Source organism: Channa argus, chromosome 23 (genome assembly GCF_033026475.1).
Source record: "Channa argus isolate prfri chromosome 23, Channa argus male v1.0, whole genome shotgun sequence".
NCBI classification, from domain to species: domain Eukaryota; kingdom Metazoa; phylum Chordata; class Actinopteri; order Anabantiformes; family Channidae; genus Channa; species Channa argus.
The window spans coordinates 3019606-3140859 of record NC_090219.1 but is presented as its reverse complement, the minus strand read 5'-3'; the positions used below and the strand labels follow the sequence as shown (position 1 = coordinate 3140859).

Below are 121254 nucleotides of genomic sequence, written 5' to 3'. Positions count from 1 at the left end.
TCAAGGGCCACTATTCTGCTATTCTGTTGAGGAGGTGAGTAGCAAAGGTGATGTGCACTGTGTCTCATGGAGAGGTGGGGCAGGGGGCTTATGTGTCAGGTCACAGCCAGACACAGATGCATCGCTAGGATAGTAAATGTGAGGGAATTCTAGTAAGCTATTGACAATTATTTAGTGACAGAGAGAAATGAGCCACTATCAGGCCTTTTAAAAATCAACTAACTTATTACCAAAAATGAGCTATTAGTTTTCTCAACAACCATTATTATTGTTGTCACTTCATATGCAACAGTCCCCAAAACACGATGGGACGATCCAAAAGGTTCAGTGGAACAAACAAATGAAAACAGATACATCTGACCTGAAATGTATTTATGCACAAAATGAATTTTATCGAAAGGACAATCACCTTATGTGTTGTCTACAAATAATTTAGGGACCATTAAATGGTGTTTTTTTTATCTCTGTAAAACATTTAATTATTTTTACTAACCTGATTGGAAATTAAAACTTTATAATAGCATTGATATCCACTATAGTTATAGTCCTTTCATATATTATATATATATATTATATTTAGTCCTTTCAAATTATTGAAAGGACTAAATAAATAAAATTTAAAAAGTGCCATAATAAATAGTAAAAATACACAAATGTTACCATTTGTTAGATTACGTTACAGTAGAATATACTTTCCCTGAGCTTGAACTGTGTCTCCTGCTTTCTGCTGTATTACCACATGGTGATAAAATACGTTTTGACAGAAAAACAAAGCCCAGGAAATGGTCACTGTGATGGATTACATTTCCCAAATGATTGTGAGTCTCAGAAACGAATACAAATCACATGCTGCCTGGAAGGAAAGAAACCTCCACCTGAAAGTAAACTGTCGATTTTGACTTCTGCAGTACATCTGCTGATTTACATGACATGATGATAAACAGAGTGTCGTCAGCACTGTGTACCAAGCACAGCGGCATTAAAACCTGCTGCTCAGAAACGCCTTCCTCTAACACGCTGGGAAAATGTATGACGGGGCTTCCTGCTGAGTAAAGATAATGCTGCATGGCAGAATTCAGGGCTTAGTCCTTTCCAGCACAGAACCGCTGTGGGCCTCTCCCTCCACTTTTCCACCCAGTAAACCATGAACAAGCTGTTTGATAGCATGACACAGCTACTGAATTCCCAACTCTAGTAGGAATATTTAAACAGGTATGTAAACAGGTGTGGATGACGCCGTGTGTGACAGCTGAACTGTCAGGGTGCAGATGTCAGAGATACTCCATCAGTTAGTGGTAATATGTGATCACACCACAATGACCTCTGTGGAATTGAGTCTTTAATCACGACATCTCCAGACCCGGACTCCTGGTGAATTAGCATTCCTTAGATGCAATCTAATCTTGCAGCTTCTCCTGCCAATTTATTTGGCGTTAGACACTGTTTGACTTTATGCCATGTAATGTCAGTGCGATCCTGACTGATGTTAACAGGCGTCGTGGGCTGACTGATGTGTCTCTGTTGGGTGTGAGGGCGATAAGCAAGCTCCTCTGTGTTTTGTATGATCTGCATATACAGAAACAAGCAGGGAAACAAGGGCAATTTGCTCATTTTCTGATCTGATTTGCCCTCCTGTTAAACAGGAATATAGATGATTAGATCTCAAAGTCAAACCAGAAGAGACCCAATGTGGAGCAGGTGTGTCACATGGACTATGTGCCCCTCTTATAATTACATTTCCCTTTATTTCCCTTAAGGATAATTTGTTTTACCATTTTTCTGCCCCAGCCTCACCAACCACGTGCCAGACAGCAGGGTCTCCAAAGGCTTCAAAGTGCTGACAGTCAAGAAGCCATTAACAGCTCACTGAGAGGATGGCTAGCAAATTGGTTGGCTCCCAGGAGCAGTAAATAAGATGGAGGAGACTCCTGTTTTCTGCCTTGTCGATAGCTGGCCTTCGGGCTGTGGTGTCTTGAGTCTGAAGTTAAATGTGTGGTGGAGAAAAGAAAATGAGTTTGATTCTAATTGAAAGTTCCATATATTCAGTGGCTCAGGTGATGCATCCTCAGAGTATTAATTCAGTTCTAAATGGACACAAACAGCCAAATATTGACAGGATATAACATAACTGCGGGAACAAATGGAATTTGTTTGGTCCCAGATTGGACAGCTGCATAAGGACATTAGGTTGTGTCATTTGTGCCTGGACATGATTTGATTCTCGCTGATTTAATGTGGGAAGGCATAGCCAGTATTAAAAACTGAAGTTTCATGGACAGTTATAAAACTTAAATAACAGCGTCTATCGCAAAAATAAATCCATACAAGATGTAGTATTAAAGCGAGGGGGAAGTGAAAAGGTGCTACAGTGTAATATAAGCCTAATTTCATTATTACTGATGACAGTCATTATCATTAAAGCTTTTCATTAGTATAATCATTATTACAGCATCAATAATGGCAACCGTGACCACAGGGAGAGCAGGGGCTGAATCAGAAAAGGACCTGGGAGGTAGTTGGCTATTCATTAATATGAGGATTTAGTTTGGAAGCTTCGACATATTGGACAGACATTGGAAAAGCAAAGTCAATTCAATTAAAGACATTTTACTGCAGCCTATTTCAGTTGTTTGTTTCTCTTCCGTCTCCTCCTCGGCACTGAAAATATTCAGTTGGTTTAAGGTCTGGTGATTGACTTGGTCCGGCTAAACCCTTCTGCTCTTTCCCTCTGATGAAGTCTTGGTTGAGTTTGCAGTGTGTGTTTGTCTTGGTGCATGATGAAGAAGCTTCTCCAAAGAAATTGTGATGCATTTCTCTGTTAATCTGAGATTAAATCTTTCCCTACACTGCTGAATTCCACAAATTCAATTCTATCATGACTAATGATCCATGAACCTGTTTCACACTCATGACACTACCTTTTCTTTCTCCACACTTTGGTCTATCCATTACTTTGATAGGTAGAGGTATATCTCGGTCTCATCAGTTCACAAAACTTGGTCCACAAAAGTTCTGGTACAATCTCAGTACTTTTCTGTAAACTTCGATCTGATGTTTTATTTCTTCTTGGATTGATACGAGACAAAACGTAAATTCTTCATTGAATAACAAATGCAAAGGAATTGCTGTTCCTAAACTTTTAAAATGGGCTATATGGTTTTAAAGAACAGAAACTATGGCAAAGGGTGGAAATGTACATTCATTTGCATAGTTTTTATAGATTTCAGCACCAATTGCAGTACATTTGGAGGAAAACTTCGATAAATGGCAGCACATGGTTAAAGGCACAGAAGGCACAATCCAGTAACATTAGCATATTCCTGCTGTTTGCCTGCTGCTGAATCTAAGAGGGCAGAACCTCCGCTTTCCAGATATTACCACCATCAGTATAAATGCCCTACTGTTTGCCATCGAAGTACACCAAGAAACATATGCCAGATGTTTGGTGTCACATTAGAGGAGTGTATCCAAACTCCTCTCATAACATGGATTGAAAAAGTGTTATTAATTAACAGCAGGGGATTGAAAAGTGAAAAGAGAACCTGCAACCAAAAATCAGTATTGACAGTGGCCTTAATTGTAAAATAGAAGAAGTCTGAAACCATTGTTTTTCTAAGAGTTGGTCAAACTGAGTAACAAGAAGGACCTTGGTCAAGGAGAAGAAGATGCAAAGATGGGAGGATGTGGCAGATGGATGATGCTTCTCAGCAGCAGGGACAAGGAGACAGGTCAAAACTGAAGGAAGGATAAATGTAGCCAAATAGAGATTAGTCCTTAAAGAAAACCTGCTGAAGAGTGTTTAAGGCCAGTTTTTTTACAGCAATGATCCAGAGCAAATGGCCAAGACAACGGTTCTCCCAACTGAACATCTGGAGAGAATCACAAACACTTCTCATCTAATCTGATGGAGCTTCAGATGATCTGGTAGGAAGAATAGGATAAACTAAATCAAGGCGTAAGAAGCTTGTAGAGACTCAAAAGGAGTCAAAGCAGTACGTTTTTTAAAATCCTTTTTTTATTGTGTTAGGGATTATTTAGCCTGGATTCATTAATTTTTTCATTCAACTGACTGATTACATTTTATGCAAACTTATGGCTTAAATCAATGAATACACTGGCAGTAAGTGTGGCAGCCATCTTCAGACACATTTCTAAAGGGGTGTCTTTGACCCACATTAGCCAACAAAGCACTCAGTGAGACTTCATTCAGAAGTTTGACATTTAAAACCATTTCCAGTAATGCACAGTTATTCATCATTTGTCTAATAACTTGCTTAACACTGAACTAGAACCGAAACTGTCAGCATTTAGCATTTCATGCATCAACATAATAATTCATCTTATATTCTTGTAACCTTGAATACTCCTGATGCATGATGACAAATGATAAGCAGTAAATTATCCTGCAAGTATTGTTGGCAGCACTGTAGCTGACCTTGGGTAAGCTTATCTGTTACTGAGGCATTCAAGTGGTAATTTAAGTTTTTACAGGCAAGTTGTGGAGGCTGTTAATCAGGCATTGCAAACAGCTCAGGTTGCATTAAGTGCAGACCTTTGTCTCTCTCCTAAATTTACACTAAAAATACGAGTCATGCGGGATTCCAAAGCCATTATTTTGTATAATAGCTTTCCTGGTGTATTTTTTTCCACTTAAGAGCACTGATGTGAACCTCACTAATGTGGCATTTTTATGAATAAGATTTGTGTGTCCAACCTGCCTACATCACTCACAGTGGTTTGTTTAAATCAAACACACTGCAGCTACTGAGTGTAAACGATCTGAACACCAGCACAGCGTCCAATAAACAAGCAGGTCAACCTGCAGCAACATCCACCTGCGCTGCAGCTCCTTTAAGTTTAATCTTCTAATTCATTAGCAAGAAGGGTGATACTTAGTCCTATAGGTGTCATCTTTAAAGCAGAGAAGCAGGTTATGATCCCTGTGGGCTCTCTGCTCTGCTGCCCCTAGTAATAGTGTCCCCAACAGGGAAGAATAAAAATGATGTGTGGACAGTCGTAAGAAACTAGATCACATTGTGGTGTTGGTGCGTCAGCTGCTGCTTCTGGAATTCAGAGACACCACCTTCCTCTAACCCCTGTGATTTCCTCCTACACAGATGAAATTTCTCACTTCAGCTCCTGGGAAAATCCCCATTGAGAACAAATTCTCAATCAGATATAATTTCTGAATTGAGCGATTGGATTGATTAGGAAATAGCTTTTTGGTAAACAAGGCGATGATTGATCCTGTGCGGACACGCGGGAAAATAACCCGCGAGCAGGCGGCACACTCAGCCGGCTTACTGAATTCTCACACTATGCGGATCCGACATCACACTGAATGAGCTGTGAAACACTGACTTAAAAGCATGACTAAACTAAGACATCATTTTGGTGCTGGGCCTTTGATAATGAAACATGCAATTTGCTGAAATACCATCTCTGTCCAGTAATTGTGCTTTCCCGCAGAGTAATGGCTGCTGTTTACCAGCTGTAAGCATATTTCCCTTCCACCATGGAAACACAGTGACTGTACAGCAGTGAATTGCTGCATGGCACAAAGAAAAAAAGCTCAGTTTCTGGTTCTAAGAAATACCTATAAAAAGAGGATTCTGTTTTTTTTTTTTTTAAAGAGTAAACTCACTAAGAAGTAGTAAAAAGTAAGTTATATCAAAAAAACAACTTGTTACATGTTCTCTACCTGAGCCAGATGGCTGGAAGAATAAAAGTCACAGAAGTCATAAGAGAAAGAAGAAACTATAATTATGCAAAAACTGCAAAGCAAAAAAACTTCTGGAGTTTATTAACAATGGAAAAAATATAACAACAGTCATGTTTTTTACTCCTTCTCGCATTTAAAATGTGATTAGCAATATTAGACCAGTAGATTGCAATGATTTTTGTTTGTGTTCCTGACATCACCACAAGCTTTATTCCCTTAGAAACACATGCTCAACTAGGGTGTAGTGTGTAGACACAGTGTAGATGCAGGCTTAGAGATCTTTGTACTGACTGTGGTACAAAAAGATTTTAGCCACTGTGAGAAGTTTATTTTAATTACAACATGTTAAAGAAAATACAAACACTTATGACTGACCACTTGACCAAGTAGTTGAATCAATGGAAACTTACCAACTATTACACCCTAGTTCAGCATGTGTTTCTAAGGCAGCAGGTAAAAACTTGCAATGATTACTGTAGGGATGTCGCAATATAGTTTTTTCCCAAACAGAGGACATTTTTGTACATGGCAATACCAAGTACTGTTACAGGTACTAAACTGTTTTGCTTCCAGAATAAGTTGTTGGACAGTAAAAATCATTATCAATCTATTGCAGCTAAGCAAATCCTGCGAGAATAGAAATTGTTGCATGTTCTTTTGCCAAAAGAAATATTGCGGCAACCTTTGTTTAATAAACTGGGCAAAATTTGCTGAAAAAAACTAAACTGCTAGTCACCGACTCTCCCTCTTGCCGAGTCTCTTTACACCGAAACAAACAGGTCTAATGAAAAAACAAAATCCAGCCAATGAAAATGAAGAAGAGTTATAAGTCTGGGAGCGAAAAAAGAAGAACATGAGAAAAAAAGCATTAGCTAAATGCTGCTAGTGTAGTTGTAATTGTGGTGAAAAGACAGTTGATTAACAGAACGTCATTGGTATCACAGTTTCTTTTGTCTACTTTGACATTTGACATGAGTTAACAGGCTAATTTGTCCAGTTTTGCTGAACTTGTTAGCTTAGCTAGCAGGCTGCAAAAAATTAGTTAACTCAAACAATACTTTTTCTGTGTGTAACTGATGAAAACTGTGTCCATCTAAGTTGACTGTCAACCTATGAATGATAAGTTGTGATATTTCGATTATTTAAAAAATCACTACCGTCTATTAATGTAAATTATTATGCTATGTGCAGTAGTACACTGTGGTGTGTATTTTATTGTATTTTCCATATTAATGATGCATAAAGTTTTGCCTAGGGCCCAAACAGACTCTGCGATCACCAGTGAGCGCTGACAACATGGACTGGAAAGTCTACACTGGAATATGAAGGTAAACCAACTTTAATATTAATAAAGCAAACTTCCCATTTTGTTTGACTTTTGTCCTCATCAAATATATTAAAAGAGCTATAAACCAAATATTTCCACCTCTGCCTACCTGTAGACAATAATGTGGTATTGGGCAGAGTATCTTAGACTTTTACAAGTATAAGTACAAGTACACAAAGGCAGTATTGGTTCCGATTCTGCTATCGACGTGGAAACATGCCTAATGATTTACAGTCTATTCTAAAACAGTCCTGTTTGGTTATAATAGTGAGTCATGTGGTTGCAAAAGAACCAGCTAAACTTCAATTACTTTCATTTGTTCAAGAATCAACACTGTCATGAGTCATGGACTTAAGCTTGAGCCCTTTTCTTCGTGTATAGGGGTGGCTTTAAAAACAATGCTGGTGGACATCATAGACGTTTCGGTGTGTGTGTGTGTGTGTGTGTGTGTGTGTGTGTTCATACTGTTGGCAGGGTGTAATCACTGTGCTCTGCGTATTTGCATAAGTAATTAGCCCTGACAGACACTGGTCTTTTACAGCGTTTAGTCAGCCAGCTGAATGCTAACAAGACGATGGACACAGTGAATGTTGGCAATTCTCCTAATTTGCCATTAACATGCAAGAAAAATGAAATACATGAAATACACCCTTAAAATGTCAAAGCATTAAAAGTCAGCGTCACCAAAATTGAGATTAAAAGGCATCTAATTGCTAACTGATCAACACTGATCAACAACTGCCTCACTGAACGTAATACACAACAGAAGGAGCCAAATTGAAGTTTTTTTGTGGAAACTTTGTTGGGCTGTAATCTCTCTGACAAACCTGAAAGAGCAGTGAAATAAAGCAGCTCGATAACCATCAAAGTAAGAGTGGTCACCAGGTTCACTTTTAAAGATTCTGTGTCAGTGAGCTGCATCTTTCCTCACCTGAACTGATGTTACAAGCCCTTTTGTCATGACTGAGTAGGTGTATACTCCTACCCACTGTCAGTGTGGAGTCAATACTGGGGGGTTAGTGATTGAGCTTCTAGGATGTTAGTGAGCTTATTTGTCTCCCTTTGTGCTGTGTGTGTGTGTGTGTGTGTGTCCATCCATTCAAACAAAATGTTTGTGCCCACATATTTGACTTACCTTACTGTGCCAGGCAAGGTTATTGTTATAATGACCATAAAGAAGCCTGGAGCAGTTCTCTTGGCAGTGGTTATTGTGTCCTGTGATTATCTCCCATCAACCCTGAGCCGTCACTTTCTCCACAATCCCCCACTGACACAAGCCCGCAGCCACTTAATTTCATTGTCGATTATCTTCCAGACTGCAGGGACGAAGAACACTTCTCCTGTAAAGTAAATTGAAAGTGATAGAAGTCGGGAAGAAGCTTCTGATGTGACCTAATGAAACAGCTGACCTTGTTATTTCCCCTCAACCCCCATAACCTCAGCCTTCTGGGTAATAGTTTATTTGTTGTATTGATTCGATGTATGATTATTGATAAAAATGGATAAAATCTAATCTATTTATTATGTTCATATCTAATCTATTTCTTCATTCCCACATAAACAAATGCACATCACCCTGAGTCAAGTATGAATAATGGCAGCTATTAATCTCCCAGTCACTTGTGATTTGATTGAATTTTACATAAATCTGGCCTTGACATTGTGCCGGATTAATCAGGCTTCCCATTGTCAATCATGTTTATGCCGTATTTCTGCATTCAGCCTGCAGAATGGGGTACGCACTGCAAACAGAGCACGTTTATCAGTCCAGGGCAAGAAGAGGGAAACACTGACAAGGGAGATGAGATGATTACTGGAGGTCAGGCAGAACGAGACAGACTGAACATGCAGAAAAAAAGCTGTAAAAACTGGATTACATCATGTGGAGTGTTTGTATTGGCAGAAAATTCCAATTATTAGTTTCAATGTTTCCATGTTTGGACTCTTACCAAATTATTTGCTAGAGAGAAGTCACACAGGGCAACAGTGTTGATCTGCCACATTTGTAAGAGCTGTTGTTGTAGCCTTTTTTGACATTTTTATAAATTTGACATTATAGTCACAGGATACTATCAGAATACTACCAAAGATTAATGCAGATTTAATGTTAAAGCTTTTGAAACATCTGATGGAGGAAAGGACACAATCTTGCCTGATTGATTCAGAGGCCTTTGTACTGGACAATAATAAACTAGTGTAACATCTACAAACCTCTCAGCTGTTGCCTTTCTTCATTTGCTGGCTCTGTGATTAACACACCTCATGGGTGAGCGGTGTCAGCTGCACAGAATTAAAACGGATCAAGCACCTGCCATAGAAATAGAACACATAGAAAAGATCAGAAACTGGAGAAAACACAGGAACAGAATGATAAAGACTATTACTACTAAAAACTATTTAGTTCAGGTAGGCAGTGAGGTGAATATGAACTTCATTGTTCTTTTTATCTCCACATACATAACAGCTAGCTGCAAATGCTATGAGCAGTGATCAGTAAGAATATATTTTTGTATGCATATCCATGTGTAGCATATGTAAAGTTTCAAGATAAAAGCGCTCAACGTGACAGGCACAAAATGTTTGCATTTTTGTACTTGCTGTTCGCACAAAGCTTTTCATGTTGACAAGTTGGGAGAAAAATGTCAAACCAGTGCAAAGAAAAATGTCTGTGAGTTTCCCCCACCCCACTCTCTGTCTATAAATTCATGCATTCCATCTTTCTGCAAAGTCTGCTTGAAATAGCTTTGTTTTCACATTTAATGCTTGTTGTCTGTCAACAGCACGGAGCCGTGCAGCCAAACAGTCTTTCAGGCGTCTGCTGAGGATTTGTTTGGGCCTTGCAGTAAGAATGGAAAGACGGAGGCAGATAGAGTAGATGGAGGCATAAGCCTGGTTTAGATTATCGGAGGCAGAAAGAACCGGGGAAGGCTGTGGGCGAGAAAAATGAGCCCAGAAGGTGAAGGGCAAAAAACAAATGGAGCGAGAGACAAAAGGCTTTGCAGCTAAAGAGAAACACAGTCTGCTGTTGTTCTTATGAACTACTTTACATGCTACGAGTGAGATTAGAAGTGTTTTTCAACCATCTATCTCCACTATTCCTCAGTGTTTCCTGGCTGTCTCTTCAGACATGTTCCCAGCGGTTGGTGTTCTGAAGTGAAAATCTGCATGTGAGGTGTGAGTCAGGTAATGAATGTGGTTTTAATAGGCATTAATTAGATCCCAAATGAGACGAAAATCCCATGGGTCTTTAGCAGAATGGCTTGGACCACAGCTAATGACTGAAAAACTCCATGTGTTGCATGGAGCTGCAATAGCATCTTAACCAGTGAGCAGACAAAATGTTTTCTACTGGACGTGTGAGAACCACAGAGTATTAGCTTAAAAAAAAAAAAATCATAAATAATGAAAAAAGTGACAAAATTTTGCTAGAACCTCTTGACATGGTCATAGCAAACAGAAAATAGTGAATAAAATCAGAACATTCTCATAAATTGCAGAGTAATGAGTTTACATTTACATTTAGTCATTTAGCGGTGCTTTTATCCAAAGCGACTTACAACTTTTTTTTTTTTTTTTTTTTTTTTTAGATAGAATAGATTTAAATGCATAGGAAAGTGTGGAAGAGGTGTGTTTTTAGCAGTTTTTTGAATATTGGTAGTGAGTTTGCTGAGCGTGCAGAGTTTGGTAGCTCATTCCACCATCGAGGGTTAAAAGAAAAAAAGCGGATATGAAGTTTATATTTCTTTGATCACAAGATCATTACTCTGCAACACTAATTATATTATTATATAGTTATCACGAGACCACTTGAGATCTTCTATCAAAGCCATCGGTTGAGCATATATACAAAATTTAACACAAATGAATTAAAGTAGCTTATTTCCCCCAAAATGTCACCTTAAAAAGAGTTTGTGTTTTGAAGAGAGTTTAACACAGTTCTCTGAATACACGCAACAGTAACTAATTAACGACTTTCCCAAAAGGATCTTATGGTGTAGCCTTCGGCCCCAACAGCTTTTTTCCACAAAGCTCTAATTAAGACAACAAGGATTTAGTATCCTCCTATCACATCAGCTGCAACAAGAATTCAAAGTGGCCACATTCTGTATCTCTGTAGAAGAGTTTGGGAATAAATATAAAAGGATTGCAATTACCACTTTTGTATTTTTGAGGGCATTTTGTAGCTTATGTATATTTAAATGGGAGATCTTGCTGTTGATGCAACCACAGTAAATCAAAAGCTCATTTTCTTTCAGAGTTTCCAAGTCACTGTGTAATAAACACACAGCTCCAGTTGTAAACCCATCTTACACGATACATGATTGACACAGACAATGTGAGAAATTAGAGTTAAATACACGAAAACACTGCTTCCCAATCAGGAGTTTCTTATACTAAAGGAGCTTTTTGTGCAGTGAGTAAATGCTGCTCTAGCTGTTTCAAACCAGGGAAATTGTGATTGTGAATTGAACAACATTCACATATTCATCTTTAGGAAAACAAAAATCCAATCCTTTTACAAATGACTGTGATGATCTCAATAACAATGATAATTTTTAAAAGTAATTACTGTATTGCAATTAAAACAAAACCTGAGAAAATTTGTGAAAAATAATGAAAATTGAATTCATGATCTAAAAACAATGCTACATACGATAGATGAACTGTTGAACTTGCCACTGAAAGCAACTGATGAATGGTTGAAATGTCCATGTTCTTCCACTCTAGCTGGTGGTTTAATGCAAACTTGACTTAACTCATGTAAATACTGACAATTCAAATGTATGGAAACATCCACTGAGTTTTCAAACTGTGTTCAACCTTTGTTTGTTTCAAATTAGATGAGTGGACTTGATCCGTTTCCCCTGTGGTTCCTTTTACACACTTAAAAATCCAAGCGAACAAAAAAGAACAAGTAATGTGACATTCATCTTGTCCACTCATTGGTTAAATTGATCTGGGGGTCAGACCATTTATGAAACAGAAGAAGTTGAACCTGCTCTTTACTGGTGAATATTCCTATCAGTGAAAATTTGCTATGAAACAGAATAATTTCCCAATTTGACTTTGTTCTTAACAGTAGTTATTACTATCTGAGCAATAAACCAAACACAACACAGCACCAGATGCAGATTGCACTTTGAATAAAACCTTTAAAGAAAAACCACCTAATTATCTAAAACAGGCTGTTTGGGGCTAAGTCAAGGTTCGATCAGTTCTCACCACAAACTAACCTCTCTATAGTTCATTTGGGACCAGACCAAGACCACATCAAGTAAAGGGTCTTGTTACGGTTATTTTGCTCCATGCCTGGGTTTAATTGCAGTCTTCACACCTGCAAAAAAGGATTAAGTCAACCAGACTGAGCGAGAAAGACTTGAAAGCACCTTAAAATCAGTACGATCAGTATGATCCTTCCAGCATGGAAATAAGTGTAGGTGACACCTTCCAGCATGGAAGATGTTAGTGAAGAAGTGTCAAGCACTGGATGCATGTGGAAAAAAAACAAAGCAAAACACAAGGGTCACATTTATATACAACAAACAGACTAACACACAGATACAGCATGACTCCCATTCATTCCTCAGGTGTGTTAAATTCTATCATATCAAATCATCAAATACACAACAAGCCTGTGATGAGTACCTCCACATTTTGTTTTTTGAGACCCCACGCTCATTCAAATATGCAAATATTCCTCCTAAGCCTGCAGCTGGTCATAAATATGAGCCTGCTGCTTTCAGCTGGTGAGGCTACACTCTCTCACTTCAAGGAGAAAGGCTTCCATCCTAGGGCATTAAGAGTTAATTTAACGCTCTTGCATTTCAAATCCAGCCTGGCTGTCACACTTATCTCTGTCAAGTGCTAGTGGTGCCTTTGCCTCACCTCCTAATGTATGCTTCCTATTTAAATCCCATCTATCTGCTATGGATGGCAGCAAATAATTTATGCTGGTGAAATCCTGTCATCGACAGGGACAGTGGCTCCTAGCACATATCAATATCTAGAGTAGGTTTGTTTTACATATCTGAGTTGTTCTGCAAAAGGGTTACATTTTTGCTGCTGGACATGTGGAATGATCACAAGAAGGGAGCTGTGCAGAATGTGATTGCCTATAAAGCAGCAAGGGACAAGTATGGCATTTATGCAGCGATGCAGAGGCAAAATGCTACAGGAAGCACAAGTGTGGAAGTTTATTCTGCTCCATTGCCAGTGATTTGTTTTGCAGAGAAGTCATTTCCAAACAAATATGGATGTTCCGTCTCAAGCATCCAGCAGCCATAATCGACCTTGGCTTGATGGAGATTTATGTAATGTTTAAAACGGGACAGACAGTACCAAGATTAATAGCTTCTGTCCTTTGATTGGTCAACTGCATCACGTTTCGACCTTTGAATCTTGGTGAGCATAAAGTAAGTATCAGCTTCTCTACCATGCTTTCCCCACATGGAAAAACTAGACTGATTGCAGATTGATGCCATTAAAAAGCACAGCTTTTTTTGTGCGGGCACATTTTCAAAACCCAACATGAACAGGTTTACCTCATCACAAAGATGTCATGCTGAGATAAGATATTGATTAAATCAAATCATATTTGTGGTCATTCTTGGTCATTTCTTGCATCTTTGTAGCTGTGTTATGTCTCTTTGTTGATGTTCTGTGAATCTTGTGATTGTCTTGCATATCTCTCCGATGGTTTTGTATATTTTATATCAACTCAAAAACCAAGCCACATGCACATAAGGCCATCATAATCATTTTAGGTAAGCTGCAGTGTCCTGATGCATCTCAGCATCACTCTGATGGCACCTTTCCTGGAGGAAGAAGAGGATTGTGCAGCAGCTCCCCAGCTGCTCTCAATGAGCCCTTTTCTCTCACCTTGGTTCACCCTGCACCTACACAGATGGCAGATTGCACATTGCCAATTTATGCCACGGCTATTTTCTTGTAAACACACATCCCCTGTGCCTCAAAGGACAGGTCATGAAGAGGTCATGCAAACTGAAGGCTGAGAAAAACGTATTTAGGGCGAAAGAATATGAATATGTATATGAGGATTTCAAAAATTCTCTCTGTGGTGGATTATGCAGCATTAAGAAACTTGCCTCCAGCCGTTACACCATGTAGCTGGACTACAGTTCCAAACCATAGGCTACTCTGTGCCCTAACAGTGTTTTATATCCACTCAATTCTCCACAGGCCAGTCTTTCAATGCTCTGTTTTGAAATGTGAGTGTTCCCAATTGTCGAACACTCCGCCTCGCTCGTTATGAGGTTCATTTACCACAAGGCCTGGAATAATCACTTGCTTTTCATTTTCCCCAAGCTTTAGCCTTTTAAATGTTCTACCACTGGGTTGTTTGGCCAATTACAGAGCAGACTTTCTATTACTCAGCATATTGTATCAAATTGCATATGCCATGGGGGGTGATCAGAAGAATGCAAAGCACAGCACTGAGGATAAGAAACTGCGAATAGCTGTTATTTTGCATGTGTACTCTACAAGGCAGAATATGCTTGTGCACTTAATGGATGAAAATAAACTCATCAACTGATAATATACTATGACTGTTAGGAATATATTTATTTTTGCCATTTCTACACAATAAACCGAGAGAACAAAGTGATCCACTGAAAAAAAATGGTTTCAGTAATATTTTAGTTCCAAAAGATGTTCTAGAAATTGAACGAAGCACAAAGGAGTATTTGGCGTAAAAGAAGCCAATCAGGAATAGATTTTGTTATAAAGAAATATTAACAGCAGTGGTGTAGTGTGTGTTTTCTGCCTACAAGCTCCCACAAGATTTTCGAGTAGTAGTGTTTGAGGGGAGAGCCTAGTGCCGCAAGTGCTTTCCACATTTTCCTGTTTATCTTTGCAAGTAGAGAACAGAAAAGACATTTTTTGTTCTCCTCCCTGGCACCAAATCCCTCAGGAGTGGGTCTGCTCCCTCGGATGATGCCTGGAACAAAGAGTTCACAAATCCAACACACACACATACACACACACCTGTAGGCGTGAAAGAGCATGGTGATGTTACCTGCTGCTGATTTGTCCCATTTGTCCACTACAGACACAGCTACAATGCTTTTCCTTTTCCATCATCAAAATGGAAAATAACTCTGTCTGTATTAATTTTGATGTGGATAATATATGAAAAAAAACATGCACAAAAAGCAAAAGCTAGTGGACATTTTAACATTTTCACAGGATTACTGTTAATGGTATTTGATAGCCTTCACTAACAGTATTACTAGGAATAACACATGGTCTGTAGCTGGACCAAACATGAAAACATACTGTAATTAGATTTACCAGATAAATCCTGTTTATTCTCCCAGTGTCAGTTAAGTATTGTAAGAATAATAACTTAAAATGATTACTGGTGGAGTAAAGTCGCACATCACGTATCATCACATTTTGCATCACCGTATGCAGCTTGTGTGTGAGGCCAGGCTCAACTTGAGGCCAGAACAACCCCCCTCCCAAACTGCTTCACTCTGCTCTGCCCAACCCTTCAGGTATTAACAATTTCAATAAATGAGAGGCTACTAACTGGGAATCAGAAACAATTGGCCTTCTCTGATTGCTGGGACTTCGGCCACCAGTTGTTGAGGAGGGTGGGAGATCATCGTGTCTGATTAATGACTGGAACAATCTGGCTCTCAGATGATCCGTTGTATTTCTGCTGTGTAGTCTGTATTCTGGACTGAGGCTACTCTTTAAATATTCTTTCTATTGTGGTAGTAGTTGGACAAACCCTTGGTCACCGTATTGGAATAAACTTTACTGTTGTGTCACTGCATAAATCCAACGTAGTTCTGTCTGTATACTGTGAGCAGTATAGTGTGAGCAGCCTGGCCCACCACTTTATCAGCACAGTAGGAGCATAACTCCTTGCAGACAGGCTGTAGAGGTCAGTATAAAGATACTAAATGATCCCATAAATATTGCAAAACGACCAAAAACCCAGACAAAATGAGCAACAAAAAAGGTAAAAAACTGACAAGTACTACACACAGACACACAATATAAGACACAATAAAAAATTAAATTTTACAATGAAATTCTACTTAACTCTTCAATTCTAATTTTAATTTAAACATTCTCTCTAAATCCTGCAAGGATGAATGTAGCATGTGAAGTTTTTTGTGTGTGCCATTTATGTCTGCCAGTTATTAAATGATAAGATGATACACAAACCTATAGTATGAGGCTCACAGAAAACTTTATTTTGATATACAGGTCCACGCACTTTCATAATTCCTCTTGTTAAGACTTATGGTTAAAAACAGTCACTGAGTAGCTAATTACACAAATGTGACATCTGATTGAATCCCACACTGTGCGTGGTCTGCTTGCCACTTAAGCACACGCACTGACACCTGCGTGGAAAATAAGGTGCCCGTGTTGTTTCCAGCGCCACACACAGTTTTGAGCACTTGCCCATCAGTGACGCATTGAGAGCCAGGCCTCGATTCAAACTGCTGCTGACACACAGCTGCTGCAGTGAACAGCAGTCCTAATGAGACGCTTTCATTTCTGCAGATTGTGTTTTCCAACAATCATAACCAAACACTTGAGTGTGTAATCTACATTCCTCATATGGATGTGGGTGTGTTAGCAGGCTGCGTGTGTGTGTGTGTTAAATTGAGCAGAATAATTTTTTTTTTTATTGTTTTTTAAATAAATACAGTATCAAATCTTATTAAAGCAGTTTATTTAATCTCAAGTAATTGAAAAGAAAGAAAGCACTCGAAAATGTAATATCTGTCCACTGCTCTTACATTACATCTGTTCTCCTTTGTGTTCAAGTAATAGAAAAAATAATAGTCTGTAGCCTGCTTCCAGCACTGCCTGAGACAAATAACTGCACATTACACATTAACAGAAATAACATTCACATGGGAATGAAATCAGCCCATATCATCACGCTGTCCAGATACTTTTTAAAGATTTTTTTTTCCTGTGGCTTTGTTGTAAGAAAATACGTCTGGTTCTCAAAAGAATATTAAAGAAGCAAATAGGTTTGTTCATTAACGCTCCTAATCCACCGCTCTCCTAAAGTCGGAGCAACATGATGCACAGCCTATTTTAATGAGTCATTAGACTGTAGGCCCACCACGGTCTGCACAATGATGACCACTGCTGTGCTGCCAGACTGTACATCCAACATTAACACCTTGTTCAGAAAGTACACCGACTGAAAATATGTGAGCAACATTCATGATTAGAGATTGTAACCAACTTAAGAGGTGGATGTCTGGATTCAAAGAAGTGTGTTGGTGTTTATGTAATCTGCTGTTTAGTTACTGGGGACAGTTTGTGTCACGTATAAATAATTAGTTTAACTCAACCCTCTGAGCTTCCTGTTGTGGGATTTCCTTTAAAAACCACGGTGCTGCTGGCAGCGACTGAACATTTTGCCCATTTTTGGAGAACATTTCCATCTTTGTGCCTATTTTGGGAGTCTGAGCTGAGCAGCTCCCATAAACACTTCAATGTAAGACGGGACACAGAGTAATACAAAGGAGTTTGCTTTGGCCTTGTACTATAGAGACTCCGGGCAAAGCAATCAGCAGCTCGATGCTTCGTCCATACTGTTACTTCAGCTCAGTGCCGTGTGCTCTACAGTATTTGCCAATGATGGAGAAGCAGCTGTTAAGGACAGTCACATCCTCCCTGATTCTCCCCACTAGTGCTAAAGGTCCTGCTAACATTTAAGGTGTTTCTTGCTGGTCATATCGTTCCAGATGCGGTGCATCTCCTCGGGGGAAATCTGGTGGACGGTGACCACTCGGCGGTAGCGGCAGAGGCTATAGGCCATCTTCCAGTGGTTGAAGCCGCTGTTCTGAAATGGATGGATGCCGAGCTTACGAAGGCACACTCCCACATATACATCCTCTAGGTGCAGCAGCCGGGTATGTAACGAAGTCTTGTATATGAGCTCGGCCACATCAGCTGAGAAGACGTATCCGGTGCCAGAGCAGAAAGGCGGATACTTGCTCTCTGGGTACAGATCCCTGGGCATGTACCACTTGCTGCGCATGTCTCTGATAGGCCCACCATTGATGACGTAGCCGGTGAAGTACCTCCTCCTGGGCTTGGTGGTGGGCTTCAGGAGGTTGTAGATGAGGTTCTCCATGTTGACGAAGATGTCACTGTCTGTCTTCAGGACATATTGAGCCTTAGAACAAAAGGTGGCCATCCAGCGCATGCCCATCAGCGTCTTGAGTGTCAGGTTGTGGTAAGAGTCAATAAAATCCTCCACTACAATGTCATGAAAGATCTGACTCTCCTGCTCCACCATCTGGTTGAGGACTGCATCAGTGCTACGGCCCAACAGGAAGAGCGTGACCACGCGAACATCTGGGAATGTGCTCTCGTCACCCCATGTCTCTCTGATGGCCTGACGTGCATCAAATTCCTTGTGGGTAGTGCTGATAAGGATGACAAGGAAGGGAGGCTCCGCCTCGCACTTCTTGGCTTCATTGATGAGATAGCCGAAGTCATGTGGGTTGAGTGAGCGTGTGCGAATGTTGCTGAAAGTGGCATTCTTGTTCACCTGGGGTGTCTTGCGTATAGGTATATTCATCTGGCCCACGTATGACGTGGAGGGGCGGGACACACTAAGGTACCACAGAGCACTGGCCCAGCAAACCACTGTCAGCAAGTATAAGCAGGAGACCTTAGAAGGCATCGCTGTTCACTTAGCTGGTGTTACCAGTGGCAGCAGCGTTGGAACTGTTGAGGCCACAAATCCATGGGTTGCGTTAGATCTGGTGGAGCAGCTAGAGGCTGCCTCCACAACACAGCTGACATTAATTTAAGGTAATGGACTTGTCCACTGTCTAGTGTTTCTGTTGTGATTGAAAAGGAGCACTGCAGATATTTCTTATCATGTCCAAAGCCTTTCTGTCTCAGGGGAATGCAGGGATGATTTCAGCTCTTGGTGACAGCATCTGAAAAAGATGAGAAACCAGACAGTGAGAGGCAACACTGATCACAATAGCATAACCTCAGCAGTGTGATAAGCATAATCCAAACAACGTACTCCTTCTTTCAAGCAAAGAAACTCTGAAATCAATGTGACACATTTAAATATATTTTTATTCCCTATTCGTTACAGCCCATAACGTCAGTGCAGTGGCAAAGCAGACGGCACTGTGCCACAGCCAGTTCTCCCATCATTTCATCAGTATCTGATAAGAGCTTTGTGGTCTGAGGAAAGTGAATCTCTTACAAACTCTCTCCAATTGACAGAGCCCGCCCTGGCCTCGCTTAGACAATTTTCTGTTTGCAATGCTGTTTATCTCCTTTTTGTACCCCCTGGACCAGGCACAACCTGGCAGATCAGAGTCACTCCGTCTGTCTGAGAGGTGGAAGATGAGGATGAGGAGAAATGAGGCAGTGAGGGAGAAGGATCAAGCCAGAGAAGGTGAAAGCAAAACGTTCTCATGGGGAATCCACCTCTTATTCCTCTGGTATAACCCCCCCTCCCCCTTATATACTATCACCATTTCCCTGATCGCTTCCCATTCTTACGCTAACTTGATGTCAAACTGAACTTGCCATGTGGGCTTTAGATATTTTTGTGTGTAATTAGCTCCTCCTTTGCCAGGACAGGCGCTGCCGTGGAACTGCAGCAATGTTTAAATTTGTGGCTCTAATTGGACACACTGACAGGCCATAAGGGGCTGAATTTAAGCTCTAATTAAGGAATATGCTGAAACCGGGGAATTTATTATATCCAAATGTTGTGCACTTTATGTATTTAAGTGTCAGTTTGCATTTAAAGGCAGTGATGGATAACCAATTCACAGGATTTCTGTAGTCTGAAAGCCGAACTAAATCTAATCCTTTTCAGACAGATTTTTATTTGCTACACACATAATCTCCTTTGATGTAGCAGCTCTGCTTTTATTCTGAGGGAATCTTTTTTTTTTTTTACCATGACTGATGATGAATAAGAAAACTGGTATAGATCCTATTAGAGATAGTAAAATGTGCAAAGATGCCGGTGTGTTTAAGGATGTTGTGATAAAAAGGACTCATTTCTTCACCAGACTCCAGTTTGTTAGGTCATGCACTGGTTCTTTTTATCAGGACTCCCCCCCCCCCACCATTTCTGCTATCTCTTTCCTCTCTTTCTGGAGCAGAGTCATCAATCTCACGGTCCAGTAAAATCCATCTCATCATGGCTGCTTTTCCACACCTCCTCCTTCTCCACCCTCTCAATCACTGTCTTTCTCTACCTCAGTGAGTGTTTGATCCATCTTTATATGTATCACTACCTCCCTCTCTTTTCCTCTTTCTTTGTCCCTCTCTCTAGCCTTCTGACTTCAGTCTCATTTTAAGTTTCCCACTCAAATGTTCTTTCTTCACATCACTCTGAACTACCTTTACCTTAGGTTCTACCACAATCCATCTCACTAAACCCACTCAATCTCCCCGACTTCTCCCTCTTTCTCACTCCCCGACAAAATCACTAAATCATCACATTCATCCCCTTTCCCTGACCTCGCTCACCTTATTCCACCCTCTGTCATTTCCTGATAAGGTTCTATTGGCTTCATAATCCTCCAATATATTTTCTGAATTAATGATACCCGAACCTCCCCTCAGAGCAAATTATAAGATGGGTGTATTGTTTCATGCTGTCTGTCACTTTATATTACAAATAAATAAATACTAAATAAATAGTAATAATCAGTCACAAATTGAGAACATAGAAATTCAGGTGACAAAAATATTAATTTGCCTTAAATATACACAATACCGCCACCACCAATAATAATAATAATTAGAAGACGACGAAGACGAAAAAGAAAAAGAAGATGGAAATATTCAGTAACTAATTCTTTAACTAAATGCTACTAATTCAACTCTAAGGAGAGACATTCACTGCCAGATAAAGGTTATGGGATGATAACTGGAGATTTTTGCCAGGCCCTACATCGGCTTTAGTAACAAATTGTCTACACTGCTTTATTTGCTATGGTAAATAGTTTTATTCTGATACTGAGACTGTAATATACTGTAGATGTAAACTTACAGTATAAACAGTATGCAGAAGTTTCGCTGATTACGAAATATACAAAAATCATACATTTTGGCTTTTTGCAATGATTCTCTCATGCCTAAACATGAATATGTAGCCTGTAAGCTTAGCAAAAAGACAATAAACGATGGAATTTAAGCCAGACTCAGATGAGGTTATTTTCCTTATTTCACCAGAGTTGGTTAAAGTTGACTACAGTGCTGCAGTGTGTTGATCTTGGTTATGTTGAGCTGGTCTCTTTAGTGGTAGAATTTAGTGCTCCAGTCTACTAACATTAGTCTGTAGATGACAAAAGAAGTCACAACATACTTGTTTATTTAGTGAATGTTTTACACTGTCTGGATGCTGTGAATGAATACACTTTGAATACACTTTTGAGACAGCAGTGTCAGGCTTACATAAAGCATTATATGTTAAATATAATGTCTGAACATCAGCATCAGTCAGCTTTATCTTAAGTATAGACCAGAATCTGATCTTTGTGATCCAGCATCTGAAGCACTTTTTTGAAAATTTGATTTTTGAATTTGGAGAGTTCAGCTGATGGTAGCAGCATGTGTGTGATGTCTGTGTCTGAATCTCATTCTGACTAAGTTAAGACTCTAAGAAAAGGTTCATGGCAAATTGTGTGACTGAGAGAAAAAAAAAATTACTATAAAGAAAATAACATTAACACTTTCCATAGCAGTACATTAGATGGCTTGTTTACATTTCTTGAGGATGATAATGTCACACAGAAACGTATGTGTTAGTAATGATCATCATGTCTATCCAGCTGATAAAAGGGCAGCAAAACATGTCAATGAATGAATAAATGCAAAAAACCACAGTGCAGTGAAAACAGGCATTAATTTGTGAAAATTAAGGAAAGTAAAAAAACCTCCAGAATGTAATAATTACAGTTATTATTAACACTCAAACACAGGCTTTTTGCTAATGATCTGCTAATCTGAAGTGGTTGTCATGACAGCAAAGTGACAGCCAATGGGGTGGGAGAGAAATACAGAGAAAGTAGAAACTGTTAGGAAACAGTGGGAAAGAAAAGCAGTCAGTCTGCTGTACACTAGCATAAAGGGCTAAAGTGTTTTTAGCGTAACCCACAGGGAAGTCGATTTAGCAGGCTCAAACTGAGCTCTGTTGCATAGGTGGTGGCTCCATTATGTCTCACACTGACTCCAAGGCTCCACATTATGATCACCTTCGTGTGGAGGTGCTCTTAACAGTACTCTGGTACAGTGACCAAACATTTATCCAGTTCTTGAAATCTAGTTGCAGAGAGAGTGGGTGGAGACTGCGCTCTGTATCACTCTACTGTCTTGTGCCCAGAAAATGAATCAGCTGACAGTGCATCCATCTAATGTACAAGAGTTTTGATAAATGTTTTAAAGTTTTAGTTGTTTTATACGTTTTTCATGCAAAATTCCAAACATCCTCCTACTCTAGCTTCTCAAAAAATAACATTTTTGGCTTTTCTCTGTTTTACTCTAAATAAAAAATATTTGGCAAAAAATGCTATTTTAAAACATCACCTTGGGCTATGTGATTGTCATTTTGCAGTACTGTCTAACATGTTATTGACAAAATTAAAAATTGGTTAAAGTTGTAGCACTTACATATATGTGAAGGTCCTGCCATAGGCAACAGTAAAGCAGCAGAATAGAGCTGCCAGGTCAAAAAGTGAGTAAACTTTAACTATGAACGAAACTAAACTATGAAATCCAGACCAGAACCTGTTATGTTACAAGTTGAGGTTTCTTTGGTTGAATACAGACGAAGCCAATGAACTACTGTTTTAAGCCTTCTTTACTTTACAATCCTACATTGTTCTCTACTAGTAGAACACAGACATTAAGAGTTTTATAAGTCCAGACATAGGACTTTAGGAAATGCTAAAACGTACTAATTGTCAAGATACAAGTATTTTGGCTTTTTGTCAAGTTCCTTGTTTGCCCTTTGTGCAGCTACAGACACACAAAACTAGGGATGCTCAATTATAGCAAACATTTTAATCAAGATTAACACAATTCCTCACTGACATTGGAAACATCATACATTTACTTAACTTAAAAAAACTCAATGCTGGATTTTCGTGGACTCAGATATAATTCAACTGAAAGTACACCACTGTAAAGGATAAGAATGCGCTGAATTTGTAACACAAGACAAAGCAAGAGCATCATAGTGCAATCAAAAGTGGCAGAATTAATTCTTTTATTTTGAATATTTTTTGTTATCGTTGGAAGCGATATTTGTAACTGAATTAAATGTTTGATTGTGCAGCTCTTTAGTAAATGTTGCACAGTTACCTCCGTTTTTACAAGAGATATCTATTAAACCTGAATTGAATATGTCATTTGAATTAGTTCTTGAGAAGCAATTAAGACTACAACCTTTGCAGAATGAGCCACCAGTTGTCATCCCCTGGATGACTTCTTCACTTCAAAACATGTCATCCTGCCATTTTTTTTGTTTAAATGACATCATCTAAAGGTGCTTTTTAATTTAGATAAAAATATATGGAGAAGTGTTTTATTTTAAATAAAGACATTTGGAAATGTTTTTAGCTAGAAGCAGCTCTCTCTCTCTGTCTCTCTCTCCCCTCTCTCTCTTTATATACACATTGTTGCCCATAAAGTTGGAATAAAATATTTTTTACATCTCATGAAATTATTGTGACAATGTGAGTTATAATTGATAGAGTATATCTTCTCAAAACTTTATTTATCAATCTTTACCAAACATATATAATAAAAAATAAACCTTAATTAACCTTTGCAAAAAATAGGAATGTTACTAAAAACAATGGGCAATACAATAGCTTTATTTAATAGACAGATGCTCTAGTTGCTGACACAACTAGAAGATGATGACTAACCCAATTCACTATTTTCCTTGATGTAGGAAAATAGTGAATTGCCTCTTTAACCAGAAAAGTATAGGCTAATTAATTATTAAAGAACCTAACACCCACAGCCCTACTGTTCACTTTTCTAAATGGTGCCTATGGTATTTAGTACCTTCTATTGTACTTTGTGCCAGTATGATCAGTTGCTTTGAGAGCTAAAGTATATAGCAGCACAAATCAGTTATAGATTTTACTATAATATGTCTGCCTTGGAGTCACCGGAACTTACAAAAGATGTGAATCATTTGCTCTGTTGTCTTTACAATCAAGTGACCTCTATAAGCCAGAGCAAAGGCTTGAAGGCTACAGAGATGTGGGAGTTTACGTCTCGTTTAATGTTGCACCAGATAATTGATTGTGGTCATTAGTGCACCATCGAGTGACCTTGCTTGAGGGGAGTGCGAGAGGGGTGAATGTGTGTTTGTGATTCAGTTAGGAAGCGAGTAAGAACAGAAAACAAAGGCTACACAGACACTTAATAGACTGTAATGTCTGCTGTCTTTATTAAAAATATGTGTGAGTGTGAGAGATGAGCTCAGAGGGCAGACACATCTGAAGGTAAATAAATCATATCCTGAGCTCTGGGATGACATCTCACATTCACGCTGTCTGCTTCAATATTGCAGATTTAATGACTGGCAGAGGAAAACAGGAAGCAGCCTCCATCACTTGACTGCTGATTTAAGCAAAGCTGTCAAAAGCTTTGGTTGTGAGAAATTCTTTACATTGCCGCATTATGAAGCAGTAATAGTATTTGAATGCGAGGTGTGACCTTAAGATATACAGCAGCAAAAAAATAAATTAAAAAATGAATAAAAGTCTAATAGAAACAAAAAATTATTGCTTTTTATGTCTGAAGGTGGAAAAATATGTTACTGGTGACTAAATTATATTTATCCAGCACATTTGCCACTGTGACTCTAGTGTATTTGATATTGTCTTACATTGCCTGTGTTTGCTTGATGATTACTGAACAAACAGCAGCTTCCCTGGAGGGAGCGACTCAAACACACTTTCCCTCTCTAACGTTGAAACAGAACAGACTCCAAGGCCACTGACAGGTGCATGTAGATGTTGTGATACTGGAGGCATGCGGATGAAATTAATGTGATGCTGTGTTTCTGCCCAGTATTTTTAGAATTTGCACCACGATTCAACTGTGGTTTTCCATCATAGAGGTAACTAAAAACTTAAACAAATCCAAAAGCTTTTTTTCAATGATGCTGACGTGTGCTGTCTATAGCCACATACAGTAACTTAACACCTTATCTCAAACTCCTGCTGTTGAATGTGTGATAAGCTCAACAGGAGGTTTATAATTGTCCACTGTATAAAAAAACCTCTTCTGTTCTGTGTTTGATCCTCTTTTCCTCCAGTCTTCTGCCAAGTCTAAAACCCATTATGTTAGGTTCTAAACATTCAAAAAAGAATTAACGCAGGAGGAATTTGGCCAAATTAGTTCAAGTCCAAGCTAATATGAAAGAGGCACAATTAAAATGTCAGGGCTGGTGGCTCCCAGTGTGGCACTAGCTATGCTTTTTGTTCCTGGGTAATAAAGGACTCAATGATTGTTGTGGAGCAGCACAGCCAGCCGTATAGTCGGTATTACAGGCCACAGGCTGGACACTCTAGGCTTAGTGCAAAGCCTCTGAATGCAAAGCAGCTTAGGAGTGACAGAGGAAATGGGATATCAATAGCGGCCAACAGATTTGGCTGCTGTACAGAAGCCTGATGCTCCAGCCCCACTTCAGCGATGAGTTGAGCCCAAACTGTGCTGGGGCATATCAGTCTGCGGCCAAGCAGCAGTGCTTGCAGAAAAATCTCAGCATTTGTTTTAACTTGCTCATGTTTGCCTCAAGGGATATTGAAATTATTGCTGAAAGTTTAGTTTCCTTAACTTAAGAAGACAACACTTTATTTGTGGTAAGCTGTGACTCCCACCCATCTGGTGCCTCACGTAGGTTAAAAGCAATAATGTGCAAAGGCTGCTGGATATGTAAGCAGGGAAAAAACATGGGGTTTGGTGCAGAAACACAGCTGTGTTTCATCATTACTCAGTCAGTGTTTTCTCAGGGAAAATCAGTAAACACACGGACGCAGGTGCAGCCGGTTTATTTTGTGGTATCATGGATTTCAATGAGAACCAGCGCTGAGCATTGCTGAGGGTGTTCTGAGCAGAGCCTTTCATAGAAAACAGCTTTAGCTGGTTCCCCACAGCAGCCAGACCTGTGTTCAGAATGCTAAGCTCCCTCATATATTGGAAATGACAACTTGATTCATGCAGGTAATACATTTCACTGTCCGACTGGGTGACATTGCTGTACCCGTACAGTATTCAAGCTCAGTGCTGCATGGGGGTAAGTGGGGACAAAAAGACACTGGCTTTATGTTAATTCCACTGAGTTTCTACTCAGCTCCCAAAATTACAGTATGTGATACCAGGTGTGGAGGACAAAAAAGAAAGAAAGGTATAAGCAGGTTTAGCGTTGATATGACGAAAACAAACTTCTTATGGTAACAACCTACAGATCTGGCCGTAGACATCAATTTTACTGTATTGGTGAAACATATCAGCTATAGTCACTTAAGAGCCCAGGTGCCCCAGAGGCAAGGCAGTGTTAGCTTTTTTAAACTTTTACATTATGCAGCGTGCACTTTTGCTGAGCACACACACTCAGCACTTCAGCAGTGGCCAGCCACACATTTGTGCACTCACACCTGAGAGCTGTTTGGTTGTTTAGTACTTTGAACAAGCACCATTTTCCTAAGCACTTACAATGAAGCAATTCAGTGGTTAGCTCCTAACACCAGAGCTTGGTGATGAAAATTAGGGTTATATTAGTAACTTTGTGCTGCCTGCTGTTCTGCTGCGAGACGCATAAACTTCCTCCCAACTCGATCTCCAAATCTTTTGTCAACAGAAAAGTTCAAACACAAAATATAAAGTCATCCAATCAGACATATATCTAAAGCTCTAAGAGCAGCAGTAAGTAAACCCTAAACTGAGCCCACACTCTATATGGAGAGTTCCTGACAGGACTTAGCTTTTCTCAATTTAGTCTCCGATACTTACAAGCAGTGGAACAATAAGCATGACCTGTGGAGTACATCAAGGCTCCATAATTGGCCCCTTCTGCTGACCTGCACATGCAGCAGTTCCACAAAATTTCTAAAAACGTTAATGATATACTTATGCAGATCCACTTCAGTGTAGCACACTGAATATTTCAGATTCATCTCTTGCAAAATAAACCCAAAGTGGTTTGTGTAATTGTTTGTGTAATTTCACTTATCTTCTTAAAAACTGGTTTTAAAAGGAGAGCATTTGAAATCTATTTACTGAATTTCATTACCAATAATAATGTCATATCATAAATTGTATTTCATACAGTAGTACCTCATGTACCAATTCAACTGGTCTGTGATTCTTATACTAAAGACAGCAGAAACATCAGAAAAACATGACTTTTACACACAAAAAAACGGTCTCATTCTCATTAATTTGTCATTTAACATACTGTATTCTTTACAATAAATTGTTTAATTCTTCCTTGTAGAAGTTTTAGTTTCAGTCATGTCAGAAAACCTATAACTCTTGTGTCTCTTAGAGTCTCAACGGATGCAGAAGTCCGGGAAAACAAACTGAGAAGTCAATCAATAAGCAGCAGCCTGCAGTGGAAGAGTAGACACACCATGATACACCAACCTCTAAACCCCCCCTCCATCATCCCCCCACCTCCTTCTATCACTCAAACACTGACCTTAAACCTGTGAAAGTGTCTACAAGCATCTTCAACACTAAAAGCAGCAGGAACAGCAAGTGTGTGATGAGCTTGTAAAATCTCTGCTATTGATTCATTTCTGGAGGGTCTCTCTGGGTGTTTCTCTGTAATTTTATTTTCCCTTCGTTATGTCCTTCATAAAGAATTGTGTTTTGCTCTGGCCTAGGGGATTGAAACAGAATTCCATAATACTGTTTGAGTTTAATATCCCTCAAAGCACATACTTTAAACCACAGATGAACATACATGCTGGGTGAGAGTGCAAAAGGAAAAGTGACTGAGACAGCTCTGAATTATGACAGCTGGAAATATTCAGATGACAGCTAAAATTCCCATTCAACTGATAACGACCTTTCTCCCATCGAGCTCCTCTGTCCAAAAGGCGGCAATTTCTATGAGGATAAAAATCCCAGGTACTTTGTGATATGAATTACACGTGAATTACGATATTCTTATGAAGCTATTCACTCCAAACCTGAAGCAACCACCAATTGAAAAAAGTGGCTCTTGAGCTCATGATGGATGGGACAAAAATTGAGATAAGCGACGTCCCATTCTGAACACAAATAGGTACTTTCAGCACTTATGTGATCAAATTAGATCCCTTTCAGTACGCCATCCTCTCTACTTCGAGCATAATGAATGATGATTATAGGTAAGCTCATTCTGGGGAAACTAACCCCAGAATGAGCTGAAGTCGTAGCAAAGTGTTTGGCTCAAAGGATGGGTTCACAGTTTTTCCAAGAGTGTCTTAAAACAATAGTCCATATGAAGACTGAAAGGAAATTAATTTATTTAACCATTCATCCTGTTCATACTGCTCATGGATAGATCTTTTCCTGAAATCATTCAATGGAAGTGATGGGGGAAAATACACAGCCCTTTTTCTGTGCAATACTTTATTTTAAGGCTTTAGCAGAGTAATAACTTCCAAAGTTGAAGTGTTTTACTACACGATTCTCTCAGTTTCCTTTACAGATTTGTAGTGGAAGTGAAATTAATAAATTGTTTGTGCTAGAATGACTGCAACAGTGACTAATTGGGAAGCTTTTTAATACAGCTTGCAAAGATGGAGATCTATGAAAGCCTGTATGAAATCAATTTGAGTAACTCAGTGCTTTAAGAATTCAGCTATTGCATCTGAGCTATTACTTTATCTATTGATTTTATCAAACAAAAATAGACACAGAAAATGTAATATGTTTTACTGAAATACAATGGTAGGAAAATACTAGTTATGCTATAATTCCCCATGACCCCACATGATGTCCCCTGACACCTCAGTACCCTATTCTCTGCAGATGATGGATAAGCTCTGCAATTTTAAAAGACCATATGCTCACCAGTGCCTGTCAATTCAATTAGTATCAACACACATCTGCTGTTCACAGACACATGCAAACTGTACTCAACACAATTTTCTGTGGAAAACCTCCCAAGTTGAGCTCTAATTCAAGGCAGTTAATTAACTTCTGGATGTCTGAACAGACACATGCAATTTTAGACACACACACACACACACACACACACTCAAATTATTTATATGAACTAATTTACCTCGGAAAGCATCTGGAGCGAGCTGATGGAGACACACCGTAGCTCATTGGCTAAGTTGAGAAGATTGTACATACAAATATAAGGACAGTAATCTCACAAGCACGTTCACTAGCAGTTTCATCAAACAAGTTTCTCCAAGTATGTCTGAACTCACAGGACTCGCAGAACTCGGTAAGCTACACACAGAACCTTTTTCTTCTACCTTGTTGTGGTCCTCACCACCTTGTAGTCAGTTCCTCTGCTCCAGCTACCATGTCACGTCTGCTGCCCCCTTCAGTAGCTGAGCTGAACTGCATCTCTCTTTAACAAACCCTTAGCATTGCATTGTTTCCTTGACCATGGTCAACAAGCTTAAAAGGTAAACTACAAACGCTACCATGAAAGGCAAACTATCAAAACCATTTGATGTCATAATTGACATCCTAATTCTAATAACGTCATCAATACACAGATACATCACAAACACACATTACATAAAAACAATTACATTACACACAGACACACATTACATAGAACAAATAACTAAACTGTGGACCCTTACACCCATACACACAGTGTTAGAAGTAGTCCAATGGCACCATTCCCCTACTTCACCCAGCAGCCTCTATGAGGGGGCGAGAGAGTTATCGCAAACATCATCTCTGATGGCAGACAGGTACAGCATGGAACCGGCTGAACACATCCCATTATATAGCAGGGCAACTGCTAGATAACATATGACTCCAGGCAACAGGGCTGTTGGGATAAGAATGTATGCGGAGCCAAGGCAGAGATGATGCAGACTGGCAATAATGGGTTTTTTATCTGTTCACATGCAGATGTCTTTTCATGCAAAAAAAAAAAGAAAAAAGAAAAAGTAATGGTCTCTATTTTTAAGGGCCTTACTGCACACACAGATATACACACACCTGCTTGAGGTCTTTGCAGAACTCATGTTACTTGGTCTGTTGAACCCGTGAGCTTAGCAGATGCCAGGTGAAATGTCCCATGGTAATAACCTTGTCTCCAAGTCTGTTCACCAAACAGACACACACACAAACACCCACACACACTTAAACACACACATCATTGCCACTGCTGATGGCAGCACTGGCTGAGGACATGCAGCTTCAGCACTCCTTCCAGTAAATAACACTCCTGAGAGGCACAGAGAAAACCACACACACACACACACACACACACACACACACACACACACACACAGAGCAGTGTCTCCAGAACTGAGGTCTGCACTGTGTTCTACATGGTGCCCAGGCATAACTAAACACAATTAGCAGAAAGAACCCCACAAATATGAATCTAAACATAGAAACATTTCTCCACACTCTTCTGCACAACCCCATACAGTAAACATGGTAATGCTGCTTTGTCCTATTGTTCTACTAGTCTAAGGAGGTTCAGGACTGCTACAAGCTGAAAACTGGATAATTCAAAGTATAGGAATTTAACACACTGAAGTAAGAACTGTAGCCTCCTTACTTTCACACCAATTTTTTTCAAAGGTGCTTGATTCTACTGAAATGAAAGTAGCATAATAAGTTTAAAATATTTGTATAATATTCATAAAAACTTCCCTTATCACGTCTCTGCCAGTCTGCTTAACTATGTACTACATTGCCTGTGTCCAGCTTATGAAATGCAGTCAATCATTGGTTTTTATTTTTTGCATCATTAGCAAACCCATAAAGGACCACAGAAGCACTTGATACTTAAATGTTACTGAATTATCCTCATAACACAGTGCACAACTCTCCGCACTTAGAAAATGCCACAGCCACACTTCTAGTTGTGGAGTCCCTGCCAAATGCAAAAGTGCTGGCCCAGTCCTCTGTTCTTCCACAATCTATCTGCAGCATCTGAAACTACATCATCAAATGAACCTACCTCCTGTCCGTACTCTGAGGTGAACATAGATGGGGGAACCTCCAAGGTATTTTGACAGGGACAATAAACCAGATCTCATTGCCTCTCCACAAGTGTGCCACATGGCTCAGTTCTTGTTCCTCTTCTCTTCTCTATTTATAGCATTTCCCTTGGTTCAGTAAACCACTCAAAATGCTCTTCCTATTAAGTCTATGTCAATGAGATAGTTCTTCCTGTCCTTTCCACCGCATGACTCCACTGTCTCATCACACATTTTTGCCTGTCTCTCTGATATCAAAGTCTTATGCGCTTGAAAAAATCTTCACTTTCTCAAAAACGAAAACATTTCTTCTGATGGCACTTTGCTTTCAGTGTTCTCTCCCTGAAAGTACCAATGTCTGTCTGTTCCTATTTTGCTATTTTGTACCTCATAAGTAAATTTTGACAAAAGTGTCAGTAAAATGACTAAATGTATATCATACTAAAGTATTCTAATGCTTTAGACAGACTGGTTAAATGTGACTGTGTGAATCTAAATATCTATTATTTGGCAGACATAGATAATTTGATTTTCATTAGAAAGACAGACTTCCTTTTAAATGTCTCTCTTTTTCTCTGTTGCCTTAATCTAATTTGTGCTACTGAATCCATGATGTGCTATCCACGCATCCTTGGCAACTCGTTTCATCTGCTATAAATCTGGCTGGTATTAAATTGACAAGGTATTTAAATTGACATGGTGCATTTGCATAAATGTAAGTTAAAATTCATATTGCCAATATGGTGAGCTAAAATAAATGAATATTCATCTAGTCAATGTCTTTGGAGGAAGAAAAATATTAAAATAAGGGACACACGCTTCTCTCTCCCTGCACACACATGCTTAAAGCTCACAGTACTGCATAAATCAAGGGAGGCACTTTACGGCTCACGCATGTGTGGATGGCGTGATAACCCACAGCTGCCTCAGGCCCTTGGAGGTGAGGCTGCTATCTCCAGCCAGCATGAGGTCCGGTCAGGGGCCATGCTGCTCAGTATGCCCCTGGTAAATAAATGATTCCACCTGTCAGACCCACTAAGCTTCAGATTCACAGAGGTGAGACACCGGAGAAAGCATGTCTTTGAGTCAATTTTTCTGTTTATGTGTGATATACATGTGTGCCTGTGTGTTAGAGAAAGCAACAGAGTGCAGAGCAAAGTGTGTGATACTTTTAGTGAGTTTGGCTTCGACCCAGAGCCTGACATAAATACACACTGTAGCGTTCATTGTTCTGTCAGCCTGTCAGACAGAGTTTGGCTAAAACACACACACGCACGCATGCACCCCACGAACATACTCAAATGCAAGCACACACACTTCTAACCCCTGTCAAATACATCAGTAATGGCTGACGTCGTATTCAAAGAAGTGATTTTAACCCTAAACTGCCTTTATGTGTGTCTGAAAAGCTATAGGTACACTTTATGAGTTCAGATGAATTGGTTATAGTCTGTAATCTGTGCTTGTACACACATTTGTAAAGTGATGGGCAGGAACTACATCGTGAACAGGACAATGGAAAGGTGTGCATGCGTGTTTAAAATTATGTGGACATGATGCCAAAAAGCTCCCAGTGGGTGCTCTCCATGGTCTCTGCCTCGCAGAAAGGGCAGGAAAACAGTGAAGTGGTTCTAAAGTTCAAATTCTATTTTGTTCTATTATGTCTATATGTGCTGCAGCACAGACATTTTTATGGTCCTATTAATATTTACTGTAAGTTCTGCTGTAGAGAAACAGACAAGCTTAACTGGTGTGGATACTCGCTGACTGTACCTCCAGCTGGGAGTCTGGAATTCTGAATTCCATTTTAATGAGAGCTTTCCAAACCTATTCAGCTGTAGGCCAGGCTTTGACAGAGGGGCATTGTTCCAAAGGGGAATGTAAAAAAGACTGAGAAAGAGGGAGGAAAGAGAGTGAAGAGGTCAGTCTATCAGACCAAGAAAGAGAGAGGAAAATTAAGAAAAAAGAAGATGAGCCAAACTGTCCCATAGCACAAAATGACAATAATACATCTGCAGTGCATTTAATAGGGTTGCTGATCCATACAAATGACTCAACAATTATTTTGCCAAGTGCTGAGCCTTCAAGTTTCAAACCTTGTAAATAAAACACTATTATATTGCTCAACACCTCTTTAGATTCTTTGTTTAAGTAGGAATAAGGAGATATGCAGTGAAGAGGTTTAAAGTTAAAGCTCTGATTGGTAAGTCTTAACAGGTATGTTAAGGTAATGTATGCAATAGATGTGAGAAAGGGAATAGAATTTTATATTTTCCTTAATAAGAAGCGAGATGCCTCCAGTGTTTCTGTTGGACCCTCTTTGAAAATATGAATGAAGGAGCAATTTGCTAATATCTACACCTACAGTACATCTTGTTTCGACTTAAACATATAGGACTGGCCAGATTTGAATTGTTTTGGTGAGAGAAAGAAAAAATCTGACACAGTGTTATTCAGAATTTTAAAAATTGTAAATAAAAATCCAAACCTTTCCCTGCATTCTCCACAACTAAGTTTTTTCCACAACCATCCCTTCAGCAAAAGAAAAAAATGTTTTCCCATAAAACCCTTAACAGAAAGGTATGTGTGTTCTTTTCCTGTGTGTCACTGATGACAGGAAGTGATCTAGTAGCAGTCTGACTGCTTCTGACGGCTGTCAGACGGGAGATCCATCTGTGTGATTAGCTGCTGGACTGTCTGTCTTTTCTGTGCGACGGATCGATGTGCTGAGACATCTCCTTCCTTGTCAAAGATGGCTCTGTGTGTGTGTATGTGTCCGTGTCCAATATCCGTGCGTGCAAATTTGTGGGAAAAGTACATGAGTGTGTGAAGAATGTACTGCAATTTATCCTACTTTATTCTTCTAATTCTTTCTGAATTAATCAACAACCAAACAATGAATGAGGCACTGATGCAAAAAGATACAGATATAAAAAGCACTTACGAGTCACTTAGCTTTCGTCTTTTTCAAAGAGCCCTAGTTCTACATGTGACAGATGAAACCAAAGCCACTTCGCACAGCATCACTGATTAGTCCAACTCTTTTTGTTAGCCCTGTAAATGTATACTTATTTGTTTTAATAGTTCATGGTGTACTGTTAAAAACAACTTGCAGTGATTTGAGCAGAATAAGATATTTCACAAGTCATTTCCCAGTTTCTTTATCTTCTGTGACTCATGATCATTCCTCACACTGGCCAACTCTCTACAAAAACTCTGAACCTCTTACATGAAACACGAACACTTGTTACCTAGAGATTGTCCCTGCAGCAGGAGCAGAAGTGGAGGTCATCATGACCCCAACTATAGGGAATAGGAATCGAATCATATCTAGGAGTAGGTTTTCCTGACTTTCTATTGCAGTATGTCAGGATTGCAAAAAGTTACACATCAGATTTACAAGGTATCAACCTGCAAACTGATACAAGTTAAAAACTTGTATTTTTCTAACTCTAGATTACATAAAAGACTACAATTACTGAATCTCCCTGTATGTCTCTGCAAACAAGTCGCAGTTAGCATGCATGTCTCCTCAGATTCATATGCTAATCAGTTCATACTTAAATCCAAGTTGACCTTTGTGGCAGATGTAATGAACCTTAGGGCGTTGCTGTGGTATCTTGTTTACAAAAATAGGCTGAACTTGAGGTAACAGTGACCTTCACCTTTGACCACCGAAATAAATGCTTTAGTCCTGTTGGAACTTTTTGCCAAATTTGAAGAAGTTCGTCCAAGGCGTTCTTGAGACTGGGGTGGACAGAAGGACAGACATACCAAAATCATAATGCTGCTCTGCTGCTGGTATAAAGGCATACAACTCCCACATTTTCACCCTCTAATGACTTTGTCCATGATTTGGTAGCATCTATTTTGATTTTGTTGTGAAATGCTCAAAACGTTACTTTCCTTTTAAACTGCTTGTACTAAAAGGGACAAGTTCCAGGGGCTACATTTTGGCACCTCTCAAGAGGTAGTTTCAGATCAATTACTCACCCCCTCCACAAGCATGGATGTTTGTTTAGGCTGCTGCCTCTAATTAATCAAGCTAACAAATCAACCTAAACAACCAAACATAAAAGTTTACCCTAACCCCTCTTATGACTTACAGGAAAGTCTCTTGAAAAAGTACGCTAATTACAGTTGGTGTACTGGACCTTCATTGTTATGGGAACAAAAGAATGCAATTGTGAATAAAGAACCATTGTGGTTTGGTTCAGGTGAGGCACCTAAACAACTTTATTAGTTTTAATAAAAAAGTGGCCTAAAATTTGTTCTACCTTAAAGTCACAGGACTTTTTCTTGTTGTCATCAACTTCCTTCTTTGCATAAGTGACAATTATTACAGCTGCTATGGGTTTTTTACCTATAACACATTAACATTGGTTGTAATAACCTACAGGCATAAATGACAATGACTTATGCATCATCAAAGTTCTTCAGCAAATATAACAACAGTAACAGTAACTTATGTCTGTACAACACCTGTGTTTGCACTCACTTTTCCATCTGACAATCCTGACAAGTCTGCAGCGCTGACAAAACCCCATGTCTCCATTCTTTATACACCTGCTGCTGCCGCTTGGATCTATCTGGTGTGTGTGTGTGCATCCACCAAGTCCTTGAGCCGTGACGCCATCTCTTCTCACTGCTTTGCTGTCTGTACACAAGGGGGTCTATTTCTGTCGGACTGACTCATATTTCTCATGCTGAATCTTAAAATTCACTTGTGATGTTGATAACAGGTTTTGGAAAATGTGTAAATCAGGTAACACTATCTTTTTGTGCGGCTTTTATTCAGTGTTTTTGTTTCAGACACTTAGTGAGCAAAATTATGTAATGACATTTTTTTTTTTTTTTTTGGTCCTTTCGACTTATCCCATGAGTTCAGGGTCGCCACAGCGGAGCGGATCATTGTCTGCATGTTGATTTGGCACAGTTTTTTTTTTTTTTAAACGCCGGATGCCCTGACGCATCCCTCCCCAATTTCTACCGAGCTTGGATCGGCATTGCACAGCTGGGGATGGGAATGGGCTGTTGGAGGTTCAGTGTCTTGCTTAGAAGCACACATATAGTCAGGACTGGGGATCGAACCACTGAATCTGTGGTCCATGGACGACTGCCTTACCAACTGAGCTACAGCCGCCCCCAAAATTATGTAATGACTGTATTACTTAAATATTTCTTCTACCAATCCACTGAATTGATCATTCATGATAAAACAAATAAACAAACTTTATTTTATCTTTTATTTATTTATTTAGTGCCTTTCTGCAACATTTTTGATCCCTCAGATATTATTCAGGCAGAGTTTTCTGATTGTAAACAATTTTTAACTTATTTTTTGATAGTTTTTAATGAAGATGTAAAGATGAACTTGATAAGTTTGGCAAATACGTTTTAATGAAGCAAAGTTTAAGCACAGTTTAGCATTGACCAAAGTGACAACTGAGGATGGCTAAACGTTTGCAAAGATTATGGGTCAAGACTAAAGCTTTTTGGCATAAAAGATGGTCCAATAACCACTGTGTTGCTGCATGAAGGTTCAGATGTTTTGTGTTTACTATATGTTATATTATTTTTGCTTTACACACTGTCCAACGGAACAGAAGTCTCACTTTAATGGAGAAGAGTGAAATCGCAGAAATGTATTGAAAGTGCACTCTCTTTAATGGGAAATCACAGTCTGATGAAAAAACTGATGGTTTATAGCAAATACAGAAAAAAAATTCTAGAATTCTTTCTGTATAGGACCAACAACAATTTTAGTGAAAATATTCAATCACATAAAGTAAAATGTCTCATCTAGAGTCTAGAGCCATATCTTCTGTATCGCTATTAAGCCTGTGTACGTTTCTTTGCAGCACCTTTATCTTGTTCTGGTAAACCAAGTAAAGACAAGGAAAGACAAAGTTTTAAAGTCCACAAACAGAGGACAAAGACTTATTTTCCTTCATTTGCTGTATGACAAACTCACATCCATGCAAATGAAGTTTCTTTTTCAATCTATGCACAGCACTGTTTTTCTACACATCACAGTAAGTGTTTTTGCCCAGCTGAAACAGTTACCCTGACAACAAACTCTCCACCCACTCATCACATTGGAGAAGAGGAGTTTAGTGTGTACTTGGGAAAAAGTGTCAATTAAGTTGTAAATGAATGTGCTGTCACCTTTTCACTCACTAACTTTTAAGTACGGTGTTCTGGAGGCTTGCTACGGGGGAGGATTGTGTGCAGCAGCAGAAATGGCTGAAACACTTCCCTCCCCATCCTTAGACTCTCCACCTGCCCGCAACATAGACACAGTTATTCTCTGCCCTCTTCTCCCTCCCTCACCTCCCTCACCTTTTTTTGGTTGAGTTCTTGAAAGGTGGAGCTATCTGGATCTAAACTACTCAGTTGCATAACAGCAGCCACTCCGAGGAAGCAAGAATGTTGAACTCAGCAGGTCCAGCATCAATGAAGCACATTACCTGAGCACAGGAATAGGCAGCAGGGGTTCGTTTCCAACTGCCAAAGAGCACAAACGAAATCAGTGAGATAAACTTCATAAGACTTAACTTTGAGATGTCTTGTAAAAAGAATAAAAACAGGACATTTCTATGCTGCTTGACTGTAATAAAACTGGATGGAACTTCTGTAAACATCATTATCTGGGGGAATATGATGTAAATCTGAAAATGTACATCCAATTGATGTACAAGGTTACACATGGCTGAAGGAGGGGTTAAAGCAAGAATGAAATGACCTGCTAATGCCATGGAATATTTCAGGGAATATCTAATTCTCAACTATGCAAATGTCTTAATTCAGATTTTTTTCAATGCTGCACTGAATCGAGGCAAATGTGTAACACTCACTGTGGGGCTTTATTTAGTATTCAATAATCAGGGCTAAATAGTAGCTTTCATTAAATCACTCATTAAAACACTCATTGTCAATGTTAAGAGTTTGCAGATCTTTTTTGCATCAGTTCAGTCAGGCTAATTGCTATTTGCTACAGTTCTCATTGTCATTTTATTTAATGAAGGGACGAATTACTAGATGTACCTGAAATGAGAATAATAAGGGTTGTGATCAGAGAATGTGTGCCCTGTATTCAAGCTTGATAGATTTCATTACTAAGTAACAGCTATTTCAGGAGAAGAGAGGAAAATACTGCTTACACGCATAATTAGATGGAAAAAAAAAACACATCAAAAAAAGATCTGAAAAAGAAAAATTCGTTTTTAAATTTTAGGAAACATGCTTATTCAGCTTCTCAAGAGTTAGATAAGAACATTGATTCCACTTTTATGTCTGTTTGATAAATATGGAGCCAGCAGGTGGTTAGCTTAGCTTAGGATAAGCTGAGATAGTAAAGGCTTGCTGTTTCCCTCTGCCTCCACTTGTTACGGTAAGCTGTGGGTATGGATGTGCACTTTTTTAGCTGTCCCAGATCACTACCGTAAATGTGGCAATCCTTGGACATGGTTAAAAAATAGTGGTCTTATGTTGCACCAGGACAGGTCAAAAGATGTACATTGTGATAGGCTTGCAAACAAAGACTCCTTCAGACAAATTTTTGACAGTGTCAGAAATGTAGGACTGCTGCTATGACCTAATTCTCCTAATCCACCAATAGGACCCCAGCATAAAACTGACACATGAACTGAAACAGCTTAGGCTTTCTTTTCCTTAGCCATGTTCAAGTCCACAATCTCCTCCTCCTTGTAATGTTTTTTTCATAAAGAGTGCAACAGATCATAAAAGTCACAGATTAGATTGCATCACAGTTCTTGGGTTACAGATCAGATAATTTTTCAACAAAATTACCGACAAAGTACAGACTTAAAAGACACTTCAAAGATCAAGAAAACGTTGGCTTAGTTTGTGTTTATGTTGTATTCTTTCTTTGAACAAGTAAAGAAAGTGTAATTAAAGGAAAAACTGCATTGTAATATAATTTTTATACTGAAACCCATCATTATGATGAAACCCCTTTAAAACTGAAGTAAAAAGTAGAATCCACTCGTAATTAGACTAACTGAAGTTGGTACCTTGTCTGCTCATTTAGCTGCCACTACTGCCATACCTCTATATGCAAAAGTAAATCCACAAAATACCATCCAAAATGAAGGAGCCTATTGTAGTTTATTAGCTCAATGAACTGGCTGTCCCACTACTGACTTAGCTAAGTGTTAAAAACTGATAAACTCCTGTTTAATGAAAATGTCAGAATGGTACTACTTTCTCACATGAAATGGCATTTTATACAGATTATTTTATTATATTGTAATCATATTAAATTTTTAATTTCTTATATAAAACGGACTTTCTGAAAAATATAAATCTAATCACCTTGTGTGATATTTGTATTTTTGTTCTATGAACACAAGAGTCCTCGGTTTCTGTTACCTGATTCATGCACAGTGAATGTGCCAGTTTCATCACAAAAAGCACATTAAGATGCCGCATTAAAATAAAGTACCGTTGATCCTTTCAACTGTGCATAACAAATAAGAACATCATAACACGAAATGTAAATTATGAAACTGTAAGGTGACCACTTGTGAAGTTAAATCTGAAGATGCTAAGAGCACTTTATCGTATCACTCTAATGATTCATTCTGCTGTGTTAGAGGGGGTGGCAGACTGTATTATATGTGTGTTGACTGTCAGCTTTCACAGCTGGGAGTTAAAGAAGGAAGCTGCTATCTGTTCAAACATTATGCTATACAGTGCACATTTGTATCACATCCTCCTTGTTGTTTTATTGCCTGCAAAGACTTTATGGGCCATACATCAGCTGAATCAAGTAATACATCTGAGAGAGATACCAGGAGCTGTCTGACTTCCCAGCACCAGGCACAAAGTTCATTCTTCCAATTATATAACATTACAACAGAAAGAAATAGAAATTAACTGTTACAATATGTGCTGTGGTTTTTAAATATTTCCAATAAGATCTAAAGGAACATCTCCCATTAGCGAATCATGTTATTTCTATGTATTATAGTAGAGTGAAATCACAGAACTCATTGTTTGGAATCGGATGAGTGAAGTGAGCAACGGCACATATTAATATCTCCCACACATGTTATCCAATAACTTCATGTATAGAGAGGATCAGCTCTCAGAACAGAGGGAGCCACTAAGGGTGTAGTGAACATAGTGAAATGAGGCAATGCATTAAAAAAAGTTCAGTCTGAAAAAGTTTAACTGAAATTAATATAAGCTGAAGCAATAGACAAAGGCAAAGCTAGAGATATTCCATTCTGACATTAAGTATGATTTTCAAAGAATTGGTATCGACCAAAAAATTTCATCCAGTTCTGATTCATTTTTAATTTAACTGTTCTGTACTTGAGCAGACTGAGTGCTTCCAAAACAGGACTGATCTAAAATCTGTACCGTCTTTGAAAGCCTCCTGAACATGCGGACAAGCTACAGTGCATCCAGAAAGTAGTCCCAGTGCTTAACTTTTTCCAAATTTGTCCACATTCCTTGAAGCACAGGCCGAGGTGGAGTAGTAGCAGCAATCTTCCACTCAAGCTTACCAATAAACCTTAGACCTAAACATAGTTAGCCTTGCTCTTAGCCTTTCACACGCATAGTGGAAAATTCAAAAACCACTTCTATTTGTTATTGTGTACCGTCCTCCAGTCCCTTATTCTGAGTTTTTGACTGAATTTTCTAATTTTCTATCCGATTTAGTACAGATAAAGTCATAGTGGGTGACTTTAGGAATCTGCCATAGTTTTTGAAAACTGTGGATTTTACCATAATGTACCACATTAAAAGATGTTTAACATCAAACCAATCATTTGATTTGATCATGCTGTTGTGATCACGGACTTCTAAGGGTTAAAATTCATGTAGATGTTGAAAGTAACTACCTCAACACTCCATTTAATTCATTATTACAATAATGGAATATACAGCAGTTAGAAAAAGGATTCCACTACAGCAGATGTTTATCTGAAAATGCTATGAACAAATTTAAGGAAACTCTTTTTTTGTCATTTTCACCACCATTTGTCAATACAGTGATGAGTAGCCACCTTTATTTTACTCCTGTACAAGTTGATTATCTTGTTGATGAATCCACAGCCTCACTGCATATGATATTATATACTGCCCCTCTAAAAGGAAAGCAGTAAATCAGAGGAGACGACCTCCATGGTTCAGTTCAAAAATGCGCAGCGTAAAGCAGGCATCACACAAGTTAGAAAGGAAGTGGTGTTCCACTAATTTAGAAGAATACCATTTAGCCTGGAAAAACAGTTTAATAATGTCTAAAAATCCCTCTGCACTGCCAGAACAGCATATTATTCATCACTAATAGAGGACAGGAGGCAGTGGCTCGGTTGGTAGAGTGGCCGCATACCGACCATAGGGTTGGAGGTTCGCGCTCCACTCTTCACAACCAACACCCAACAGCCCACACACATCTGGCTGTGCAGTGCCAGTCCAAAGCCTGGTACAAATTGCATCAATCATGCCTAAAAGACATAAAGGCCTGACAAAACTGAAATTATTGTATTTGGCCCTAAAATATAAGAAATATGCTGTCTAACAATATAGTTACTTTAGATGGCATAACTTAGGCCTCCAGTACTGCTGTGAGAAACCTTGGCGTTATCTTTGACAAATCTCTACAACAGCCTTCTTCCACCTACTGAACATTGCCACAATTAGGAGCATCCACTCTCAAATTGATGCTGAAAAACTGGTCCATTCATTTGTTATTTCTAGATACTTTTGGGATGATTATAAGTCCCTAAAAAGCCTTCAATTAAATGAAAATGCTCAAGACTACTGAACCAGCTCACAATCCAGGCAGACGTTCTTTCTACTTTTAAGACTTTTAAGGCTTAAAACCTTCCTTTTTTATAAAGCTTAAAATTCTTTCATGTTGTCATTATGGGGTAATGTTTTTAGAACTTTGAGAAAGATGATACATTTAAAACTTAAAACAAGAAAAGACAAAGATTGTTGGGATATTGTGTATTATTTGTGGAAAATGAAAAATATAATATAATATAACCCCCAGGAGCTAACTTTTTCATAAGCTTGCAAACAGAATTCCACCAGCAACAGTTATTTTAAAAAGACTTGTCACTGTGTTTTAATGGCTCACCCTCTTAATCACCGATTACCTCTTGTAGGTAGAATAATGACATTAGCAAATGCGTTATGCACTGGAAGTAGGCGTTTTAGACTAATGGCATTAAATAAATGGCATGAAACAGTAACCAAGGGCAAGCAATATATGCCCATGTGCTGGGAAGTAAAAATGTTCCATTAATTAGAAGCATTAACTGAAGAAAAGGGAACTTTGCTAATTAAAAGTTAATATATGAGTGTTTTCCAGGTAATATGTCCTGCAAACTAAGGTTTTGAAAGGTATGTACATAAAGAAAGAAAGGTAAACAACTTAAGTGAAATTTTAAGTTTTTAAGAACTCTTCAATAAAGTAAAGATCTCAGGTTTCAATTGAAAGAGCTTAAGTTGGCTGTGGTGCATGTAGGGACACTGGTTACGAGATGTAGGCTGTGATTAACTCTCTGATCTGTTGTCTTGCTTCCTCCTTCTCGCCTTTCAGATTTAAGATAAGATGAAACTTTAATGATGCCTGTGTGGAAAATTGGGTCGATGGAGCTGCAAACAGCAACAAGACACAGTGAAGAAACAGAATCCACGAGTAAAGCAGGTCTAAACATATGCCAACAATAAGTTGGACAATGATAAGGAGCAGTGTTAGTTTTAAGTATTTATGGGTTGACACTATTTGATTTGGTGTTGCATACAGGACATTTCTGTCACAATCGTGTTCCCTATGTTTAATTTGTCCCTGTTTTCCCCAGCTTCACTGCCTGTCTCTAGCTTTTATTTTGTAGCCCCTCAGCCTACTTTCTGTCTTTAGGGTCATCAGCCTGCTCTCCTGTCCTTTTAAACCCAGCTTTCCCCTCAGTTCCGTGCCCATTTGTCTTCGTCGTTATTTCCCCAACATTGTTAATTTACCATTGCACTAGTGTGTCTTGATGATATAAGCTACGGTTCTGTCGGATCCCTGTGTGCGTCCCTTTTTGGTTTTGTTGCTTTCTGTCTGACACTTCCTCCTGTATGTATCCCGTTTTCCCCGGTACAGTTGTAGTTTAGTTATCTTCCCCCACTTCTGCTTTTTGGTTTATGTTCTGAGTTACGGTTTTGATTTAGTCTTTTACCTCTCTCTGTGTGTAATTTCCTGTCCTCCTTGCTGAGGGATGTTCAGTTGTTCTTCAACAAAATCTCCTTAACATTAAACCCTCCACTGGCTGTCTCCTTACTTGGATCCTTAAATACTGAATACTAAATCAGTGACAGTTTCATTGTAAAAACCTTGCAAGTGTCATCACAGATTTATTCTCCAAAAAAGAAAATATTACTTTCTAGTAGACAATTTGGATGTTTAATGGATGTCCCACTTGCACAGTACCATCCCCACCTAAGCATATGTATTTCAGACTTGAGCTCTGTGTTGACTGGCCCCAATCTGCTGATTTACACACTGTATGAGCAGATTGGCTGCGAGGTAGCTAGAAATAAGCACACAGCCTCGTATATGGGAAAAGTGTCATTGTGACAGCTCAGCCTCAGACCGGTTTCAGTACTCAGCAGGAATTCAAGTTTATTTAATTTCCCTCCAGTCTTTCTTTTTCTTTTCTCTGTGTATGAATATGAAGTAGGATTATACATCCCAGGGAAATTATTTGCTCAAATAGTTTTTGTAAAAAAAACTAAAAAAATTCAACTGTAAATTATAACTCAACTCGTTCAGATGTCTCCTTGTGTCGTCTTGCTTTACAGGGGTAAAGCCGTGACGTATGTTGTCTTTTTATACAGTACCACCACATTTAAACTTTGCCTTGCATACTTTCTGAACTGTGGGTGCTGTCTTACGGAGGTGGAAGTTAACTGATGAGTCCTCATATTTGAGCTGATTTAAGAACCCTTGAGCTAGGTTTTACTTGGACTGGCTCAGTAGACTCAAGAGTGTGATCTGTGATGAAGTGCAAGCTAATGATGGCGAGGGATCTGCACTTAAAATAGAGACAAAGGACATTTGGAGGACAAAGGTGAATCCAAAGGCAACAGAGGATGTCTGTATCATCTAGCAGGTAAGATCTATACTGTTATGCCTTGAAGAAATAGCTCTAGTAAAATATATTATCCATTACATAATATTTCTATATAATGTTGAAATAAATGGAAAAAAATAGACTTGCATTTTAAGGGGCAGCTACAAAAAACAAAGCATCTCAGGTGAAAGACATGAAGAGCAATTGAGAGCATTATCTGGTCCCACTCATCAAATATGCTCTATTGTTGTTCTGAACCTGCTCTTCTTGTAAACAGTTCACCTCAGGTGAGTAAGAAAGATCATTTTCTGCTGGTCAACACACACATCACAATAACTAGTATAATCAATTAAAATACGATTTATTTTCCCCACAGCAGCGTTTAGCAGAAGCTCAATTTAGGTCAAATTCAGGTCAGTTAATGTTTGGGTAAGGACCAGAGTAGAAGGACTGCGGTGTGACAGATCCTGGAGTTTCTGTTGTTTGACCTTAAACATCTGATACTGTGGTGACATTGTAGAAATCATAATGGATTTGACCTTTGAACTTGAAGCATTATTGATTGCTAGATACTGTATTTTCCTCAAGCAAAGGCAGGCAGCATGACTAAGCTCTTAAGCACTGAGACTTTGCCCAGTCTGGTGTGAAAATTGATTTGGACGCAGCTGTGAGTAAGCTTTAATTGAAAGTAAAGGAGGTCTTCTTTTAAAAGATCTTCAAAGTCGGTATTTATCAAAGTATAAAGAGTATAAAATTAGCCCCAACTGACCAGAAAATCTCAGAGTGAAGAAAAATTTGGTGCTTTTAGGACAAGGACTTGAAGTGCAAATTTTAAACAATGCAACACACATCATTGTCCCTGTGGGAAGAATTATACTGGATGCTGCTCTGCAGTTCTCTTTCAAAGAAAACTGATTTACTTCTCCGATAGTGGAAAAACAATGGTGACTGATCTTCGGTGGGATGCAAAAGAAATCATATACAAATCCAAAGTCCTTGTAAGCTTTTAGAAGCAGGAAATAGCAACATTTCTAACTGTGGAATTTGAGCTCGTCAACCACAGCCTTAGCAGAATTTAATCAAACTGTCAGATTGCAGATTTCACATGCTGCTGCGGCCAAGTCATGGGTCAATTATTATTTTATTTAAATTACTGTAGGCAAAATGTCAAAGTTCCACTTTCTCAAATGTGTGAAAAGGATGCATTTCTGTGTCTTACGTGACACTAAACTAAATATTTTAAAAGTTTTGTACTGAATAATCAAAAAATGCAGTCTGGAATTATAAAGGCTATTCTTTACTAGAACAGCACAATCAATGTATTTATTAAGCAATAAAATGTTGAATTTATAAATAATAAAACCCACTTAAATGAATAATAGAAAATAAGTTTAACTTGTAGAGTGGGACTCCTGTGAGGGATTCGGCGCTGCTTGATTAATCCAGGCCCTTTAGTGCTGCTTATTTTCAGGCCTTCCTATACTTGACTTCATCTTGAACTCAATGAAAGAGTTATACTGGCACAGTGCATTTACTTAAAAGTGACGAGAACAGGAAACAAAAAGCTACTCTGTGAATATAGAGTTTAGTGCAGACAAGCTATTGATTCCCTCTAAATCCACACAATACCTGTGACTATTCCACATTAACAGATGGGACACAGGTGTTGTTTGCCCCCGTGTAGAATTGTCAAAATAATTTATATGCACCTTATCATTTTCCAGTTGTAGATAATGTGAATGTGTGCTTCACTGTTCACCTTATCACAAACTCCAGGTGGAGGAGTCTTAACACGAGTTAATGTGCACTGACAAAGTGCATGATGCCTGTGCTTTGTTGCTTGTTCTTAAAATCACTCTTATCATTTGGATGTTATTCTTAGGTGAATGTAGCATATACTCAAGATATGATATGCTGTGATTCATTTATTACTTCTTTAATTCATGACAGAACTATAAAATAATACAATTTTCACAGAGGAAACATCATAAGTCTTCACTCTTTGGTTATTTAAATTAACCACTTTATCACTGTTTAATGCTAACAATATTAATCGCTTAAAGTATGTTGATGAAGGTGGTGCATACAGTATTGTGTTGCTCTCATATGCCTAAGCCCAAAATCACACAATAGTACACAATACACGATCCATGCATGAATGCACACGTTTATCGAGAAGGACCTCAGTAAGTGTTGATGTTTAAAAACTTTTTCTGCTAAAAATGACTAACGGTGATGATGTGAAACACATTATCCTGCAGCCACTAAGGTAATTATAGATTCTAATGTGGGACCAATTAGAGAGACCCATTAAGCGGTACGCCTCTGAATGTGCAATTAGATTTAATTACATGATAGAAGTATATGGCAGATAGCGAGAAGGGATGAGACCAAGAATACACGCTTATCTCTCAAAAGTTGGTCAATGTCACCAAAGTATACTAAACGAGGATGTGTGTGTGCACATGTGTGTATGGGTGCGGGCGTTGAAGGTGGGGTTGAGATAAATTTCTACTTTTTACTTTTAATTTTATATGACTATATTTCTTACTTTACTGCATGTCAGAGGGAAAGATATTAGCATTAGGATTGTGCAAAATTTTACACAACATAAAAGATATTGTATCCTGTGAATTATTACATAAATGCTGTCCACACAACTACTGTTCTCAACACAAGTTACAAAAAGTGTTTAGCTGGAGACCACTGTCAAGGACGTCAGACTGTTGAAATAAATAATGATTTCCCTTCTTAACCTCTGAATGGAATATGAAATGAAAATAAATGTGTGTAAAGGAGTGTTGTTTTAATTATCTTATGACCCCTCAGATTTTTCTTGAGGCCCTTTTGAGGGGCTAGATCCTTAGGTTAAGAACCAATCAAATAAACTAACAAACTGTATGCAAAGCAGATAAACTAGCTCCACCTAAACCAGCTACAACACTAAAATACTGCTGAATTTACAATCTGACATAAGGTAATACATTTAACCACAGAGGACATCTTACTGTATTTTGCAACTTTTTACTTTGATACTTTTAGAGAAATTGCTGATAATACTTCTATATTTTTACCTAAGGATTTTGAATGCTGCACATTAACTCAACCTTTCAACAGTACATTGTCTGGGATCCATTAAGACACACCTGTACTTTTGTATATGCCTCTTTTGTGACAGCTACAGCCTGAGGCAGGGCGTAGGGAATATATATTTCACTAAAGTCTGGCGCTCTACTGGAAATCGCAGGTGATCCACGTGAGACACAGCCTGGGGTCACAGCTCACTTTTGATTTGACTTCCCAGTTAGTGAGAGCTGTCAGCTCGGCTTTATTGTTTCTACAGCAGCAGTGATGTAGGAGGAAATAAAACAGTTGAGCTACCTCAGCTCTGAATAAACTCAATATCACTCTTTTCCTCTCGTTTGGGCAACTGTGGTGCAGGAGTTAAAGTGGCTGTCCACCAATCCTACAGTTGTTGGTTCGATCCCCAGCTTCTACGGTCACATGTCAAAGTGTCTTTGAGCAAGACACTGAACAGCAACTTAGTCCCAGTAAGTATTTGCCAGCTGAATAGCAGCTCCCCCATCGGTGTGTCAGTGTGAATGGGTGAATGAAAAGCAGTGTAAAGTCCTTTGAGCATCAATAGGTAAAAAAGCGCTATATAAGTCCAGACCATTTACTATTCATTTTCCTTCCAAAATAGCATAGTTCTTTCTCCCACTGTCTTATAGCTTGTTATTTTATCCTCTAGACTAACACAAAGGAAGTGCATTGTCTGCACAAAATTTTAAGCTTTTTAATAAGTTAACCATTTGCTAACCCTCTTTCCCAAAGTTATGGTAGTTGTGGTATGCATGAGACCAAATTAGGAGCTTAGAGGGTGATGGTGTTTTTAATGTAACGGTATTGATTAGACTTAGGGCAGATAGTATCTAAAAATGTTGAGTTGGAAGGAGAAATAACTGGGTGCTTTTGTTAAGAAAAATATATATTGTCAGGACTCAAATTAAATTTTAAATGTGAATTCTTGAATAAAAAACCTGAGTTCTACTAACAACAGCTGACTCTGTAAGGGGTTAATTGACTCTTATATTTCTATACATAAATAGCAAGCATTAAATAAAAAACATCCCTCTATCCATTCATTATCTATAACAGCTTTCCATTTTCATGGTCATGTAGAGGTGGTGCTTGCCCCAACAGTCATTGGGTGAGAGGTGGGGTCACACTACATGGCGAAATACCTACAGTGTATGGATTTTGTAGTTAATGGGTACTAAGTGCGAATATTTACGAAATAAAAAGAGGGTAAGAGGCTCCACTTTAAATTACAGTCCTAATTTGTCGTACCTACTGTATAACAACAGGTAACAAAAGTTTTGATTAATTAAATTTTGACAAAAATAAATAGCAACTATGCTTTTATTTGTATTGCTTAGAAGTATAGAAAACCAATTTGATTCAGTTGATCTTTTGTATTATAAACAAAGTATTGATAAATGATTAAATATTACATGATAGGTGTAATATTTTGAAGTGGAGGTGTAATAGGTTTGAAGTGTTGCCTCTTACTCTCATCTTATCTGTAGTTACACCCTAAGAATTTGCTCCTATCACGTAATATTCAATTAAAGTATTAATTTAAAGTAACCTATAACTACAAAATACTTACACTGTAGGTATTTTTCTTATTCTCATCTTGTTACCCTGTTATTCCCCAAAGATTGCTTATTGTTTTAAAGCAACAACAAATATGTATGCATGGGTACTGTGGAGGTACACCGTTGTTACTAATAGGTACACAGTAAGTTCACTGTGTAAGTCACCAACTGTAAAAAGTTTGAAAAATATTTAGCTAAACTAAAGCTGATTAAAGTCCAATCTGTGCAGCAGGTCTTTTTTCACCTATCAGGAATAATACTAGTTGTGTGAGTAAATTGTTGGTTATAGTGTTCTCTATAGCTAGTGTCTGTAAAAATTGATTGCAGAGAGGGGAAGATACACACTCTGCAATACTGCTGTAAAACTATGTGGACTGATTGTTTGTGTAGTTTATATAATCCAACAGATTCATATGCCCAGGGCATGGGGGGTCCACATAGACGAACTAGTCAGAGACCTAGAGTGGCACTTTGTCAAGAAATAGGGTTGGACATGTCGGGAGTTGCTTGTCCAAAGTAACATATGCTAAGTACTGTTCATTAAAGTAATACATTTAGTTACAACATCACTTTCCAAGACAGTAACTTATTACTTTGTTATTTACTTTCACAAAACATCCCAATAAATTAACATTTGGAGAAAGAGGCATTCCAGGTACTACCAACCCAATATCCACACTGAGGCAATAATAGGCAGTGCTCCAGTGTGATCAGCTAAAGCTGTGTCAGGTACTGGCCAATGCTGGAATAGAATTTTTGTAAACAGCACTGGAATGGAATCAGTTAAAAGAGTTGCTGCATGTCCTGAAGCAAATTGGTGAAGCTACAGACTTGACACAGTGGGAGACCGTAGGCGCCATCTGTGCTGTTGTGCCCTGACTAAATCACCACTTAGAGAAGCGGAAACCTAAAGTCCATTTCCTAATTGGCCTCATAAGGAGCTTCTAGGCACACCTGAAAAAATCAAACATTTTAAAATAAAATCTTGGGAATTACATCAATGTGAAAATGGGCAGGACACAAGTGGAAGTTCCTGCCTCCTTATCTAATACAGTATAACTGAAAGTTGATGTTCCCTGTTGTGGGTGTAGCTCTATAGGCTAGTTAGGCTTAAAGAAAAGATGGAGGTAGCACAAACTGTAAACGTGCACTGTGCAGGGTTCAACCCTGAGTCTTATTTAGCTGAAAGAACAAAAACAAAACAAAAAGTCTAAGCAGTGCTTCTGAGTTTGGCTCAGTGACTTAGGGTGTCAATATTTACTGCTTACACTCTGGTCTTAAATCCTTTGTAAGTTTGTGTTTTTGGTTAATAACCTTTGTTTGTCTGATTGCTAATGTGATTCTCTCAACAATGAGCAGCAGCCTTATAAAGGCGAGCAAATCAGGCCTGGATCTGAACTGTGATGCCATAACGAGCACAATTTGGCAGGCTCTGCAGCCAGGAAACCTAATGCCCTGTCAGTAACCTGCTGTGTAGTAATGACTGTGCATGTCACTCTCTAATACCATTTCCTCAAACATACAAATAGACACAGATATGGAATGATGTACACCCCTTTGCAGACAAACAACAGTGTTGTTTTAAAACAGTGTTTCATTATGCTCTTTTACCACAGATACACTAATGGCCAATTATTTCTGATATTTTTGCCACGACAAAGCCAGCGCGTGTTTTAGCTGCGAAAACCCAGCAGACCTTGTCCTGTCAACTATGTTGCTTCATGAAGGGTTTGTGTTTGGAAGAATTCTCCCATGGCCAGTGGTAGATGGGGTTCATCCCAAACAGGCCAGGTTTCTGAGCAGTACTGACATTTGTAGAGCCTAATAAAATATAAAGCTTTATTTCTTTTTGTCTTCCAATAGGAGGTAGTTTTTACAGTGGTTCTTACTTGGTGGTTGCACCATAAATTTATTATGGCACTGAAAGAGTCTAGGAAACTACAATTACATTACGTTACACAACTACAACATTGCATTTCAACTAAATGAAATACTGAAAGGTGAAATGGTTTCATATTGAGTCCCATATTCTATAAAACACACCACTTGCCAAGAACATTTATTAAAATATGACATGAAATATTAGACACAAATGTCACAGCAGTGAGCAAGAATGCTAGTAAGATTAGTGTTGGAGCAATATGGGTTTTTTAATAAAAGATGTGTATCTTTAGAGATCAAAGAGGCCAATCACAGATATATAATCAAGATATGTTTTGGCCTCGCATGAAACACAGTAACAAGTAAGACAAATATACTCAACTTACATGAATAATTTAATTTCTGAATTTAAAATAAATAATGAGAATTTTGCCAAATATTGAAATCAGAAACAGATTAGAAGTAAGAACAAGAAGAATATCTTAAAAAAATACTTTACTGTAATTTGTAATAAATAAAACAAATACACCCAGTTAGGTTAACATTTCTGACACTACTCCACTCTAATAAATATTCATTTCATGAAGAACTGCCTAAAATATTTAGTTTTTGTTCCAACTGTTCCATATGTGCTGATTCACCTGTCTTTTCATTTTGGAGGCTGTAGTGTTTAATGCTTTTCAGTTGTGTTCTACGAATAGGATTTTCTATTATTCATATCAATGGAGCTGGGCTAAGTAGAGAATCCCCTGTCTGGATACCACTATAGCTCAACAACAGCATCTTCCACAATTTTGTATTGTGTACTGCTGAATTAGAGTGACTTCGTTTTGGCTGTCCCTAATAAACTGAGAAAATTCATTCATTTTTTATTCAACAGTAAAGTCACACCATAAACCCTTAAATTAAATATAGTCTACATGAAATAAATAATAGTTCTGACATTAATGAGGTGGTGTCACTATCACTGATCCTCTGTCCTCCCTCTCTGTCACGTGTTTCACCCCTATGTAGGCTTCTACTCCTGGCAGAAGGAGGGGTGAGTTTGGAAGTGTGGGTTGTTGCCAGACACACAGTCCATTAGAGCCTGCTCAGCTTTAAGATTTGTAGTACATTGGGCTAAATGGTTAATTTACAGTAGCCTAAATTCAGTCAGCTTTCGTGCTTAAGCACTTCACAGTAAATAATGATTAGGCAACAAGCTGTGATTAACACTACTGTGGATGAGAGACGGCAGGCAGAGCTGATGCTACCATTATTCTGAAAGTTTTACTTGTTAAACACAAGTGCTATAACTATTTACTGGTTTTTATTGTGCGTACAGTAAAAAGTCAAGTGTGGCAAAGTACAGTTGTAAACTAACCTTCATGAAATCTCATCTTACTGAGACTTCACTTGCATTTTACTTTTTCTCATTTGCACGCTCCAATTTTCGCATATCGCATATGTGAGTAAATGGCTTGTCCTATAGAGCCCTGGTTTAGACAGTCACACCCCACATAGAAATAGCTGAAAACAACATCCATTGTTTCTTATCTGTGTAATTTCCAGGCTGCTGTGTTGCATTGTGCTAAGTGCAATGCCTGGCATTGGATCATTAGGTATTTATAAATTTTGCCCTCATGACATTTTTCTTCTGGATATTAAAAAACTAAATAATAAAAATTCAGATCAAATAAAATGATACAATGATTAAATGATACAGCTGACCACAAGCTAGAGTCTCCCCCCCTAAAAACCTTACAGTAACATCACATAAAAGATCAGATGTCTCGGCCGTTTGGAGCATCTTTGGCTCATTAGCAACTGAGATGCTGCACAGGATCTTTGACTGCTCTTTGAACATGTGGCTGTGTCGAGGGTTGGACTACTGTCGACATACTGGTGACATCAAAGAGAATACGTGAGAGGCTGAGAGGTACGGCTCGCCAACAGAGCCTCCAACACATACACTACTGCCATCAAAGTGTTCAGGAAAAGGGGAAGGAATCAAAGAAGAGAGGAAAAGATTTATAAATATGTGTTTTTCAGTTTTAGCCAGTTGTGTGTATTTTTATTCTCGAGACCGAGATGTTTCTTTGCATTAAAAGTTTAAATAAGAAATGTCAATAATATTCTACTGTATGCCAATTATACACTTTCACTGAAATTTCTTTTTTAAATAGAGCCATTCTTCTTGAATTTACCATCTTGAATTTACTGCATATGCAGCAGATCGTTACAATATAATCCTCCTGGAGCTCTTATTCTGAAAGGATAGCTACAGCTTTAGCAGAGAAAAAGTCTGGTTCATGGAATATGTATCATTTGCATAACAAAAATTATGATGTGAATCATCAGGGAAAGGTAAAGACAGGACAGAAAAGGAGACAGGAGCGTATGTAAGAAAGAAAAAATATCAGACTGGTGGAACAAGCCATGGAGGAAGAAAAATATCAAGAAGTGGATTTCTTTTTGCAGATGTCACAGGGGATTTGGAGCAAGGGGAGAAGAAATACAAGAGTCTCTGACCTCAGCCAATAAAATGTCTTTTGTAAACCTAACAGTCCCCTGTGACACCCATCTTGGAGTTATATGATCTCCTGTTGCAGCACAGCAGCCTCCTTATTCCCTGCATGGATGTTACTGCTGTCTGTTTACCTGCACACAAAGAAGAAAATCACAATACAGCAGAAGACGGGTGCTTTCCTGTGGAGACGTAGCACTGGGTTAGAGCGACTGCTGAACTCTTGAACTCATTCTCTGATTCACCGTCTCACTCAGACAAAAAGATTTATCACACGCACACTTGCTCTTTCCCTCATGTCTGTAATTTCAGCATGTCATTTTGGTGCACACCTAAATGCAACACACAAATGATTTTCTGTGTTGCTATGAATGTGAGGACATTTTTACAGCTTTTAGCAAAGGCAAAAGGCAAGAGTGTAGGTGTGTGAGCGTGGGAGTTGATGCACTTGTTACACGTCTAAATGTTCCCAACAATGTATCAGTGTACGTGACAAAGTGCCACTATATTGATTTCCAATACTCTTCAGCTCTGCATTCAGCTCAGAACAATTAGCACCACTGACGGCTTCAGTGTGGTTCCTTCTTCTTATAAATGAGTTAAATAGTTAAAGCTAGCAAGCGTGATCCCCAATGTCTTGTTGGATCACTTGATGACACTCTTGCCTCTTGCCCTGTACACTGAGTGAAATGAGACGTTTAATTTACAAAGCTCTTGCAGAAAACCTCTTAATGACTGTTATTTATCTTTAATACCCAGTGACACACTAGTCATGTAGGCCACATTAATCCTTAAGCAAATATCTTAGCCCCGACTTGTTGCATTAAAGGTAATGTGAAAGGAGGAAATGGGGCTGATGTGTTCAATACTGAAAATGTTCAATACCACAAATGTGTATATTTATATGACAATAAAAAAATGCTACTTTTTTGTTTCTTCAGTAGTTTCTTTGAGGTTTATAAACAGTTTTGTCATGTAAAAGTTAGCGATTCTACCAAGCGTATGTATTTCTGAGCACAAGTTATAAACATCTCTAATCGCCAGCTGCTGTTTCCGCTACTGAAAACTCAAACACGAAGAAAAAGAGGTAACGACCCTTTTTTTTCCCTCCACTTCAATCTTCACCATCAATTTTCCACCTTCTCTCCTGCCAGCTTTTAAAGTTCAGACATCAATTTTCTCCATATGATAATTCATACCCGGCCATCTGCTCTAAAGTGAAAACAAGAAAGACATTTTCTCCCTTCCTCTTATGTAAATCCAGATCCATTCACAACATGAAGTGGCATTTTTTTCTGGGTACACTTTGTCATGTGGCTTAATGCAGTACTATCATTTGTTGGTACAGACCAAAGAGAAAAAAGGCTTGGTTTGAGGATCTTCCTGCTAATCCAAACCTAACAGCCATCGTCAGGTAAGAGTCACATGTGCATCTGTCTCAATTTCATTTGCTTTATAAAAGCTTTATAGAAAGTTTTGTGAAATGTCTGCATACACCAGATACATCCATCCTAACAACACCACATTAGCTTTCTGGCTGTTTTGTTCAGGTTTTTATCTACATAAAACATGAACAGACATCCTGGCCTACACCTTACCTTGTGACACGAGTCACCCAACAAACATTCTCTAGGGGAAACATGCACTGATAGGCCGATATCTCAGCACATTAAAGACCATGTAAATGTACAGTTTGCAAGTGCATGTCACTTGGGTGCATTCACATGCTGATGTGATCCTTACACTTTTATAACACAGTGACAATGCTTACTCTGGTGTTCTGCAGCTACATATACTTAAACTAAAAACTGCAACTTATTTGTTGGCATAAATAAATTTTAGACTTTGTGAGGTCTGGAACATACAGGAGTCAAAGCAAAAAATTACACTGTATCGACAAATCAAGCTTGTTTCTTACTTCAACAAAAGTTAATGAGTCCTGATAAATTAAAATCTTGTTGTTTACTTATTTGCATACGCATCCCAGCATCCATTTCATCAAGGTTGAACTTCAACCTCATTTAATCCTATTGTTCTCATTTTTAAAAAATCACATGATGAGAGGAAAAAGTTATTTTCCCCAAAGACTAATGTTTAAGTTTATCACCTAAATCAAAACATTGAGGAATCTTGTTGCACTGAAATTGTGAGCTTTGACAATGTCAAATATTTAATTTTTTTAAAGAAACCTTTATCAGTGTAATGTTTAGATATTCTTGGATATAACATAACATGCATACTAAAATGTACTTACATGTATTAATTCTACAGATGACTGACTGTCTTCCCTTTCCTGACAACTCAAGATGTCTATTCTGTAAAAGGCAGATTTTGCATACACCCACACAATCCAGGGGAGAGGACTAATCAGACAAAATAAATACAAACACCTGTACAGACACGCTTTATAAAGTCATCTATATGTGGGAGTTAATCATCCGTGCAAAGTGGAAAGGGAAAACCATGTACGCTTTGACAGGAAACGTTTCCTCTGAGAAAAATTAATCACTTTTCAAACCCTCATCAGTGCCTGTGTCATTAACAGCTTACAAGACCCAACATGTAAAGCACTGTACGTTACATGAGCACAAAGTGTGTCCTGCAGAGCCAGCGTTAAATCACACGGGCGTAGGACGGTATGTCATTACACGGCATGGCAGATCATTTTCCCTCCTATTCACCCAGGCTTGTTTTACTCCCTCCTCTCATTTCATGCACAATAACCTTCTTAGATGAAGGGCTTATAGCTGGGTGATACATCGTATGAACTATTACAGAATATTTTATAGCATTTCCATATTAAATTTTTAATTACATTTTAAATAGGCTTATATTTAGAGATTATTTTAACCACTTAAATCAGTAAAGTTCTGAATATGATCAGTAGTTTCAATTAATTGTTTTTTGAGTTTTTCGTATAAATATCCTAACCAAAAGTCTGCTGGTGGATTTGTTCATGACAAAAATTTAGACACATGTTTACCTTGCTGTAGGCTGTTGTATGAGTTCAAAGATGTGTTAAAGTTTTAGTCTTCTGTTATAAGAAAAAATAACTGAGTAAGCTTTAATTATGCTTAAGTAGATAATTGCTTTTCTTAGCAAGATTTTATGGCTCTAAAATTCTACTCTTCTACTAATTGTGCTTTCAAAATTCATCAAAAAGGTCTTATTCCAATTTGATCAGTGAGACAGATATATTGGTCTTCATCAGCCTCGTTCACAGGCTCATCTTCTGATCACGTCTCCACACATGTCCTCTGTAAATATTCCACGTAAGACTAGTGCTGGTAGTATCAGCATCCCAGACAGCAGCTGTCCAGATATGCATCACACATGCACGGTCACAGTTTACAAGCAGATATATTCATCTTGCTTGTCTGCCATGTATATTTCATAAGTGTTGTTGGTTTGGACAGGGCATTAAGGCACCCTGGAATGAAGTGGCCACTTATTTGGTGCTTTTGTATTTTCTCACGAAACACTGTGTGGTTACATCTAATTTATTCTGCTACAATAGGACGGGTGGAGAAGAAGTGAGGAAATGCATAGAGGAAACAAAATGAATGAATTACTGCCAGTATAAAAGCTTCGCATTCAGTTCATAAAATGGAACAATGTGCATTAAGATTTATTCTTTTTCAAAACACAAACCCCATTTCAAGAAAAGTTTGGACATTGTGTAAAATGGAAATGAAAGAAGAATTTAAATAATTTACGAATGTTATAAAAAAACAATTTTGACTCTTAAAAGTACAAAGACATATCAAATGTTGAAAATGAGAACTCTTTTTTAACTAGTTGATCATTTTGAATTTGATACCATCACAAAAAAAAAAAAGAAATCGGAAAAAAAGCACCTGGTGGAACATCTCACAACTAATTATAATGTTACAGTAATTGACAAGAGTATAGCAACATGTATAGCAACACGATTGGCTATAAAGAGAGCATCCAAGAGAAGCTTTCTTTGAGAAGTAAGGATGAGGCAAGGTTCAACACGCATGATGTATCACAATGCATGTTGAAAACAAAGTTTCTGAACATAAAAAATGTAAATAAATGATAAAAAATAACTATAGCATGCTATCATCTGCTCATTGTAACATTATTCAACCATTTAGAAAATCCAGAGATTTTCACAAGGGATAGGGCCAAAAACCTTTATTCAATGGTTGTAGTCTTCAGGCCCTCGGGCAGCACTGCATTAAATCTGAAAGGATTCTGTAGAGAAAATCTCTGCATACTCCTCTGGACAAACAACATCCAGAAACACTGGTGCCTTTGCTGGTCCTATCCTTATTCAAAAGAGGCTGAGATGAAGTTGATATCTGTGGTCTGACAAGCCAAAACTTGAAACTCTTTTTTTTAAGCACATCCTACCCCAAATGACGTCCTCCATTGCTTTCAAAACACAAGCAGTTTCCCCTAGATTCCAAACATTTACAGAGTGATACAGTCAGGCAATACAGTCATAGCTATAGCCCTGTCTGCAATTGTTTTTGAGACATGTTGCTGCCATCAAAATACGTTTTTAATCTATGTCTCATACTGTATGTTGCCATGATATATGTTGTCTTGTACTATTTCAATAAAAAAATTGGCTTAAAATTATTTACAAATGATTACATTCTCTACATTTACCTTTCACACAGCATCACAGCTTTTCTTTGTAATATCAATGGCATAAAGAAGAATGCTTGCGAGAGATGTGGAGGGCCCATTTCATTCTACTAGCAGGTGTGAAGGTCACACGTGCATACATCGATCACACACAGAAAAAGCAAGAGACAATGTCAGCTGCTGTTGAACCATACATTGAATTGAACTAGTGGAGGTGGAACAAGTGTTTGAGTCAAAAGAAGAGGAGTATAGAGTATGGAGAGAGGTAGGGGATCCTCCAAAGCTCTCCTGTATGCTTTGATACTGAGCTATGTCCTTGAGCTTGCCGCCAGCGGAGGGTCCCATGGTAACCTACCACGGGAAACAAGGCGCTTAGCTCAGTGAAGCATCAGCCAGCCACAGGGTAGGAGAGTAAGCCTGCACGTAGCGTTAAAAAGGCTGTCCGCATCCTTAAATCAGCTCTGCACTGTTACTGTTACTGCACACACCCACCTGCTGCAAGTAAAGCAGCTAAGACACATCACAGCCAGCCAGCCACCCACACACACACACACACACACACACACACACACACACACAGAAATACACTACCTTTAACAACTCTCTGATCTCTCTAATCTTTGCATGTACAGCATCACTTTTCCTCCTGGTGGACTCATATCAAGGCTAAATGCCAGAATACTATACTGTATTGTAATGTAACTGCTGAAAAAGTTTGGACAGTGTGTTGTTGCACTGTAAAAAAAACTGCTGCTGGATGAAGCTTAGGACTTTTTTCTGATTTTAACTTTAACTGCACTGTCATGTAGCTGCACACCTGCCGAATTCACAACAGCAACCATTTAGCACTTAGCTGGGTTTTTTTCACATGCCTTGAATTTATTTCTAAAGTATATTTCCCATTGTGTGCATGTGTGTTTGTGCGCAAACACATACAGTAATAAGAGCTAAACTGCAAAGGCTCCTTCATGTACAAGGTTATTATATTTTGTGCACCCTGTCAGGTGGAGAACTTTCTTCTTGTTTTCAGCCTTGTGCACCATTCACTGTGGGCTTCAAGTAGGTTTGAAAATACCAAACTTGCAAACAAGAATACTATGAACATCAGGATACAGATGATTTTAGAATCATAAAACAAATGACAATCAATAAAATTTGGTTTTGAATGTAACTTATCAGGTTTGCTGCTTCTTATGTTTAGTATCAAGTCAATGGCTATTCCAAGGTGGGAAAACTTCAGCCTCAGTCACCCTCACCAACCTTCCTTGACCTCATCTTCCTTATTTACATGCTGGTTTCTCTAACTTCTCTCTGGCCTTTCAGCTGGGGCTTCAGAGTCCCTTTTGTCATTTCCACTTCAATTATAGCTGCCATCGTGGATGGAAGCCCCCATTGGCCTGCACATTTTAAGGTGTCCATTGAAAGATGAAGCACTTTCCCAGCAAGAGCACATACTTTGAGTTCACAGAGTGATCAAACAGTCTAGCACCTTGATAATCTCTCTCCGTCTTCCTGGACAAGCAGTGAGTAATGACAGTGGGGTCTTAGCCAAACCGTTTGGCTGTGTAATCCCTTTCATAATGCCCTTCATTGGAGGGCTAGAGGTCATAAATAAACAACTAAGCAAAAGCGGCACCGTCACAGACAGCTGGGAGGCAGACAGACTGTAAATTGGGCTTGCACAGGAGCAGGAGTGGGGGTTACACTGCTGATGACTGAGTGGGCTGCATGGTGCCATGGTGTGACTGCTGCAGACACTTATTATTCTGAAAGTACGATGGGTGGGGAAGGAGAGAGAGGGAGTGCTGAATGGCAGAGCTGTCTAGGGGCTACGTTGACTGCTGGACCTTGTGATGATAGGAAGCTCCCATGGGGACAGAGGGGACATACAGTAGAAACAGTGTCCCACTGCAATTGTACTCTGTGTGTGTGTGCGTGCATGACTGGATGTGCACGTGACGCTGTGTTTGTTGGCGTTTGTGCATGTCCCGGTGTTGGATCGTCAGCCGCAGGCATTTCTCCTGTAGCTAGATGCATATTTGCAAGTCACTGCAAGGTCAGAATGGGTCTCATTGCTCAGTGTCAAAATGGAGGACAGGAAGAAAGCAGGCAGGTGGGCGCTTGGGGGTGGGAGGAGAGTCATCATTGTCTCTGCAGGGAGGTCCATGAGGGACCTCAGCCTTTGTTGAGTCCTTGAACTTCTTTCTTTTCCAGCTGCACACTAACACAAAATAAATGCGTGTTTTTCTGAAGCAGAGGGCTGGAAAAAAACAGCACAACAGCAGAACACATGTTTCTATGAATGATGTGCTCCTATGCTATAATAGGTTGAGCTATTTTGAAGGGGGCAACAATTACTGTGACAAGTGAGTTTCATTTTCAGGTGAATTACACCTATCCATTCATCAAGCCGGTTAAACTGGCCCAAGCAGCCAAAAATACAGCAATTCGAGTCACCGAACACCTACTGGACATTTTTATAGTTTGGCTATAGATTTCTTTAGGAGAATTCTTTTAATATACATTTAACCGTGTGCTATTTCGCTTTTTACTAGTGCACATGTGCATAAAAATAATGCATACAGGTAAAGTAGTGGTGTGGAGTGGTAAGTTGAAAGGAGAGATCATTGCATGAAGCAAAGAGACCTCGTTTTAAAATAAGAGTCTAACTGAACCTGAAAGTAACACTAAGTGGTTTCCACTGTGTATTTGTTAAAGTGAGGAGCTCCGGTCTGTCTCTCACTGTGCTGTCAGTGTGCCCTGACACAACTACAATTCAAAAAAAGGGGGTCCAGAATAAAATCTTACATTACTATATAATTAAAAATTGTCAGCAATACTTTGAAAATACTTCCAAATTAGCGGACAAATCTGACACCTGATCTGCTGCATGTATACAGAGATTTTCTGTGACCTGATTTCTTTGAATAGACTGGTTATTCAAGTACGGGGAAATGTAAATGCACTGATGCAATGTGCAACGTATTACATCAAATTTAGTTTTTCAACATAAATTGGCAATGCGGTAAAGGTTTTGTAGAATCACCCATTGTTAATGTTTTTGTGCTGCAATGTGTATTCAAAGTTTGTCTAAGTTCTGCCAACTTGTGCTTATTCTCAGCCCAGATAAGTACAGGTTCACATCCACAAAATCTAGCCAGAAGTGGCAACCACAGAGAATACAATATGGGCAGGCGCTCTCATTTAGCCAGTTATCACTGAAAAGGACCATGTTTTAGTTTGTTAGTCAAATGAAACATGCAAATTGAAAATTCTTTTTTGTTTTTTAACAATTTTCTTATATTTAATTATGTGATCCATCTGTTCAACTGATGAAGAAATAAAAGGATCATACTAGGCTTAATTATAGTTTTTGTTGTAAATGTTGTGATGATAGATTTCCAGAATGTGTACTGCATGTATGCAGAACAAATCGCATAAAAACGAAATCTTGTGTTTGTCGGCCTTGTTCCAGTCTTTGCTGAGACTTTACAGATTTTTTTTAAAGTACAATGTGGTCTCATAACAGTACAGAATGCAGTGGGCCATAAAAGCAAGAGGTTAACCTAAATACAAATTGTCTATTAGATAATTTGTCAATTAAGAAACTGTTTGGACAGCAAACTCTGGTTAGTGTAAGTTTGACATTTTTTCCTGTTTTCTTTTATTCATCTATTTCTATCTATTTTATTCAAGTCTGCACTAAAATCGTTACAAGAAAGTGTCACTTCAACTAAAATTGTACATGCACATGCCTACCACAGCCCACAGATGTGCCACAGTATTGCCCCTTTATACAAAAATTAGCCCTAGAATTACTTTTACATAACATACCACCAACACAAAGTACTTAGTATGCTATGCAACCCACTTTGAGCCACCAGAGACAACTACAAAGCCTGAACTCCCACGGATTGGAGTGGAGAGTAAGCACGTGTGGCAGAGTGCTTACCACCAGAGAAATTGTTTTGGGCACGCATTTCAAAGTTGGAGCTGTCTTTTCCAGTTTAGTCAAATCAGCAAAACCGAAATGTAAAAGTCAATGTCAATATGTTTACCAAGATGGAGCAGTGAAACTGAACATACAGATGATAATGATGGAAAAGTCTGAACACACACAATCCACAATAGAGCCTGCGTCTTCTCTTTCTTTGTCATTCTTTTATCCTTATCTAATTTTCAGAGACTTTACTCTTTTCCCCTCAATCTCAAAAAAAGGGAAAAATAAAAAATGACCTAGTTGATAAAACCAGACGTGATAAGTGGCCATTGAGGATTCTGCATTTAGAACTTAGTTCTAATTTTTCTCCAACATCAAAGCACTATAGTGCCAAAGTCCGAGTCCCCACATTTAAGCAAAGGTACTGCAGTGCATAAAAGCCTCCTTGTGAAGTGTACTGTCAGTGTGCGGAGGAAGGACCTATTCATCTACATAGAGTTTAGCTTTATCAAAGTCGTGCATAGTTAAGAGTAAGCAGTTGCTCACTGAATATACAAAAGACTATAAGACTTGGGTAAGGAGAAAGTCTTACAGTCGACACTCTGTCACATTTCTAACATCAAACAAACTGCCCAAAGTGAGTTTGATGTTAGTGTACGTGTGTCTGCGTGTATGTGTGTATGAAAACACCTCTAGAAAATATAAAGTGTATGAATGCAGGAGGAAAGCAGCAGGTAAATGGCCAAATCAGAAGTGGGTAAAGGATATTTTCAAGAGCAGAGAATGAGGAACACATTGTCTCTTTACTGGGGGTAGCTGTCCCTGCCTGACTCTCTTTGGAATATTTTCAAGAGCTTTCACCTTCAGAGCTCGTCATCAATGGTGAACCACAAACATCAATTTCTCTACCGATGTGCGTAAATCACTCTCAAGCATTTTTATGTTCACTTGAAAGCCAAGTGAGTGGTCCACTGAGGTTTATTTCAACCCGCAATAGAATAACCTTGAATCAAACATACAGCCTACTGTTGATTGTCCCACTCTTAGAGCCATTCTCACTGCTGTTGCCCTGCATCTGCACGCCAAACGTGACATCACAACTGCCAGTGCACACAGCAGGTTGGTGCCCTTTTGGCTGGTTGGCAGATTTTTGTACCTTGGCTCACGCAACACAAGGAGTAGGAATTTAATGAGATGGAGGCAAGTGTGTGTGTGTAGATTCGTCACCACAGACATGTATATAACTACCCACCAATGCAAGAACACAAAGACCTCTGAACAGATGATAAGGGAAGAGGGGGCAATATTTATATGATTCTAGACACAGCAAACAGTTTGCAACACCAACTTGAAAATGAAAACAAACTTCCTGTATATTGGCTTTGCTATTGCTATTCCAACGATGTATACTGTTTTTTTCAGCAGCGACACCTATTATTGAAGAGGTGACTGTAGCAAATCAAAAGCTCCTCAAGTGTTCAGGCTCTCTGGTGACTTCACAGATTTCATGCACATTGACCAATGTGCAAGCATATCCGCAACCACGTTTGTCCTTTGATTAGCACTTAAAGTAAGGCTATTGACTCTCCAAACTCAGAAAAGGTTTATTCATTTAGGACAATAGGGGTTTGAAATCATTAAAAAGTCATCAATAACATTAGAGTTTATACGACAGAGAGCTTAAACAGCATCATTAATGGCTCACTTGCAAGTACCTAAGGATTCTAAATCTGGACCAAAGTGTTAATGGATGAATTTGATTTGATAATATCTATGTTATCAGCTTACCCTAACATGGAGAGGTGCAGATAGAGATTTGATTTCTGATGGAGACTTGCCCTTGGAACCTATCAGGAGAATTTAAAGTATTTTGACCTGATTTGTACATTTCGTAGCATCTTCGTTTAGAGGTGCTGGGGAGAGTTTGGTGGACTGTAGCAGAGCATAGCAGAATAGGGTGTGATAAGGCTGCGCAAAGCGGAATGGATTGGCTTCAAATCTCATGCTAACTTAAGTTGCATACAGTTGCTTTAAGTTTATTTATGCTTTTGCTAAAATTGACACATGCTTTTTAGGAATGGATGACCTCCCCAGCTGTTGTGCTGTAGCTAACAGCATTGACGGTTTCACAGTGCAATGGGGTTGACACACAAAACATATTTTAGAAAAGGACTGATAAAATTTTAAACATGGGGATGACTTTGTATACAAGCTTACTATTGTGTTCATTGCCTAGAATTTATTTCTAAATCAGTAAAGCATAAATAAATATTAGTTGACACCTTACCCACCGCCACATGTAAGCGTGACAGTTGGAGAGTTGGTTTTAGATAAATTAGTTGGACTCATTTGTAAGAAGGGGACATGCTGTTTAACTGTTCAAAGCACATCATTTGAAGAATACAGACACCTCTAGGTCAGGGGATGAGAAGGAAAACAAAACAAAAAAACCTCTATTAGATTTTATTCTATTTTGTTTCATGTATGTTAAGCTGTATACAAGTGAGAGCAGAACTGTGATATTCCAACAAAGCAGGAGTACTTCAAACCACCAACAGCTCACACTGGTGGCTGACTGCTTATGGCTCCTCACAAGGATGTGTCAGCCAAAAACTTTAAATTAGCTGCATTGTGAAAAGAAATACAGAGAGGGGGGATTCACTCCACCAATTTCAAAACAAAAGCAGCTCGCAACCTTCACTTTAAATGAAACCTTCATTTGTCAAGAGATGCTCTGAAAGGCAAAGACCGGCAGAGCTCTCTACTCAAATGGATATCCCTTACTGCTAGACACAAAACATATGGGTGCTAAAACACTGCACAAGTCTATACAGAGCTAAATTAAACTAGGTTCAGAGGCAGAAGCAAACACTATTAGCTGCTTTTCTCAGATATTAACCTTAGAAACAGGAAGGAAACATGTATTGACCCCTAGGGTAATGGGAAAGTTTGTCCAGCTCACTTCACATTCCTTGCTTTAAGGTGGTTGGTGTGGAGCTAGACAGTGCCTCCACACAGCTGGGATAAGTTCAGACTTATTGATTGATTTCAATTGTATTTCTAAGGACCTATCTCAAATTGTTTAAGCTGCTTAGACTGAGCTGAGAGGAAGACAAAGCGGCCTGCATAAAGAATTTCATACTGGAAATGTTTGCATCTTGACAAGCACGGCCAATTCTGCCAGACAGAATTGGCCGTGCTTGTCAATATAACATTCCTTGTTACATGAGAGAACTTTTCATTAATGGAGACCAAAAAAGTAAAGGGTACATTACAAACATGGCCTAAGGCTTTCTTCTGTTGCTCTACAGCCTCCTGGTTTCTGGTGCATGAGAAAAATATCATTTTTCTGACATTCGACTAAAAATATAAGCATTGCATCCTCCTCCGCAGATCACAGTGATGCGAACAAATGTGTATTTTATCTACAGATCAAGCAAAAAGAAAAAGATGGTATAAACACACCAGTTAGTGGTGACCATCAACGCCAAAACACTGACTCTATGCATCTTACTGCATATAACCTTGGTATTTTTTTTGACTTTCTCAAAATTACCAAAAGAAGAAATGTAATATTGATCTATATATTATAAATTCCAGTGCAGCTATAGTCCAATAAATCAACTCCTTCACTTATGTGGGCAGTATGATTGCGATGGATGGGGTAATATTTTGCAGGTTTGGCTCAGGATAACTAATGACTACCAATACTAAAGCAGGTTTCAGTTTATTACTATAATTAGAATACAATTTTCTTTCCATAGCTACAAAACATGTAGGTATGTTCAAATAAATAAAAACTCATTCTTGTATAACGTAATGCAAAAAAAAAAAAAAAAAAAACACAGCAAAAGAATTAAGTTTATACGCTTAATCCAATAAATATTCTCAAGAATTTACAACAGCTCCAGTATCATTACAGTTAGATTTCCAGACACTTCTGTCAAAATTTGCTTTATTGTCAGCATGGGTCCTGACCTATGTAATGACACAGGGCTATTGATGGAAAGGTATTAATGCAATGGTGCAGTGTAGTGTGAGTCATAGTTAACCTGATGCAATTAGAATTCTCAAATATACAAGTGTGCTATTAGTTCTTTGAAACTAAAAATAAGTTTGCTTTCAGTTTTCTTTTTATTTATTTTTTACATTTACAATACTCATATTTGGCCTATACCTGTACTTAATGCTTTGATGGAGATACTAAAAAAGTATACTATAAATAAATATCTTTGGCTTCTAAGCCATCTAATATTTCTTTTTGAATTATAATGAAAACAAACCTAATCAGATGTTTTAAGTGTGCAGTGGAACATATGACAAACAAGATAATATTTTTCTGGATTCCAGCATTTGAGAAACCTGAATGATCCTCATAGTTAGACATTTTTGAGCCCATAAAGCCTGTATGCTAGAGACCTTCTCCAGGTGCAGCCACGCACGTGAAATAGGATAAAAAAAATATTAATAATCCTATGGTTCAAATTATACTGGACCAAACTGTTAACATTTTGATAATTTAGAGGTGTGGAGTTTGTGACCCTGAAATTTCACATTTACATGCATTACACAAAATTTAGTTTCACAAGTTAAATAGCAAGCCAATTTAGCGCGTACTCACATCAGGTACTATGTATGAGGCCCGGGACCATTTGACCACAAAGTCTGGTTGTCCAGCATACCCAAGCATGGCTTGTCTGGTCATGTTTTTGTTGGTGCCTGAGCATGAAACCCTAATGCTGTAATTTTGTAAGTAAAGGACATTTCAAAAGAATTGAATGGTTGTGATATTTGGGTCCTCAGTTCTCACTACAGTATGAGACATTGAGACCTTCAGGTAAGACGTCACTTCCATAGGTTTTTGCAAACTGGAATTAACAAGAGAGATCATATTTCTCCTTCACTAGCTTCTCTCCATTGGCTTCCCATAAAATCTAGCATAGAATTTAAAACCCTCCTCCTTACATACAAAGCTCTTGATGGTCAAGCTCCATCATACTACTACACCGTCCAATGAGACCACTTTGATGCCAGAATGCAGACCTACTTGTGATTCCAAGAGTTTTCAAAACTAAAAAGGGAGGCAGAGCCTTTAGCTCTCAAGCCCCTCTCCGGTGGAACCGGCTCCCAATCCAGATTTGGGGGGCAGACATCCTTTCTAATTTAAAGACTAGGCTTAAAACCTTCCTTTTTGATAAAGCTTATAATTAAAGCTGCTCAGTCAACCTGATCTATCTCTTAGTTATGATGCTATAGGTTTAGACTGTTAAGCTCCTCTCTTCTATTTTTTCTCTATACATTTATATACCACCACTCCATGACATTAAACTTTTTGTTTTTTGAAAGTGGTGTTGAAGTGAACCAACACTATAGCATAATGTGAGCACATGGCAGTGGGGGTGCGGGGTGAGGGTCTATTGTGTCTGGCCCAGTATAAAGAACAAGTAAAATAATATACTACTGGTACATTCACAGCGGTATACTTACTACATTGGAAAATACACTTGAACATTACTTAGGTGTACTTGATAATGCTGGAAATGCAGAAACTCTAAACCTTCAATTAATGATATGTAGGTCTGATTTACATTTACAACTTGACACCAGCATCATGCTCAGCCTACTCAATACCAGAAAGGATTTGAAATCTTGTACAATAGCAAAAAGTGTGTGGCAAGTGTAGGGAGGCTGCTGTGATTCACATCTAAGCCAAGACAATTAACCTGGGCTCGAATTAATCATCCTATGGAGCACTTATTCGAACCTAGAGAAGCATAATAAATCAAAATCCCTTTTGCAGTCCTCTGGCTGCTGTTTTCAAAGCAGCAAATTGTTATTGTTCCAATGAGGAGCCACTTGCTGATCACCAATTGAAACCACACCACAGTTTCATTTAATCTGACAAGTATAATCTCCTGAGATCACCCTTTCCCACTGTGATGTTTGGAAAGCTTATAAAAGACTCACTTCATTGATCTGAAGACACTTTAAGAAGCCTTATTTTTGCTTCAACGCCATAATCACAAATAGACCCTTTGAAATGGAATAATGCCAAACAATGCCAGTCAGTGAGTGAGTCAACCGTGCAATAAAGCCTTAATAGGTTTATCATTGCTTTGAAATTGCGTGGTGTGTCCATCTGTGTGTGTCTGTTGCTCTCTTCTTGTCTGTAAATCAGCCAGCAGCTCAAGTATAGCTGCTTTAATGTAACCACAGAGGCTGCCATTGTTGAAGAGGCATAAGGGATGTTTTACAGGGAAAATCCAATGAACTCTTCTTTCTTTGGGGATAAATTACTATATTCATTCAGTATCTGAGCCATTAAGTAGAGTTCATACAGTCCGTCCACCCACACACATCCTTTTTCTACTTATCAGCCCTTCACCTCCCACTGTGCCAAAATGGATTTCCCCCAAGGCCAGCATTCAGGGTTTACATTCCAAATGACCCACAATAACTCAACCATGATTGATCAGCAGAAATCAACTAATGAGTTACAACCACTGCACACAGACAGACATGTTAATCTCTAAGGCTTCTTCACAGCTGTTTTAAGCATCCTTCTTATCTCACCTAGAGGTCAGATAACTCACTGAGACTGGACAGGCTGAGGACAATATCTTGCTGTGGTTGGCGGGCATCTAACTGAACACACAGCTTGAGGAAACCGTGCATGACAAACTGTGCCCTGAGTTCACACTTCATTCGGGGGAGGGGGGATTGGGGTTGACCGCTCAGCACAAGGACAGCTGGGGAAGATGTATGAGTCGCTGGGGTAATGTATTCATAGGGAACAAGATGGAGAAATTGGTCTTGAGACATGATGAAGCACCTACTGAAGTGCCTTTGATAAGTTATGACGATGCTATGCAAATAGCGCCTGCAGCTGGATCTTCAGAGTACACTGTTCAATTAGCCTGTTTCTGTGGTGGTGGATGATGATGCATGATATGGAGTATTATGATATTTTAAGTAATACTGAATCAAAGGCAATATTTTGAGTGGGTACAAATCAGAATATATTCTGATGCTTTGATTAGTCCATAATAAAAATCCCCTCATTTTGCCCAAGATCTTGGTCAGGTAAATGTTATCTATCAGAAACAAAGCTTATGTTAGGGCTATAGGTATGGCAGTTGTGCATGAACCACAGGGTCTATAGTCTGACTCCCATTCTTCCTGACTACATACTGAAGACATCAAACCTCACAGCTGTCCCTAGTGTCTGCTAGTTACTTGTAAGCCGCTTTGGATAAAAGCATCTGCTAAATTACTAATTGTATTTGTTTTAGCATTGTCTCTTGGATGTAAGTATGCGCAATATTGACATCAAAGGACGTGCAATATCCAGTGAGACAAATGAATTATGTTACACTGGATTATTTCAGAAATAGGATGTTGACCAGAGACACTTACTTTGTCAACAGTACTTCCACACTGAGTTAACAAATGCCTTAAACTACTCTTTCTACCTCCAATTTCTATCAGTTCAGAGGAGTAGTCACAGCACTTACATGCTCATGTGTTTGGTGAGCTGACATCAGTTGTTATGCCAAGGTTGTGCATAAAGGCACAATTAAAGTGCTGTTCATTGAGTGTGCAAATTTTCAGGTGAACAGTTAACTGAACGTATACATGTGCAACTACAGAAAGTCAGCGTGAATGTTGTTAACACACATGAACCTGAAATACTTTACTCGATGAATGTCCCTACACTCTCCAGTGATCAAACATCACCCATATCATTCTAGATTGGGCTGATCAGTTTATAGACTGATCTTTTTTTTCAAAATTGAGCTATTCAGTTCATCTAATAAAGATTCTTGAATGTTTCATATTGTAATATATAATCACAGAAAGAAAATATTGCAAACAATGTTATTTTCCAATATCGTGCAGCACTACCTCATATAGATCAAATTAGCTCAGCACATTCTCAGATCTGGATCTCTTAGAAGTCTGCTTTGCTAAATGTAGGGTCTTAACTATAATTCACAACATAATGTAGTTTCTATTTCACTAACCACATAGGAAAATAAATCAGATCCTCTGACTTATCAAAAAATTGAATATTCAAAGAAAGTGAATTTCATATAAAATGCTGAATAAAGTAGTGCAAATTGGACTTCATTTCAACCATATGTACATAGAGAATCCAGAGCAGCTGTACTGTGTTCCTGATCTGGTAAATAGAGGAAGCAGTTAAAAGTGGGCTTTAAGATACTGACTGTTCTTCCTCAAGGCCCATTACCACATTTAGTCCTTCTCAAAAAAAATTGCACCATGAAGTTGAGCATTAATCATCTGTGCTTTCAAATTTAACATTAATCGTGTATACCATTATACACTATACCACATTATAGTGTGGAATGGAAATAATTAGACACAACTTTGAAGCCCAATTTTGAAAACAAACAAACAAAAAAGGAATCATTCACTGGAGCCAGATGGACTCGATTCTCACTCAAAATCTATTGTAATTCCGTTAGGTTACTACGTCTAAATATTAGAATAAAAAAAACATAATATACAGCCCTGATTATTGATGATTTGAGAAACTGCGATGTCAGTGTGATTAGACATTTAATATTATAATATGTCAAGTCACACAATTAAATTGACATTATGTTACTCTTCAATACTCTTCAAGGCGAGAATGTGCAAATTATATGCAGATTAGTAACATGATTCATGTATTGATTTTGCATGCTGAGTGGTGATTAGGTGAGTGGGAGTAAGCGGTAGTCAATAATGCTCAGCTATGGCTAAAACAGTATGGTAAGGAGAAGCAAAAGCTGGCAATTTCCTCATTTACTCAGTGTGAGAGATGACCTTTCTACATAGTCAGTGCCTGTGGTGCTAAGGAAGCACGCTTATGAATGAGATTTGAACTTCGGCCTGCATGGAGCATCTGACATATGTAAGCTAACTGTTAGTTCCTCTGCCGGCTATTGAAGATTCTGGAAGGGCACTGAGATGGAAGCAAAGAGGGAGGAAAGAGCAGGCAGAATGATGATTATATTTAATGTCTTCTTTATAGATACACTATACTGCCACATTGTAAAACATTTATCTGTCTTTGAAGGTTGACCGTTGGGAATTTAATATGAGTAGAGTGAATATTTATTACTGAAACCATGTTTCATTAATACATATTTGCAAGAAAAAGTAATTGCAATTTCGTGGTTTTCTGCATAAATTGGTCGTAATATGTGATCTGAGCTTTACTAAAGTCACATATCACATAACAAACAAATTCTCGAAGCTTTTGAAACACACATCCATGATATTTAGAGTCTTTGTTGAACACACCTGTGTTTAATTAACTGGCTCTGAAGCACCTTTGGCAGCAAAAACCTCCAGCAAGTGCCTTCTGTAGCTGTGCATTAGACCAGCATAATAGTCAGGAAGAATCTTGGACTAATCTTCTAACAAAACTGCTTCTTCAGCCATATTCTTAGGACATTTGGTATGAACGGCTTTTTTTTTCATTCATTCCACAGCATCTTTATTGGGGTGAAGTCTGTACTCTGAGTAGGCCACTCAAAAAGGCAGATTTTGTGTGTTCGAAGTCATTCTGTATTAGTACTTCAGTGTTTAGGGTCATTGTCCTATTGCATCACCCAGCTTCTTCTGATCTTCTACTTGCAAACAGCCCCCCTGACATTACATGTAGAATTTTTTTGTTTATTTTTTATCCTTACAGCTTATCCCTTGAGTTCAGGGTCGCCACGGCGAATCATTGTCCGCATGCTGTGCACAGTTTTTAAGCCAGGTGCCCTGTAGGATACCTTGATAAATTTAGAAACAGTGATAAGTGGTCCAAAAGCAGCAAAGGAGACCCAAATTATGATGCCATCGTACTTCACTTTTCACTTTTGTACTTCAGTTCCAACAAGTACCTTAAGCCCGTAATAGACCTGTAATCTCTAGGGCTGCACGATATATTGTTTCAGCAACATCGCGATGACTACTGCTAGATGCAAAAAGGTGCTTTATATTTCAGAGGAAGGACGGGACAGAAAACACAATGCAAAAGAAACGTTGAGTGCATTTTATGCCGTTGCACTGCTACAAAATCTTCCAAATCATCCGAGAAAGATCAATTCTTTCCAATAGAGCTATTTAAGACATCTGATGAAAATAACTGTATTTTGAATATTGCAGCATATATTGCAGGAAGAGCCATAGTAATCTCCCTGAAATGACTTTTTGTAAGGTGTGCTGTCCGGAATGGAGAAAATAAAGCCAATTTTTAAAACTAATGAAACTGATAACCAAGCAAATTTACGTAGACATTGATAAGCTGAACTTTAGTACATTTAGTTTTAAGTACATGAAGATACTTTAAGTTAAATCCATGTATATCCACATATATCCACACGGGGTTATGATTTTTTTCACAGTTTGGTTCCACTGAGGAACAAATCAACAGATTTAGTGACAAGATTGTGGTTTAGCATAAAATAATTGAAAAAAATCATAAAAAAATTGTTACTCGATCTTTGTCATCGTGGTTGCAAAATTTGTGTTGTGGAACTGTCTTGGAAAAGACTTGTCTTTATAAATATGTAATTTAAGTCTCTTTAATTGGTGTCATAATTACCATGACCACCAGAGGGTGTCATCATAGTTTACTATGATGGATTGGATTATTATGATATTCACTGAGGACAACTGCTTCATCATAAACACAAGTAAAAGTAACCTCTGAAAACCAGAACTACGGTGAAATGTAAACAAAGACAATAACAATAACGTGAAATGACATGAATTATTCTTAATATAAACTCTTATTCAACAACCTACACCTACTATGGGATGACAAAGAGTAGCTCCTGTTTAGTTCTGTTCACCGCTCAAAATATCTCTATTTAAAAAGCTAATTCAGCTGCTCAACCTGTTGCACAGCTGTTTAAAAAAGCATCTTGCAATGTAACATTCTGTCTCTCTTTGACCCAGCCATGTCTGACCCAGTGTCTGTCTGAACCAGCCATTTAGCAGAGGGTATTGCAGGGTTAGCGGGAAAAGAAGTAATCCAGTACTAGTATTGAGAACCAATGCTCTATAGTCAAACACTGTCTTTCAAAACAGCTGAATGCATCATGTGGTTGTTCTCATTTACATGTTTTTCTATGTCAATGTCAACAAGAATAAAATCATGAAAAATGACCATAACCAGAAAGTTGCAGCATCGTTGTGCTATAAAATTATTTTCAAATTGTGATGTGTGAGAAAGTCAACACAAAAACAGAAGACGTTGAGCTTTACTGCCATTTACAACAACAATTACAAAAGGAAAGCTACTGACTGAAGGTTTTCTACTTATCATGGAGCAGCTTTAAATCAGAGACAAAAAGAAACCTTTCCTAATGTAGCTGTGAGAGCTACCAGTTTTTGTAATTGAATATGGACATAGCCCGTCAGCTCAGCCCACAGCAAGGCTCTGTATTCTATGTATATTCTTCTTCACTAGACTGAATGGAGCAAAAGGTTAAAATCTCACTAGGATTTTTAAGTAAAAAATTCACATTCTGATGTGACCATCGGAATTTGAAGCAAATGCAAAACGTACTCCTTAATGAAGAACTCTATTGTCAATTGACACATCCTATTCATTTTCTAACAATGTATCTATTGTATATGATTATTGTGTTGCTTGATAATTTCAGGAGACCACAAACGCATTATATGCCATATTTTCTTCCAACTCTAATTTAGTGATTCCCTTTGATGACAAAGACAACAAAAGAGACTTAAATGGAAGAGTGATAAAGCCTCTGCTTCATTAAACAGCAGGATTGATGCAGAGAACCTCAGAGGCATCAGTAACGTTTGATCGAGGCTTCAGTTTCAGTTCTCAATCTCCTCTGGCTTTTTCCCAGCAGAGAAAGCTCCATAAAATACAGGACCAGAGAGTCCACATATTACAAAAAGGCCTTTTAAAGCCAGAAATAGGCTACATCCCTGAGTGAGCAGGGATTTGACAAACTGACATGAAGCCAAGGTCAGTGTAGCATACTGTACCTGACACAACTGGATCTTCAACACAGTATGGCACCGTCTCTTCAGACCATCTCTGTAAAATAAAAACAAAACAGGTCAGGACAGCTAAACTGACACTTCAAAAAATAACATATTGAAAAGTCGAGATTAGATGATGTTGTGACTTTTAAAAGGAAGCATCTAAAAACATTTCAAATAAACATGATTTACAGAGACTAAGATGTCATTGTGACTCAAGTCTTTAACATGAATAAATTAAGTTGAGTTGAAAGTTGAACCCATTCTGTCAGAAAATAAAACAATAAATAAGCACATTGCGTTTTCCAGAAGCACACACACATGCTCTCCTTCATGCAAACTGCATAAAGGCTCAAGTCCACTCAAATATAACCAGACACAGACCATGGGGAAAGCTTTAAGTGTAATCAGCCAACAGCTCATTAGTATGCAGCAGCCACCATCACCATCTCCTAACTATGGCAACAAACAGGAGAAGAAGGTGGGGGGATCTATTGATGTATGCTCTTTCATAAGAATTTATCATTCAAGAGCCACTTACGCCCAGAAAAGGTCAAATGAAATTCTCTCGAATCAAATTGAGTTTTTCACTTGATTAATAAGCTTCTGTGGCGGACGCCGCACCTACACATACCAAATTTCAAAAGACTTTCAGCTTTTCATTTACCTTCAGGATGACATTGAACTACGATAATCTGAGGCCAATTAAACTATTTAAAAAAAAAAATTCCAATTTCTACACCTGGCACAATCACCATGACTTTTATGTCTAAACTCAAAGAGTTGATCAGTATGAGGTTTTGGGGGGATTATATTCTTGTTTTAGGAAAGGCTGTGTATGAAATCACTCCCTCAATTATTCTTTCAATATAAAACATACTCAGTACTTTACTCTATAGTCAGTAGTGAGCAGTACAGTATACTGTACTATACTATAGTGAATAAGTGAACTGATATTATAAACAATGATTTTTTTTTTTTTTTGCCTATAAAATAGTATTGTTGGCAGAACTTAGGATGCACATTTTTGCTAATTTCTCAAATTCAGAATTTGGATAGTCAAATAAAAGGGGTATAATAAATAGGTACTGAACCTGTACACAGACCAATTTTGCAATTAACATTTATTTTTATAGTTATAGAGTGACTGATTGATCAGGGAAGACTGATCTTGTAAAACACCCATCATGTCTTCTCAGAGCTCATAGTGACGTCCTTAAATTGCTTGTTTTGTCAGACCAACCGTCTGAAACTTAAGGCACTAGTACATACTGTATATTTTACTGGATTATTAAAAAGTTGAACTTTTTTAAGATAACCCCTTGAAATATTTTGTCCAATAACCACAACTGAAAGTGGTTAACAATGACAAACCAAGAAAGCAGGATGATTATGAACTTTTGAAAAGCTGGTACCAAAGAATATTTGTTATTCATTCTAAGCCAAGGGGGTGAAGAGACTGTCTAATGTTTCCTAGCAGCCTCACTGCTAGAAAGTCTTAAAACACAGATGGAAAGAGAAAGGCAAATAAAAGTAAAGACCATGATGGTGTGACTATCACATTGCCATCGAGGTTAAAGAGAGAGAGGAGCAGCACGTCAAAGTCAGGATGGAGCCCTGTCACTGCTCCTACTAACAGGCAAAGAGCAGTGTGTGCTGGGTAATTGGGAAGAACTTCCTACTCTCGAAGTTGAGTGGCATGTCTCGGGCCTTGGCGTGAAGTTGGGTACCTGATCGGAGCTGAGATAAACCAACCTGTCAGCAAAGTTCCGGGGCAATCACAAGCCTCCATTAACAAACTGCTCACGCACTAAAATAGCTCTTAGAAAAGGAGTACAGTGTGCACACAAAAGACAAAACACAACCCTACACACAAACATGTGCAGCAGCCATCACGCAGCGTCTCTGAGGAGGCAGCTGATGAGCAATCACCTTGCAAATTGGCTTACTATACAGATGCAGAGAAATACTTATTAGTGCATTACAAACATACTCTGGTGGCCTTGGCACAATTCTGCCTCGCTATAGAAGCTAATTCAGATATTCTTCTTCATATGTTTACCTCATTTTTGCAAATGCCATTAACATAATTTTTTTAATGCTGCCATTTGGAATGCATTACTTCCCACTTTCACCACGCTAATCAGCAGAGCATAAATTATTGCTATCATTACAGTGGGTGACTAAGAAATTACAATATGTCTTAATTTTTCAACAATGAAGTATAATAAAGGGACAGCAAATGCACCTTTAGTTTTTACTGCCAACAGTTATTACAGTTCGAATCTCTCGGCCCTTTGGCAACACTACTAGGCTGTTTGTCTGTTGCAGGAATAATTTTGAAGGTCACGATGAACAATGAGCTTGTTTCCCACCATATGTCCTCCTTGTGCGGTTTGCTGGTGAGAGCTCAGAGTGGAAATGACCACAGAAGACCAATAAAATTGTGCACTGGAATAACTTTTTGTTATTTTATAATATCTGCTATGTAATTATTGTTTCTGCGTGCCATTAAGGTAATTATTGGGTGAGGAGCTTTACCATTCTGTGTAAAGATACTGTTCTATTAATGGTTTTGTCCGGGTCCCAGCATCTGAATAGAAGAGAAACAAGGAACAATTAATGAGGAATTGACAACATTCCTAGAACTGATGACAAGATCACAAACATAATTGAATCTATTTAGGTACAAATTCCCAACTCATGTAAATTCAGTATCTGTAAAGCTAACTCCTTTTGATCATGGTCAATGACAATATGGTCTGATAATCCTATAAGCCTGTTTTGTTTCATTTTTCATTTTTTTGTCAGATCAGGGTATCCAAATTTCAACAGGTCTGTTAGGTCAAACTCATTACAGTAGACTTTCCTTGAGATAAAGGCTTTCGTTGAATCCACAATGGTGATTGTGGTGATTACAGCAGACTGATTATAAACTATACTATACTGAACTAAACTGCTGCCCTTCAAAAGAAAATAAATCAACTGAAGAAGTGAGCATTGCTTCAGAGAGATGACTTCCACATAACTAAAAAAATACAGTCATCATTTTAGTACGGTTTTAAATTGATCACAATTTTTTCACAGGTAATGATCTAATAGCCAGTAGTCACATGTGTCATCACTGGCATTCATCTCAACGTCCTATTGACACTCAGGCACACAGACATTGTATAGCCTGAACGCTAAAAGAGATACCATCAGATGCTGAGATAGCCACTGGAGTGAATGAGATAATTAACTTTCAGCTTGAAGGCGTCTCTAAGACTTCCTGTCAGCTGCTGTTAATGTTGTCGACAGAGTCTCAGACGACAGACACCAGGTATGGAAATTATGTTCGATTTCTCTATTTTCTTTTGCTTATTCAGGTGCTTCATGCTCTGAAGACAGAAAGCCTGACCTTGAGATCAACTAACACCGCTGTTCACTGTATTCACTGTGCCATGGGATATAACATTCAAGGCCTCCTTTCTATCCCCAGCTTGCTGGATAAAGTTTATTGACTCCATATCCAGATGACATGGAGCTCTGTCAAACCTATTATCTATCGCTTAGAATGAAGCTTAGTCAGCTTTATACAAATACTCACTTTTTTCCTAGCAAATACAAGGCTTTAGGCCCAAGCAGACTTACACCTAGAAACAGGAACCTTTGTATCTTGCTTTTTCTTGGTCCTGACCAAATGAATCATGCTACAGATCCATCAATTCCAAACTACTTAAGATATTTAGGGTTGTGGGGTCACTGAAGTTTGTTCCAGCTGTCATTGAGAGAGAGGTGGGTACAGCCTGAACAGGTCCCCAGTCATCACAGAGCTACACACAGAGATAGACAACCACAGGCACTCACATTCTATGTTACAGATATAAAAGCAAAAGATCCAAAATTCCTGATTTCCTGATATTGGTCAACGCTAAACACAAATTAAGATGTACTAGCCATATATCCTCCATTTCTCTGGCATGCAGATATGCCCTCTAGAATATCAAAAAGATTAGAGATTAGACCATACCTTTCTAACTATACTACCATACTGCTGGTGCAGGCAGCACATGTGTTATCAACTTCCTCTGGATGATCCAAAATGCAGCAGTACGTGTCAAAAAAAATTTTATGCTAAAAACTTCAAATTTCTATGCACTTAAAGAAAACTTTTCTTCCCTATCTGGCACTTTTGTCTCACAAAACGGAAACATTCTTTTCTTATGGTACTTTGCTTTCAATGTTATCTCTCTGACTGAAAATTTTAGATTGCACTGTACCTCACTTGCAAGTCCCTTTAAATAAAAATGTCTGCCAAATGACTAAATGTAAAAGTAATATGCATTCATAATGTAAACGGACTGTGTCTGTTACTTTCAGTGCATGATATTATGAATGGCGCAATGATAAATGCTTAAGCCTTTTTAATTTAATGGAAATGACCCAGATCTAATTGGAAATGCCCTAGATCTTGATTACTCTAATTATGCACCTGAACAGACAACACACAGTATATTTGTCTCACTCCAAGGCCTTTCTGGGTGTTTCTGACATAACTATAGACTTAATTGGTTGACCTTTCCACTGCACACAGTATTATTAAAGCCCTAATTAAGAGTCCTATTAGAATGTGATATTCTGTCAATTACGTCCTTAAACACAAAGATTTAGGTCTTTTTAAGACTCCCTAAGTCACCATTGAAGGCAAATGTCAGTGAAAAGACCAGTATGTTATTGCTCTCAGGAATGAAATATTGTCATGCCACGAAAGTGATTAAAAAGGCCAGATTACTGCTAAATTGCAACACAATTAGTTTTAATTAAATAGCTGAAATACAAGGTATTAACAACTTTTGATTGTCATTGTAAGTTCTTTCTCAAAGTCAATTGTGACTCATGATCAGATGATAAAAAAGGTCTTGTAATGTAGGCCTGTGCAGTGAAGTAGCCATGTAAGGTTAGAGCAACACATTTCACTTCTTCTCTTTATATTCATGCCTGAATACAGTTATAGAATTGAGATTTACACAAGAGACAGCCCAGACAAAGACTTATTTCAATAGACGAAGACGAAGTTCAATATCCAGCCACAGTATACGTATAACAACCACTTGCTATCCTCACATTTGCATCTTATATCCAGTGGATGGTAAAGACAGCCCTCTTTAGTCTTTGCCTATTTCTCAGGCTGTTGATGCATAGTAAATCCAGTAAATTACACATCCAGTGTATCAAACTACAGCATGTCCCCCCTCCTGTTTCTTCACTTTCTCTTTCTGCCTTCAGTGCTGAGAGAGCAGCTGTACTCGAGAGGAAGAAATAGGTCATATCTCCCCAGATCGCCTCTGTAGCCTCTCAGTTTATAATGATCATGATTAATGAGTGAGACACATTCTTCAGGCGTTCAACATGGAAATGTGTCATTGTCATTGTTCTCAATGCACTGCCTCTCAGCAGGCAAGTGCCCCCCACCCTGTTCCTAGCATACAACAGAATGATTAACTAATATGTTCCAGTCTATGTTGAAAAGTAACAAAAATGACACTTTAATTTGAGTTATAAGTGGGGTTCTACCTGGGGGCAATCAGTGTCATTTAAAAGACAGGGTCCAGCTGTGAGATCTCTCTTTTTCTTAGGTTTGGTCAATGGACTCCCCCCTTCAAACCTGGGCTGAATTAATTTTGAAATACTATGTAAATTATGAATACTGCATTGTAATAAGAAGTTAAGATGCCCCCCCCCCCCCCCAACATAAACATTTAGTCATGCTGGTTAAAACAATGAAGATTTGCCCACATATCAACAGTTGTTCTTTGCACTGCACTAATGGTAATTTTTTAATTATTCTTGCTCAACTGTTTTTTACTTGCTGAGAGCTTAACAGAGTTATGATGTATGCTGTCAAACCTCACAGACTTCGTTTATCACTTGGAGCAAACATCATCTAAACCAATACCCTGGCCCAACCAGCAGGGCAGCAGAGAAAAATCTCTCTGTAACTAATTGTACCGTTATTTATCTACTCGTCCCCAAACATTATAGAAACATCTCACGCTGCTGCTGTTATAATGGCTAAAAGCATGGTGCTGCATTGCATTAAAAAAAAGGGATTTGAACTGAATAGTGTTAATTTACCCAATTAATAATCTCCAAGATTTAAAATATTTTACAGACATATTTATTACTTTTAGATTCATAATTTACTAACCCGAATTGAAGCCCATTTTATATCATGATATACTGTAATAATGTAATATGTAGTAAAACATCTGCATGCTAACATTTCCAGGCCTATTGTCCAGCCTTAAACAGATATAGGTTCTATACTTTATCTCAATTTTTAAATAAATTTTGTTGCGGTCGAAAGGAGGCTCTCTACGATGCATTATCTTGAACTACTGCATAGAACACATAAGAAAAATCATTTTCAGCCAAAGGCTAAGTATCTTTATACTGTATGTGCTTGTTGCATTACAAATGTATACAGCTTTCAGGGTGAGTGCACTGACATAAATTATATGGGGAATATTGCAAGTGTGGCAGGCTCAGCCCAAAAACTGTTCAGAGGAATATACATAAGTGTATTAAACTACGGGTAAAAGGGTTGTTCTCTCTCTCCCCTTTGGTTTAGTTAGAGCTTTATAGCATCTGTGTCCTCATCATCAGTGACTTTTCATTGAAGCCTCCTGTCTCCACCTCTTTGCCCCTGTCTCAAGAAAGGAAAGACAAGCCCTTGATGACTGTGCCTTTGATCTCTTTGATGCGCTTCTGTTAGTTCTCCTTCTTTTCCCCCTCTCCTCTTTGTTGGGGAGCTGTCAGAGTTCTGAGGACTAGGTCTGTCCGCTGTGCTCCTTCATGCCATCAGACCACATTTCTTGACTCTTTCATCCTCATGCCCAATGCTTCTTGAAGGCAACTCAATCCCAGAAGGACCTTGCTGCCACCCAAAGTCTAGGCTCAGCCAAAAAGCCACCACGTTCCTTCCCTCAAACTTCTAGTTTATCAGAGTTGGCTTTTTTTCTTTAAGTCATTAACAGCATTGAGGGCTCATTCTTTACTGTTAGCAACTAATTGTTGCAATCAGCCCATTGAAGCACTGACAGTGCAGGGTATAAGGGCAAAGAACAATACGGTGCCCTGCTTGGTTGTGCAGCATTGATCAAACATTAAATGTGAATAACAAATAGCTCTACACATCATTTCTCTTCTTTTCTTTTTATTTATTGAACTGTCAGTGCTGAAATGGCCAATCAATTCAGGCCCAAGGGGAGTTGTTTTAATCACAGTTCAACCTTTGATTTAATGATTTCTACACTATGTATTCTGAGCTGCTTGTTTGTCACCACTCTACAGACGTCAAACGGTATTTCACTTCAGAACAACATTTGGACTTAGAGCACCCGTTGTGGGATTTTCATGTATCATCTCTGCAGCCTGGCATTTCTTATCTTTTCACGAATAGACCCAGCAACTGGCCTATGCTTCAACAATGCAATGAGGCGAGCCCCACTTCGCTCGCTTGTGCTATTACATATTCGATTAAGTTGGTAGTCTTCGTAGTCTCACTAGTAATAGTGATGAATATGCAGGCTGTTAATTTCTTTGTGTCACAGTCTCCGAAGGAAGAGATAGAGGGTCGACAAAGCATGCGGGCCGACTGGATTCCTTGTCGCTGCAGGGCAAACTGGTGGAGGTTAATGTTGCAAGCCAGGACAAAGTGTTCTAAATGAGACGTTGCTTAGGCAGTGTAACTGGCTCACTATCCATCACTGCCATGAGACTTGCAGAAAATCACACATATAAGGAGGGAATGCCTTCCGCATAAGATGCTTTATATAATAGGTTTGAAGTGCTGGAAGATACAGAGAGTGCTTGAATACATTTATTAGCATTAGTATGATCATGCTATTTTTGGAGGCTTGCTTGTACTGTAGTACTATTTCAAACCAATCTTTAATTGCCCCTGGAACTAAGCAAAATTGTCACACGCCTCCATTCAATTGCCTTCAACAATTTCTCATTTAGGACGTTTGTCATAGCCTTTGTGAAGAAACCAGTACATCTCTCACTATTAGAAGATAAAACCTTCTACGTAGTCTATGCAGCCACAGTGTTTGTGCACTGGGCTCTGACCACTCTGAGAGGGCTTATGGGAAATAGTGTTGAATAAAATATATTAGAAATTTTAATAGATTTTGAATGCGTTTTGAACCTAAAAGCTGATAGACAACCCACTCTACCTTTATGAGCCACAGACACCACAAAATATTAACTGAACCATGTTACATCTCCTGAGCCAAAGCCATTCCCCAAGACAAACTTTACATTATGATAACCGATGAATGGCTTCAATAATGTTCAAGTAAACATAGTGGAATTCAGAATTCAGAATTCATAAATGGGTTTACTTGGTCAACATCAACAATATCAACAATATGTACATCTTACTAGTTTTTATCATGTTAGTACTATCAGTGTTAAGAAACTGGTTCACTTATTGTTTTGGGTGAAGCTAACTTAAAAAATTAAGTAACAACAAAAGTTGAAATTATGTAACCATGCCAATGCAGGCAGTAATGTAATAGACTGTGTCTTGTCTAGTCACCTTGGTGCAATTTAGATCTGGGGCTTAAAGCAAGCTTGCACAATTTAAACCTGGCACTATGAGCCACTTATAGCCTTTTCATTTCTAACTCCCCTTGGAGCACCCTCTGCTGGCATTTTCTAAAGAGGGAGGTAAATTACAGTTTTTCCAAAATACGCTGCTGTCTGTAAAATACACTGCCATAACATTAAGACCAATCACAGGTAAAGTGAATGACATTGATTATCTCATTACAATGAAATTGGATTGAATATGTTAGGCAGCAAATTAAAATTTTGTTCTGGTAGTTATTCTGTTGGAAGCAAAAAAAAAAAGGAGCAAACTTACAGTAAGGATTTGAGCGACTTTGACAATGGCCAAATTGTTATGGCTAGACAACTGGGTCAGAACAACTTCAAATGTGTAGCCCCTGTGAAATGTTCTCAGTCTGCTGTGGTCAGGACCCACCAAAAGTGGCCGAAGGAATTGCTGGTGTACCAGCAATTGGGCTCACTGAGGTAAGTGGAGTTTGAAAGCTGGCTTGTATAGTCTGATGTACAACCCTGCACAACGTGACCTGCTGACTTTCAGTCAGGATTTAGAGTTCATCATAGTACAGAAACAGCACTAGTAAAAGTCACCAACGATCTTCTCATGGCATCAGATAATGGACTCATCTCTATACTTTTTCTGTTAGATCTTAGTGCTGCATTTGATACCATTGATCACAACATTTTATTACAGAGACTGGAACATGAAATTGTAATTAAAGGAATTGCATTAGGGTGATTCAAATCTTATCTGATATATTTCAATTTGTTCATGTTAATGATGAATCCTCCATACGCACAAAGGTTAGCTATGGAGTTCCACAAGGCTCTGTGTTAGGGCCAATACTTTTTACTTTATATATGTCTCCTTTAGGCAACATTATTAGAAAAACACAATATAAATTTCCACTGCTATGCTGTTGATACCCAGCTATATTTAGCTATGGAATTAGATGAAAATAATCAGTTAATAAAGCTTCAAGCATGCCTATAAAACTGAAGTCATAGCATTTGGCCCAAAAATCTCAGAAATATGATGTCCAACCATATCATTACTCTAGATGGCATAAGTCTGGCATCCAGTTCTACTGCAAGGAACCTTGGGGTTAGTTTTGACCAGGATTTGTCCTTTACCTCACATATAAAACAAACCTCTAGAACAGCCTTCTTCCACCTATGGAAAATTGCGAAAATTAGGAGCATTCTGTCTCAAAGTGATGCCGAAAAACTGGTCCATGCATTTGTTACCTCTAGTTTGGACTACTGTAAATCCCTACTCTCAGGATGCCCCAGTAACAAAAAAAATGCTGCAGCAAGAATGCTGACTGGAACTAACAAGAGAGATCATATTCCACCTTCACTAGCTTCTCTCCATTGGCTTCCCATTAAATCTAGAATAGAATTTAAAACCCTGCTTCTTACATATAAAGCTCTGAAGAGTCAGGCTCCATCTTATATAGAAGACCTCATAGCACCATATCATCCCAGTAAACCACTTCGATCTCAGAATGCAGGCCTGCTTGTGGTTCCCAGAATTTCCAAAGGTAGAATGGGAGGTGGAGCCTTTAGCTATCAAGCTCCTCTCCTGTGGAACCAGCTCCAAGTTCAGATTTGGGAAGCAGACACCCTCTCTACTTTTAAGTCTAGGCTTAAAACCTTCCTCTTTAATAAAGCATATAGTTTATTATAGTTATGCTGCTATAGGCTTAGACTGCTGGGGGACCCACCCCCCGATGCACTGAGCTCCTTTCCTCCTCTTGACCCTCTCTCCTCTCCTCTCACCCTACAATTGTCACCACTGTATGTCATTAACTCTGTGTGTTTTCTCCCGTAATTGTATTTGTCCTTCTCTGTACCTCTCTCTCTGTCCCTTTCTGCAGGTGTCCCCGGCTTTGAAGCTGTGTGTCTTCCAGCGTGCAGCTACTGGTCCTACTGCCCGATGTTTTGTTGTTGCTTTTTGTTGCTCTGTTCTTTTCTCTCTCCCCTTTCCACTCACCCCAACCGGTCGAGGCAGATGGCCGTCCACCCTAAGCCTGGTTCTGCTGGAGGTTTCTTCCGTTAAAGGGAGTATTTCCTCTCCACTGTTGCCTATGGCTTGCTCTAGGGGGAATTGTTGGGTTATCTATATACTCTTTATACTCTTGACTTTATTCTGTAAAGTGCCCTGAGATGACATTGTTGTGAATTGGAGCTATATAAATAAAGTTGAATTTAATTGATTACCTAGATCAGGTGGATTCAGTCAACCAGAATCTTTAGGGTTATATTTTATTGTGTATTCTTTCTATTTATTTTTTTCTATTCCAGCTTATGAAAAGTGAGGAATTAAAGCTTTCATGAGTACAAACTGGATATCTTTTTGTTAGTTTTTACATTTTAAATGTAAAGTTATACCAGTGATGGTCTATGTTTAGGTATAAAGAATGTGTAATCCAGTTAGTTAAGGTGACATCACTTTACAGATATTTAATCTGTTCAACATGCAAGAATATATACTCTCTTACCTGTGAATTATTCGATCATTATTTGTTTCTAAATGTATCCTCTGAACAATGTTGAAATAGCTGGCCGACCATGACTCACACCTTGCCAAACAAAAGGAGGCAGACAGTTGTTGCCTTAGGAACCCTGAGAGTGGTGAGAACAGTTTGCCTTCTACATGAAAGAAATTTGTTCACTCCTATTCCAAACTTATCGTTTGTCTTCCAGCAAAGCCATTACAAGTTCTGAGGAATCGATGGCTTCAAATACGTGTAAAAAACAAAGTTGTGAGCAACTAACAAAGTACGGCAGCCCAAAATTGCTTTTCCCCAGACTAGTAATAAATCAAGCTCTGACCTTATAATAAATGAGAGTCTATTTAAATTCTGTAGCATTAGTAAGCTGGTGCTATGCTAAGGTTGGCATTTCCCCTTGGTCTGAATGAATAATTTGTTCGCAGAAACAGAATTAACACCGTTAGGACTGTTTATGGAAGATACCATCATTTTGACATCTGAAAAACCACTTTGTCTGCTGCTGACCAACACTGGTGCAGTGATAGTATAAGAACTCCATCAGTGAAAGCCAGTCGCACTGATTTAAAGTGTGATTCCAGGTAAAGTAGTCCAGGCTTCGTTATTGTGGCCTTTTCAGTGGCAAAAGCTACTGTTATTCCAGTGTGGTCGCACTTAGCAATTGAGTGGATAGTGCCTTACATGACTGGTCACTTGGCAACCCACCAGGTACGCTTGATGTTTCCAGAGAAATGAAAGACCAGGCCTAACATAGGTTACTGATAAAACATTAGATTCTTCTTTTGATTATGTTTTTGCATTTGAGCATCTTTTCACAATTTCATGATTCTGTGTATGACAATATAATCAAATAAAATAAAACGGTAAAATTCTATGTAGTTAGCCTAAGTTTGGCATCTACTTGATTTCATTCTTTGCAGATCTTTTCTGAAGTCAGCACACATTTAGATACATAAAAATAAATAATTTAATCTAGATTTAAACAATTTGCTCTGTAAACAATCTAAATGGTGTGATGACAACTGAAACTGCAGGAAGTTTGCTTCTTATACAAATTGACATGTCCATCATGACTTCTTTGACTGCATGGATTGTAAAACCAGTTTCTCTCCCCAAATTTTTTACCCTCTTTCTTCCCCTTCTCTTACACCACACGCTGAAAATTGGCGGAATGAGAGTGTAGGAGGCAGAGGCTGCCTGAACAGTGTCATCCGGAGTCGCTGATGTCACCTTCACTGTACCCTGCATTGGGAGTGCTGCCAAAGTGTGAATTTTTAGCACTGATGTGCATTATGGGATGTCTCTAAGTGTCATTAAATGGCATGGATGAGAGTTTGGTGTCATGTAGGCACTGTCACATGCATTCACCCTCACAGATACGTAGCTGTACCTGGCATAGGCCTTAAGGGAAAGACAGGAGGGAAGGAAAGGGGTAAGGATAACAAGGTAAAGAGGTAAGAAACAGAAGCAAAGACGGAGAGACAAAGAGAAGGGTTAGAGAGATGACAGTTGGCTTTATAAGAGGAATAAGCGTAAGGGCAAAACTCCAGAGAGATGGGGAGTAAGAACCCACCACATAAGGTGAGAAACTGAGAGGCGGAGAAGGAAGAACAAAGAAAGGCAAGTGAGTAAAGTCAGCCCGACTCATTCCCTGAGGCTCATCTGAAAACGCTCTTTCGTCTTATGTTCTCAGAGTCCACAATAACAGTGCATTAAAAAAGACGCACAATCCTTCTCAGGAGAAAGAAATAATAGATTCTTAAAGAACTGCCCTCTTTTTAGCTGAGATACAGTCTTGAACATCCTCTGCCTGTGAAGCCGCTTTGAGGTAAACACTGACAGCAGAGTCATAGTGTTGGTTAAGAAGTTATGAAGCTATTGCTACTAGCTCTACTGTACTGTGGCACACATCACAATGCCCAACTTTCATGTTACAGGATTAGGAGGGATCAGCTTTCTGGATCAATAGGATTAGAGCTGTTGTTAGCCCCTCTGCTATGAAAGCATCACGACCTAAACAGAAAACAAAGCCCTGAACAAATAAAAAGAAAGTCTTGCAGGACCGAAGAAAGAGAGCTCTGCCGGTACTTTGCTCACCAAACAAACAGTTATTCCAAGCTGGAATAATCTTTAGGGGAAGGTGGACAGGATCCAAACTGCCCATGGCACTACATTTACAAAAAAACAGAAGAGAGAAAAAAACAGAAGAAAGCTCTCAAACTTCGCAGAGCTCAAATAGAAAAATCACTCACTATAACTGGTCTGCCTTTCTTCTACCTCTACCTCCAGAGAGGAAGAGAAATATACTCGAATATGTTCACAGAGAGACATGTCTTTGAGTCTTGAACAGTAATTGGCTACTTTTCGGGGCAGATACACGAGTCAATACCTACCATCAAATCCACTTTGAGCTGCTTTCAACCCATTACATCTACTGAGGGTAAGGCCATTTAAAACTTACAGCTTGCAGGTAAATTACAGAGAAGTGTGCACTCCACAACAACCTTTATTTGTTCTCTACTTACCCACAGAACTGAAAGCAGAAGAAGAAAACAAAGGAGTTTCGTGGCATGTGTTGTTGCATGCAAGAATGATTCAATATATTTATTAGTTTACCAGTAGAGCAGTGTTTTGTTTTCCTATTTATTAATATTTGACACTACCTTGGCTTGTGGGGGTATTTTTGTTGTTGTTTTGTGTGTGTGTGTATGTGTGTGTGTGTGTGTGTGTGTGCACGTGCGCGCGTGTGTGTGCGTGGGTGAATGCGTGTGTTTGAAATAAATGTATCCAGCTTGAACTGTATGAGTAAGTCTTAAGAGCACTTAAGAAACAGAACACTATTCTTGCCCAGGTGTGTTTGCAAGTATCTGATTTACTGCCATCACCAGATGTATCCTCAGAAAAATAGCCATGGATAAAACTAAGAACAGCTGTCAAATCAGTCAGCAGAATAAGCAGGAGAAAAAACAAATGAAGAAGAAATAGAAAGGGGGGAGGGAAGCACCTCGCTTAAGTAAAACTGGATTGACAGTCAGCGAACGGCTTATTAGGAAATTTCATGGGAGTCGTGAGGTGATTATCCAGAACCTGTCAGCTGCAAACAGCATGTCAAAATACCACCCAGGCATTTCCCCCTCCAGGTGGTCGATGTGTTGCCACAATGAAAACTGAACATGTGTTTGTGAGACTGGTGAATTGGTGGGATGGGGTGTGGAGTGCAGATGGAGGCCAAATAACACACGCAAACACAGATCAAACGTTAACTTGTATGCAAAATAAGCAAACGATAGCACCCGAGTGCACTCGAGTGTGAATTATTCTCCTCTTATCCTTATGTGTCTCTATCTACTCATCTGTAAGCTGATTTGGTTTGTGCACAGTAGCTAATAAGGGACGTGAATGAATCAAAGTGTGTCATCCTGTTCCCAGCTACCGCCATACCATCACTCTGAACTGCCTTATCATCATAAGCCATCTATAATAGATTTGAATCTATATTCATAAGGTAAGGGAAAGGTAGGTTTGAAACACAGAGGCATTACAAAGTGCTTTACATAAAGTGTATCACGTGTCACTCGGTGGGCATTAGTTCCGTTGATTGGTCACCACACATCAAAGAAGCTCGTTTTTATCTAAAATGTGTTAGAGGCAAACAGCAGAAAGAACAGTTAGGGGGAGAAATGAAAACTTGTACAGAAGAAAGTTGGTTTACTGCACATACTGTACAGTATAAAACACCACGGTCTGAAACGGCAATGTACAATAAATGATATTCTTCATCCCAGAAGTATTATGTTTCTCTCCTTGAACTGCCTGGTCAATTGATGGGACCATTTTATACTTTCCATATCGCTGTGGACAGATCCATACTTGTTCTACGAATGCTCACACTTCTAATCGCACAACATTTGGGGTAAAATTTTTACACCTGCACACAACAAAACATGATGGTAGCTCTAAAATCTAATAGCATTAAAGGTCGGTAAACCTTTAAATAGTCAGATTCCAAAGATGATTCCTTTTACCTGCTCTTTGCTCAAAGGGATTTTGTTGGATTTTTTTGTTTTTGGAACCATTTTCATGTTGGGAAATCCTTTACACTCTGATTTTTCTTTTCATTCACTATTGGGGTAAAAAAGTTCAAACTGCCATCTCTAAACAGCATCTCCCTTACACCTTTTCCTCTCATTGCAGCTTGGTATCATCACACTTCTGCCAGAAGTCATTAGGTGTCTAATTTCACAGTTGTATACCAAGTTGTTTTTATAAGATTCTACAATTTTTTTATTGTTTACCATTTTACTGATCGTGGACAGACAGCTGCAAAACCCATTTCCAACAGTTAGGACATTGTGTGAAATTTTTTGATTATTATTTTTGATTGTAAATCATTGCATGAATGCAAAGAAACAACCTTAAATAAAAAACAGATCCAAAAACACCTCCACCTTCTCTGAGCCTAAGGCAAAATGGAAAACTGTCTTGTGGTGTGATAATTCAAAATTTAAAATTATTTTTTGAACTTATGGATTCTTGGCTAAAGAGAAGAGGGACCATCTGAATTGTTATTAGATTCTGCAGTTCAAACTGTTATCAAATCTGCAGAATACTTTGTAAAGCTGTGGGAATGCATTAATGAACACAGCATGGTCAACTTGCACATCTGTGACATTATCACAATGCTGAACAACATAAACAGGTTTTGGAGCAACATGTGACACTATCCAGACATATTTTTCACGGATGGCCTCATTTATTTCAGCAACAGAATGATACAATGAAGTCACATTCTATATGTATTACAACAGCATGTCTCAGTAGTTCACATAGCATTAAAGAGGTGATGCAACACAGTGGCAAATGGGCCCCTGCTGCATCTCTGAAACATGTGGCTGCCATCAAATTCAAAACAAGATATTTTGCAAAGAAAAAGAAATCCAAATTCTCAGTTTTAACATTTCATATGTTGTTTTACTAATATTTATTTATTGATTCTGTATTTTAGATAATATGTTTCTTTATACCATAGCTGGTTGTATTTAGCCCTATCCTGTTTTAACATAATAACCACGTGGACACAGGACAGAATTTTGACAACTTCAACTTCATCCAACACCTTAGTGACTGTAACTGAAATGTTGTCTGTACCTGACTCTATCCAGATGTGCAAACTGATGGATGTTCAAAAATGGTTCTAGTGTAAAAACAAAGAAAACATGTAGTGCATAGCACCAGGCTCAAGTAGTCTAAAGACACTAGAATAGATTAGGACAAAGAAAATCATTAACAGAAGATAATAACCTGAGCACAGGGCTCTACACTGACATTTATTTTTTATGGCATGGGCATCTGTAAATGGAAAAAAATGACTTTGAAATACTTTATTGATCCAACAGGGAAATTGTTGTTGAGGACAGCTGCCATTCATAGAGCCACAGTTATTTATCCAAGCTAAATTGAATATTGACTCTCGTTTTTAATCCTTTTATTTAGTCCTTTTAGTCCTTAATGAATTTAGTGTTCAACTTGGAAAGGTACAAAAGCTATGAAAGGTACTAAAATGATGAATAAAACGCAGAACATCTACAGATTGATTGACAGCTTAATTATTCTTAACAACCTATCAAAAATAAATGAAGGGGTCACAACATTTGTCTCTCTGCTCTCACCCACAATCACTATTGGACCTGACTAACACTCTTGGCTGAGTGAAAGCAAATTCTTGCACTACATTCAACATCTAGTGGAAATCCTGAAATCACTAGAATGCAGCCTTTTACGGGAGCAGATTAATGATTATGCTAACAAAGATGGACATTCAGCTATTGCCTCTGGCATCTTTTGGCCATTTTGAGATAATTACATTAACTAATTCAACATGCATACGTTCTGTATACAAAAGCTAGATCCAGGCACCGCCTTGCTTTGCTTCTCTCAGTATAAAAACACTGACATACTGTATAGTGAGAGTAGTATGAACATTATTCTTCTTTCTAATCACAAAAATTCAGAGAGCTAATCAGAAATTGGGCAAACATTTGTTTGAGTTGATGTGTGCATAATCACTGCATAGTAAGTAGGTTCTGCTAGCAGCAAAAATTGTCATAATGATACAGATGTAATAAATTGTCTTTAGTCTGTTGTTTTGAAAGAGATATACAACTGTGTTATCCAAAACTAGCTACTTTGAAAATATTATTCCATATTCATAGGGCTGGATTAAGGGGCTCAGTAGCCCCTAAATCTAGCTCAGTTTGCAAGCCAGTCGTCCATGGACCACAGGGTCAGTGGTTTGATCCCCGGTCCCGGCTATATGTCAAGGTTTCTCTGAGCGAGACACTGAACCCCTAACAGCCCATTCCCATCCCCAGCTGTGCAGTGCCGGTCCACATTTAACATTTTAAAAGTAGTATTTCATTATGTATTCTGTTAGTGCGCTGTTTATTTTTGTATAAGGGGTAAACTGGATGTTGATCATAATTTGTGTTGTATCTAAATCTGGTTATTAATTCAGCTTCAACATGATCTATTTCATGGATGTTAAATCCGTTAAATGAAGAATGTGGAATTTCACCTCTTACACTATGGATTACAGCAAAAACAGCACTTGTCTAACACTTTTCACCTAGTAGCATCTAAGAATTTAGAGGCAGGTCATTACTACAAAATATAACTTCTACACACAATGTGAATTTACTTTGACCGCTATTAGAAGATTTTGGCGAACATTATTAAAGCCAGGAAGCACTCAACGATGGACAAGGTTTCAGAAAATTCTGAGGTTCAAATCCAGTGAGGAACAAATTTCTTATTGCCGCTGTAACAACAAAGACATTATGCGCATAACATGTCGCTTAACATTAAGAAAGCAGTAATTTTCAACTAAACCATATATGTCTTGTATGTAAACCCAACCATACTACTGTGACTTTTGACTTTTGAAAACTCATGTTACACCATTTGTCAGAACAACGGCCATTAAGCAATTCCAAAGGACGCCTCCTGGCATGTGGACACTCTCTTAACAAACAACTGTTTGGATCATATGAAAGGTTAGGGAGAAACAACATGGATCATTATTCAGGCATTTCTTTGCACATGCATGCACAGATAACTTGGCAGAAATTTGCTTAATTACTGTTTAATACAATATCCTATGTTTTGTAGACGTTTTACTATGATCACCAAAGTTACTTTAGTCCTCGTTGAAGGTAACACAAATCTCTGTGCTAAACTGTGCAGCAACCCATTCAATAGTTACAGACATTTAACAAAAAACAAAACAAAAACATAAAAGTGAAGCCCACGGTGATGCTAGATGGAAAGTCAGAGAATTGCCAAAGTCAGTAGTGTTTGACTTCAGGGCACTACAGTATGTGTCTGCACTCATTTTCATCACAATCCCTAAAATGACTTTTGAGACATTTCCATCTGAACCACAGTCATCTACAAAAAAGTAGATAAACTGACACTGCTATTCTTAGAGCCATGCCACTAACATGGCTACAACCGATTTCACCTGTAAATCTATTATTAACCAGAAGCGTGAAACATGAAAGTTACAATGAAAGACAAAGTGGAACTGCAAAGTTTAAAATCTGCAATTCATCCAGTCCTCTGTATTTGTCAGTCATGCCATATAAAAGCCTTTGTATATTCAGTAATCATGACTCTGAGTGCTTTTAGATTTTCTTGTTTGCATTTGTTGTGGCCCTATAACTCCAAAGAGCACCTTTGTTCACTGAGTATGACTTTGTAAATTACTTTTATTTATTTAGTGGAAAGATGCATTATGGTTCTCTCTCTCTCTCTCTCTCTCTCTCTCTTTTGTTGTTGTGCAAATGATCTCTCAGGGACAAAACTGAAGTGTGCCCCCAGCTGTGCTGTGCTATTCAGAAATGACACATGGAAAGGACTTTTCTCATCTGTGCAGTATGAACAGCAGGTTTTTTCGTGGGTCATCACACTTAACAGTGTGTCAAGCTCAACTCAAGACGAAGCAAGTGACAAGATGGACTCTGGTAGAAGTGAAAATAGGGTGTTTCTTAGTGGGTTGCGTTGCAGGTCTGCTGCGTTTCTGCACTTTGGGTTTCTAATTAAGGATGAAAACTTCCAGACATATGACAAGATTGAGGAAGCTTACATGCTGAGTATTGTTTTACATTTCTAACATGAGCCCGGAATAGGTTTTTAATAACAAATGTCTTTGAACAGATGCAAGCGCTTGTAAGTGTTGCTGTTTTTTATTTTATTTTGTTCAAGCATCCATGCTAATTTAGAGATAAAATGATTTTTGGATTCATACAACCATGAAAAGACTATTTATGTTCTATTTCTTCATTCATATTATTTCTTTATAAAAGCTTCCTATGCATCCATACATTCTTAAACCTTCTCCGGTCTGTGACAGCATTATAATTTATGAGCCAGAAAATATACCGTTATCCTCTCAAAATCCCCCTGGGTGCTCTCTGTCACCTTTATTATCCTACCTAATGTATTCTCTCAGGAACCACCACAGATTTTTTTATTCTAATGCAATGACAGGTTCTACTTTTAGTTGCGGAGAAGGGTTTACGGTACTCTTTGCATCCCAGCAGACTGTAAACTTGACTATAATCTTTGTCACATTACAGAAATGTATGCATTAATTTTGGAACTGAGTGATTTCATGATGAAATATAAGAGTAATATAACCAAAGATGTCAATATGCAAACCAATATCCACATCTGGATTGTGAAATAAGCTGTAGAAAACATTTCCACTGGGACTTTACTCTATGGCTGATGAATTGGACAGAGAAGCAATTGTAAAAAGGAAATATCAGGGAAAGAGACGTGTGTGATGGGGTTTAGTATGCAGTGTCGGACAGTGGTTGAAGGGACTGATTAGCAGCAACATCTTGTGCCAGGCTACTTTTTTGCTGTTCTAATTTCCTACACCTATCTGTATTCATTTATGCATCGACTGAGTGTGGAGGATGAGTGGCGTGAAAAGCAGAATATTTTTCTTCATAGGGTCTGTGTTTCTCTTTCAGTATTCATCCCTCACTACTGCTATCTTTTCTGTGTCCCTAGTCTTTATTTCTGTTGCCGTTCAAGTTCAATATTTTGAGAAATCACATTTTAAGATTCCCACCTTGTCATTCTATTGTGCAGGATTTCATACAAAACACATTGTTACTTTTTTAATGCTACTACGCAGTTGCCCACTTTTTAAGAGCAGTCCTACACGGAATAATAACTAAATAGAAAAGACTAAAAAGGAACAAAGCATTTCATTGTGATAATTAGGCTTTCTGCCCATTCTCCTGCCTGTTCAATTATGTGTCTCATTTTTGGGGGTTGGTTCAGAGGAAAAAAATACAATTTTTTATATTTTTCACTCACTGCGGCCTAAGGCAATTTTGCTTATCTACTAATGTTTATTGTCTGTAGTTTCTTCCTCTTGTCTACCCAATTTACATCAATACAGTGTAAGGGATTAGGCCTGCTTGAAAAGTCAGGTGTCATGTGATAACTGGTATTATTAAATTTTATGTCACTAAATATTTATTTCTTTTTACTACCCTTATCCTCATTTACTAAGAATAGATGAAAAATACCACCATGCCTCACATTTCAATTAAAAAAGGTCAAACTCAAATCTCATCGTTTAATTTTTTCTACATGTTATAATCAAAAAATATGCATCTAAATCTATTTTTCAAAATTTAAATGCTTTTGATGTCAGTTGTTGTAGATTGTGAAGTACAATGACTAAAGTGGAGCAGTATAAACTGTTATTTATTTTCACCAAACAATAGTTCACTTAAATAGGTTCATTTAACTTACAGCTACAATACCCAACTTTGGGGATTGAAGGTTATTGTGGCATGAGACTCAATATCAATCCATGTACGGTATCAAATACTGATGCTATGGGAAGGCCTGTGGCATCTTAGACACCTCTGCAAGGTACATGCCCCTTGTGACGCCGCCACCCCAGAACCCAAACATGCCCTTTCAGAAGTCAAGAACAATTTAGCACTATTTCAGCACTGACTGCTGCTCTAGAGCTGTTGTGCTGCTGGCCACCTATATCCTGCACTAACAAACATTTCTATTGAACATTTAATAAAATAGGTTTGATGACAATACAAAATGTAAAACAAAAAAAAATAATTAAAACCACACATAAGCCTCTTTTCTCTGGGAGTATGTAATATTACGGAGGATTCACCATGAGTGAGTGGGGGTGTTGATGACGTCAATTTCCTGTGACTGTAGCGAAACCGTGCAAATACAAACAACTGAAGGTGAAAAACTCATACGTAAAATTACGAACACAACAATGTTGAACTGGAAGGACAATGAAATTCGTGAACTTCTTTTGGTAAGGGCAGACCTGGAAATCATCAAACAAATACAAGTAACAGCACGAGATTCTGTGGTATATGACCAGCAAGACCCTCAGCTTTAAAAACCTGCTGGATTGCCCTGCTCAAAGTGCCCAAGGCACCACCCCTCACCTAATTACATGGAGTATTTCTTCACAAGTGAGAACGTATCTTGCACGGAGTATCTCCCGATGTCGGTTACATGTCTGAAAGGGAAACTCCAGACATAGTCAGGACCTTATCCTCCTGACATTCTCTAGAGTGTCTCACACACACACACACACACACACACACATGTCCAACCTCTTGGCTCTACTCTTGGCTAATGCTACTGCAGCATATTTACTATCCTGCCTCAATAAAGCTTAAAAACATGTGTCTAGCTCAGTGAGATAAAACAAGTATCCCTCTGCTCTCATTAACTAACTTAATAATAATGGCAACCATGACAGTAACTGTAAAGCTAAACTGAATGGACACAGAGGGCTAATCAATTAAAGGACACCTGAATAAATGTGTGAATGAACACATTGAATGTAATGTGCCTGCCATCCAAACACTTCCAGGTAAAAATGTATTTATAAAACAAATCTCAATATCAATTAGTCCACCTAATTAATTTAAAGTTATATAAATAGATTTAAAATAGTAAAACTATTAATCGACTATTCATCTTTCAGAAATGTAAATTTATTAAGCAGAAATGTAGGAAAAATTCTCAGTTGATAATTTAAGAATAATAATCTTAAACTGTACATAATAGTAAATATTTTTTATTTAGGGATAGAAACTATACAAAAAAAGAATTGAGAAGAAACAGACCTTTATATAACACAGGCACCAGCTAGGTAACAAGTTGAATCAAATGCTGACAATGGATGTGTGCTGGTTAGCTGTCTTCTATCAACAGGAACAACCAGTTAACTGTATCACAGTTTGTCCTCAGGCTTACAATAAAAAAAATAAATCGCCATAACTGTGGTGTATCAATAACCTTTTGTAATTGATAAGCATTAAGGAGTATGTCTATACTGTACTCCCAGGCCTCGCTGCTGTTTTGTTCATCTAGACAATGTGATATTTAGAATACAATGCCTAAATGATCAACTGTGGGGTTCCAGCGCACCCAGAGGGAGGTATGAAAAGCAACAGCGTTAACAGTCCCTGGCTTTGTATTCATAACTGAATGCAATAAGACGCTGGCATCAACCTCTGCATTCAAATGGAGGTACAAACACCACATGGACCATTAAATAGTGCGCTGTAATACCGCCCCTCCCTGGCACACCAGCATCTTTTGATTTATTATTGGGCTAAACTCCTCACTGTACAGAATAGCAGCCGTGCTGATGTATCCCTGGAGACGCACTGCAATAAAATGAACTGCCATTGTTTTCTTGCAGAACTGTACAAATTGCCTCATCAAAGCCACAACATGGGTCCTCCACCTCTAGCCATTAATCAGTGGGAGAGTCATAGGCGCCACAAAATGCCTTTCCGTTCTCCTGAGTTGAGAAGAGCATCAGGCTGACAAGTGTCGTTGTTTTCATGTTTTACTTGGGAAAAAAGAAAATGAATAACAAGTAACGTCGTTGAGGCAGAAACATCTGGATGTACTTTCTTTAATTAAACCTCCTCATACAGTGTTTTATTAAAATGATACAGATTTCAGTTTCAGGTTCTGAGTGACAGCAGGTGTTAATCCCTGACCTGTGAGTCAAAGACAAAGACAGCAAAATAAGTGTCTTGTAACTGACATGCCACTGTGAGAGATGACATTCGCCTTCATACTAAATATGGAACAAATCCATAAATGAAAGGCGCCACTTTGGGAATAAATTAGAGGTGCTGCAGGCTGAATTCTAATGACTGTGTTAACCTTTCCTGACAAAGTTTTATTGACATTCACTTTTCAAAAAGGAGCAAGGGAAGAGGGCTTCCTGTAATTTCCACTTAAGTCCAACTGTTCTTTTAATAATTTTCCACCCGTGTGTGCACAGTTTTTCATTTTTAATTGGAATGAGAGCTGTGAGGACGAGATGCTTGAATTTCATTAAATTAACAAAGATGGATTTAATTCCACACACCCTTGTTTCGGATGATTGTCCTATTTTGCGCGCTGACGTGTGAGGTGTTAGTTCTTCACTGGGCTGACAAGCTACTGGAGTCATACAGTGCAACATATACACAAAAAGAACTACCCGAGATTAGCTCAAATCAATAACTTCCAAGCTTGCGTTTCCACTGCAGCAGCAAGAGGGTTTATACAAAGAGTGAGTTATGCAAAAAGTCTGTGACACAACAGGATTTGAGCTCCATTGCACTTATACAACACACAAAAACAAACAAGCTATCCCCTCGAGTCCCTGCCTGTGTGGCCAGTTAACCTGAAACACAATGTTCAGATGGGCAACAAATGAAACCACACACACTAATAGAATGCTCACACACTACAGCATCTCAACTGTCACTGCATTGATTTAATTCTGAGTTTTCTTCTACATACCGTATGTGAAATGCCTGATTAAGTGAAAGCATGTTGCTGTCAATCTTAATCAATCTTAAAATATCAAATGTTCAGTTGCTAAATTTAAATCAAATGTGAACCATTGTGGTATTTTTTGCCACAATTTCGTACTTATTCTTTGAACAAATGAACGAGGGTAAGGGTAGTAAAATGAAATCTGACCTTATAACTGAAAATGCTCTTTCACAAAAATAGTGATGCCTGCATATCTGTCTGGGAAGACAGTAGACCTCTTTGCAAATACTTTGCCCTCCTGTGGAGAACTCTCTCTCTGAACTTAAGTGTCGGGAATTGTGCTGTAGCAACTAGGAATAGTTGCAAAGTCATAGTAATATGTTTTTTAGCATTGTTATTTACTTTAATTTGATAACAAGGCAGACCTGAAGAGCGATATGCCCAACTGTGGGAGGTGAGCCATACGGATCACAGGTCACCGTTACACTACTACCATCAGTCTCACGCAGTCTTTCTTGACTGTGATCTTTGAACCTTTCTCGCAGAAGAACATAAGGACCACCATTTCGGAGCCAAAGATATAACTATATTTGCTCATCCTTCATCAGGGACAACCCACCTCCTACAGAGTATACCGGCTTTTAGAGTGGCTGTTAAACTGGATAGTCAACTCCAGGAAGAGTCTTGGTGATTCTAATCTTCTTCCATTTCAGAATAATTAATGCCACAGTGCTTATTGTAAAACCAAAAGATAGAATTTTTTAAAATCTTGTCCTGATCTATTCCTCACCACAGTTTTATTACAGAAGTCTAAAGAGAGTTCGTTGGACTTCATGTTATGACTTTGTGCGTTTTTGACATGAAGTATGAATTGTGGGACCATATACAGTGTAAACAGTCCAATCAAATGGATTTACAAAATGTGGTCAAATTCTAGACTTATAAAGAAAATTTTAAGGATAAACAGGATGCAAAGGTTATTAATATACACATATATTTGAACTTACATCTACAAAGAAACTGCAAAAAAGCAAGAGTGTCAAAATTTTCTAAAGTGATTGTAAAAAACTGAGGCACTGAGTCACTTTTTGTGTAGGCTAGAAAACCCTTCACATACTCACAGGTATCAGTAATTATTTGAGGGCATGACACTCTCAATAATAACTACATAAAAAAGGAGCAAATTGAGCATTTGTGCACCTAATTGTATGGATTGTTTAAAATCAAGGAGTATTGAAAACAGTACCAATAAATATCTGTACCAATAAGCAGTAGTGTTGCCACACAACACTTCCAACATGCTCTGGTACAGTACATTGCAACAGGTTCAAAAAAATGAAAGTTTGGACTAAGCTGTAACGTTAATTTTATTTTGTGACAGCTTTTTTTCAATGGGTTCTGGCATAAGAATACAATTTCACTTTATGCTAAATCCTAAAATACTGCAACAGATGAAACTAAAGAGGGCACAGTTGAATCAATGAAACTGGCTTCATCCCCCCACGTTCCCAAAGACTCTTCCTGTGAACCTCAGCCTCTAAATCCCGGCTGCCAATCCAGTTACAATCCCTCTCACACTGAGAGCTTTTCACATAAAAGAGCCATTTCCCACCAATTCAACTAAATACAAACTGTGATGTCACACAGCATGCGCTCTGGAGATTTACGCACAGGCTTGATTGCTGTCCATTTCTCATAGTTACTTTGATATAATTGTTGCCCACAGAGCGTGGCTCCTCTTCAATCGGTGCTGTCGTCACTTTACCTCTATCAGCTGACAGTGCTGGGAAATCAGCATGATTTGCATGTCAGCATATCACACCTCACTACACACAAATAAAATGTTAATAGGGACGACACTGGACTGGCGAGATTACAACAGTTTGTGACCCCATGTCCCGCAAAATTTGTAAACAGATGAAGGGTAGGTGTTGAAACAATGTATGCATTTACTTCGCTTAAGCCCGTTGTTTCGGCGACACAGCTTTGCCAGCCTTATTGGGAAAAATAATCGTATTCATATCGATCAAAATGTCAGGTTCCTCCAAAAATGTCACTCACGGAATGAGATCCTGAGAGCAAGCAATTCCAAAACTGAGGAATTAGAATTGAACTCAAAAATGCCACTTGATGGAAACCAATATGATGACAAAGATTTGTTCCGGCCACTCTAAGCTGTAGCTTTTTATTGCTTCTGAGAATTACAATTTAAAAAACATTATAAAGGCATACAGTGGAGATTATGCCACTAATCTGTTATTACAAGCACACCGTCATTAATTATTAAAGGCCCAATCTATAATCCAAAAGCACACATAGAAGAGATGTCTCATTGCAGAAAAGCTTGTATAAGCAGCCATTCAGTCATTGTCTGGCAAGTTGGAACAATTAATACCAAGTTTGTGATATATACTAGTAAAATATAATCCACAAATTTGAGGAATCATTTGAAACTGATAATCAATCTCAGAGCCAATACTTGAATAAATGCAATTTCTGCAGCTTTTCTGGCATTTAAAAACATTCTTTCAGGCTTATGTAAACATCAGATAGCAGAAAAGGCTGTGGCTGAACTTCGGCTCTTGCAATCTGTATTGATTAGAATGAAAAATAACACCTGCGTATGGTCAATTAAATGAAACCAAATGTCGTTGCTGTGCGGTTTTGTATTAATCCTATTTTAGAATTTAAAATGCCAAAATATCATACACGTATGAAAAGAAATTACTTATCACTAATGAACTGTCAAAGACAAAGTAACAATATTCAAGGGGCTTTATGCAGACATTTTTTGCTGCTCATAGTTGTTTATCCTCAGTAAAACAAAAGTTAAATATTAGCTCAATCACTCACAAAAACTATGATCGTCTGTCAAAAAAGAGCCACAAAGCCACAATGGCTTTTTCTTTTCTGGCAGATAGTTATTCATGCAATAATGACAGTAAAACGAAGCTCTTATTGGACGGATTCTCTTGTGAGGAAGACACGCTTTTACTGGTAGCAGATGAAGGAGGAGGGAATGTCTGTCACAATTAATATCACAGTACCTTTCAGCAGTCTATTTTAATATGACATAGGCCTATCATTTGCTGGAACACAAGGCACCTCTGGGTGCCAAATTCTGAATCCTGGCATCCATCTTTGCTCTCTAGACACCTGTAACACTGGTGTCTGCGTACAGTCCAATCCTTTTTCATTTTTCTCCATTAATCTCCCGGCCTAGTAATTCAGTTTTCATTTGTTCCTTCGCTTGAAGGCTGCTGAATGCCAAGCCAACGTAGCGATCTCAGCTGTGACTCATGCCAGATGACTGCTTTGAGCTCCACACATTTTCTTTCACAGACAGGAAGCCAGGGACAGATTAGGCTAACCACAATTACAGGAGAACAGTGAAGGGGAGAATTCTCTTTGTGTGTTGAGGACCTCAGCTAACCCTGACTAGTATCTGTGCATCTGGTGTGTCCCTCCTGGACTTCACTCAATTAGTGAAGATCTTTTATTGCACCTGCGTCTCCTGTACCACATACACAGCAGGGCCTCTCCCTTACTGGAGATGGCACACATCCAGCAGCACAAGACAATCCTTTCATCGCTTACTCTTTTTAATCTACCTCTCTGCCACTCTCTCTCTTCCTCTCAGATATTTAGAATGCAAACTGTCACACTTATCAAAAATAGATACTGTGAATAATTTTGGCAGCACCTGGGAAAACACAAGATCACAGCTTGCCACTTTGTGTGAATCTAATGACAGATGACTGGGTTGAAAGCTGTGAAAAAAACAACATCTACTTCAATTGTGTGTGAATGTCAATCGTATTTTAAAATACAGCATTTTTATGTTTCTATCCTAAAAATAAACCCTGTTGACCCTGGCAATCATTATAAGAAAAGCTGCCATTTCTTCATTACAGATAGTACCTCCCTGCTGCCAGAGAATTGACAAAAAGAGCTGGTGTCCAATGTAATTCATACATAACAACAAGACTACAGTGGCCTATCATGTTCAGTTGGCCTTGAGGAACTGAGTCCAGCTGCTTCTTTATCATGAAGTGCAAGTCCTCATAAAATTGAAGAAAACACAAACTACAGATAACATGAGCAGAGTGCGTAAATTCACTGCACATTGTGCAGCAGAAAGCCAGGGGGGATTTATTGACAAGGAAAATTACTCACAGCGATGCTATACGTTGCTTAAGTCATTGTGTTCCCAATAAAAAGAAAATACACAAGATTGTTCAGTGTTGTATTTGTGCTATCATTTTTTGGAGGCCTGATATCAAAAGACGTTATGCCAAAGGAAAAGTTAGCCAAAGCTGTGGAGATACCATAACACTCTTAATCATTTAAATGTTTCTAACCTTTATGCATAGTAGAAAAAGAGGACCACAAGGGAAATAACCCTTTGGCTTTATTGTGTCTTAATCCTTAACATGTGACGTTTATTGTTAAGTTCAACTTTTTGTCTATTTTATTTCAGTACATCACCTGACTACTTGCACCTAAATCAGACTTAAGACATAAGTTATGCAAGTGTAATACCATATACAGTACCCATGGGCTAAAATAATGAGCAACAAAACATCACAGTAAAAAATTGTAGCACAGCTCCATAAAACCACAGGTGGCAAAGGCAGAAACTGAGTTAGGAGAGGATAAACAGAGCACAATAAAATAAATCAACTGTACAATATGAAGCACAAAAGAATGCAAAAGTTTAAACAGTAAAACAAGTTAATAAAATGTAAAAAGGGGGGGATAAGATGGAAGTCATAAAAAAAACCTTTTGCATAATATTTTTTTAACAAGGTTTAAAAGACCATTTTACAAGGGTTTAGGCAGGGATTTCCTAAGAGAAAACCTCTTTCAGGATTCTGGTTAGGATCAGGCAATCTGAGGGTCTCACTTGTGGGATATATATTTAATTTCACATGATCTGATGTTAAATTTGTCTGTCACACTTTAATTGTCATTATAATGTGAGTGCTTTATAATAATTAATATTATAAATAAATAAATCACATTGGTAAATTTATGTGCATTCAGACTTGAAAGATTAAACCATGGCAAAATTAAAGTCTACAAAGAATTATTCTGGTGATTTTTTTTCACAACTTTAATGGAAAACAGTTTTTGATCATTCACATGTTTGGCATGTTTCCAACACATGGAATATTCTTATTAACTAGCTTTAATTTCAGTAAAAAGACCAGTTCTCTGGTTCAGTAAAACACAACAATTGCAGCCAATTCATAAATCTCTGCAAACCAGTTGAGCTCAAATCCCCTGAGCGAAACCTGCTATAACTATACAACAGGTCAGGATCACCAGCAGCTTGAGGCTTCTGGGAGGCTGCTTGCTGTTACCAAACACTGCCTGGGCTGATATTATAGAGTCCTGGTTGTTCTCATCAGCATTCACTCTGGGGAGCACCTGCTGCTGAGGTGGATGCTCCACGAGTTATTGGATTGCTAATCTCTTCCTGGGAGGCCTTCTCAGCCAGGCGGACAGATGAGGGTGGAAAAGGCAATAAGCCATCTACAGGGAGCAGCTGATGATAAACTTGAGTGAGAGGGCAGCAACAAGGAGGCTGAGGTGGGGTGCAGGAGGAGGAAAATTCAGAAAGTTATGCACAGGTGTGTGTGTGTGTGTGTGTGTGTGTGGGGGGGGGGGGGGGGGGGGGGGGGCTGTCTGGCTTGCTATGACAAGTCTGGCTCCTGATTTCCTTCTCCACAGGCACAGAGTTATTGCTTTTATTTGAAGACTGCTCCAGCTTTCTCCTTCAATAGATCATAGCACTTGATAAAGTGATGGAGGAGGTGAATCTGGACCAGCCGTCTACACTGTTTGCTTCCTATAGCCTGAGCTGATCTCCAGCACCACTGATTGCTCTCTTAATGGTGATGAATTCACAGGAAATGGAAGGCCTACTGCCAAATATGGAGTGATTGAAGGGAGCAATAACTCTACATCATGGGACCTTTCCACAGTGTGCAGGCAGGACATTACAGAAAAAGCACACTGTCATAAAGGAAACACTAAAATAAGTAATAATAGTGCAATAAAAGGAATATGCTCCAAATTTTATCTGATAAAAGAGAAGGTTGTGTATAGTAAAAAAAAGCTACAGCATATTCACCTTGGCCTGTACCTCATTATCATTCCGTAACTTTTTAAATTCAAACATTTGTCAGTTTGTTCCAGCTAAAAATCATACTTCAAAGGCCCATTTTCACTGTGCATTTTTGGACAGTTCAAGACCAACACTGAGATTTAGAGAGCAAAGTATTGACATTTTTCAGTCTTGCAAAAATCATTATACAATAAGTAACAACACAGTTCATATATTGCTTAGTGCTAAACAAGTAGTAACACAGTATGATCTACAGTAGTTTTTTCACAGAAATTAAGAATAATACAGTGAGGAACGGATAATTATAGGTTTAGTTAGCAGGTACTTCTTAAAAAAAATAATAGCTATACTAACTGAGGTAACTTTACGTCTTTTGGTGAATGTGTTTTCTATTAATGGAGTTTTTTGTTTTCTCTCTATAACATTATAGAGCCAGGGTGATACAGCAACTTTTCCATGGTTCTGATGCATCACTGATAAGTCAGCTGAATTACATGAATGTAATAGAGTTTCCCTGCAGCAGATTTTCATCAGAAAGGTCACCAGGTGCTTATGATTGAGCCAACGCTGCTTTTCCCTCAGGTAGGAGGAGTAATCACGGAGGTGAAGGAATGAAAAATGATCTGTATGTCAAGATTACAATCACTACATATGCTATGCACATGAAGAAAATGTTCTGAAATGTGCCTTATCTGATTGTGTTGCTGCATTAATCTAAAATTAATACAACATTTTCTTTCCAACTGACAGCATTTGTTTCACATTAATGCAGTATTTGTTGATACTTACAGGCAATTATTACAGTTTCTGTGAACCTTCAATATAAAATTGGGCTGTTGTGTTAAACTTATCACAAAAAATAAAGAAACTACCTTTGTATAAAAGGTTTAAAGATAATAATTAAAAACCACAAAAGTATATCAGTAAGTACTAAATGCAGTTAAAACACATCTGTCCAACCACAAATTGTAATAATTTCATCCATGAGTAATAAAATTGGAGCACTGTTTTGAGATATTGTGATAAAAGCATGGGACAGACATGAGGTCACACTGACCTTGACTGTTGACCACCAAAATCAGTCAGTTCATCAGTTAGTCCAATTAGATGTCTATGGCAAAATTGAAGAAGCTCCCTTAAGATGTTCGTTTTCACAAAAATGGAAAAGTAATGAACGACAGGACATATGGACAACCTATTAACATAATGGCTGGTGCAAATGCATAAAAAGGGCAACTTTGCATTTGTTATTAAATTAGTTATGTAAATCTATATTGGGTTGTTTACCATTGTTGTTTACTACCATCAGATTTAGCTTTTATGAAAGGAAGATGAAACTAAGGGAAACAATAGGAGAGCAATAGGGAGGAATATGAGAAACAGACCCTTGAAAGTAATTGCTTTGTGGTCAGACAAGGCGACCCTGACAGATATCAACACTTTTAGAAATAAAACCAGGGGAAAGAGCGATGCCCAGGGTAAATCCCTTTTGATGACCAGAACCCTTAACAGACAGTGCAAGATTTTTTAAAAATTTATAATGTCCAAAAAATCCACAGTAGAAGAAGAATGACAGTGGGAGCAATAACATAACCAAATACTCTGTCAAATGAAGCGCTAAATGCTTCTGAATAATTGCTGAATAAAACAAAACTTAGGTAGAAAATGCAGTGGACTTAACCTTGCCAGGATGCAGCACTGATGATGCTGCAGACGCCCTGTCAATTACAAAAGCAGAGCTTGATGGTGGTGAGGATTATCGTTTCCTAGAGGGAGGAGGCAATGTCAGTGGAAAGTAACTAGAGTAATGTTTGATCGTCAAATGGTTTTCTTTGTACCTCTGACAACTAGTCTATCCAGGTGGGACAATGCAATTCTGATTTTATAACTGCAGCTTTTTCTTACATAAAAGTATTTCATTAACAAAAATCTGCTTAAAAAACAAGGAGTTGAAGGAAACTAATTTTGCCTCTGAATCAGGCAGCAATGGTGGAACAGTCTCTTCTTCTCAGTTAAGTATGAACCAAGACTTAATAAAGCCAAAAACTGGATTAACTGGTTGATAATAACAACATGCAAACATTTGGTAGTAGCATCAGACTCAGAGAGGAACCAAATCGCACAAAAAAACTGTGTGTTGCTTCCCTGGAGTATAGAAATAATAAAAAGCACCTGGTATGTCTGAGATCAAGTATGTACAAGAAATGATTGTACCAAACCAACTTCAAATGTGTTCTGCCTCTATCCCCATGTCTTCTTGGATGCTCGAAGGGAAGCTTTTTTTTTTACCTCTGTGCCACTATGAGAGCAAGTCAAACAACAAATAAACTACGTCTGGTGCAATAAATAAAAGAGGAAAACTGAGTGTGCACCCTTCCTTAGATGTATTTCTAATATTGTTTTTCATTTGTCCCTGCTACTGCCACATGGGGCTTTTTGGTCTATGTGATTATTTTCTTCATTCATTGATTAATGAATTGGTCTAAAAATGTCAGAAAAAGATTAAATGTGGCTGTTGCAATTTCCCAGAGCCCTAGGGGATGTCTTGCATGTTTGGAATGATCAACAGTAGAAAACCTAAATACATTAAATTTACCATCAGAGGATAAAGAAGAAGACAGAAGAAGAAAAGCAGAAAACATTCACACTGGAAAATCCGACATAGTAAATATTTGCCATTTTGCTTAAAAAATTAAAACTATGTGTGAAAAGCAACTGATAGATTGTTTTAAATAAATCAACAAATTGGTTTGGTTTTATGTACGGCACACACTTGCAATCTAACAAAGGCCAAAGTGGTCAACATATGCACAAAAAAAAGGTACAATGCTCTAAAACTATGTGCTGAATAAAAGTCCTCTATTATCATTCAAGGAGCCTAACTACACAACACAAGGAATAAATGAGACTCTTCTGTTACAGATACAGGACCAACTGGACTGGAGTGTATCTTTAAGCATGCAAGCATTAACTACATAAACTGGGTAATACAAAGGAAAGAACAGAGTAGTTTCAGAAAGTATCAGACCTCCCTTGCTTTTTACACACTTGGACTTGTAGACCTAATTTTAAATGGATAAAATCTGCCCATCATAATACACTCAATAAGAAAAAATGAGGTAAAACATATTTAAAAATTTTATTGCAAATGTTTTAAAAAAACTCAAACTGAAACCAACATGATTAATGCTGAAATGGCAAATCCTGGCAGTACTTTTGGCCCTTTTTTTCAATTTCTGCAGGGAAGAGTAAGGCTCTTCTTGACTGGTTATTGCGTTTGTCCAGACAGCAAACTCTAAAAAGAGTCCCTTTGGTTTCAAACATTTTACAGTTATTGTGGCCACTGTGCTTCTGAGGATATTCAAAGCTCAAGAAATGGTTTTATGCCCGGTCCTGATCTGTGCCTTGCCAGTTGTTTTTATAGAGGTCTACAGAGTTTTCAATGGACTTAATGGCTAGTTTAGTTTGAGATATGGTGTGTGAATTGCTTTGTCACACGTGGGCTCAAATTAAGTTCTAGAAACAGTTTAAGTAAACAAGGTGCAGTTTACCACAGCAAAGGCTCAGAATGTTTCAGTGAATTGTAAAATTAATTGTTTGATTTTTAATATATGTGCAAACATTTCTAAAAGTATTATTTCACTTTGTCATTATGGGTCATTAATTATAGCATAATGAGCATAAGTGACTAGAAACTTCTAAATATGATTAAGATATGATAATACCCAGTTTGGTCCAGAAGGTCACCTCAGAAAGTTTTTTATCTGGGTCTTTCAATTTTATATAAATATACTATAATTTTTTCCTTACTGCTAAGAGAGAAGGCCGTTAACAAGACCAACTGGGATAAGATAGGGATGAGTTTGCTCCACATTAAATCTGCCTGCCCTCAAAATCAATTTGGTCGACATCTCTTTGAGGAGGAAATGTCAAATTTACATACTGACCTCGAAGGATAAAGACACTTAAACACGCATCAAGCGTATCAAACATACCTGGAACAATTAGTGCTACATCTAGTTAGAATAAGAGTAATGAGGTTCTGTATAATGTTTGTGCACACATAATAGTGCATGTTCCTATATTTAGACCTAGGAGTCAAACACACTATTCAAATAGGTTAGTTGAGTCCACTAAGGACTAAAGAATTTGTGCTCATTGAGAAGAGATGCTGATTGAACTCAACTGTGCAGGCAGCACGATATTAATATCACCTAGAGAATTACACTAAAAGCTGTATAAAATTGTATAGATACAGTCTCCAAAAATAAAATAGAATTTTCTATGGTGATGGAGTGTTGAGCTGTACTCTATGTATTTAATTAATTTAGCAGAAGAATTAAAAACAGCATGACTTTGACTCCTCATCCCATTTTCCCCTGAACCCTGCTGCATATAAATATCAGTATGGAACCATGTTGGGCTTCCATAAAGAGGATTAGAGAGTGAGAAAAAGTGTCGGGGGGGGGGGGGGGGGGGGGTGGTTCAGACAAAAAATTATAATGCTTTTACTCAGAAGCTACCATCTGCCTTGAAAATGTTAAAGATTGGTTGGAGCACAATGTTAATGTCCAACATGTCTTCCACAAGTCTTTTTTTTTAAATTGGAAAAAACACTCTTCTTACTGAGGCACACATTTTCAAATGGATGGGTTTGAATATGATTCATAAGCCACAGGGCGTCCAAATATGCTCAGCATAATGGACTATAAACTTTAAATTTTAAACCTCAAAATTAGAGTGACAAGGTATCCATACGGCAGCAGAGATAATGCTGAAGCAAGGCCCAACGCAAACAAGGCTTCCTTGTATTTTGTCTATAAATTCAGTGCTGTTGGAGGCCAAACAGCCAGATAGGGCCCTCATCCTTTTACCTCTACTCCAATGAAAATCCAATTGCGCTCTTGACCAAAGGGAGAAACTGTGAGACATCAATAGTCTCAGTGGCCAGCTTGGCAATCCAGCAAAGTCCCGTCATCACAACCCAATTAAAAAAAAAATAAAGAGCTGGGAGGCTCATCCCATGCCAAGTGTGGTGGCGGAGGAGGCTCACCAGGCTTTGCAGCAAAGCCTTGCGTATGGAAATGGAAAGGCAACAGCAGCTAATGTGCAACCACAGCTGGTACAGAATGAGATAACATTATGCGGGGGCGCCGAATGAAGCTAACAGCCCTGATCTTACTCTAACCAAGCTATCGGATACAAGACAAGCTGCCATGACCCCAAGAGCTGTGTACTGGTGAAACAAAAAGGAACTCATCACTAAACCAAGGCTTCCCTAAAAAACTCAGTCTAATCTTATAATGTAAACACAGGGCTGTTTTATCAAACCTGGCTGCGGTAAAGAATTCATCTCATCAACCTAAAACATATCGTCAATAAGGATGGGACCTGCTAGTTAAGTGGAATGTAATATGCCCCTTCTGGGTCCAGCTCACTCAGACCTGTTACCCTTTGTTTGTATGTATAATGTTCTGTTCTTATGTACATTTATATTGTTAGAATATGTCTAGTTTGTTAATAAAGGTTTACTACTTTCATCAACAATCAGTTTGTCTGAGTGTAATGTTCACATTAATTTTATGGTAAAGAGGTTTGTTCTGCCAGGAGACATTTTTGAAATAATAAAATTGCACAGTACTATCTAGTTTCTCGTTGGTATGCTACAGTGATACCATTGTAGCACATTTGTATTAACAAACAACCAGGCTGTTTATTGTTTTATCCATGTGCCATGTTGCTAAAAGGACTAGTGACTAAAAATCTGTTTGATCACAGTATGGTGTTGCTGGATATGAATCTATCATCTGTGCCTAAGGATTCATTCACAGAACTGGGGACACGCATGGCTAAGCTCCGGCCAATGAGATTATCAAATGATCCAATAAACTTTGGACGGCCGTCACAGACATGATCACAGCGCGCTAAGCTCAACAGATGAAACACATAGCTGGCTGTGCTGCTTTCCAAACCCTTCTCCACAGAGACAGAGGGAATGAGGCTAAGAGATAGAGAGAGAGCCAGAAAGGGAGCTGGTGTGGGGAAACAGCAGAGGTCAGAACACATCAATGTGAAAACCAGTGAAGGCCCTAAGAGAAAGAAAGGAATCAGAGATAAATCCTACAGCCAAAGCAGCACAAAGCTCAAGACCTTATAAAAGATGACAGCCTTATAAGTTACAGCCTCCTCATATCAGTAATTACAGTGCAGCCAGACAGTCATAAAATCTAATGCATTGTAAATTATGAGTTGTTACATAGAAATCATTAATTCTGCATGAAAACGGGCAACTGGGCAGTGCTCTCCTCCTCGGCTCTGCATCATCATGTTACAATTAAAATGAACAACTTCTGAATTAATTATTCAGAAAGAAAGGTCAAGTGAATAACAATGATGTGATCCCTTGGGGGAAGTTGTCGTTTTGTTTGCCTTTCCCAAGAAGAGGTCAGGGTCAACCACACTTGTGACTCCTGGAGAGACATTCATGGATGCTTCCACAGGGGAGCATTTACAAGAAAATACTGCTTACTGAGAGGGAATAGTGTACAGAAATGAATGAATGATTAATAACTTGTTGGAGTCAGGACTAACATTTGAGAAAAATATCAGATTTTTATTACACTTTCGTACTTAAATTGCAATTATCCCCTGTAAATTAAATGACAGGTCTGTATTTGTGGTTCCACTGAACCAAACAAAATAACAAACACCTCAGCAATAATGAGAAGAAAGACTTTGTATGTTAGGGGGCAATCTAGGCATATTTTTATGTATTCAGATCATGATAAAAGAGATTTCTTACTTTCTTATGTTATGACCTAAGTCATTACGTGTGTTATTATTGTTATGTTGTCTTTTTCTCCTCCTCCTCTGTGTTTTGTGTGGGTGTATCTGAGGGGGTGTTGAGACACAGGTGGTCGTCACTGATTGGGCCATTCGAACTGATTATCGCCACCTGATTGGACAGGATGGAGCATCTTCCTCCATATACACCACGATGTCAGCAGCCCCACCCGGTCCACCTCTGCCACTCCCAACCAACTCAGTATTCTGTTTGGACTCCACTCGACTCACAGAGAGCTCTGTGAACATTTTTTTCTGTAAATAATTATGAATATATCTCGCTGTACATATTGAGCTCCAGGTAGCCACAATAGGAGTGAGAAGCCCTTTTATTTTACTAATTTTTCTCCTGTTTTGGGTAAGGAGTTCAGGTTAGACATCCTGTCATTTGTTTTTGTATTTGTTTGGTTTGCTTAGGTAAGACAGGGATGGTGCTAGAGTTTTTGTTTGTTGTTTTGGGCACCTCTCACATCCAAAGCATATAAAATTGCTGTCGTTTAGAACACTTGGTCTGGTTTTTGCTTAGGAATGGAAACTGTGGTGGAGCACATCTTGTTATGTCTAGGTTCCCCTAGACCAGGGCCATAACACTTACTTATTTTCTTACTGAGTCAGTTCTAAATACACAGGTTTGCTTAGTTCTGATGGTAATCAATCTATCTGTCCACTCTTATTGTGTAAAAGCATCAGGGCCACTTTAGCTAAGAGTCAGCACATCATAGCATCTGCATTGATGGTTAATACCATTTTGAATTATTGGGATCAAATTACTTGTGAAAAATTTGCCACACAGAATTTAGAAGGTGGACTGTTGTCTAAACTCTATCAGTTGATTACCAATATTAAAGGAAACTCTATCATGCGGTCTCTAAAAATAACATAGTCCCCTGTTGTATTGTAGTTGCTTTGTAGACTAACTGAATTAACTTCTTCACTGATCTGAATCATACAGGTCTCAATACAAACTTATACATTTAAAACGTTTGCAGTTTAAAAACAAAAAAATGAGACATTACAGAAATTGTGTACTAGCTGTCATCTACATTTAACATCTACTGAGCTAACTGCTAGCCATCTTTGTGCAACAGTACTGAAAAGAAAGAAACAGTGTTGTTTCTTCTTTTGAAAATGCAGCTTTGACAGGGGATGCGGTTTGATAGCATTCTATCAACTTTAATTCTAGTGAGCGTGCATAATACCCAGTGACAAAAATTGTTAGCTGCAGCCCTAGCTACAACCTGAAAAGAGATAAGCAATCAGCTACTTTAAATACTGACAGTCCTGATTCACAACTATTAATGTGATCAGATTCAAATTGTTGGTTTGTCCGAGCCAAACTTTAACTGGAAAAGAAAGTGTACTACAAACACTAGCTTTCAGAGAACAACTTTTCATTTTAGCTTTTGCCAAATGAAACAATAATTAGTTACAGCTAATCTAATCTGCCCCCAGTAATGCCTGTCAATTTGAGCAGTAAGAGCCTTCGGCTACAATTAAGAAACTGCTGTTACCTATTTTGTTTTCCATTGCTCTTTGCTAATAAAAAAGAATAAGATGAAATTATATTAGTGTAGAAGTTTAATTCAACTGTTTTTGAAAGCCGCTATTCTTATCCCTATTTTGAACTTAAATGTATAGACTGTAATACACTGTAGACAACTTATTATCTGAGCTTAAGTCAATTGTTTTGTTTTTGTTGTTTTACTAAATCAAGGAAATAATACAAAATGAGAATTCAACAGCTACAGTTGCCATTTTAACCTTTTACTTGTTCCAGCTTGTTAAGACAAAGATAATTACTGAATTACTGTAAGTTATAATTACACTTTTTCTAAAAGAAAGAAAAAAAACAAAAGAAAAAAAAACATTGTTCTACCATACGTGTAGTGAAGATATTTAAAGTGTAAAACACACTCAACACAGAACAGTGTTGAGGCATTTGTCACAGTGGTGCAGGACACTGCATTATTGCCGACATGTCAGCTAGTAGGACTTGTGAGTGCTGTTTTGAACTGAGATGTTTGGTAGGTTTAGCAAGGCCTGCTTTAGATGAATTGGAGATAGATTTATTCATAATCTCAAATGAGTCTAGTGGTAACTGTTGTTTGCAGGATACAGCATTCGATTAATGACACGTCCTGCTCATTTCATTCTCCAACACTGTTGCTGGTTTCTGCTCAATGTTCCATCTGTGCTTTTTTCACACTACTGGATTTCAATTCATGTATCCATCCACTGATCCATCCATCTTTTAGCTGTAATCGCTTATCCTGTTCAAGGTCGCAAGAGGCTGGAGCAAGGGGAGAACCTGTAAACTCCATACAGAGTGGCCATAGCCGGCTGTGGATTCAAACCAGGGACCTTCTAGCTGTGAGGCTGTAGCACTAACCACTCTACCACTGTGCTGCCAAGTCACATATCAGACCATGCAATTCGAGATCAGAGAGGATCTGAGCCTGCTGGGAGCATTAAGGTTGTGTCTGTAAGCCTGATGTTAATCACAGGTGCTTAGACAGTGATGCAAACACTGCTCACTAGTCAACGAACATGTCTTGGGCGTGTCTGGGATTGCGATCATGCCCTGTACTTTCTCGCAGAGAAATTGGCATCTCCTCATCCCCTCCTATAATGGATTCCTTCCTGTGAAATGCTAATGAAAAAAGTCCTATTATGAATATATGAATAACAGAGCAGGTTTGCCAAATGTAAAATTAAACTAATAGTGGTAACGGGGGAGAAAAAGCTAATTTCAATGTAAACTAAAGGTCTTCATAAAGCAGCAGTTTCCAAAAGAGACTCTGACAAAACAGCAGTGACATTTGACAAGCCAAGCTGTACACTTGAAAGAAATATGTTCCCTGAGGGCACCCAAATGCCACTGCACACGGTAACAAACAGCAAGTCTCGAACTGACAGATTTTCCCAGTAAACTGTGTTGACAAGAAACAGGAGCAAAAGTGTAAATGCACTGAAATAGTGAACGAGTTAATATGTTGGTTTGTAATACACTGTTCTATTGCAGCCTTTACAAACGCCATTCATCACTGTCACATGCAGTTTATCTCTTCTGGGAGCGCCGCGTTGCACTATAAATCGAATTCCAATCACTTCCAGAGCAAAAATATGATGTAATTAAGAGAATCTGGTATTGCCTGAGGGCTTCTTGAAGATTAATTTCAGCCACAAAACAAGGCTTCAATTTGCTATTCTCTCCTTCCAGTGAGAACAGCGTCACAATTTTTATTGTACATTTCAAAATATCAATTCGGAGTGTCACATTCAGTCAATAACTCAAACAGCGAGGATGCCTCTACATATAGAACCTCCACACAAGGGTTAAATTAGTTAAAACTAGGCCTATTAAATGCACACTCAGGGGCTTGCTTCCTCTCACAGGATGTCAATAAGATGTAGTTTACAACACAACAGATGTAAACAGCCTTTTTATAGATACAAGGGATGTGGTAGGACTGTGGTAAGGAAGATGTGTTTAATGGTGATTTACTACTCAGGCAGAATTTTTAAATAGGCTGAAAATCATTGATTTTTGTTAAACTCACTGTGTCAGGAGAAGGGAATTCTAAGCAGCTTTTTCATTGGCGAAGAAGTAAATTACTGATCACAATCATTATCACAGTTGTTTTTTAGAGGAGTGTATATGGTAGATTGTGGAATTATAACAATATTTGTTGTGATCTAAATTAAACATTTTATGGAAGAGGATTAGGGGCTTTAGGACCTTTCAGTAAAGATAAAGGGGTAAGAGATGTAGGAAAGGAGACCGAAGGAGGAGGGAAGTGAGCAGAGGAGCCGTCCAATTAGGTGCTGCTTATTTACCAGTGCATATTCAATGATGGCAGAGAAGGAAGAGTGTGGATTGGGTCGGGCTTCCCACTGACCAACGTGCCAACCACCAATAATGAGTGTGTGTAGGGCGCACATTGCAATAATGTAACTGTGGGCAGTAAGTTGGAGTCCTGCTTAAATCCTAGGGGAGAGGATTAGGGCCACTCTAAAAATTGATTTGAGTTTAGATTTTGTTTCTCAGAATTCTGACTTTAATGCCAAATTTCTGGCTTGATAAATTCTGACTTGTATATCTTGAATTAATTTTAAGGGAAAAAATAAAAACTCACATTTTTTGCAGTGGCCCTCCTCTACTTTAGGTTTTACAGTCATGTTGTAATCTGCCAACAGACAAAAAGTGTTTTTTTAAAAAAGAAGTCAAGCAAGCTGAGAATAACTAACACACCTTTGCGCTTTTATAGAAACACAGAGTCAGTTCCTCTATCACCAAACTAGACCTTAAAAGCCACGTTCATCACTGTAATAATAAAATCAGCCATGTGTATGAAGTGCCTGTTTTGATATGTCATTGATTTTAAAACACACTCTAATTCATGCCACAAGAGATGAATGTGGGACTGTGGGACATTTCTGAAATTAAATGAAACATTTTATTTCCTTTCCACTTGTACAGTATCAGTAACTGGCCATGTGCCAGAATACAGGCTTAAATGAGAGAATTTGGCAGGGCTGCTGGTATTAACGACCCAGGCAGCATTGTAAGGTTGAAAGCCACTGTGCTCACAGAAGAGATGGGCTTGGCTCCTCTGGTATTACTCCCTGATGGGAAACAGTGTGAAGGAGTATTGATGTAGCCACTTGAAGGAGTGGTGTAATTCCAAAAGGAGGATCGCTCCAGTAGGAGGGAGATGCATTTGAGATCTCTGGTATTCATGTTTCAAAGCAACTGTCAAAATAAATCTCTAGAAATGGATTTTTGGAGGCTTAGGCATACTGTTCACAGCAAGCAGAGACACTGGCTGTGAATTGTTGTTATGACCCCTTGACTACAAGCTAAAACCCCATTGAGCTGCTTGCCACAGAGGGTTATATCCCCTGCTTTTCATTTTCACTGTCCTTTTCACTTCCTTGTGAAAGTGTGGCAGTATCTGACAGAGTGACAGTGACTTTCATCCCTTTGTGCAATGAAACAGAGGACAGGTGCATTTTACTAGTTCATGTTAAGTGAAATGGATTAGCAGCCAGATAAATCATTGTACTAGATAGGAGGCTGTAAAGTGTACAGCTTTATGAAATGCACAATGTTCTCATCTGCTCATCTGGATTTAGCCTGTCTCTGCCAAGCTTCCTTTTTTCTCTCACACAGACACACAAATGCCAACAATACATCGTTGAGCCTACTTGTTAATTAAATGATTGCACGCAATTAAATCGACAGATTAGGTCCATCAATGAGCCTTACTAACCCACTGAGCCGTTAAACCACACACACAGTAGGTTACCAGCTCCAGGCACCTGTGCCGAGCCGCCGAGCAGCCTCGGAGAGGGCAAAGTAAAACGTATTTAAAGTAAACCTCGAATGGCAACTTTAGTCACCTCACCTCACAAAGCAGTCAGCCAACTAAAAGCAGTATTTCCGGCACAGTGGAGGACAAAATTACCTGCCACAGCAAGGGTCAAATGGAGCTTTCGTAAACAAAACAGCCACCGATGCACCGTTAAATCAATATCACTCCCCAAACCAGAATCCGTCCTGTGGCGGGAGAGCGCCTGAAGCAGAACAACAGTGACTTGAAAAGGCGCAGACACACCACACGAAGCGAAACACAAAAACAGATACTATTCCCAGCATTATTCAGCACCTACTCGGGTTGTTCTCCGTGTCCCGTCGTTAAAACTTGTACACGATGGGCTCCGTCCGTCCGCTCCGCTCTGCTCCACAGCGCGCGGATTCCTCCTCTGCGCACCGGCACGCTCGTGGAGGAGGGAAGTGAGCAGAGGAGCCGTCCAATCAGCGGCTACCTCCCTCCTCCCTCCTCTTCCTAGGCCGGGAGAGAGCGGTGTGATGCTGCTTTGTTTACCGGAGATTGACTTTCAAGCAACGGAGCGACCGCTTGTCGTGCCTCAGTGATCTGATGGCATCTGGGCAAAAATACACCCACGTCTCTGTTAACTGAAGAGGAGGATTCAGGGGGAAAAGAGGCGGACTGGGACTGAAAAACAGCCCGGATAGGCTCCCAAAAACCAGCGCTAAGACACACAACAGGGTGATGATCATACTACATAAAGGTAATAGGCTACAACAACTGTAGGCAAATCTGAACAGAAACAATTACTTAAAAAATATTGCAAAACTGTTAGAGGCTATGTGTACAGGGCATATTGTTTTTTCATATAAATTACATAAAAACACGTCATTGTCTGTGACAGGAGGTCAGAAAAACAGGGAGAGTAACAGTTTCTGCAAACCTGAGTGGATATGACAATGCATGGTAGGCTTCCATGACCAAGAAGATGAAACCCACAATATTCAATGTGATACTGTTTGTAAAGCAATACAATAAGTAAACCTCATACTTTGCCGTTAAATTTTCATTCACTTCCCAGAATATTTTACAACAAATGAAAATGGCAAGGACAGATTTATTAGAAAAGACCTGGAATACAGTGCTACCTGTAGGTGTCATTCAGCCTTTTAATTGGAGAAAAGAAGTAATTCTGCAGTTGGGCTTTCTTTTTGTAATATTATTGAATTTATTTCTTTTAATTCTTATTTTTTGTTACTTTTAGTTTGAAATAAGTTTCTAGTTATTTCAGAGAAAATTATAGGTTCTTGTGAATTCAAATAGAAACACATAAAATGACATTAGTAGGTACGTTCATGAGTTACAGGTCCACTGGTTCTCTGATTTCTATCCCTGCTCACCACCAGGAGAGGGACCTCTTACAGACTGCTGACATGATGGTGGATCCTCAATTTTAGACATATTAGTAGTCAACATAAATTAGTCTCTTCTGGGTCATATCCCTTTGACCAATGGCTTTCCCAAACCCTGGTCATCTGACCCTACTGCCTAACCCTAACTAACCCTCATCCAGCTCATTAGCTCCATCTTCAGGCTAATATTGACCATTTTATGGTCAGCAGTCTATCAAGAACTAGGTTTGGAACCCTCACTCTGCACTTCCTACCCACATTTTCCTTTTCTTTTACATATTATCAATTTTAACAATAATGTCAGACCCTCCTAATATTTTTAGCCATACTTCTTTTAACAATTTTTGCTGGTTACTTCGCAATCAAAGGCTTGGTATTCCCAACACCATCTGGTGATGATAGTGCCACACTATCTAGTTTAACAAGAGGCCCAATCTACAGTCTGTGGGCCAAATGGAAGACAAGACCTGACATTTAGAGATGCTCTGACCAAGTCATTTCACCATCAGTTTGGCGAAGTCGCTCAGATCCTAGCTTATGCTTACCTATTTTTCCTCCTTCCAGCCCATCAACATCAAGAATTGACTGTTCACTTGCCCCTTAACATATCCCACTCTTTGACAGGTGCCATTTTAATGAGATAGTTAACAATATTCACATTATCTGTCAGTGTTTTTTGATGTTGAAGCTGTTCTGTGTCTGGTGGGTTATCAAACCTAACGAGCGCTTACACTAAATTGTATGTTGTTTTTTTGATGTACTGATATGAAAAAACACTACAAAAAAATGGAAACATAAGGGTTGAACGATGGCTCAAAGTTTAGAACAGTTGCTTTAAAGTTGGCACCATAATAACAGTAACAGAAATAGTCTGCAGTGTTATTATCAGCAAACCCCTAGGCCATCGTTCTACTTGATTTGTCTATATCAGAGTGCTGAATTTTAGGAGAACTTAAATGAATACTTCACTGTTCTAGAAAAGCAAAATCAGCATTTCTCTACAACAGTTTTATCAAAAACTCTGCACGATGACCTTTGTGAAGGTGGATTTTATTGCAGGTCTTTTTTATTAGATTGTATTACCTTCTATATGCACTGTATACGTTAAAATGAATCTTTTACCTATGTAGCACTTTTATAACATTGTTGCCGTGATGGGGACGTTTTTTAAAAGAAAACCAATCCACATTACACAGCTAATTTTCCTTGACAAAACATCTGGTGACTGCATTATCCACAGTGCAAGTTAATTTTGTTTCCTGTGTGTTGTGCGTGAATAATGTAGCCTCAAGCTGCTTAGCCTTAAGCAGCAATATGGAGTCGGCAAGGAAATCTGATAAGCTCACTTCCTTCACTCCACAAATCCAGATCATTTTGTTTAGTTTTCAAACTTGTAGTCTTCAGACTCAGCCAACCCTGATTTTTAACCATTTTACACTGAAAAGAAAATTTGTCTTTTCATTCTTGATTTGTTTTCCATTGCTTTCTTGGATTTATTTAAAGAGCATCCAATTGTTGATTTAAGATCCACTTATAAAAAACTGTATACCTGTCCTTTAACCTGTGGCAACAGCTGTTGGGTTATTTGTGCTATTTTCCACAGCAAAACACGGGACAGTTGTATTATTTGTTGCCCACACTATCCGATTGGATCAGCAGTTATTTGGATTGAGAATTATTTGACAGGAGGATAAACAACAACATACAAAAATGGACCAAACTGCATCTACTTTGGATTGTCAATGAAAATGTAAACGGGAGGCAAAAAAAATAGCCTAATTAAAAAGATGCCAAACAGCATTTCTGGAAAAGATGTTGAATTATTGACTCGGCTACAGTTTTTTCCCCAACTTTAAGGAACTGTCAGCACAATGTAGAATGACGACCACAAAATTTATAAAGCCAACACTTTTCTGACACTAAACCACATTTCTTTTCCCTGGTGTGATTAACACTGCAGTATATTTTCTTTGCAGCCAATTACCACACATGTTCAACTGGTACCTGAGAAGGGAAAAAATCTGTCAAAGGTGACAAAAGCCACCTAATGGAAAAATCTGTAACTTCTACAACAGGCCTGCTCTATCAGTGAAAATCGATAGACCTTTCGCCAAAGAGATCCTAGCTGGACTCTGTTATCTAGGTAGGCTATACATCAAACTAGCCAGCCACACATAGGGGCTGGTGCACTGTTACAGCTAAGTACCATTACTGTTTCCATCTGTCTGTGCACTTACTGAATAAAAAGTCATATTGTCAAATTCATGAAGCTTTATTTCAACCACAAGGCATAAAAGAAATCCTTTTTATTCAAACACAAAAGAAAGCTGACAGCCATTCATTTAAAGAAATACACAGTTTGTAATGAATGCACATATTGCAGATTTTGAAAATATACTGTAGCCCTGTTTAGATCAGTCAGTAAAAATGTGGATATGCATACTAAGTAGTATACAAGAACAAATATCCACTTTCCATTTTTGTGCACACCAGGTGCATTCAGTCTGCATCAAACACAGCTAGACAAAGAATAAAAGAGCAGATATATGTTTTAAACTTAGTACAAAAACACTATGTTCAATCAGAGCAGTTCATCTCTCCATGGACATCTGAAATTACATGTGGTCGAGGCTGCCTAATTATTAACTGAAATGGGCCGAATTCAGGAGCTGTCTTCATCTTCATAGTATCTATTCCTCTTGATCTGTTCCTCCACTGTCAAGGTGTCATCGTCATCTGCCCACAGAGACACACCTGCGCTGTAGTTTGGGGCAAAGCCGTCACTGCTCTCATGCTTTCTCCTCACATCTCCCATTGCATCTGTGCTTCTTTCTGAGGCCTCCATCCCAAAATCCAAAAGGTCATCCAGCGTTGACACCAGAGGCGTCTCCCCGGCAGATTGACTAAAAATGTCAGATTTTAAATCAGACAGCAGGTCAGAGCTGCTTGTACTGAGGCCGGCGAAAATGTCCTCCAGGAAACTTGATGTGCTAATCTTTGGCTCAGTGGCTTCGTTTTTGAAAGCGAACGTTCCCTCGGCTGTATCTGTGAAGAAATTTGTGTCTGAATAGCAGTCTGTGGCTTCAGTACATTTGGCACTCGCTGGCACGAAGGCATCATCCCTCTGTGCCAATTGCAGCACTTCACTTGGCATCCATTTAGATTCTTCACAGTGATCCGCTTGGGTGAAGTCTGTTACTCGGGTTGTATCTGTCAAACAGGGTGTCTCATTAAGCCCTTGAAACAGGATTTCATGGTCAAGCAGTGTCTGGCCATTATTATTATTATTGTTGGAGTTTGCATTCAGTGTATGTCCTGCTGCTGCCTCCTCATCTATTAACGTGACCTTTACCTCCTCCCCATTGTTCATGCTGTCATTATTTCCTTTAACTATCTCCTCCTGGCCTTCACCTGGTGCACTTTCTAGCTGCTCGTCATGCCCATTTACTTTCACTTCATCCACCTTTTCTATATTTTTTCCCTCATTCTTCTCCAGCACTTTTATGCTTCCCACAGCTCCACCATCATTCTCTTTGCTTTGTTCTTTCTCTTC

At 38.5% G+C, this 121254-nt stretch overlaps 1 protein-coding gene across 10 annotated transcripts; it reads right to left on the bottom strand.

The window, feature by feature from the left end:
- Window positions 1–16750: 16750 nt before the first annotated feature.
- LOC137108762 (beta-1,3-galactosyltransferase 1-like) lies at window positions 16751–117025 on the bottom strand. Of its 10 annotated transcripts, XM_067493763.1 has the most exons (6): window positions 116630–117025; window positions 115093–115143; window positions 76529–76580; window positions 73991–74042; window positions 37726–37762; window positions 16751–19009 (listed from the first exon to the last, which is right to left on the bottom strand). In XM_067493763.1, exon 6 carries the CDS (start codon window positions 18745–18747, stop codon window positions 17761–17763), a length of 987 nt encoding a protein of 328 aa, XP_067349864.1. In that variant the 5' UTR covers window positions 18748–19009; window positions 37726–37762; window positions 73991–74042; window positions 76529–76580; window positions 115093–115143; window positions 116630–117025; the 3' UTR covers window positions 16751–17760. The 10 variants fall into 10 exon arrangements, with proteins under 10 accessions (XP_067349864.1, XP_067349859.1, XP_067349865.1 ...); XM_067493758.1 differs by lacking the exon at window positions 37726–37762; XM_067493764.1 differs by lacking the exon at window positions 76529–76580.
- Between the last annotated feature and the right edge of the window lie 4229 nt (window positions 117026–121254).

What these genes read in the sequence shown, in the direction of transcription:
- LOC137108762 (XM_067493765.1), bottom strand. Translation starts at nt 18,747, where the DNA reads ATGCCTTCTAAGGTCTCCTGCTTATACTTGCTGACAGTGGTTTGCTGG.